This window comes from Brachionichthys hirsutus, unplaced genomic scaffold, assembly GCF_040956055.1.
Source record: "Brachionichthys hirsutus isolate HB-005 unplaced genomic scaffold, CSIRO-AGI_Bhir_v1 contig_469, whole genome shotgun sequence".
NCBI lineage: Eukaryota > Metazoa > Chordata > Actinopteri > Lophiiformes > Brachionichthyidae > Brachionichthys > Brachionichthys hirsutus.
In genome coordinates, this window is record NW_027180416.1 from 3,726 (window position 1) to 147,904 (window position 144,179).

General features: G+C 39.3%; 1 protein-coding gene across 1 annotated transcript; it reads left to right on the top strand.

The window, feature by feature from the left end:
- Positions 1-19,343: 19,343 nt before the first annotated feature.
- Positions 19,344-83,243, top strand: LOC137914783 (adhesion G protein-coupled receptor L2-like). The gene is made up of 26 exons (XM_068758278.1): positions 19,344-19,419; positions 35,409-35,622; positions 44,540-44,649; positions 46,414-46,473; positions 50,251-50,265; positions 51,366-52,166; positions 62,322-62,621; positions 63,398-63,501; positions 64,063-64,248; positions 64,717-64,755; positions 66,472-66,655; positions 67,331-67,453; positions 67,874-68,079; positions 68,739-68,912; positions 68,997-69,206; positions 69,856-70,076; positions 70,699-70,765; positions 74,701-74,792; positions 76,057-76,101; positions 76,364-76,390; positions 77,055-77,223; positions 77,423-77,578; positions 78,156-78,252; positions 79,760-79,888; positions 80,602-80,619; positions 82,390-83,243. The coding sequence occupies exons 1-26, from the start codon at positions 19,344-19,346 to the stop codon at positions 83,241-83,243; spliced, it is 4,677 nt and encodes a 1,558-aa protein (XP_068614379.1).
- Positions 83,244-144,179: the final 60,936 nt, after the last annotated feature.

Here is a 144,179-nt window from a genome sequence, read left to right on the forward strand (position 1 = left end):
CAGGAAAGAAGTGTTTGAAGAGGTTTTATTGCCCTTCCTAATACATAACAAAGTGAGACTCGTTCAAAAGTAGCCCAGTGCCAATATAAGTAGTTAATTTTCAGGAATGTGCAAAAAAGAAACAAATAAACTTTTATCATGCTCTAAGATGCAATTCTTACTCCAGCCTCTCTTATTTGGGGGACTCGATTTTCAAGTGTGTGTGTAAAATTTTGTTTTTTGAATTAATGCAGGTGCAAATTCCAGCTGTTTGGCAGGAATATATTAGCATATCAAAGCGGTCCGGGCCCGGCTTACACAATGGAAGGAGTTGAATATGTTTTCTTCCACTGGTTTTTGGCTGAGCCTCAAAGGCTTGAGAATGAGTGTGTGAGCAGGTTAACCTCAAGACTGGTGTATCGTCCTCCCTTTTTTCTTGTATCCCGGTCCATATGACATCTTGAGTGCAACGTAATCTGCCTTCAGACAATGGGGAAATTGTACAGCGACTCACAAGGTAGTAAAATTTTGGTGGGGGAAAAAACTAAATGTATTCCAAAGTGTTGCTTTTTTGTGATTTCTAATGGTCATAATCAAAATTTCTTTAAGTAATAAAGAACGAGGTGCGTCTGCTATTATTGGAAACAATACACACGTCTTGTGTGTGGATGAAAGAAAGAACCCGTTCTATTGGTTGTCTCGGTGCTTCATACCTTTAGCTTGGACGTGCTGTAATGAGCAGCATGAGAGAGCATCTTTTTTAGGTCTACCGCCTCATTTCATTGGCAGTGCATCTGGTTTCACAGAACTGCAGTTGCTCTAGATTCGCCAGCACACCAGATTGCCCCTCTTTACTCGTGCGTTCGTGTCTTCTCGCAGATCAATACCACCTTTGCACGCTTCTATCTGGGTTTGGGAGCAACAAAGTGCACTCAAATCACTCTTTCTATTGCACTCTCGCAGCACATGAGACCCTTACAAAGTGTGTGTGGCTTTGTGGGTGTGAACGTATCAGAATTTGTGACAGTACGGACTGATGCTTCATATTCTTCAGCTGGCTATATATGAAGAACATGAGGTTCAAACTGATATTTGACTGATGCATAAAACAGAATGTCACAGCCTCTCCAGATTTTCTAGCTACAGCAACAAACCATGCTCTTGCGCTCTGGATTTACCGAGGTATATTTTATTGATATATTTTATTATAAGCCTGCACGGAGTGATCAGTGGCAACCTTTTCTTGCTTTTTTTTCCATGCTCTTGTCTTTGAGAGGAGATCGGCAAGTCCATGTATGTGATTGATTTGAAGGTTGCACCGAATGGATTGTTTATGCAAGTGTCATGATTTAATTCACGGTAATCGCTATCAAATTCAGGCTTGAGCATCACAGTCTCTGCTGCCAGTACATGAACAAGCGCGTATGGAAACAGGGACCGATTTCATGATGCTCTTCTTAGAAATGGCATTGTAGCGGCTACATAGCAAAATCAAGCAAACAAAAAGTGCTGTGGATGCATCAAAAGTAGAAGGCAGGGCGTCGAGACTCTTAGATTTACCTCCCTCTGTTTGTTTGGCGTGTGCATTGTGGAGTTGTGTTGTCAGATGCAATCGTATCTGTTGCTAAACCACCTACAAGGAGCCATACTGTGTGAATAACTGCTCGTCATTAAAGGGAAGAAACAAGGCTGTAAAAGAAAGTTATGGCAAATTTGATGCAATGTGAGGGACTTCGGTGGGCCGAGAAACCTCCCTGTTCATGGCTGATTTTATTTTACGATTGGCAGTAAGCAAAATGTTTTGCAGCGTACTCCTCATCCCTGCCATTTTGTGCAAAAAAAAATAAATAATCCACTTCCCAACGGCCTGTAGTGCAGCGGGGGATTTGGTGCCCCTGAAATGGCAGGTGAAACTTTCTGCTTGCCCAAATAATTTCCAAGCAGAACATTACACAGCAAGGACATAGGGGGTGAACGTTGGGGTCAATTCAAACTCTGGTGACAAGAAGCAAAATGGATTTTAACCAGAGGCTCTCACATCGGGCTCTGCTCACAGGTTAAGTGGCAGCCGCTCTGAGCTTATCTGGCATCTCTTTTCATTGCGTCACTCATTTTATAATTCTCTATGGTACGTCGAAAAATATGAACCGCAAAGTGGCGGACTGGGGAGCAAAAATAGTCCTCATAAAATCACTGTGATCAAATGTTGAACTGGTCTACGCTCATAATGTGTGTGTTTTACATCATGAAAAAAAATACATTCCTCTGTTTAGGTAACATTGTATACAGCGTGCTGTTAGCAGTGTGTCAGCCAGCACACGAGAAGGGAAAGGCAGAACAGTAATGTGGGATTTTATTAACATAGCGATTTAAAAAAAATTGAGTTTAAAATTAGAGCTGTAATATGTGTGATATGGATGATTATTAAATTGTAAGAAAATTACAAACACATCTGAAATTATCTGAAAATGCCGTAATCATTTTCATAATTACATTTCAGATATTTTTCTTTTGAGAAGAATTCCAAGAAGTTTAAAATATGTTCATAGAGAACACACACACATACACACCTACACACACACACGCACACACACACACACACATACACACACACTGAACCTGTTTTATACTGTGTCATGTGAATAGGACCTGCCCTTATCTGGGTACAGCTGCATCACTATTTGGGAATATATTCTATTTCTGCGTAACAGAAGAAAACTTGGGAGGCAAGGCTCTGAGCAAACAGCAGTTATTGTGGCTCTGCCATAGCAGCCGAGAGCAAGGCCTGCGAGAGAGAGGGGGATCTGCGGACGTCTGCCAGGGGAAGAAGTAATGTCTCAGCTGGATTATAGGAGGGAGACGTACATCCACACTTAAAAGCCCCTTTTCCAACAAGACTGGGGTGATATTTAGGGATGGTGTAGGAAAACACAGCGCAGCAACATGCAATATATTTCCTCCATATAAACTGCTGATGTCCTTGACAATTGTGACTCATTGAAGGTGGGATATGTTTTACTCCCAGTGCCTTTGTTTCTTTTTATTCTTCTTCTTTTCCCACCAAAATAATTTTATGTTTGGCTGTGGCCGTTCTCCCGTTTTTCTGGATTTTTAGACCGACCTTGTGGTGGTAAGCAATGTTATCGTTAGACTTGCATTGTTGTTCAAATGTTTAAACAACATTTCTTATTGTTTATTTGTTTTTCTTTCACCTATTGCCATTCATTTCCCGTGTTTTTGAAAACTTTGCTTCGTAAATTTCAAAGAAACCACAGTAGACGCTCACCTACTTAAATTATCATCTTGTCGTATATGATGATACGTATAACTTACGATTGTGCGCCAGTCGCTCAAGCCTTTTTGTTCGACATGCTTATTTGGTCGTCTGGTTCACTGCAAAGTTTGAAGCGTGATAAATTATTGTACAGTATTTAATTGGGAAGTGTGGAAGCTTCGTTCTTCCAGTTTGCCAAGTCAGATGGAGTTGAGCGTCTGGTCTGGGAGTTGCTGAGAAATATCACAGGCATGCTAAAGATGAGCTAATCAACATAATAATTGTCTGTTCAATGGCTGCCATGCCAGAGACGTCAAACATAGGCGAGGTTGAAAAAGAAGCAATCAAATTATCTCTAAATGTCTGCTCATGCTGACAGAAGTGCACGCGTTTGTTAGCGTGGTTGTTTGCAGAAAAATAAGTTTGTGGCCGCTCTCACACCTTTACGCAATCTGCACAGATATCAATCATCAGCTGTAATGAAAACAGTTTTATCTTATTATGTGGCATTTGGCATTGAAACACAGATACGTCTATTCTGTTAATTTCCTGCAGTTAATCACAGATCCTGCTGCTTTTACACTCACACTGCCCTCCACAAAATTGTTTATGTTTTCTCTACAGGCTAAAGTTTGGCTTGTGTGCCTCTTTTCTTTCTCTATCTTACTCTATCGTTCTCTATCTCTCTCTGTCCCTCCCCCCCCCCCCCCGCCCCTCTCTTTCTGTCTTTCCCTGCGTAGATAATGTCTCTGCAAATGATTTAAGCGCACTCGTTGAGACTCCTTCCAGTAATTGAACAAGCAGAGACTGGGTGCCTTACAGGAAAACAATGGTCGTTTTATCTCGGATCTCCACTACTACTCTGAGATTCGGTTGGTTGGTTGGGTTGGTTTTGGCGGATCACTTTGAAGCGTCTGAATCGAAGAAAGGAATCAGGTTTGCTTTCTTTCCCAAAAAACAGTCATGGCAAAATGGATGCCATTAATTTTCTGTAGCCACTTTTTACAAAGAGTAATGCATGTCTTGCACGATCAACCTGCAAGTAAAGTACAGCCTTGGGTGGTAGTTGGTTGACGTAGGACCATGTGTGTTAGAGAGGCTTGTTAATAAAAGTAATATATATATATATATATATATATGATAAATGAGCTTGCAGTAATAGTTAGTGAATATGTGTGCAAATTATATACAATTACCAAATTAGAATGTTCTAATAATTATTTTAAATTCATGCAGAATTTTGTTATTGTGCTATAAGTTTAATTCATTGTTTTGTAGTATCTTTTTTGGTCTGGCGGAGCATGCAAGGGCTCTGTTGTGTAGCAGAAATTGACAGTGTCAGAATGTTTTTTTTATTTCCACAAATTGTTTCATATAGAGCACTTTTGTCCTGCAATGGCCTTAGGAGGAGTTGTTCTTGACAAAGATACATTGTTTCAAGCAGCCAATAAACCACCGTGCCGAGTGCCTACATCTGTGAACCTCATCTTGACTACAGTGTGAGGCTCGCTGCAACACGGCAACTGTCACAGCTGCACCTGCTGCTGTTTCAGTACGGAAGCTCCCTCTCTGCTGCCCATGGAGCTGCATCACTCTTCTTTCCATGACAAACCAGAAGCAATGGTCTTTGCTCGGGTCAACTGGAGAGATGGTGATTGAAAAAAAAGAATCATTTGAAAACACAGGACAAAATGTCAGGCTCCAAAAAAAAAAAAAGAAGTTGACTAAAATTTCCGCCAGAGGGCCGGTATTTGTTTCAGGTGGGGCTTGGGTATAAAATGTTCTGTTGCTAAAACATATTCAGTTTTAACAGCACTGGTTAGTAAAACTCAACTGCATTTTAAACGTTTATTTTTTCAGTGCATTAGTCTCATACTCTGAGAGACCTGTGACACAATATGGGACAGAAAGTGGTCTCTCCGTAATATTGTAAATGATGAAGACAGAAAACTAGAGTTTGCTCTTCTGTATACACAAAGATCCCTGCTCCTCTATTGAGGTCATGCAGAAGATGATGTGATCAGCTAAGAAGAGATTCAGAAGCATTAAAGGCTTTTAAATCTCACACGTGCTCCTATTTGCTGCATGTGCCTCTGTTAAGAGTCACAGGGATAGCATCTATTCTTGGAATAACATGAACATTTTTACACAGGCATTATCTTGTTCTGTGAATACCTGAAACAGTAAACAAGAAGAAAGAAATATACTGCAAAATATCACTGTTGGATCACCATGTTGTCTCAAAAAAGAATATCGGAGGAGAACAATGCCAAGAGTATTTTTCAGCCAGCAGAAGAAGTGATGCAACGAGTCCACTTTCCTGCCAAATTTAACGAAGAAGTGGGGAAAAAAATAATAAAAAAATTGCCAGGGCACAAGAAATGGGGCTGACGTGAATACAGATAGTGTGGGATTAACACAGGGAAAGATTGAGCGGCGGCGGTCGGCGGCGTCTCTTTACAGCTCTGCTTGTACAGCTGTGCCAGACCTGGCATCCACTGCTGCCTGTTGGATCCAACACCTCCTCCGCAGGGGGGGGAGGGGGGGTGGGGGGGGGGGTTAACATCTTAAACACCACAGATATGTTTCTAAATGCATGTTTGCATTGCATGATGGAGACATCAGATTATTAATGCATTTGAAATTAAAACTGGAATTCTCAGTATTGACACCTCCTTTTCTCTTGAATTGATCTTTTTGACATTGGCTTGGGAAAAGATATACAGGTTTCCATCATAATTCATCATGCACGTTTCTACGGGAGGTGTGAGGAGGCTCTGCAGGTGTGAATGCTGCCATAAATCACACATAGCCTTACTGCTTTATCTGTTGGATCGACACTTTTGTCTAATTCAGCTCCCGGTACTCAGTCCTGAATAGATTTTAGTAATTAAAGCTGAGCGTCTCCTTCACAGCCTAGTTTGATGTCTGTGGACATGAGGCACACATGCATGGACACGAAAAACTACAAGAACAATTGAAAAAAAATATAAACAATCCAGAGTACGTAGATTAATTATTTAGTTGACTCCGACATGTCAGGCCAAGGCGACTATGGATAGCATAATATTTTTGGATAGGTATAAAAATATTTGGTATTTTTGGGTTTGAATGAATCAACAAAATGAATGTCATCTAAAAACCATTTAATATCATTTATAATGTATTTATCAATTATTATTTGGTTGAATAAGTAAGAGCTTCTTCTTCATGTAAACTTCTTTATGTCTTCATTGTCCGCATATGTCCTAACATTCAAGCTCTTTTTTTTTTTTTACAATAATTTAAGATATATAATCAGCACCAGCTACGCTGTGACCCGTCTGTTGAGCAGTAAAAAAAAAAGAAACAAGTTCTTACCTGGGCTGTAAAAGTGAAGTCGTAATTTAATTTAAATAGTAAGGTTTTAGTTTCTGGTTTTACAGACTGTTTTACAAAGCTGCCCGCGACTACATAAACCCAGTCTATAAAACCTGACGTTGTGATTTAAGGAACTCTCCTCATGTGAACATAAATGACAATTATTAGTCAGCATAATTTACTTACTACAGGAAGGCCAAAACATAACAAGTGCATATTTTTTTTTCATGCTGTCATAAAACAGAAACAAAGAAACTAAATAACAACATGCACAAATTATCAAGTGTTGTTTCAGAGCCCGTCTTCCTTTTTTTGCCTCAGCAGCGGAACCTATAGTGTGTGCCTATTCTTTAGGCGTTGTTGGAAATAGTAAAGCACACTTTAAAGAGGACAGTCAAATGGGGACTAGCTTTTTTTTGTTGCTGCCAGTGGCATTTCCGTTATTCATCAGCCTGAGCTTATTACTAGTGAGTCCGGCAGACTTGGGCGTAGGCGAGGAGCTGCAGCTGGAAAAGTTTGCCATGTTTTGTCTGATAAAATCAATCTAGTTTTAGAGGTGATGCAGATATTTAACATGGCTTCAGTGTGTCTGCTGCTGATGAAGTTGAGGAAGTGTTACGGACAATGCAAAGCCTCCTTACCTCTCTGCGCTGTCCAAAAGCAGGATCTTTAATTCTCTCACCTGTGAAGGCTTATCGTGCTCCTGTGTGTAATGGGAGCAGCGTAGCAAGAAGGGGGATTGTGCAGACTTTATTCTGAGACTGTGAAAACATATTCTGCCACAAGACTCGGCTGCACACTCGGTATTTGAACTTTAACAGAAGTTAATCATTTTTGCACCAAAGCAGAAATGTGTAATGAGGCTTTCATAACACGATTCTTACAACTGGAGCATACAGTGATAGCCCCCAAACAAAAGTGCTAACCGACGCTGTGGATATTTTGGTGTAAAACAGAGGGATGGCAGCGACGGCAAACATTCAAAGGACAGGGCTGAATATTTATGTGCAACATAGAAATCCTCCTTTTCGCCGCTGTTTTTCAGACACCATTTTTTTTGTGAAGTCACAGTTTATTAATTCTTAATGAATTTCTTCTGAACCACATCTTTTTTTTTTATCTACAAATCATTCAAATGTGTGTTGATTAGGTTTTTATTTTATTATTATTGTAGTTCTCCTTTATTATCATTTGTTGACTGTTCGGTTATGCCTGGCCTGCTTGACAAGAAAGTATAAAAATGTGCTTATAATTAAACAGACCCACAATCGTGTCAAATTAAGCTAGGAGGTGCTTTACCATGTTTGGCAATGATTGCTTTCCGATAAAAATGTTCTGAATGCTGCAAAGGGCACAGATCGAGAAAAAAAACACACTCATTTAAGCACTGTTTTAATTGTATAAAATCTCCTTAAAAATGAACAACAGTTAGCGTATCTCGTGCTCAGAAGTCTCTTTCATACTCATCACCAGTGGTTATACACGAGCAGAATTACTGAGCTTTATGCCAAGAGGAAAAAAGAAAAGATAAAAATGATTGTATGATTCAATAAAATCACCATGCAGTTTATTCAGACAAATCATCCACTGTCATTTGCTGGCTCAGTGGCTCAGTGTGCTATGTCGTTTTGCAGGCTGCTGTGGGGCCACCTCACAGAGACGCTTGCTGTTCATGGAAGAATTTTCCTTCCAAGCGAGAGTGCTTTTCAAAGTATCACCCGACTCTATCACGCTCGCATCATACTCATAGTGTGTCTCTTTCTCCTGTCATTATTCTGTATAATTTAGAGCTCCAGCAATTACTCTTCAGTGGATTTTACCTATGTGGAGATACTGAGATTAAAATCTCTGCGTAATTCCACCTCCAGCGCGACGGTTCAAATGTACGGACGAGGCTGCACTTCGCTATCGTTTGGCAGAGCCTGAAATTGGTCAGTCTTTCACGGCTTGTTTGGGAATTTGAATTCCTTTGGTATTCAAAACAGGGGGGCCTCATGACAGGTAGATCATTTCCCAATAAATGTTTTATCGCAGTCCGCTTGACAGTCTCCTGCATCTGCTGCTGCTTTCTCTCCCCTTGTGTCTTTGGCTTCTCTGACTGTGGTCTAGTTATTCAGGGGGAAATAAAAATATATAATGAAGGAATGAAAGAAAGAAAACACTGTTGCCCACCCCACTCCTTTTTTCGTTATCACAAAAGAACAAACATGTATTAAGCATACACAAGGTGCAGAAGCGGCGATTGCAGGCGTCTTCATGCTGACCTACTGTGAGTGGCAGGGGATGATAACATAAACCACATATCCTAACTTCCAAATTACAGCGATCCATTTTTGAACATGAATTAAAAAATGGATCACAGTAATTTGGAAGTTAGGATATTCCTGAAAAAATACATATATATATATATTTGACAATAGCTGCTAAATATTTTAAAATCATTGCTGCTATTATGCTATGTGTTAAGGTTCTGTCTCGCAAAGACAAGGGATTGCTTGATCCCTTGTCTTTGATGACGCCTCTCACATCCAAATAGAAGAAAAACGTTATTTGTATTTTCTTATATTTTAATCAAAAATCTACGATGTCTTTCCCTGTCAGTCCCAGATGCTGAACCTCCGTCCAGTGAGAAGGCAGAATCGAGAACCCCTAGCACCTTAGTTATAGGACAGAGGGGACAGAATGAGGCAGTCTGGGCTTTTTTGCATCACAATCCCCCCACACAGTGTTGATGTTATGCTAATGAGCACTCTGGAGAAGGCTCAACCTCGAAACTGTCCTCTCACTTTCACTTTTTGCGGAAAGGGCAAGTAGAAGTGACACTGAAACTGCATGTGGAAATCTAATGATGCAGCCTGAAAATTCAGAGCACTTTAAATGACTATTTTGTCACATTGCTATGTATAAAGGTAATATTAGATACTTGCCCCTCTTGCTAATCCATTTTTTTAGGATGTTTCATGTAATTGTGCAGCCGAGCATGCAAAGTATTCATTTCTGAGCAGTGGCTAAATGCCTTTTAGACATTTTCTGACTGTGGGGGGGAAAAAAAGCCAATATACCTTCATCAGGTTTAACAAGCACCATTAACTGTCAGAGCCATACTGAGTGAAGATTTAGTGCTGACAAGTGATTGTTTTCAGGAAAGATTACACCCACTTCTTTTGTCTAAGCCTCCTGACAAGACAATGCTTTACCATGTTTCAGGTTGACGTATGCTGCTTCCCCTTGTATGAGAAAGGCATCCGTGTTCTTTTACTTTGAAAATGGCTGCAGCAGCAATGGGGTGAAATGTCCAAGGATAACGTTACGCTACAGTAGATCCACTCCATGAATGAATAGTTTGCTTGCAGCAAGGATATTGTTGTATAGCTGTCTGTTGGAGAATCACACAAAGATGACACAACGTTGGTGGGTGCATTGGATTTGATTTGCCCTTTCACTTCTACTGATTATATCTAAACTGCCTAACAGATTTTGACAACTGTCAGTAACAATATTTGACTTTTAGCATGGAAAGCCCATTAAATATGGTGGATTTGGATTAAAAGGGGTGAATTCAGGTATTGGTCTTCATTTTTGATGACCATTGCAAAATAGTTTATTGAGGACTTTTTTTGTCAAATAGACCTATCCTGTGGATCTATATATTTTATTAAATCCCTTGCTGATACACCGTATGTGCTCTATTAACCTTCTATTTTTGTTTTGACTGCAATTATGTTCCTTATTCTCTTATTTTGGTGAGTTCTTTTTTGTTCTGTTTTTCTTCAAGCCTCTGAAAGGTTAAAAGCCTCAATTAGACACTGAGCCAAGTTGGGTCAGATTATTCACAATGCCTCTAATATGACAGAATAAGGACCTTTTAAAAAAAATAATAATTATGATTTCACTCTGAAAGCATCATCAATACTTTCCAAGCCTGTGCATTTTTAAATTTGAGTAATATTGTAAGAGTAGTAATATATTTTTTTAACGACTGGGCATCTTACTTGATGCTTTCCTGAACAAATGTGTACTGAGATAAAATATGACATGTGCTTAATTATATTGATGGTGACCAGGCAAAACTAAAACATACATTTCTGATATATACCAGCCACAAAGGAGGATATGTAACTCAAAAGGCAAAGAAGAGCAGAAGAACGGGAGGATTCTGGAGCTTTTATACAATTGAGAGGTCTGCACATTCAGAAAAGCTTCACTTAATAACATATCTTAAATTCAAGTACAATTAAAATATTACAACCATTAATTTTTGTCCCAAAGATAATTGGTTGCTTACTTCCTTCTTTTTTTTTTGCTTAAGTAAATAGATGGATAAAATACTTATCTTCCCACATGCTCCTCTTCTCTGACAAGTCATCTTCTCCATTACCATCTTCATGTTTTGTGTTGCTGCCCACTACCTAAAAAATTAATCATCCTGTTTAATAACGCCTCACGATCACAGTGCATTATTGATGATGATGAGGTCCTTAATATAAAGAGGGAGCAGGATTTTAACCATTCATCTGCTCATTTATAAGGGGGGGGGGGGGGTGGAAGAGAGTCACAAAAGCTGCTTAGTCGTGCATATCCGCATAAATACAGCACATGAATATCATCGACACAAACAGGCCTCCTGGCCCAGAAGAGCTTTATGCATTTTAAACAAACAGAAACAATAAATAAATATAAAATATAATATGTTACGCAAGCTGTCAAACTCAATTCTAATTTTATTTTATTGATTGTGACCTTAATGAACAAATCACTGACCTCAAATGTCCACTTGTTCACCATTGTGCAGTTTTAAGCATGAAAACATTATAAATGACTCACAATGCATTTGTCTTGATGTGATGTGTGCAGTTGTTTTTGTTTTGTTTTTTCCTACATTGCTTGACCTTGCATGAATCCGCTCTGCAATTTCTCAGATGAGTATTGGAGAGAGTCTTGGCGAAATGCCGAACTCAATTTGTATAATACCTGATTTGTCTACTCTGGACTAATTCAGCCATGGCAAACTGGATCACACAACAAATGCGTATTTTGTGTTGTCCCAATGCTCTCGAATTTAAGGTATTCATGTTCACATGTTAATTGGATTGGTTTTCTGGACAGGTATTACATATATTTGCCGTGTGTATTCCAAGGTGGAACATGTGGAGGATTTAGTGGAGCTGGATTGGCAGGTACCATCACCACGAGATGCCCATATAATAACAGGGCTTCCATTCCTGACCTTCCTATTTATCTTGCTGTATTAATGCCAGCCTATTAATTCCTAAGCGAGGAACATTTGGTAAATACACTGCTTAACAGCTCTGGCTGAATTATTCTTATCTCAGCTGACCTGAAAGGAATAGTTTTCAGCTATCAGCAAGTGGAAATGACATTTTGAAATTCCATTTAAGATAATCCACTTCTATTCCCAGTAAAACATCAAAATTACAAGTAACACGCATGAAATCCGTGTTACAATCTTTATTACTATAGCAAAATAAATCTGTGTATATGTCAGAGTATTTTCTCTAACACCGTTATTCTAACAGTATACTGTAACCCATGTGGACAGACAGGTGGAGGTATCTTTCAGCACTAATAGAGGATTTTTGTTGCATTGCTTCAGTGATCATGAGTTTATTTTGCTATTAATATAGTATATTCAGGCAAAGGGCATTGCGGCACTCAACACGGATGGGCATAAAAATAAATGTAAGAAGAAAAGACTGCCATATAAAGTGACATTTTAGATTGGGGGATTTTTCTAAGAGACAAGAACTTGTTGCGTTTACCTAGGTTAGGGGCTTTCCATTTAACGTCTTATAAATTTGATACAAGGCTTCCAATTTTATTTGCATAACTGAGTTGGAGTGATCCAGGGTTTAGCTTCTAATCGATTAATTGAGTGCCTCATAAAAGTGATAAATGGTGCAAACACAAAGACCAGTAAGTGACAAGCCCCCATACTTGTGTCACACATTCTGGCTCCTTCTCTCATACAGCTGTTATTTTCTGTGCAAGTGCTGCCTGCTTAAGAGAGAATGACTAATTTAATCAAAATGCGCTGATCCCCAGATTCCATATATATTTTATGTCCTCTCATATGATGAAATAGGTTGGGTAATACCTGAATATGAGTTTTGGTATAACTGCAATAAAATAGCAATACATTTGAACTATCAGCGGTATTGTTTTGCCGCTAAAGTTCTGATAAAATATCTTACAACAGATATAATCTCATTGATTAGAAGGAGCCTCATGCTTTTCTTTTGTTTTTCTTTTACCTCGTGTGGCTTCTCTTCTCCCTCTTTCTTCTGATGCATCGGCTAACTCTCAACCCCCCCATACCCCCCCCCCCCCCCCAACACTCACACACACACTCCTTAAAGCAGCCAAGTCCTTTTATGCAGCATGTGTGTTTGACCTGGTATTTCACTGGCTGAGCCTCCTGTCAGGGTCAGGGTCTGCATTTGGGGCATGAGAATTCACATACAGTTTTGTTGGGTGACATTCAGCTCCTCTGGCCCTTTGCTGCTCTCAATCATTCTCTCTCTGGAGGGGTCAGCCTCTGATTTCTCCCTCCCCCTTACCTAACTCAGTGGGGCTCCAGACTCATCCCATCCCCAGCCCAATCTGTTCCCTATGGAGTTAAAATTTTCTGATTTATGCTTGCAAATTGTACATCTTCAGCAGTGTCAAAGCAGGAACACAATCTCTTTTGGGAATATATTTCCTCCACAGCTGATACTGAATGTTCTGCAAATGAGCCATCTGTCCCCTGGTATTTTAGTTTTCCCTCAAAGTGTGTAAGAGAGCTACGAGGCATACTATAGTATGTATAAATCCATGTATGAGGAGGCTGTTGGAAAAACCCAATTCTAACCAAATGTGTTCCCCTCATTCAACATGTGGTGGTTGGCTCCGATTTACATTTCAGTGAATCCCAGTATTTCTCTTTCTTTGCATCCCTCTGATGTTCCATGACAATTAACATCCCAACTCTTTCTTGAGGTCTGTTGAAAGCTCGGGGGCTAATTCAAGGGTCAAACAAGTCTTGCAAGCTGTCAATCTTTTATTGCAACCAGAGCCCCCCCCATTCGACCCAGCCTCATTTATAGAATGGCCCAAGTATTCTTCTATTCTCCTGTGGTGCTCTTAAAGCTCGAGAGGGACAACCATGACTTTTGTCTAAGGAGCCCTGCATTCTTTCACATCTGCCTCTTGTTTTCAAACCCCCACTGTGTTCAAATTTCAAACTGTCCTTTTCAATCAACCCTCCTCCCCGAACTTCTTATAGCACTCTTCCTCTCAGTAACTAAGCCTTTTATTTTGTAAGAAGGCCTACTGAGCTCCTGCATTCACAATTTTGTCACTCAGTTGTCATTTATAGAACATTCTGTTGTAATGCAACTACAGCAACTATACAAGTACACATATGCTGAAAGCTTCTGGGCCAGCGCCCCTGTGGCTTCTCCATTTCTTAGAGTACTTCAACATCTGTCTGCAATAACTTCAAATTTATCCAAACAGTGTGATGCCTGTTGACATTTTAGCAATCTGTGCTTAACAGTCACAGAAGATTGTCTCGATAATTTGTCGATGCATTGGAAGCATCCATGCCGGCAAGGATACTCTTCATCATCTGTCTACGCCATGTATAAACTAAAAAAAAACCCCAACACAACATAAATGTACAGACAATACAACCTGTTCAGGGATCACACTCAAGTCAAAGACTATTTAAAAGAATGAAACAGCCACGGTGTGATTGCTGTTTCTTTTTTAAGGAAGAGGAAGAAAAAGAAACCTCCAGCTGAGAGAGGAGACCTGAGCATGTTTAATGAGGACTGCAGTCAGTCCCTCCAGCCGACACCTTTGGTGTTTCTGCATGTTAAACACTCACAGCATGATACAAAATGTATTAAAGCGTTGGACTGTTAACATCACTTCATAGACCAGCCTGTGCTGGGGATAGGTGTATTTCTTTCATGGTGGGAGACCCCATAGCCTTGGAGGCAAAACAGCTTAAGATCATGTTGTCTTTGTCTTTGCGTTCTGATATCTGGGGCCTGTTGAGTATTCTGTCTGTTTTTTGTCTTTTTCACAGTTAATAAACGACAAACACACACACATTTTCATATTGCTTTAGCACCGTTGTCTCTGGATTTGATTAGTATAATCAGGGGTGCACATAACTTTTTCAGATAATTACTCAAGTGCATAACAGGAGACGGTGTGTGGTGCTCACCCCATATGCAGCAAGGTCTTAATAAGTACAGTCTTCTTCACTGTCCTCGGTGTCTCCCCCACTGTCCTTTGTTGCACCTTCCTCCATGGCAGATGATGATGATGATGCTGCAGATACACTTGTTTTGTCTGCTAGATGAGGGTGCGAGCGGCAAATCTTGGACCACATTTCAGGGCCCTGTTAGCTTCAAGCCATGGTACATCCTGTAGCCACTTCGGCTCCGGGCCAGACACTGGTTGCTCAATGTCTGTTGTTTGCTTGACATCTTGCACAACAGTAGGTTTGCAGGTGTAACTGTGGTGTTGCCAAGCAAACTGTCAGGTACGCAAATGCGCGTAGAGGTACAACCGGCATTGCGAGCTCCAAATTTCTGCTGCACACATGTACCTGCTTACCAGTTATGTGCACCCCTGAATATAATGGTTTTCATACATATGTAGAGACAGTAGTTAACAAGTCAAGTCAATTTAGCACCAAAACACAACAGACGTTATCTGATGACATCTTCAAAGATGAGCAGATCCAGACCATAATATTTTTTCTACACAGACCAAACACATGAGCAAGCACATGGTGAGAAAGAAAATTACCTCTTATCAGCAGAAATTCCAAGGTGTGTGTGTGAGAGAGAGAGAGTAATGAAAATGAATAGCGCAGGCAGAGCAGTCTAAGCTTATAGCAGCAGAGTTGAGGACTAGTACCGTCAAGAGATTAAAACATTTGAGTGATTAATTAATTATGCTCTGTAATTAATTCATCTAATTAATCTCTTTTTTAATCTCACTGAAAAATTGCTGAGAAAAGCCCTCAACTTGAGGTATTTTCATTTGAATTTAATTACATTATTGTGGCAGAGCGAAATATTGATTTAGAACATTCTGCTGTATTTGTGACAAGTCTTAAATGCTGCCCTCGACATTTAATTTTGACCACCAGGGGGAATATTGCTGTGTTCTCTTGTCAATCTCCAAATAAATATAAAATAAAATAAAACAAAACATCAGGTCCATATAAAGTGCTGTAAGTTATCACATCAAAAAACAGTAAGAACACTTTTCTGTATTGAGTATCAAGTATTGAACAACAAACTTGTTGCTTTTCCTCTGCTTCAGATAATAAAAATAATACAGACTCATTAGTCACAGTGTTCTAAGTTAGCGCATCAAAAATAACATTGTTCATCATCACAAAATAAAGTGCTGAAATGACATCAAGCAATCACTTCTAGTAGGTTAACTAGGACATAGCAGCTACTCTGACCATCAGTTATCCTCGAGTTTAGTTTGGTGAAGGGCTGACTATTCCACCCCCAACATCTCAAGCACAAAAAGCTCAATACTTAAACACAGATTTTTATAAAAAGGCAATACAGAAGCAATAAAGTTAGAGATACAATATTGTATTAACGCCGTTTAAAAAAACACAACATGCTAAATATGACTGTCAATTAATGCGGTAATTTGACACCCCTATTGAGGACTGGCCTAAAATAGAAGCTCTGTCACTTCAGTGTACGGGAGGTGTCTTCACAAATAATACTCAGTTGTTTTAAACGTTACAAGGGTAGAAGCAAATTGTCTGCACCTGTAAAATATTGAGTTAAATTAAAATATATATCTACATATTTAATGCATAATCCATAGCCCATAAAGCATGTCAAAAACATTTAAATAAATAATAACATAAAAATCAGTGTGTTTATGTGCATTCCATTAATTTCATTATGTCGAGAGGAAGGCAATTTACCAATTATTGCAACTATCATGTAAAGACTTTAACTGAGTTATCGTACTCGCATCAAGGTCATAAGCTGAGTGGGCCGAGTATATCAGTCTTTGAAATTGCACTTGACGTATCCCATTGTGACTGTGTTTTCATTCTCAGCACGCACTGCAGAGGTCACTGAGCGCACCAGATGCAAAGAGGGACTATATTTGATAAAATGGTGACAAGGCTAGGGATGGTGGGAAAATGAAATGAATTTTTTTTGAGTGACACTGAAACAAATTTCATGCTACAACCAATATCCCAAAGTGATAGCACTCCGGTAAATCTTCTCTGTAAAATGTTATGTTAAAAACAATCATTACCAAAAATATTTCTCCCCATTTTGTTGCATCTTATTGTTAGGCTGCATATACATTTTCATACCAAACAACACATACAGTATAAATATGATGGAAAATAAGCTGTTGTGAACCTGCTAAACATGGTCCAAACCTTTGTTGTTGTTTGAAATCTTTTTCTTGACAATTTAATGATTAAAGATGATTATAATCACTCAGATCTCAACATGTGGACAAGTGTGTGGGATCCAAGTATTGTCTGCCTAATTAAGTGGACAAAACAGCAAGACTTTGTGGGTATGGATGGAATCCTAAGCTTATATGCAGCTTTACTGTGGAGACAATCTGCTTAAGTCCTTGTTGTCCTGTATAGACCTTAAGTGCTGGCTGATTATTTGTAGCCACTTGCCTAATAAACTTAATTTGTGCCACATCTATTGAAGGACAAATGGTTAGTTTTCTTTGGGAGTTCAATATGTTTTTTCTCAGTGTCTAAGCCCACAAATGCACATTATCCCACTGAAACTGAATGCATTGTGGCTGCATGTTCTCTGCTCCTGTTAACCTCTTCTAAATGGCTCTTAAATTAGAGGTCTCAGGTGAGGCGTAATGTCATACTAGATGAGCTGATTATGCCAAGCTTAATTATAACTTAGTTGGCTAATGTGTGCACTCTGCATGTTTTCTCGCTGAAGAATTATTACTCTGTCTGCGATCTCAGACAAAATAGATCAAAGTATCTTCAGACTGTGGATATTCTCCAGTGTGCAGCCAGCTGAAGCTGATTTGTGCAGCTCTGACTGCAGATGATGAACAATATTCCTCACTGTATTTTCAATGTTAGGTGCTGGTGTGATGGATAAATATAATTCCTTGATTCTTAGTAAACAATTGCAGGCCGTAGGCACAGGGAAAAAAAATGGAATGTTGTTTTTGAATGTGTTAAAAATATGACCCCCACCCCCCGAAAAAAAAAAAAAAAAAAAGTTTCTAATGGTTTCCTATGTGCCTTGTTGCCAGAGCAATACCATATCCCATGATGAATGTGCTAATGGTTCATGGGATTGAGACTACGGAGCTTTGCCCAGCAGTGCAAACACAAAAGACAAAAGGGAGCCATTAGTTGTGTGAATTCATGCCTGGGCTTGCAGGTAGGGCACTAGGTTTAATCCTACATGGCTCCAGCCCTGTGTCTATGGTTTTGTAGTGAAACTGAGCAAAAACAAACAGTCAAACATACCAGTACTAGAGGGACAGGTATGGATGAGGTGGCAAGAGAGGAATTCTGGTGTGGAAAGATGTAAAGGAAAGGGACCAAGTGGGGGGAGGGAAGGGGCAGGAGAGATAAAGTGCTTTGTGGTCGGACTCAACAGAGAGAAGTGGCCATTTGCTTAGTATTTATTTGTTTGTTTGGTGAGGGCGCGGGGGTACAGAGTCACGAAATACCAGTCAAACAGAACTTTAGAAGTAGAACTAAAATGCAACACAATGTTGCAAATTTAGGTTCTCAAGGAAGATTTTCAAACATGGTTTTGAAGATCTTACAACACGATGCTGGATTTTCAGTTGGCCGTGAAGACCTGAACATCAATATAACAAGTATTTATCCATCATTAAGAAATGAGTTTTCCATTGCTTACTCAGACATCAACCAAGCTAATGCGAACCAGCATTACTGTAGCAGGATAAAAAGCTTTTTGGCTCATGCTCACCAAGCTATTAACATGGATAATTTTAGCATGTAATGTTACTGTCGATTAATTTACCATTTCCGGCATGTGGGTCAGGACTTTTGATGATGAGTCAATGTGCAGTTGGTCAGTTCTTCGTGCAACTTTTCTGAAAAGTCGAGTGGGTATTTATTCAACTATGTTATACTGTTTAAAATGCTGGTTTGAATTGTGTATTAGATACAGACGTGTTTTACTGCATACTAAATTAAATCCTTGCACCCATTAAAGATTTCAAAATGCTCTTCAATGTTTAAATATGTTCTTAGCATGCATATTGACAGTGTTTTGATAAATTTATATATAATTTATAGGTCTTGTGGAGATTGACAGGGTGGTTCTTATCTGTTTGTGAGTTCCACACCACTCCACCTTCCTGCCAGAGAAATGGTGAGCATTCAGCTACCATTAAGAGATTTACCTTCTGAGGATTATTGACCTTCTGGGTTTATTTCTGAGGCTTATATGGGGTTGTAGCATTTATTTTCATAGCTTAATATTTGTCATTTCATTTGCAGTGGAATATATATATATATTGGATGATGAAATTTCATCCCTGTACTGAAATCACTCTCTGTCTGCTCCACAGGTGAGAGGATCGATGATGAGCATCTCTGAGTCCAGTTGGCTTGGACTTTATTAATCAGCATCTTGCAGTCGCAACATACATCTGGCACAAACCATCAGCACCAGACGCCATGGCATGCTCTCTATGGAAACTACACACCCTCTGCTGGTTTCTCATCACACTAGCCCAAGTGCACTCCACAGAAGGTAAGTACAGCCAGTTCAGCTGTTTCTGCATCCTGTCGAAGCATTCTCATGTGTCTTTTATTTTTTTATTTTTACAGATTCTTAATTCAGCACTATGAATGAGTATAATCTCATACTTATTAACAGCCAGCAGTGGGTTTTTTTTCTTTTTTGCTATTGTTTTCTATTATAAATATAACGTGATCATTCAAATTGTGACTCGTGCCAATGCTGCTCCTCCGAGTGCAGGCAGTACTTCTGTAAGTAATGCAGCTCTGAGGACAGCGGGCACAGGCAGATGGGGGATAATCTTGAGTGGTGTTCATTAGTAAGTAAATTGTGATTTGTCTGAGATTTTCTGCTTGAAAGCATCAGTTGTTCCCAGTGGCATCAAAGCTGGATCCATTTGTAAATTCCTCGCTAAAATGTTCTGTCTTGTATGGCAGACACACACAGATTTTCACACCTCAAAAAAAAAAAAAAAGCCTGACTGTGTTTTAATTATAGCGATTTTAGCATTGATGAAATTGTTCTCTTCTGTAATGTAATGAGAAGATTCATGTCGGCATTCAAAACATATCTCATGAACGGTTTTCTTAAAATATTATCCCAAATATGGCACCTTTTTCTTCCAGCAGTGTATATCCAAAGACCCACTAAACATTCGGTGTGTCTGAGCCAACTGTTGAAGCTCCAGTCTGTTCGCTATACTCCCTTCATGGTTTTTAAAACTACTCAATAATATAGGATTATTGATTTAAGTTTGGAAGGTGGTTAATTTGCTCTGTAATAAGGCACACTGCCACGATATATGTTATTACATGTGTCTCGTGCATCGTATGGTTTAGATTTGATTTAAGAAGGGGGACATTTGAGGGGAGTGCAGTTCTACAGGCCTCAGTGGATTAAAGAAACCCAGAGGTTCATGGAAATTACTTACAAATGTCAGTACGAGATTATATGAATTCCATATGAGCCGGGTTTTAGTAGACACCTCATGCAAAGATAAGTCTGTGTGTGTATACACATGACCCCAATTAGAAGGAACTAAAGATAGTTAGTTCCAAGAGAATTCCTTTTCCTGGTTTTAGTGCTTCGGCTTTCTCAGGGTGCTCCATCAAACTCAGTTGTTAACGTTTGAAAGGTAAAAAAGCCAGTGAAGGGTCTTGACACAACACTGCTAACTCCTAATAGTTTGTCAGGGGATGTGATTGATTGAACCATTGCACATGCATTGAGACTCCTTGCAGACAGGATTGCATGTGGCTCAAAGGCGACACGAAACAGTCTAAACACTCCCCGGGCAAACACAGCAGCAGAGTAAAGAGTGGCTTTAGTATGCGAGGAAATGAGAACAAAACAAAGGAATAAAGCCATTTGTTAAGGACATTTGTCATTCACATTTTCCTCTTGTTGGTTCCCGTTCACTCTCACCTCCCCCATTTCCCACCTCAGCTGCAAAGATCAGAGCCGAAACAGTTCATTACAAACAATATCCCCAAGTAAACATGCTTCATTAAACTGCGTCTACTCCTAATATCTTTTTAATGCATTTTTATAATTGAATTAAATGGGTTAGTGGAATGTTGTAGATAGTTTAAAGTTTGTTTGCTCTTCTTTTTACCATTTGTAGGAAGAGACTGAAACTGTACCAGTGGGGAGGATGCTCCTCCCATGTCCTCGTATACGAATATGCCCATGTATCGTCTTTATCTGATGTGTTGGTTGCAGTCTTTACTTGCCTTATGGTGCAGGTTGTTTTATAATGGTGATTATTTAGAATCAGTCCCTAATCCTGTGAAAACCGAGGCGGTGGCATATTGAAACAAAGATACTCTCATTATTATCAGTATGGATGTGATACATGAAACTAAATGTCATCTGGGATTTTTGGTTATAATTGTCCCACTTTTTAATATTTATAGCATGTGATGTTTAATTAAGAGGTGCTAATTTTACTACGACGGTTGTTGCAGCATTTTTTTTTCTTACCAGAATAAGTAATCTTAGCGGTTGATTGCTCTTCCACCAGCACCAGCATAAAAATAAGAAACACACACACACACAATACAGTGATGACAGTAATGAGCTCAGCACTGCAGTATTACTCACATGACTGCCGTATTGCGGGGATGTAATCTAGAAAGAAAAATACATTTTCTTTTCAATAAAGTATAGAAATGATCAAATAAAGAAATGATCTGAATTATGCAGGATCTCTTGGCTGCTGTTGTATTCATTTGGATGTTATTTTTTTAATTTATGTTTTCCTCAATATATTAAAGTGAAATAGTAAATTGCTGCAATTTGTATTTTAATTAAGCAAAGCCTGTTGAAATACTTTACAGAAGCATCTGTCGTTAATTTCCAAAAGCAAAAATATTGATAGTGATTTTCTTCAACATAATTCTCCACGGAAACAGTACTTTTTTTTCCGACTGGTGCTCTCTAATATATGTCCTTTGCAACCCACTGGAAAGGAGGTATAAATTATAAAGTAATTGTTTTTTTGTTGAAATTTGTGATTTTCCCTTTCAACATATGATTCAACTCAAATGTTTTCCAAAATAATTCAGTTAACTCCAGCAGGGTTCGAAGCACTCTCTATCAGCAATAGAGTAAAATTTCACAAGTAGCTCAGCTGCACACAAAGCAAAGTGAGGATTATTTCTAAAAACATGGAGTGGTAACATTTGTAACAGAGGAACAAGAATATGTCAGTGGAAAATACATCTGTATGATTTTGCTTCTCCTTGTACTGAGATCAACTCTGTTTAGAACCGTATGATGTGGTTGTGGTGATTCCCCCCCTCCCCGTATTTCCAAAGTTGAGTTCAAGTAAGAGTACAATAAAAGAAAAGCAGTGTTAAGCAGGTCAGGAGTATTTTATGTTAGTGATTTAAATGCAGTTTATTTCTCTAGATTGCGTGTTACCATTCCATCACTGCAGGACCCGTTACGAATCGTAGGTTCAAGGACGTGGAAAGGGGCTTCCATCATATAAAAGCATGTCTGTGGCAAAACATGTGTGAACAAGTCTGACATAATGCATTTCTTTTCCCCACACTCACCCTGAAACCACGCTTTTGTTTCTCCTCAAAGGTCAAAATATTTGAAGTACTTTTGATTCCTCAAGGGCAACAGGAAAGGGCATCCTTAAGGTGTCCTCGCTTTGTGTCATGTAAAAAGAATTGAGAAGACTTAAAACCTTCGTCTCAAAGTGAAAAGAGCGAATTAGACAATTAAGGTGTTCTGAAATGCAATTACTAGAAGTAAAAGCATCAGGCTTTTTAAAGGCTTTTGTAAGCCTCATTGTGGGGGGGGGGGGGGGAGGCCCCAGTAGCTCCCAGTTGCTACCCACCACCAATTTGCCCTGGTTAGCCTTTTGGTGAAAGCCCATACTATGAGGCACCATTTATTTGTAACTTTCTACTGATGCAAAGGAAAATAGATCAGATACATTTACTGATTTATCATTGCCATTTAAGAGTGTGCGTGTGTGTGTGTGTGTGTGTGTGTTAAGTGATGGGAAAGGAAGAAGAGGGACATAAGAGCAGTAGAGGTAAATGTTATTGTTTAATGTGCATAAATGACAGTTGATAGAATAAATATATCCATCAGTACTGAAAAATAAGAAATTAAACACAATAATTTGAAGTGTCTTTATCTTAATGAAGTTATTTATTGTTTAATTTCCTCTGAGGCCTGCATTCTTGTTTCACCAGCCAACAGCTATACTCGGTAAAGCTGATATCATAGTAAGAAGCATATAATCTAACAGGTGAATCTGGTTAGGTAAAGTATACATCCAGATATCATAAGCCTATTTTAACAGGCAAACACATTTTACAAATAATCTACTTTTCCATTGTTTCAACACTTTTGCTTCTCTGGTTTTAGCATAAAAAAAGACAAACACCGTCTTTCAAGTAGGAATTCATGGAACCACGAGGCTGTTTCTTTTAAGATGCAAATTTGTGCCGGAGCTATTTTCATGGACGAGTGTCGTACCCTATGCTGTCTGTTCCCTGAACTGGTAATTTAGCATTCTGAGATACTTTTAAAAGGCTGATCCGTAGTTAATTGTTAAGAGAAACAAAACACTTATTAGGCAATTATTTCATGAAATGCTTGTTACATTTTCACGGCATTTAATGTAGCTCATAATAGAAACAGCAATAAAACAATTAGGACCAAAAGGGGTGCGTTTCCATTAATCTTGTGTTTCTTTCGTAAACAGCTTCTACTAGTTTTGTCTTTCCACCTCTTACTTGATGTTATCGTTGTTGTTTGCGGCAGACTGTGGAATCTGGCTTCCCACGGAGCCGGGCAGGCGTGGGGCCTGTGTACGAAGGCCCACCATGCTGTCACATCTCTTTCATCACCAGCCAGGCTTGGCCAATAAGGAGATAAGGAGACAATGAGTGGGAGAGCAAGCAGTGGCAAGGTGTAACCACAGCCCCTGGGTCTCCTCCCTGCCGAGCACTTCAAATCCTCATTAGGATTTTCAGCAAAGGAAGGAGGGATTTTCTGGATTAGGGCTTTGTCACTGCTGACTCCAGGTTGGTGTTTGTCATGCAAGAGCATGGCGGAGCTCTTGACAACTTGCCACCCTCCTCCCTTCCACCCAAACACTGACCCTCCCTTCATTTGCTGCTGAAGCTGTTTAAACATGTTTTGCCAACCCAAAATCTCAGGAAGTCACACTTGTTTCCTGACTGCCCTTGCAATGCATTTTAGCATTATTTAAGTGGCCTATGGTGTCTGTAGGTTTCGCCTGATGCATCAGCATTCCTCTTAATGGTTATGATTGCATGGATAACTTTGGGAAGCATCATTAGTTTATTGTGTGCTGTTGCTACCCATAACTCAACCATGACACCAAAACTGCAGATTAGAATGGAGACGCAATGCCTTTCAGGGGTCCCCCCCCCCCCCCCCCCCACACACACACAACTGCATAAAACTGCATAAAGAGCACTGCAGCCTCTCACTTTTGAGTGTTTGTCTTCTTACCAAAATGGCAATTTAGCCATAAATGCCACATATTATGCTGTTATGCAAAATGCAATTAAAATACAAAATTTCTTTGTAAATATAAAACACATTGCTAATCGACGATATGACTGTTCAAGAAAAAAATCTATCTTGATTTAAAAAGGGGAGGAAATCAGAGAATCCATAGACACTCCTTTTCTCAACAATATCAGCTGTAAATTATTTGACAGACTTGTTGACTTTTCACGGTTGCCGTCTCACCTTTCAGCAAGAAGAAACAGTTTTCTCACTCAAATCGCATTCGAATGCTTTATTTTTACCCGAAACATTCCGAAGTCCAAGGCAACGCCTCCCATTCATCCCACCATAGTTGCACCACTCCCTAGCCCTAGTATCGTCATGTTAATTTATCGACAGCCACATTTTTAAACTCCCATCAGTCTCCTCCCTCTGTTAGTCGTACCGGGGGCTCTTTATCTTGACTTTATATTGATTTATATTGACATAGCTCACAAAACAACAGGGCAGTGTTTCTTGATCTGGTACTCAACCTCTTAATCAGTTCATAATTGGGTTTCAGCTTGTCGGGTAGAGTGGTTCAGTGTGACAGAGCCTCAGACTGAGTGTGAAACCTACCTTCTCCTGTCATTCTCTGGGCTGATCTTTGTGGATAATGACCATTCACACGGGTGCTACAAGGCCCACGCTGGGTGGGATCTTAGGCACGCTAGATTAGTCATCCACCCACATGTTCCTATCTTGACTCGGATTTTACCGTCATGCTTTGTCTCACTTTGTGTTTGCCTAGGTAGAAACATGTGGGCCCAAACAAGTATATCCAAAAGAAATCCCAAAGCATGTGCTGATAAGTCTCCCCTCTGAATTCCTAAGACGGACCAAAAAATATGACTTATCAGACTCCTGTGCAGTGGTCTGTAACCAAAGACCTATTTTTCATGGAACATTTATTGTTTTGTGCCTTCGTTGGCCGTCTCTGATTTGTCCATGGCAGATGTGTCAAGCACTATGAGGGCATTTTTATTTAAGCAGATTGTTTTTTTTTTGCAATATGCTTCCATTTTTAGTTGTATTTTTGTGTTCCATATTTGTTGCTTTTTGTGGATGAATGGAAACATGGCTTGATCTTTGACTTGCTGCAGATGTTCTGGTACAGAGAGCACGAAACGTGTGTGTATTTACACAGATATACGTGCTGAATAACAGAAAAAGCATGGTAGTCTTTAGTGATGTATTCATTTTATTTGCTGTATATTGCACGGTGGACATGAAGAACTGCAGGCAGACCTCACACGAGTACAGCAACTGATGAAGGCTAGAGAATGGTTTTGATTATCCAGCATAGTTGGTTTTTCAAACAGGAACTGGCTTGAAAACTCTGCACCAGACAAATGAACCAGCTCGGCTGTTCAAAGGGAAAGTTTAGCTTGGTTTCCTGTTGCTACCATAATACTGTGGTATTTTAAGGTGATTAGACTGCAACATGCAGGTCACATGGAGTGCAGCATTGCAATATTCATTTGTTATCCATATAGACCTGAACTTTTTACTGCAAATAAGACACTATTGCTGACTGTAATTAATGGACTGTTCCTATGCATGCTGTGCAGGTTGAAATTGTATGTTTATGAATATGCACATTTAGTCCCACTGCACCTTCTGATTAGAGCAACTGATGAATGAATGCATTAAATTGGTCTTATGCGAACTGCTATTCATGCAACTATTGACTCACAGCTATGAGTTTCCCCATTCCATAAGATGTAACACCAAATGTACAGCAACAATCTGCAGGTGTTCAAGGGGTAGCTAATCATTTTCATTGTGTTGATGCTGTTGAAAGACACATTCACTGAAGCACAGCAGTGCGTGGTTATGCTTTGGATGTCATGCAATGCAAGATGATTGCCGAACATGTAATGACAGATTCTGTTACGAGTGCATAATCCAACAGCATATGAATTCAGAGTTTCTTCAGTTCACGCTCAAGAGTCAGATGTAAGATAGGCATGCTCTCACCACAAGTGGAATCCTCTTTGTCCTCTTGCTTTCAGTCCTGATTTAGCGCAGCTATAAATCCTGAAGAGGATCCTGTAAACGAGGGGCGGTGAATCTACGCCCATAAATAACGAGGATTTAGGACCAGGGCTTTTTGGAGGAACTCTGAGTGGCCATTTTTGAAGCTTGTTAAATTAAGTGTCACTTGTACATTCAGTAATTCTCCATTGTGTTTAAATAGCCTTTTCTTTATAGTAAAGCTGACTGACTAAAGAACATATATCAAGTTGTGCATGAAGCATTCTTGGTACTGACCACATCACTGACACATTACATCATCACAGCAACTTGACTCTGTTGGACTCATTTGTTGACCTAAGTGTGTCTGTATATCAGGGGGTTTAGCCTCTGTTCTTAAGCCCACCTCTCAAGTAATTGTGTGGAAGAAAATAGTCTTCAAATACATATTGTCCCATGATTAAATGTAACAAATCTGTAAACTAATGAGTCAATTTATAATTCCTGTCCACCTCAGCAAGACCATTGCTACTCTTGAACTCTAATGTTCATCACACACTGCACAATTCCCCAAATTATAGACAACAACTAACTATTATATGGCTGATAAGTTTTAGAGACACTGTACTCTGTAGGTGTGTAGGACATACACATGACCTTGAGTGACTATTGAGCAGTTGGAAGCCATGCATATATGCAGTACATTAGCATTGTGTCACTTAGGAATCAGCCTAACCTAGATGCTGGCAAGTCAACAGTCTAGTCTGAATAAGAGCTGCATAAAGAATTCAGCTACAGCAGCAATCGTGTCATCAGGGCACGACTACTCAGTTGGTCAGTGAATTTAAATGCCAGGTGGGGACAGTTGAAGCACTCGCTGAATAATGTGGCACAAATGCATACGCATGAGAGCTGAGTCTTGGGCAAAGGAACCATTGCTTTGGCCTGCTTGAGAAAGCGTGCATTGCGAATGCAAACCAAGCAGATGCACTCTTATTTGTGTGTACTGCCACTGGTGGCCCATTGGGAAGTGCATCCTTATTGAATTGAGGAGCATCAAATGCTTCAATGGAGCAGAGAAGCAATGCTGGTCTATTCAGTGTGTCTGAGTCCATTTTTTGTTCATCAGTCGTAATGGAAACTGCAAAAATGATACAGGCCAGAGAAAGTGTTGACAAACACTCTCAGCCCGAAAGGTCTTTTGCAAAAAAATAAAAAATTAGCTTGTCTTTATCACGTTTAAAATCTGTGCACTGTTTTATATTGTGGGGATTTACGTGTTGTCACTGATAAGGCTTAGCAATGGGGTTCAAAGGGATTGCTGCTGCTAAAAGGTACCATAACTCTCAGCAGGCACTGCCCTCACAAAAGAGGAGTAGTTCTCTTTGGAAATGACTCAGTGAATTGGTCCATTATTAATCAAACAATACATATATAAACACACTTAGCACTCTACATCACATAATACTTATGAATCTTAGGATGTCTTAATTTAGTGGTGGCTGGATGGATGTTCCCTTTTTTATTCAAGATAATTCACCTCATTGACATAATAATTAAATGGGTTTATTATCATTGATCATCTGAGACTGTAATTTAAGGATCAGATCTATAAGTGAGCATTTGGTAAGGACCATGGGACAAAATGTATTGTTTCATTGCCAATGCAGCCAATTCATTACCAGAAGGATGACCTTGCTCTTTTACTGACCTAAAAAGTACTCACTCTCAATCTCCCACACATACAGCCTGGCCCCAGGGCTATCCAATATTAGACAGTGAGATGACACTGTGTGCTTGTGCGAGTGCAGTCAGGCGACATGTGCAGATGATGTGAAGTCAATAATGCATTATGAAAACAGCGGATTCATGACCTTGATGAGCCCCATAGAGCTTAATTAGGCCTTAAAGTTGATTTACATACAAGTGAACATGGAATTTGATGAGGCTGCACTTTTCTGCTGTTTTGTGCATTTTCCTTTTGTCTGTCAGCAACACGATGCCATGTATCTGTTCAAATTCCCCTTGATTTAAAACAAAAACAAAAAAACTTTATTGGCTTTCATATGTTGCTAGTAACAATGTTTTGTAAAATACAGTAAAATCATCAACAGCCCAGCTAGAGGATCACATTTCTGTGAAAAATTGGCATTTAAGTGTCTGTAAGTGCCAGTTGGGGATGAAGAATTGTATAAAAAAAATAATGTTTCAGACAGGTTACATTTCTGCTTAAAGGAACCCACTTTAACACCAAAGAGAGTAGCAGAGTGGGGGTGGACAGGGGGTGTGTCGCAGTCAGAGAGTGTTTTTTTTTATTCAGAGAGAAATGGCAAGATATTTTTCAGAGTCACGTACCTATATCAAAGACTCTCCTGATACCCCCCCTGCTGTTGCTATGGAAGTAGCGGAGATGTAAATGAACTGAAGTGAATTGAAATGGTGGAGAATACAAATGAGGTCGAAATGTGACCACCCCTGCTGCTTTTTTTCCCTTCTCGTCTCCCAGTATCCCCCCGCAAATACAGCATTACATGATATAAGAGTTGATGTTTTTTTTTAAATAGCCCAAGATTTACTTTGGTTTTTCACTACAGCGTAGTGTAAAATCCCTTCATCTCAGTTTGATACTGAGTGTCATGCTGATGGATGGAGGGATGAAGTCAGAGCAGAAAAATCAATGTCTTTGCCCCTGCAGAACAGCATTGAAATGACACTGATCATCACAGATATAAATAAGAGCTAAGATGTCCTGTCAGTGTGTTCTGTGCCCTGTAATTCATAGTTTCAGTATGCATTGTCAGGCAGTCCAATAGGCGGCGTCTGTTAAAGAATTACAGAGGACACACAGGCAGTGTTTGGGTACAGACTAGTAATAGTAGTACAGTAATACCTTGACATACGAGTATAATTTGTTCCTAGACCGAGCTCGTAGCTCAAATAGCTCGTATGTCATTTCAATGTTTTCCATATAAAATAATGGAAAACAATTTAATTTGTTCCGTCTGTCTAAAAACAATCAAATCAACACTATTAACAATATTTGTTTTCAAAATAAAAGTAATTTGAAGTACTTTTCCTTAGAAGTTGCTCTGCTGAGGGTGGCTGAGCTGCAGCCTGACGTCTTTGCATGGAGACGTTAATAATCTGTAGTTTCACCGAATCTTTATAAAAGCAACATTTACTATAAGTCTTGCACAAAAAGTGACTTTACCTTTCAACACTCATATAAATAATAAAATAAAAAGAAACAAAAACACTACCTTGAATTAAATGTAACATTTAACAATCAAAATAAAATGTATATCTGTCAAGACAGTAGTGCAATTCTTTTGTAGAATGGCTACAAGAAGTCAGCAGTTTACCTCATATCCTGCTGTTTGCTGGACATATTTCTTCTCTCTGTAGGTACTTGACTTTTTAAGAATACATGCTGCTGTAAAGGATATCTCTGGATTAAAGAATCAGCACTGTGGGAAGAGCCTTGACTTTGCGGTTTCTTCACAGACTTCCTTTGCTTGTATCATAGTCGAGGAGGGGTAAGAGGTGGAATGGCGGAACCTGCAGGACTCAAGCTGAGTTTCCTGTGGCTCCACGCTAATGCTATGTGTGCTGATTTTCTTTCACCCAAAATCCCCCCCAGCAAGCGACCTTGTCAGCTCAGGAGAGCAGAATAATGGCCAGGCCAAGCTGAGATGCTAGCTCATTTACAAGCAGCTGTTAAGCTCTCATCAGAACGGTGTGGAAAATCAAAGGGCTGCGTTAACGGTAATCGACAAGCATCGGGAGCGTCCCCGTCACACTTCTCTTTGGCTCTCGACAGAAAAATTATCTGGTTTCACATCAAAAATAATCTGGAGACCTCTTTTTGTGTATTGACCACAATAATGGCAGCATGAGTGGCTGAATAGGCCTTTTGATCTGCTCTGCCCCGGGATTCGCACTGAAAGCATGTGTAACTCGAGTTACAAAGGGTCATTTTAATATGAAAACCATTTACTTGAAGCAAGACGGTGCTGATGAGAAGCAGAACAGTTATTCTGTCATTAATACCGCATAATGAGTACTGGGAGATAGTAGAACAATTCTATTTAATCGAGAGGTTCAACCTTATGGCCTTCATTAAATGTGCATATTTTCAGCAGATGCATTATATCTGTACGTATTTATCTGTTGGATTTATTCTATTCATGTTAGTTTGATGATGGCAGTGTGTACTTTCATGGTACTACATGATATAATGTCCCCAAATAGCTGATGAAGATCCTAATGGCTCCTCATTCCTGTGAAATAGGAAGGCATTTTGTTCATTACCTCTGCTTCAGTGACACGGGTATCCTACCAGATGGTCACTTTCCAATTGATTAGGCTCATCTGTGAATAAAAAAAATGAAAAAAAATATTACAGCACTGGCGAGATGGTGCATAATGGGTCCCCTTACATATGGGAGTTTCTCACAGTGCTTCAGTTCCAGATTTTACACAGGCCTAATTTTATCGCAAAGGTTACACTCAGTAGTAAACACCAGCCTGCAAAGCTCTAAGTAGGGGTTCCTCATTGGTGCAATAAAGAGCTATAACCCATGGAAATAGTGGCCCTGTCCACCAATAAAAATCAATTACTGCCATGTGATAACGGCGTGTGCAACAAGCACATGTCAAAAGGTTGGTTGATCATGGAATTTAAAAGAGAAATATTTTGTACATTTGTTGGGAATTTGTTGAGTGGAAAAATATACATTATTGAAAGCTCACAATATAATTAAAATCGGTGCTAAAATCCAAAAACATGAATCCATTTCACTGCTTTGCAGAGGATTATGCTGATAGGAATCTGACCGGCGATGTGCACCGTGTCGCCATGGCCACAGTATTTATCTGTCCATATTATGCTACCGTCCTTGAATTCTTTGCTTCCATGTGTTTAATTAGATGATGAAAGTTATTGAGCTGCTCCTCTTTTCAGCTCTTATATAGATTTCCGGGCATTATCACACATTGAAAGTAAATCAAACCTCATAAATTAACGTCTCTTGAGGAAGCGTCTGAAGTGTGTGGCACCTGTAAAAACGAAAGCCCTGTTTTTCCTTTTGTTAACAGTGTGTGTGTGTGTGATGATCAAAAATGAAAACAACTGGAAATTCCTCTCACTTGCAGTCGTGCTGCTGTGTTTTTGCACCAGGGCTCCAGTGGTGTGCGCTGTGTGTGGCTCCATTTTTTTTCTGTTTCTCAATCATACAGAGCTCAGAGTTAAAAAGGGCCCCTGAAACTCAATATAACCACAGGTGCTTTCAGCTGTGCCAATAAGCTGCTGAGATTGTTCTGGATGTGATTTTAGAAGATTTATCAGGGAAGAGTTTAACAGAAAAAGAATGAAGAACCACACATGGAAAATATTTAACATCCTATTCTCACCATATGAAGTGCATAATTTGCTATCCACCGTCATACGAATAATTATGAGCCCACATTCAAAATATAGACGACTTTGTGGCTCAGTAATAAAATTGTTTAGTTCAGAGAGACAGCGATCGTTACATATTGTTTATGGTATTCTTATACTATTTCATTGTAATTGCTATGCATTGCCGTACCAGAGTATGACTGATTCCATTTTGTTGAATTAATTTTATCTGTATGAAAACAGAGAAATTGGATTTATTTGAAGTACTCAAGCAAACCCTCTGTTATACAATATCAAAAAAGCTCAAATAAGTCATGCAAGGACTATGTTTGAAGAAATCACCACAGCAGTACAAATTACTTTTTCTTTAGCTTGTTATCACCACAGCGTTTTTCTGCATATCTTGCTTGTTTAGCTGCATTGCACCAGTATAACGTGAAATCTGTCATTCTAGAAGAGATACATCTTTAAACAAAATTCAAAAATACAGTAGTCTATATAAAAAAAATAAAACTAAGCATGACTAAAACATCAGAACATTGTTTAATTCATTGTGGTAATTACTCAACACCATTGTATTGAAAACTCTGCAGGAGTATTGGTTGTCTCTTTATTGATTATTATGTCACTCATCTGCCCATGTACCAAACATACCATGGACAACAGTGAGAAAGTAGTTCAGCTTCAGGCCTTATCAATGACTGGAGCTTTTTTTAGGTTGTTTACAGCCATGCTTTGTGGCTCATGGTGCATAAATCCAGCTGGTAATTTAGTAAACACTTAGAAATGGGCAATTTCTTTTTATTTGATATATATATATATTTGAACAGAACAGAGTTGAAAATGCATTTCGGTAGGAAACTTATTGTATCTATAAACACACCTCCAACATTTACCTCCTCGTTTTTCCAGTTTCTGCTTTCCTACTCAAGGAGGGTGACTGCATCAGTGCTCAGTCATAAAACCAGAGGCCAGGATTGTAAAGGCTCAGCACAGTAAACGTTATAACAGTGTTGCTGAGATGCAGAGCATCAGTGGGTTTAGGTCTGGATTTTGACATCACTCAAAGTGTTCTTGAATATGACCAACACTAGTCAAGCTCAGCCACAAAGTAGACCAGTGCAAGGTAATGTATCCCCCTCAGCCATACGCAACTGCTGGACAATCGATCTGTGTGACATCTGTGTGACCTCTAATGTAAGACAAGCTAGGATTTGGCCAATTTATATATATATAAAAAAATAAGCTGTTTGTGTCAGGTAGTTGGCATGAAGAAGTATTCTTATATTTGAGTATGAGATGCACAGACCTATTGATTGTATATGTAGTTTTCATCTGCTCATGTGGCAGTATAGATTACATACATCTCAATACCTCTACATTTCAGGCCTTTGAATATCGCACTTACACTATACAGACGTGTTTAAAGCTGTCCTTTGATAGGGCTAATTCTACATTATATATCTGCCATTTTTAAGTCATTGTTTGAGCACAAAAGCTGTAAAGTGTCACTGACTGATGTTTTACATTGGTTCTTAGAGTTACTACACGTTGCACTCCTGACTTGATGGAGCAGGATTGCATTGACATAAACTCAAGATTGGCTGTCAAATCATGTACTGAGCACACCAGATCTTCTTTTTTCTCACTATCTGTGTTAAATTGTTTATCACGTTAAGATTTATTTATGTTTTATACTGGAGAGAAAAGAGAGAAATGGTTTTCCAAAAAATAAGATCTAGCTGAAGTCCAGCATATGTGAATGCATTTTTTATGCCTTTTGGTCACACAAGAAAGTTTACTGTCAAACAGAGCAAGAAGAAGAAATCGATACTTCCCGTATAAAAAAAAAAAATGAGGTTATGGGCCAACTGCCCTCCTCCATGCAGACATATCCTTTGTTTACTCTCTGTTCTTCACTGGCCACCTAAGGTGTACAGATGGTCCTCACTTAACGACGTTCTCATGTAACGACAACTCGGCCTTACGGTCGGTTTTCATAAATGTAAAAGTGTATAGCGACAATAAATCGCTGCTATGACGAGTGGAATGGCAGTAGAGCTATGAATGAGTACGTACCTTTGCACAGTATAAATGGATTGGATGTACATTTTCATGTCCGGAAGCTTTCTTTTTTCTTTCTTTGCAAAATACTGTTTCCTGGACAGAGACACAATACCCAAATGCTAATGCCCTACCACTGTAACATAGCATTTTGATGAGACAAAGATAATTGTATTGGTAGCTAATTGGTGAAGCTTCTAATAGTGTACAATTAGATTCGCCTTCCTAGACCTATTTCACAGAGTGGAAGTGAGTTTCTTCAAATTAACTTCTTCCAAAACATGAATACCATTTAACAAGATGACTCATGAAAATCTCAAATCTCTGCAATTTGTGCTGGTATAAAATAAAAAAAATGAATGCACTTATTTATTTATTTTCGAGGCCATAAATCAAAATTCAAGGTAACTGATGATCTAGAAACAGTAGCAACAAATTCACCAGGTCACAGATTACAACACCATTATTCCAGGAAGTGACAAAGTCACCGCTGCATTCAATGGTTATTATTCATTGCTGCTTGTGGTAGCTACAAACCTCTGCATGCTCTATGCCACACATCTCTAATACGTGACATGTCACACATAAAAAGGTGTCATGCTTGGTTTGGTCTAAAGTATGTATGTGTGTGTGTACTGTATGTGACTCACTTTTAGCTAAAGTATTGTTGTAGGCATTGCTCACATTTGCAGAGGACAAAGCCACATTATTGATCTATTTTCTATTTTTCCTACATTCTCTCAGACACACCCACCCAGCGGATACACAAAGGTTTTTCTTTTTTCTTTCCTCGAGGCTTCCAATAGCTGCCCTTTGATTTTCTGTAAGTAGATTAAATTACACTCATGTTATACAGATGCGTGTTGCATTTCTTTTTCATTTTGAATAGAAAAATGAGCTTTGCAAGAAAACCGCAGGTCTCTCGTGACTGTGATGGCAGTTTTGTTTTTTCCATATTGAAATGAAACACAGGGCAGGAGCATGACAAATAAAAACACTACGTGGCAGGCGGCTCACACAACAAACACACATTACAAAGTGAATTGTGAATGGAATGATTATTTCCATCACATCAGCTGTTGGCTGTGCTCATTAGTGGTGTATTAGTGTGCTTACTGCACACATGGCCATGAAGGGTTACAGTGCTGCAGAGAGTTTAGCCGACAAACTACACTATAATGACAATTATTGATTTTTTTCCCCCAGCACCAGTCAGGCACTGGGATGACATACTAGCACCATTAGCTCACTGGTGCGGTTCAGACCTGATATGCTCACTCAATACACTGATTTATGTCATTCTAACCATCATATCACTATACGTGTATCAGCATGATTCATCTTGCTGAACATTTACCATATTTTGACTTCAATGTGCTAAAATGCTGTTTTCTTATGCTTCTAGCAGGTCCACCTCTGACATCATGTTACCTCAGCCTTATATTTGTTCTCTCTACACCACACATCACACTTGGTTCTGCCTTGATACAATGCTCTCTCTCTCCTCCTCCAGGGTTTAGTCGAGCTGCCCTGCCATTTGGTTTAGTACGGAGAGAGCTGTCTTGTGAGGGTTACCCCATTGATCTACGGTGTCCTGGAAGTGATGTCATAATGATCGAAAGTGCCAACTACGGCCGGACAGATGACAAGATCTGCGATGCCGACCCCTTCCAGATGGAGAATATCAACTGTTATCTTCCCGATGCGTACAAGATCATGTCACAAAGGTAAAAGTATATCTGAGCATTTCTCCCCAAAATATATATTTCAAATTAAAATGTAACACAGATGGTTGCCTCATCACCTTGAATATGCAGAGCTGTTTCATTTTGCCTGCCTTGCCACTTTGTCATATATTTTTTTGTTTTGAAAATGCTGTCTCCACTTTTTGTTGCATCTGTAAATAAACGCTAGAAATCTAAAATAGCAAAACAAATTCAATTGCTGTGTAAAAACATATATCAGTAACCTAGCTGAAGCTGACGGAAATTAGTAACTCCCAGTGGAATAGAAAAGGACACACATGAGCAAAATGTAAACTCAAGATTAAGATAGAAAAGGTCAAATATTCAGATTCCTGATGGAGTGTGATTATTTGCCAACTGTGCATTTAATAATTGAGTATAAAATGTGCTTCCGAATATTTTTCTGTGGTTCAAAATAACTTTCAATAAAATAAGTAACTTTCCATCACTTTATATTGCAGAGCAAACATGTGAAATATATCAACTGCAGTACTTAATAACTGTTTATTAATTGATGCATGAATTATAATCTAGTATGTGGCGACTGCAGACCTTTACTTCTAATGAAGTATTTTATATATATTATTGGTCTGCTATTTAAATAATTAGTGGTCTAAATACTTATTCCATTACTGCTGTTTGCTCAACATTTCACCATGGACCCTTTGGTAAATGCTGCCGTTTAAATTAAGCACTGGCTCTTTGTGGGACTGACTCACAGATTGATTACTGAACACGGGAGATGCGTCCTACAGTTCTAAAGCCAGGCTATCACTCATGTGCAAAGAATGATGATTTACAATGGAAAACGAACCCGCAGAGGTACACAGGAGTCTGTGTGCGCACACACACACACACACACACACACACTCACAGCTCAGTAGGATTCTTCTGGTAACATTGTTTGCATGAGACCTCATACATGAGACCAGTTCTCACACAGGGATGCCAACTGAGCCGAAATGCAAAGGATGGAATGGCATTTGAGAGAGATATTGGATGGTTATAAAACTGTCAGCAACTTTGGCAAGCTGTCTCGTGAAATAAATAAATAATAATAATAAAATAAAACAGTTGAGTCCTTGTATTCAGGGGTTTATTGTCAAGCCCTATTTGATGAAGTTAGATAGCTGACTCACATTGTCTGACTTGAAAGGCTGCAGCCTGCTAGCTCCTTGCTGGCGGTTCTGTGTATTATGCTGCCCTCAGCCGTGTTCATCTGATAACGGTGCATTGAAGCACAAACACTGAGCGACCAGGAGCCTCCTGACAACGAATCACGCACCATTGTCAAATGCCCTCTCCGCCACGTCTGTCGAGGACCAAGGCTTGTTCCCCATATGCATATCCTGCGAGCGCCAGAGGTCCTAGTGTAAGTGTTATATTGAATTTGTTTTTGGTATTTTAGTATCATTGCCAAGCTTCTGTTGCGAAGAGTGTAATATGTGCGAAAAATTCATTTGATGCAAGAAATGTCTTGTCAGGTGTGGCTTTTAAAAACAAAGAAGACTAGAAAAGCACTCAGAGCGCATAGCTCTGCCGAGCAGCTCATTCCCCTCATGATTAGATTTACACCGTCCGCATGGGGATCTGGATCATCACCAAAATGTTCTAAATTGTTCTTGGTATCTTTATACACCAACCGTGAAAAGTAAAAGTGAAGTTGATGTATATTTGTAACTGATTTTTGAATCAGTAAATGGGGTTTTCAATGTTAAAATTAAAAAAATAATTCCTGACTCCATTCTGGATCAGATCCAGATAAAATGGTGGTGAGACAGAGGTCTCCACCTACATGACAGTATCAAATTCTATGAACATTGGTGAATAATCAACCGAGATATTGAGGAACAAATTTTGACACTCCATTGACTGCAATGCTACCTAAGATTTCAAACTGATCCAGAATCCAGGATCTATTCCGGATCATCACCGACATTTAGTCATCCATTCCTGGTAGCATTCCCAACATTCCCTGGAAATGTCATCAAGATACGTCCAGAACCTTTTGAGTTATCTTGTTGACGTACAGACAAACACCTGCGATTACGTATCCTCCGTCTCGGCGGAGGAAACAAGAATGTTGACCGTCTTATATTTACATTTGCATTAAGTGCCATACGATTTGTTTGTTCTCATGAACTATATTCTCATGGACAAAGTCAGAGCAGAATTGTCTTATTTTTGTAAAAAACAGCAACAATGAGCCATACATTGTGAGAGGCACCATGAAACAATTATGTCTAGGATTACTGTATACCAAAAAAGCAAAGTTTATACATTTAAAGCAGAAACCTAAAGACAGTGTACAAAAATATCAAGTTTCACGGACTGGTTGACGAAGGACCAACATTGCATATTAGACTACTTAGATTGTATCTTGCGTTGTTACTCATTTACTGGCTGAAATAGGAACCACGTGTACTGAAACAATTATTTAGCCAAAGATATTTATCCTCAAACAAAGAATGTGGGGAATACTCTGCTTATTTTAAGTCGATGTTTGTTTGAGACGAACCCTTCAACTCTCCACATGCCAAAACTTTGGTCTGGCTCCTGCTGCGGCTAACTCAGCTGACATTTTCCATGTATGGGACAGCCCACTGAACACCACTGTGTATAAAAGGAAATATTATTTCTTACTCTACAGTGTCAGCAGCGAAAGACTGAACAACAAACATATATATATATATATTGTTTCCATAATTACCCTGGCCTTCTAATTTGACTGTGTGGGGTTAAAAATTGCATTAGCACTTTTAAACATCCTAAAGTGATGTGATCCTGAAGTGTGGAGAATTGGATTGAGGCATCGCTTAGTTTGACAGATCCTGTTGGCACTCCAAGTTGTTTTTTAAATCTGGCTAGCATATTATATTCATGAGCACAATGATTTTATGAAAATAGCCTTAGGACTGTTGTGGCTCAATTATAAAATTCAGCTGCAAGCAATTAAGAGACTCAAGTGGGTGATAATCTGTATAGGATTTTTTCATGTGGACACCTCCCCAGCAGATGTGAAACTGCAACGCAGTACAGTTTGAAATAATTAATGCATTGATAATAATATTCAGTGAGGTGGCGTTTCATGTGCTTCTTTTCAAGATTTTAGTTTCTAATTACTTTATTTCTTCATTTGCACTGATGATAATGATAATGATTGTAGCCATAACACATTTTTACCGCACAGAAACTGTAATAGAAATCTGGTAAATTAAAAGTGTTATCCAAACGTGCTTCAGTATGAATTGCTAATGCATGTGCATTAACCGTCTTGTGCTCAGCCAATATTGATTGAAATCTGGCCACCGGTCCGTTTGACAGCAGCTTGAGGAATAGTAAAGATGACAGTGACACAGTTTTACTAATCATCGTCACAAAAACAAAATATGACGATATGTAGTCCAAATAAGTTGCTTACATCCATTGATTTCTCTTTGATTAATGAGCCTCCCTGCAGGTATTCAATAACACAGACATTGATCGCTGTAACATAACATGGCTTGTGCATCTGGATCATGCATTTGCCCTATTACTGACAATAACTGTCCAAATAGAAAGTTTGAAAGTTACATGTTTAAAAAAATCAAATGATTAAGCTAATTGAGTTCATATCAACCGACCCTGTAATATTATTAACATGTAGTCAGTTCTATTTTTCAAGTTCTTATCAACAGAAATGAAATGGGTCTGGAGACTAAATGATGCCATTTACACTATTTATATCAGTAACAGGACTGCTTGCATGGCCCTCCGAGGAGCACAAGTGTTACCGCCAAACAGCACACTGCCTTTTTCCTTCTCTCTGCGCATGCAGTGTTAGTGTTTACTTAAAGCAGTGCAGATTAAGATTTCATAAAGATCCAGCGTGAGCTCAGGCGTTTCGGAAGGGTACACAAGTTCATGTGCCGTGAAGCTGTTTTGTACTGTAGTGGTTTGCCAAAAAGTGTAAACAGTCACTGGGGAATCTCATTACACAGACTGATCATGCCCCTACAAATAATATGAAAATATGAAAATAACAAAAGTTAAAAAAAAATTGGCCATTCAAATGCTGTCCTTTCGCCCTTCCAAAGGCGAGCTGTTTTGCTGTTCATTTACTTAGTGTTGTTTTTCACTGGTGAATGGTAGATTTTCGAGGTGCTCTGAATGGATGCATGGATATGAACCAGACGGTCTTCCTCTGGACTGTCTGTAAGAGCTCGGCATCCCCCCATTGGGCACCATTGGCAGCTCAAGTAAATGTAGCATAAACACAAGCATATGACAGTAATCACTAGTTTTTCCCGGATATTGGGTCAGACTTCAAGTTCAAAGCAGGATGTTAATGGTTAATTTGTAATGACCTATTTCCTGAAACATTACAGGGCCACCCGCTCCCAAACTGGTCTAACTATACTGATATGTGTGTGTGTGTGTCTTGTGTTTGCAACAGATTGTTTCTTTCACTACCATTTTGTGGCCCTGGAAATGATTTAATTTTTCAATGCCCTGTCTGCTATCAACGGGCTTGCCTCTTGAGAGAGATGTCTGCCTTGATAATTGTGCCATGAACCTCATCAGCATTTCAGATGAAATGGAGCTAGACGGGTCACTTTGAGTTTAAGAGATGCTAATTTGATTGAAATTCAAACTGGGAGTACCAGGAAGTAGATTGTGCCTTTTTTCTGTAATGTGCTCCCTTCACTCATGCCTTTTTTTTCCTTCTCCAGTTACACAGCAATTGTCTTTTGCTGCTGATACTATTTTTCATACTGAGAATTCCAAGAGGCTGCTTAGGCTTTTGGAACATTGTGGAGTGTTGAGGGATAGAGAATCGTGCAGTGGAGACCAAACAATCTAGGATGAAGCAATTAACTATCATTTTGTCCCTTCGCCACAGCTGGCGGTGTCACATGAGCAGCACACATTGTGGCGCTGCAGGTATGGCATCATTTAAATGATTAGGAGAGACCTCCATGTTTGTCCAGACTGGTTCAATTTAGAAGCAGTCAAAAGATGTGAAATAATGGTGATTAGTAAGTAGATAATTTTATCTGAATCATTTGCAACTTGTATTTTCTTATCTCTTTATTGGCTTGGTTAAGACATGCCAGTTGGATTGATATTATATTCTATATTAACATATAACCAGTCAAATTCTGGGTTTTATAGCCACGATCAATATTGATGGTTTACAACTATAAACTGAAATGTATATGCAATAGATATTTTATAAACTGAAAAAACCTTTTTTTGCAGATGGACAAATGAGTTTCATCTTACAAGCGTTTTCATCATAGCACCTAAAGTGCAAATCAGGACACAGTCAGACTTCCAGACTACATACAATGATTTGTGATTGAAGTCAGTTTCTTTCTCTAGATTTATTTACTTTATATTTACCTGAAATATACTTTAGGCATTTCTCTAACATTTTACTAGATGGCTAATGTATCTGTAGAATTCAATATATTTCATACGAACTAGCATCATCCAGAAATTGTCAGATTATGTTGCCCAACTGGACAGAGCCCGATTGATTAAAATGATATATTTTAAAGATAACATGGTAAAGAACAGATTTGAATTCTAGCCTGCAGTGATTTATGTCGGCTTTACCTGAAATCAAAGTAATGCCACAAAGAGTTTTTAATATTGAAAACAATGTATTATTCATCTAGCACATTATCTTCATATCCAATTATTCCCCTGGCATATTTTATGATGGCAGTGAAAAAAGGTTAAATTGCATGTGGATACATGGTATCAGGAGAGCTATCAGTTACTACCTTGTTGGCATCTTATCGCACCCCTTCCCCCTGTCGGCGGGGGTGCTCTTTTTTTTAAAGGGAATTTTCATCAATTTCAAGCATCATTTATGTGACACTCTAATTGTACTGATGTCTGCCTCTCCCAAAAGGTCAGAGATGTGATGGGATTACATTTGGTATACTGCAGAGTGATTAATGGGCTGGTGGGGGAAATGGAGGCAATCAAAGCACAAAGTAGCTCATCTTGCCTTATATTAATTTTATTTCAACAAAAAAAACAGAGATACATATTCGTACAACTCTTGACACTTTCAGAACATATATTAATGGATATATGGGATTTTGGCCAATAGAAGAGTTATAATCCGTTATATTCAGGTCTGTTTTTTTAAAGAAGATTTTAAGTTGTTTTAGACGCAGTGAAACTCTTTAGTTTATATAATAGGCCAATATAAAAAATGAAACAGAACAAAACAGCTTACATTTCACTCCAACATTGTAGTTAGAACATCTTGCATCAATACTTATTTACATAAAAAAAAATCCAGTTGGCTAATTTTCTCTCTCATCATTATAGAATGAAATAAACTTCAGTAAAATTGTGTTGAGCAGTCTATGTACACAGAGCAAGTCGAAAAACACTTCATTATAGACATGATTAATTATTGTATCGCCTCAGACTATCAAAGATAGTCAGAGAGATATCATATTGTACATGTATTTAATTTGTGTGCATATTGAGACCTGTGCCCTAGCAGGTGCAAAATGTTGAACATTTTACAGGAGGTATTTCAATTGTATGATCTCTCTCAAATTGAGGGCTAGGATTATGCATAGAAGAAGTCACTGGGGCCTTTTCACTCTGTCTCTGGATAAGCCCAATGTTTCAGTGATGAGACTGAATCACAGTCACACAATCCCATAGATCTGGACACCCCTGCTACAAAGATCTGAAATTAAGGCAATATATCATAGAGAGCTAACAGCACTTATGTCAACATAGTTATATGTTATATGTAACATGAGTTATATTTTTCCAGCCCTTATGTCATGTTGTTAAATGCATTTGCCCTAGAAACAATGGTGGAATTTTATTTTTATATCATTCTGTTACATGTACCTAATATAAACCAAGCGTTCATTATCTGGTCACATTGGATTTTTATTTTTTTACATAAAGCCCAGTGATTTAGATTGCGTCTGCATGATATGCTTATGCATGAGCAAAGGGGGCCCAATTGTCAAAGTGACCATATAATATATGGAAAGTGCTGCAGACTCATGAGATAGTACCGGAAAAAACAAGTAGCATATTATGAGCCCAGCATGAGGTACATGTTTTAATTCAAAAACAGTAATCAATTTGCATAAAAGCAAAATGCAATGCTGATATTCTCATCTGTTAGCACACGTGAATGCCATTAAAAGGAAATTCCCCTTGAGACTCTCACTAAATACAGATGCACAACACAGATGTAGACAGAAATATGTGTAATTTTGTATCTGTGATATATTTTTTTTCAAATTGAAAAAAGTAAAAACAATTTTTCTGTATTTTTATGAAACTTATTTTTCCATCAAAGATATTTGAAAAAAAAAAAATAGAATAAAAAATATCTCACTTGTATGCATGCAGATTGGGAGAAATAAAACAGAGACAGAGAGACAGAGACTGATTGCCACTGTGTTGGAAAGAAAGCGTTATGGTTCATTCAATTCTCAGCCTTTGTTGTGATTTAGTCATTCTTTTATTTGAAGACAGGATCCATTTATTTGATTTTGTAAACCATAATACCCTTCTAATCATCACATGAATCATGATTCGGAAATAAAATTTAGTTAATTTCAATCTGATAATTAGACAGCCCTGGTTACCATCAGATCTGCCTGTAAAATGATTTTCACCTTAACAGTAAGCAATACTCCCCTGTTCCAATGAGCTAATATTACGTTAATAACATTTGAACACAGAGCAGTGATTACTCCTGTATCCCAAGACAAAGGCAAAACCCCAAGCACAACACAGTGCAACCAGTAATATATTTTACAATGACCTGCTGTAAATAGACACACTCTGTGATAAGAAGAAACACATATTATCTTTGGTCTCTGCTAAATCAGCAGAAGAGAGATATTGATCAGTCTTCTCACATTGCCAATTCAATTTCATGTCCCCTTGGTAGCAAAGATGGCTTGCGCAGGGTATTGATGTCATTATCATGATTTCAGCAGAGCAAGAGGGTGGTCACTTGCAATTCCCTGGACCTCAGTACACACCACAGGCCCAATTTGAATGTCTGTCCTTCACATGTTAAAGGCAGTGACTGAAATTAACTTTTGACACTACAATAGGTACTGATTTAGCTTTCCCCCGCAAAGAGGTGGTATATGTCTTCCTCCAAATTGGATCCTCTACCAGAGGCCTTGGAGGTCACAGTTTTGCTGTATCTAAGCTGTTCCCAGAACTACAATCCTCTGGACAAAAGTTGTATTTCCACTCTGTTGCACCAGCTTTTCTCAACTCAACATGGCAGAGCTTTTTGCCAGTTGTTGTGGAACCACAGTGGAGTGCAAAATCAGATTTTGGATGCATCTAACACATACTGCAAATATTTTTCCAATATTCTATTCTTTCACATTATGTACCTCTTTACCATCCAATTTCTTTCACGGTAGCCATCACTTAATTTTATCTGAGTTTAGTTTGGCTTTACTCGTCTATATTGTATGTGGTAGCTGGCGTCAGCAAATACTTCTCCAAAGAGTCCACCAAGGCTATTGAATGGAAACGGGCACCTGAAACCAAATTACAGCTCCTACAATTGTAGTTTAGTGGGAAAAAAAGTATTTCACCACCTTGATTAGTATTATTCACAAATATTTAAGGTAAATTTGAGAGACATAGCAGAATGGACCTAATAGGCAACATTTTTGAGTGTTGCTTCGTGGTGACACAATGGGCTGGTCTTTTGTTGACTATTTGAAGTTGTTAAAGTTTTTATTTTTTATCATTATGTACCATTTTTTTAACATTGTTCTCACTTTACTTTTTTTATTGGAATGTTGGGCAGGGCTGCGTTTGCGAACATGGGTGATATTTGCTACGTTTTTTTATTTTTCTGTGTCTTTGTTCTTTCCATTTTCAGATGTAACAATCGTACGCAGTGCATTGTGATCACAGGATCAGATGTCTTCCCGGACCCTTGCCCGGGGACCTACAAGTACCTGGAGGTCCAGTATGAGTGTGTACCCTACAGTAAGTATGAATTGTAGGACACAAGTTGCAAACTCTTCAATGTCTGTCTCCCTACTGCGTTCCCATACACAGTCTCTGTTCTTCTCTGTCCTGCCTTTCTTTTCTATATCAAACTACATCTTATCATATCTCTTCCCCAATCTGTCCATATAGTCTGCTCTCTTTAATGAAATATGACCTGTAAAACCCTTCGGTCATTTTCTGTACTGCCTTCATTATTGATGTGATAGCCGTGTTTCCAGAAGATCAACAGTCCTGGTTATGAGGTATCAGAATAGTGGGAAGGTAGAGGAGGGAACTCACACTGACTCTCCACTATGGCAATCAAGTGTTTCTTGTTCAGTGAGTCAGGTGCAAAAACATAGCTCACCTTGATGGCTTAATATACATCCATACCGGTGTTGTGAATCTGTTAACAGATGTTTCATCATATAAAAGAAATGCAGCTCAAAAGTCAACACTGTAATACTTCATCTAAAGAGATAGTGTTAACATTTTGTCTGCCTCTTAGATGTTATATATTCATTGCCATTCAGCACCCAAACAATCTTTAGATTGCCCTTTGTCCTTTAAGCTGCCATGTTAATTTGCAATTTGTGAAGGAAATTCCCCTTGTAACCTTTACAAACTGATTAATGACAAAGATTTAGATGACTTGCCAGAATTACTAATCAGGTGGAACTGAAATCATTAGAGTCGGAGTAATGAGAAGATTAGAGTATTTGGCAGTTCTTTGAGTATTTTGCCCACCAATATCTTTAACAAATGTTGTTGTTGTTGTTTTTTATTTCATTCTGCCAAATTTAGCCAAAATATAAGTTAAATATTTTTGTTTTACAGTACACATAATTCTATAAATATGTTCTCGGTGGCGCAGTGGTAAGCACAGCGAGATGGTCGCAGGTTCGTCTCCGGCTTGTGGCTATTCTGTGAGGAGTTTGCATGTTCTCCCCGTGTCTGCGTGGGTTCTCTCCGGGTTCTCCGGCTTCCTCCCACCACCAAAAACATGCAGCTCAGGTGGATTGGTTACACTAAATTGTCCGTAGGTGTGAGTGTGTGTGTGGCTGGTTGTATGTCTCTGTGTTGCCCTGCGATGAACTGGCGGCTTGTCCAGGGTGTCCCCTGCCTCTCGCCCATAGACTGCTGGGATTGGCTCCAGCTTGGCCCGCGACCCGATAGCGGATTAAGCGGTTGGGACAATGAAGATGTTCTATATAGCTGCCCAATGTTTTCCACCTTGGTAATCAATAAGAGCACATTACGGGATGTTGTTTGTTAATGAAACTGATTACACATTTCCAAGACTTAAAGGGCCTGTGATTAGCAATGGAAATCCAATAATAACTATTTGAGTCAACTTTACTGAGCAAAACCAAATCCTTTCCTTTTCACATAAACAGCTAAAGGCTCTTTTAATTTTAAATTTGGTTGTTTATTTATTTTTATTTCTTTGCTTTTTTTTTCTACTAGCCTCATAGTGAAGTGAAATATTGATCGTATGCCTTGCTGTGTTACCTCAAACCTTAATAGCAGGATTAGCCAGAAGGTGCACACGCGTCCGCCCACTGGTATGACTGTCTATTTTGTTTCTTCTTGCACCGAGGAAACAGACCACTGTTGTGCGGTGGAAAAAAATACAGATCTGCCCAAGGAGCCTCAGTCTTGGCAAAGTCTGTTGAACATAAAAATCCAAACAGATCTCCCATTTACTCACAAGCAGTTTTGAATGTACATGTCTGTAGCCCCATCTTTTTGCTTCTCAAGGTCCATGCCCAACCAGAATAGGATCAAGAGCACAGAATGTATCCTATCACAACTGTCCTGGTAAGTGTTCAGTGTTCTCCCAGTCTGATCCAATCAACACAGAGCCCAGTTCAGCCTTTCCCACTCAACTCCTTTTGTAAACTCTAAGGGATTGTGATACGGAAGTTCTGTATTATTTTACTTTCCCTTAACCAGTCCTTTGCCTCCTGTTCCCAAAAATCAAATTCAGGTACCCTCATTTTGTAGAATCAGAGATGCAATAACAGGCCACAATTTAAAGTTATCACCGCAGTTTTCAGATAAGATATCAAATAATTTACTGTAGTTTTTTTTATGGAATAGATAATATGCCAAAAACCAGGATTTCAGATTAAAAGCAAAGTTCAGGAGATTACGATTCCCTGGATTTTCTGGGATACAAGACTTGACAAGTTATTTTACGAGAAAATGAAATCCCCATTAAGCTGATCAGCAGCAGGGCTGCAGACAGTGTCCTCGTTTTGACTTATAAATGTTGCCCCTTAAAGTCAGTATGTCCTATATATCCAGCATTTACAAACATTCCAGGTTCTAACTAACAAAATGCTGTCAATTTATTGTCAGTATTGTCTAAAATCTGATGCAAGTACCTTTTGGAACAAGTTGACGACATCTCCACCCCTCATGAACTGCCCTCATTAAAAACATTGTTTTCACCTGCTGGCAATAAATGTATATTTTGTCTTCACCTGGCCCTGAACTGCCCTCTGAATTGTTGTAATTGCTATAATCAGGGAATACTAAAGCCAGAATAAAACTGCTCTATGCAAGTTATTTTTAAATAGTGAAGGGAAAAAAAAGACAAAACATTAGCATTCCTGTTCAACTGCTGCAACGTTTTACCAGTGGGCATAAACCCGCATACTTACATTATTTATATTTGGGTACCCGTTGCTGTTTTTGTTTTTGCGACTGTTTAGTTTTACCACCTTCTTTATGTCATGCAGTGTAAATCAGCCTTTCATTGAGATAAAACACTCAGGCCACTTCCAGAGATTTTAGTTAACATCCTTCTGGTATAATTTAGACCAATTGATTACTAAGAGTGCTTGCAAAAAGTTACGTGAATTTGTTAAAATTGTCGGCAATAGGGCAGAACTTTAAGGAAGCAAAAAAAGTTGTTTTTTGTAGTATCAAAATATATGTTGGTATTGATGATTGCTCAAAAAGCCTATCACACTGCAGAACACACATTGACATCAGAGTGAGCCAGCCTGTTCTCAAGCGATTGGTTCCGAGACGGAGAACTAGTGACAGATTGGTTCCAATTCCAAAGTTACTTACTTACAAGAAATAATGCACATATGCTAAACATTCAATAAATAAATCCATAGTTATTATCTAAAATAACTTGGGTCACCGTGAACATCGATATTTGAGTCTTAAGTACAAAGATTTGGGTCAGCTATACGTCATGGGGGAAGCTTGATTTTTCTAATTACTGAATTACATTCTGCATACTTGCTTTGTGTATACCGCGTTTGCATTGTTAATGTAACAATATCTTTACATTATACTATTCTACATGTGATGTGAAACTGTATTAAAAATTTAGCGAACCATCTGGTTCTGTCGGGATCATTTATTATCAATCAATATGAAAAATATTATTCTATTTTTTTGTAAGATTGTCCAGCCCTTAACAAGAAATTCCTACTATGTCTGTCGAGGATATCGAGGATATTTGAGGGTCCTTCGGGTTAGCGTGGGTTGGAATGTGTCTCATGTTTGTTTGTTTTAATGTCTCTATCTTAACAATTACTGACCTTCTTCCCTTCCCTTGTGCAATCTGCAGGAAACCATTTCGGATATCTGAATCCGTGTCTTCATCCATTGACCGATCACACTGATTGTTCTTTTTTTACATTTCTACTAACATCAGGTTTGCCTTCACATGTTCTCCTTTTCTTTACAGGTGTTCTTTGCAGGATCTTTCTCTGTCCTGTTCTTGCCTCCTTTACTTCCTGCGGCTGAAGCAGAAGCTTAACTGTTGTTTATAATTTGATTGTTTCCAGTCCACATCTGTTCTCTTAGTTAGCTGCAACACATCTAAATTGAATCTCCAGACTGACATTAATTCATTTCCAGATTGTTCTGAATCTCTCATTCCTACTGCTGTTTTCTGCCACTGAGGCCGAGGTCAGACTCAATCGTCCATGTGAACCTTCATTAATTCAAGCTGGTGGTTACCAGGATTCAAGTGGAATCTAGTTTAGTTATTTTTTAGCATTTTATGTTGTAACTAAGTCATGGGAATAGAAAGTTGAAAGGAGTAGACACAATTTTGTACCACAGCTTTGTTCAGCAGACCTAATTTAAAAGTGCCAGTGTTTGCAAATGTATATTTGATTTATATTTGAAACAAAACATGTAATTCAGAAAATTATGTGCATTATCACTTTACTTCATGTACTGTAGATTTACTACACAGTATATTCATATGAGTAGTATTAATGACATTTTCTTCAGTGTTTCACACTGACTACTTGGTTATTTGATAAAGCGACAATGAAGCTGGGCTTTTTTTCCTGTCTGCATATGGACTCATATTTGTAATTTTTGTTAAACATTAAGGTGGGAGCTTTGTTGGTAATGTTTCAGACTAAGGGTGCTCCAACTCACACCTAACATTGCTGCTGAAATGCCAAGTCGTTCTGCATGACTCAAACAGATCAATTTGTCCTTCGCAAATGGCAAACTGAAACAGGCACTGAGCACAACACAGCATGTCTCCCCATGCTGTTACTATAGCGGCAAGAGAGCTGGAGGAGGTGACTGAAGAGATGGAGGTTTGAATGTTGATGAACGTGGTTGCACTGCCTGGCCACTGCTAAAACCTAATATTTGTATATTATTGTTTTACACTTCACTGGTTGAACCAAGAGGGCAGAGCAAATCATTAACGAGGCTGTACACATTTCACTGACGTCCAACTGTGTAAAAGGATTCAACTGCAGCTATTGTTCGCAGACTGCTAATAGTTTAAGAAAAATATGACGAATATTATAACTGCAATTCACAAAGCCATTCATTCATTTGACTGAAATCTCAGTGATCAGCAAATCCTGACTGACCTAATATAATTTAAAGGTCACAGAAACAAATTTTGATCATCTTGCTGCGTCAAGCAAAAAGGTGATCCTGGTTGGAGCACCCTTTGACAAGTGATGCATGGTCAAAAGTAATCAAATCATGTATTATGATTGTGTGCAACATATGTTTTGAGTATGGTAAAACAAATTCTGCAGCTTTGTGTTTCACAAAATCTTTTCAGAAAGGAGGTAACACTTTGGCACGGTTTCAGATGATGGGTGGATTAACACAGTTGGAAAACAGCTACATTTATCTTTTGTAAGTGAAATTGTAATGAATACGATTATTCATTAAATGTTGGACTTATTAACATAAAATAATTTCCTTATAACTAAAACTATAGCTATCATTCTGACTTAAATTAAAACTAAAAGATCTTTCACCATAGAATGTCAAAAGAATGTGATTAGTGACAGCAGTCATTCGATAGTCTGTCAAACATAAAATCCATCCACCACTTATACCAGGAGCTCCAATGTGACTATTTCAGTGTTCTAATGCAACTTTTTCTGAGACAGAGCATCGACATCTGTGTGTCCCCTCTCACTCAATCTCCCTGCTTTTTCTGAATAGGTCTACCGTCTATGTGTCTTACCGCTCATAACATGTTTCTGCATATGTAATCATAGTGATGCCAGTTAATTCATATTAATCTCTTTTTTTCCCTTGCACCCCTTTCATTCTCTCTTCCAACGCTTAAAATAGAAGTGGAGCAAAAAGGTAAATAACAGACACGATCTAAACCCTAGCTCCTTGTTTTGTGGCATCTGGCTGTAAACTACCTTTCCTGTGGTGGCCCCCGACAAACACCTCACAGAACGTTCAGAACGACCCATACTATAATGCTAACAGGGAGTGCAGTACGATAAGAGAAGTTAGGCTGGCCGTAGTAAAGCACACAAGCAGCCAAAATATGTAAATGGAGTGTATTGGCTGTTGTCCATAGGGGCTACCTCCCCTCATTCCTTCTGGGTGCTTTTGCTACTCAGCAAAATCTCATATTGCCTGGCTTCCAAATCCTTTTCCATAGCATGCCATGGTAAGTGTTTTTTGAGCTCTTGATTTTTACTCTCCCTTTTTACTTAGAGCCCTCCTCTCTCTCACCTGTGTCCCCACCATTCTCACCTGACCACGTTATTTCCTCTGTTGATTCTTATCTTTCCAATGCCTGAGGCATCAGCAATCAAACACCCCTCAAGAGACCCATTAATAAAAAATTATTATTATTGTTATTATTATTATTATATTGGTTTCGACATTTGCACAATTTCATAATAACCAGCCTCTCACGTACGTAGTATATAAACGGTGGCGTCACTGAGACACTCATAGTACACTACATTCTGCAGACTCCGCTGACTCCTGCTCTCTCACAACCTCTCTCGTCTGTTGCCAAATTACTTTCGTTAGCTGCTTTTTTATTTTTTTTATTCACAGGACAACTTGTTTTGTTTTGTTTCTGTTGTCTCTATTTTCCCCTCATTTGTGTTCTACTCCCAGCAGTAAATGTCTATGAGGCCAACCTTCTTTTTTGTTTCAGATGACTTTATATCATCAAACATTATGCTCAATAACTGTCCTATTCTTTTTTTCTGTCTATGCACAAAATCCAATTCCTTACACTCTTGTGAATTTTGGCTCTATGGACATGCTAGTTGTGTTTTGGCCACTCTTTAATGTGTGTCTATTCCCACTCCTCATGGACAACTGTAAAACAAATGGAAGACATTAGACATTCCATGGATGTTGTGTATTTTTCCAAGTCTTGTTTCATATATTTTAACCTGTGCCCTTTTATTCTACTCTTCTCCCATTACTAGTTTTTCTTTGTCCCGGGACTCTGAAAGCTGTCGGCGATCCCTCCTTTCTATTTGAAGCAGAGCAGCAAGCTGGTTCCTGGTGCAAAGACCCATTACAAGCCGGTGATAAAATCTACTTCATGCCTTGGACTCCTTATAGGACAGACACTCTCATTGAATATTCATCCCTTGATGACTTCCAAAATGCCCGGCAAACCGTCACCTACAAGCTACCCCACCGGGTGGATGGAACTGGATTTGTCGTCTATGATGGGGCCGTGTTTTTCAACAAAGAGCGCACACGCAACATTGTGAAGTTTGATCTGCGGACTCGAATAAAGAGTGGCGAGGCAATCATCAACAATGCCAACTACCACGACACGTCGCCCTACAAGTGGGGTGGTAAAACAGATATTGACTTAGCAGTAGATGAGAACGGGCTGTGGGTGATCTACGCCACAGAGCAAAACAATGGCATGATTGTAATCAGCCAGCTGAACCCCTACACACTACGTTTTGAGGCTACCTGGGACACGGCTTATGATAAGCGTTCAGCCTCCAATGCCTTCATGGTTTGCGGAGTACTCTATGTGGTGCGCTCCACCTATGAGGACAATGAAAGTGAGGTCAGCAAGAGTGTGATTGATTACATTTATAATACCAAACAGAACCGTGGGGAATATGTCGATATCCACTTTCCCAACCAGTACCAGTACATTGCAGCTGTGGATTATAATCCGCGAGACAACCAGCTCTATGTATGGAATAATGTTTACATCCTGAGATACAATCTGGACTTCGGACCTCCTGATCCAGACCATGGTAAGCATCTCTCATCGTTTCCTTTTGCAGACGTTAGTATTAATTTTCATTGCTGGAATTGTGATTTTAGTTGCTGTCATGCACATTTTGATATTCCTTTGGTATTTCCCTTTTCCTGTATTGAAGGTCACGGCTGAGTGATTTTTAATTTAAAATCGAATATGTGCTTGATATGTTATGGAAGCTTCAGAGTGTAGGAAAGTAACTTGGGTGGGGAGGTGAGTGCGGATCTATGGTAAACAACACCTCAAAGCCAGCTACCGTATCATAAGGGATCCGTATCCAAGGGATTTGTGGAGGTTTACCATCTGGGTGTTTCCTGAATCCCTGGTGCGAAGGCTCAAGGGACCCCTGCTAGCATATCTCCTTTTTTAAAGAAAGCAAAAAAGAGACAGTGTTATGTATTTTCACTTTTGAAAATGTCCATACCTGGAGGTAGGCTGCAAAGATTCAAGGTTCTATGTAAAAGAGAAAGAGATTAAAAGTACAAGGGAAAGAGTTCAGTCATCTACACATCAGGGCCATTTATTAGCTGTGAAGAGCTAAGGGAAGGCTAGTCCAGACCTCCAATAGCCCTCACAAAGCGAATATAATAACAGCAATTATCCTAATCCTCTCCATAGCCAGAGTCCTAAAGCGGCGTAATACTCAGCGCCGTCAGTGATGAGCCACAGAGGTCAAGCAACGTTTCCACGTATTATCCCACAGCTTAATATTTATTAATGTGGTTTTTTTTTTCATCCACTTTTGTATTGATAGAACGTGGGTTAAGGGTACTAAATTGTGTTCAGCCAGCAAAAACAGCATCAATTCAGCCAGGACAAGGCAAGCTTTATAACGACAAAGAATGTAGTGCAGGTCAAAAAGCAAGAATAATGTGCAATGGATGAGCCATCACTGCTGAAAGTCATCTTTGACATTTCTTCCCAGCCATTCAGGTTCACAGTGATGGATATTTTAAGACAATATTGGGCACTACAAGTAAATTTACAGCAACTGGAAATGTACGGGTTTTATTTTAGTCGTGTCCAAACATGAAATGACACGTGGATAATTCAAATGCTTTTAGACACTGATTTGCATTTCGAGACAGCTGCTGTACAAGCTGCCATAATGCTGCATTTTCCGGTTTTCTAGTAAGAACATATTGAAGCATGTCATTACGTGCCATTATATGTTCACGTGCAGTAAACTGATTACTAAGCAGTCAAGCGAGAGCTTCCACAACAGCCTTTATGTTCAGATTAGCCGTTATAGATTCCTGAAGTAAGCGGTGTATCAAAAGGCTGCATGCGCAATTGATTTATTCACTCTCTGAATGGACGCTGATTACTAATAGATATATCAGAGACTTTAAAAGGATCCCGAAATAAGACTACCTAATGGTTATTTGTATGAGTGGGACTCATACAAATGGAATGTGATGTTATGTGTGTATTTGAAATAAGGTACTATTCAGTCCTATCGAGTACCCAAAGTAACCCGCTTCCCTTCCCGTGCATCATGTTTAGAAACAAAAATTACCTGGCTAGCCGGATTTGCTCCTCGAGGCTTCTGTATTCTCATATCTTTTTTTTTTTTAATGTCAATGAGGCCTCAGTCCCCTCCTCATGACAAGTGAGACACGAGCCTGACCTCGCTGCTGATTAATGTATGTTGAGTGGCAATCAATGAGTGCATGGGAGAATGGTCCAGCATCATCATCAAGATGTCAATAAACTTGTCCTCCCACATGGCTGATGTTGACACATAAATGGCGGCAATTTTTTCCCGGCTGTCACAGGATACCCTCCCTGTGATATCTTCATGCTCGTTTTAGTTTCTGCTTCGCTTGGCGCTGAAACGAGCTATCAGGGTGCTTTTGTGGTGTTAAAAGTTGAAGGTGGGCATTTTGGAAAGCACTCGGCTTCAAAAAAAGGAAAACTAAAAATCAAAAAGAACTTTTCAGCTTTGCCTGGGTTTGAACGCTTGGCACAGAGACACACACAGACTGTATTATACAACAGATAGCAATTATTAATGTAGATTCTAATTCTTTTTAAGTCCGACTTCAGAGGAAAGGGAAGGATCTACAAGTCCTAATTTAACCACAGATTTTCCTTCAGGAGCATTTACATCAGCAATATGCCTTTGCAGCCTGAGATTGACTCCATGTCCCGTTCCCTGTTTCTTGAATCTGAAGTGCATAAACAGCTCAGTCATGTGACTTACTCCATCATTGAAATAGATTCAGAGTGATGCTGAAACCCTGTGGCAGACATGTGGGGCCTTGACAGGTCCAGTAGCATTTCTCGTGTTGAGAAAAGATCATCTCTTGTAAGGATTATGGTGGAGGGGGGGGGGGAGTGGATGGGGTCACATCCAGCAAGCAGCTCCACTGAAAGTGGGCATTAAATGGGTCAGTAAGTCCCTCTCTTGGCTTTGACCAACGGCACCATAATCCACTCATTTAACCATGGCGTCATGCCTGTTTTCCTTCTTACATGTCAGAGCTCATAAAAAAAAAACATATTCCTTTGTCACATCTTGTAAGTGAGATGATTAAATTGATTTAAATGAGGTATTCCCAGAGAAAGCTCATTATGCAACCATTTTTATGGACCTTTTTTTTAATGCCAAGCTCTGATATGTGGCCTCAAACCACTGAGTATGCATATCAAAAGCTATTTTTTACCACAAGTGTGTACAAACATGCTGCATTCACTGCCTCAATGAGACACAGGTGAGCCTTGGAAACCTTTTATTTATCCCTCGTCGCAAAATTAGATTCTGAATAACTTGCTTCTAAAACCCCCCGGCACTGCTGTTAACACCCACACAAATCAAGACCTCCTCTCTAATTGTTCAAATGTCAATACAGTTGCACGCAGCTTCAATCTTTGCTGTGTCCTCAAATTATATATTTGCGAATGGGGATCATTAGAAAGAGAATGGCCCAACTTTTATTCAAATGATAAGGTATTGCTCCCTGACACAACTTGCCAATTAGCTTACAAAGCTCTGCATGTGGTCAACACAGTGCCTTGAAGTTTGTGTCTTATGAAAATGCTCTACTTTGCAAAAATCCTCAGTTTCTGCAGATTGGTGTGAGTCTGACGCATTAGCCATAACTCCAGAGAGCATACCTTTTATAGTCTAATGAATATACAGCTCCTTAATAAGCACCGCTCTGATTCATTCCTGTCTTCTGCAGTGCTTGCGCAGAGGTCAACTTGTGCACCGCAACATTTAGAGAGACAGTAGGGAAAACAGAGAGAGAGGTATGGATACTTTAAATGTCAACGGCAGCCATCTGAGGTGTTCAGGTAAAATGGCAGAGACGGTCCAGGATCAGGGATCGGGATGTGATAAAAATGGCCAATTTGTTTGTTTGCTTTTTTTCACAATTCACCACCCAATCGCCTCCACCCCCTCCCCAACCTACTGTCAGCTGCCCAAGTGGACACAGCATTGTGATGGGAAAGGATATCGATGTGGAAAATTACCCTTTTTGGTTTTGTTTTTCTGTCCTGTCATATTGTCTTGGTTTCTGTCTGTCTGCTTCCATTTTAGTTTATCTTTCTTTTATTTAATCTTTTCCATCTCTCGACTGCTTTCAGCCCTGTTTTTGCCTGGCCTTCTCTTTTGCTCTTTTTTTTTATTAACCCTTCTTCTGCCTCTGGGCATTTGTTCTTTATCGTCCTCCATTCAACATCTGGATACTTGCATTTCTCTTCCTGCATGTCAACACAGCTATTCATCTGTTTGGCTTCTCTACAGAAGTCGACTAAAGCCTTGGTCAGACTGCTCAAATCATGCCCAATGAGTGCGAGCAGTGCCACCAAATGACAGGATTTAAGTAAATCCTTAGCTTTGCCTTCTGTTGTGTAACAACACGACAACGACTGACCTATACTACCCAGTTTTTGCTTTGTTTTTCATTCAGAAATATTCACCCACTGTGATTTTAAGTTATCTCATTGAAGGAGTTAATACAAAATGTATTTGAAGTCATATTTAGAATTAATACAAGTGGCCTTTTTAGGTGTACACTTTTGATACAAGCATCGTCTCTCTGGTTTGGTGTAATACCCTTTCCTGTTGACCTAAAAGCCTGTTGGTTGTTGTAAGGGTCACACTGATGTTGACTGAATACACATGTCCAGCGGGCTCAAATCAAGCTCCTTACTGTACACAACAACCCACAGCAAACCCCCAGACTATGCTAAAAATAATAAAGTGGCCATAAAATGAATAATATCAAACTAATACAATACACCTAAACCAATGTTAGAATCCTTTATTTTTTCAATCACTTGTAAAGATGCACCAGAAATTCACGCAAATAGTAATTAAGCTTTGATCTATTTGTAACAGAAGATAGAGCTTTAAAAATAAATCAGTAATTTAATTTTTGGGGCCTTACTTTTCTCTGTAGGCCCAGAGGATTTTCATATCATCCAGTCTTAATTCCACATAGCTTTTGTAACCACTGTTTTATGATATCCTGTCATGTTACTTGTCTCCAGCTTGACCAAGTGGTATCATTCTCGGTTACGATTTAGGTGTGAATTTAATCTGGGTGATAAAAGCGAGAAAATCCCACAAAAGGGATTTACAGTCTTGTTCACAGTGTCTCTGATATTACATTGTGGGTTAACATCTAACCACCCAGTGTCTGGTGGCAATATAGGCTACTTGCCATGTGAGGCTAAGCGGTCACCTGTTTCCTCTGACATCTGATCTCGATCTGTGCTGCTCTGATTGCTGAGCCCATGAGCGCCAGTTGTTTCCAAATGAGATAGGATAGTTCACCTCTCATCCCGAAAAGAAAAAAAAAACACTTCAAGATAATGTTTCCTCTTAATCCCAAGCTTCTACTCACTACTGCTGCTGTGCACAGTGTGACTGAATGATTTTAGCTGTCAGCGTACAAGTATTAGGGCGAACCTGGGGTTATGATTTAAAGTGTCACAAAGAGTTGTTTTACATAGAAGAAAGAGGGGGGTGATCGTGGTTACACTGAGCCCTATTGCCGAGGGGATCTGCAGTCTCTTGTTTGATTACAGCCTGACTGTGGAGCAAGACGTATTAAAAGAATTATTACTCAGACTTCACATTGGGCTCCCCCATCACTTCCCGATACACGCCTTTGAGGAGATTTATTTCACACAGGTCTGATTGCTGTTTCTATCTGCGTCTGTGTTTCTCTAATCATGTTTTTCGTGCTTACGTGCTCATGTGCTCATGTATGTGCATATCTGTCCGAAAGTGCGTCTCTGTCTGTGCCTCTGAAATAGACACTTTCCCATGCACACGGCGTTAAATATCAGTGTGCTTGGCACACTCTGAGTTAACGCTTGAAATTTGAGGCACGTACAGAACTGAGAAAGCTGCAAGGAGGAAAACATGCAGGTTGTAGTTAAGCAGCTGCTCTGTCTGTTCTCGAAACTTTGGTGTCGTTCTGTGTGTGGGGGTATATGCGCTCAGCCTGCCAGTATGAATCAATGTTTGTGCTGTCAGAAATAAAACTATTGGAAAAAGCAGTAAATAACATAATCCAGCTATTAGGTTTTGTTCTCTGGCATGGACACATACTGTACACACTCTCACAAGGACATGACTCATGGGAAATTATACAAATTTTCACATAGCACGGGCAATGATACACCGTGTTCCCCTTCACAGCCACAAATTCGGTGCGGATTGAAAGACGTGTAATCCAATTTCCTTTGTGTATTATTGTTGTTATTGGTAGATATCAAAATGCATCGCTGGCGTATTATAAATCATCACCCTCTTTCATACTCAAGAAAGGCTCCATTTCCATATGAACTTTCATGCGAGGATGCATCAAGAGAGATCTGAGTGAAATGCATGTCTGAGACGGATATTTCAGCGGCGACATTAGCAGAAACAAATAAAATCAAAATGTACACAGTGTTTTCCAACCTCTGCATTCTGTTGGTCCCTTCACAAAGACCGAGCGTGGGCCCCCTTCTGACGGCAGGAACAGACTGTGAGTTGTTTGAGGTTCCACTGACTTGTTACATTTTGCCGTTCCTCTCTTATTAGGAAGTCATTACCACCCAGGAGGCACATTCACAGTGCTTAAAAGACATGATTCCTTTACTTGAATAAGTCTCCCGTAAAACAAGAACAAAAAATGGAAATCCCCCTCAGCAGCCTTACTTTGCATGATTCCTCCACAATGGAGTGTGGAGGAAGGGATGATTGAGATCGAATAATTATTTTTAACCTTTTATGTTGCAAATTGAAGCAAAAGCTAAAAATGTGTTTACTTCCCATCTCCCTCACCAGATAAACAGCACCTGCTAATGTGTATGAAGCCTTACCCTGATGAACAACCATGCGGTGCCTACGCCATTAAGCATAATATAAAAGACACGCACTTTGTCAGTTTTCAGTCGTCACCATGCCGTGACTACCGAGTCCTGCCCAAAGGCTCGTCTTGTTTGTGTATTTGTATAGGTGTGTGTGTGTTTGTGTGTGGCAGAAGGTGGGTGTTGTGTGTGTTCCTCAGTGACTTATGTGACAAGCTTTACTCCTCTCCTGGATTCCTGTTCTATTGTCTGTCATCAATTTCAGACCTATAAACCCAGTGGTAATAACTGTGCCACTGAGATAGGTACTGTATGAGTATGACAATGTGTGGGTGTCTAATTACTCAGAGACTTTGTGGATACGTTCTTGATGGCTAATTGAAGCTTCCTCTTGGGTCGGGTCCACCTGAGACATTATAATCAGGGATTCCGTCCTGTTTCTTTTTTTCTTTCAATATAGCCCAAACATGGGATTTCTACTATTGTCATAATCAAAGTAATATCACTCAGTGAATGTATTTAATGGTGCCTGGCGTGTCGTCACAGCGGAACGCAGATGTTATGAATCACATAACATGCAGCACTACCAACAAATCAATACCCATCCCCAGCAATGACTGCACTTTGATTTCTCTGTGAAGAAGTGACTGCCTGTGAGGAGTGTCCATCTTCATACCTATGGGTTAATTCCTCTCAGCTTTCATTGAATCAAATTAAATCAAGCAACTGCAGAACAGTAATAAGATTAGTGTGCTGCTGGCGGGATTGAGGGCCGGCACGCTATGTACACGGCAACAGCAATGGTCAAAGAGGTACCATTATATATGCACAAATCTCTCTGGAAAGCTTACATTGATGTCAACATTATGTGTGTACTTTCCATTGTGCCTCATGTTAATGAAGTTGTTTGATGTACAGCTGTCTCCTACGATTGCGCACTCTTGTGCAACTCTTTCTCGAAATGGAAATGCACGGTGAGAACGACCCATTATTTGGCAATAACCAAGTCTAGTATTAATTAACTAACAATTAAAAACTTCAGAATTATTTGTCTGTACATGTTGGAGCCCCACGTTCCAGCGGGCTAACAACAAGGCATCTTGAGTGACGGGTGTAAACAGGATACAGTTGTTAGTTGAATGCAGATGCCTCTTTGATTTATTGGCAGAGGTTGCAAGGCCTTTATCTTAAATCATGTTGCTGAATAGTAATTCATTTTTATTTTATTTCGGTCTGGGATGTAAATACCCCACCCATGGAGACAGGATCTTATCATTGTGATCTTTAATCCCTTAGAAATGAGAAACCTCCGTAGGGCCCCAGTTTCCTGGGAATCTTCTGGACATTTGCCAAATTAAACTATGTCAATACATATTTGTCTGTAACATTGCACGAGGTTGCTATTCAATTTTACCAGACCCGTTCAAAGCATTTATTTCTGACCCTTGCTTTCACCTTGTTCTCATTGAGTCTTGAAACAGTGCTAGCAATAAAAGCATATTTGTGCAGAATAGAGACAGCATTTATCCATTGTCCTGTTAGCTACGCAGTGGCAGTTCACAGGAGTTCATGCATAACATGCAAAACCTTTGCTCTTTGTCATTCCTTCACAAGAAAATGACTTTGTAGTTGCCTGAAAATAGGTTGCATAGTGGGATCTGAAAAAGCCACCATTTCCATTACCGTATAATCTGGCACAATGTGGTTCCTCTGACACATGTAATAACACAAACACAGTTTGCCCATGTTGATTTCATTCACATCCTGAGACATTCTAGGACAGAACAGCGAAAACGATGGCAGACTCACCATCTTTATTTATGATGCAAAACCTGCTGAGGTTGTTCTTTATTAATTAAATAATTATTTATTAATGCACCACATCTCCGATCTTATTCTATGCTGATTTTAAAAATCTACACCACTAACCAACTTCGCTTTTTTATTTGTATTATTTTTTTCCCCACAACATTGCCATACAGTATGTAAGCTGACTTTTTTTTTATATAAAGGAAAATGAAAGATTTAGCATTTTTAGTAAATATGTCATTTAATTGATGCTTTAAGAGTGTCCAGGATGTGTCACAACTAGTGTGACAAACAATTTGAGTGTTGAGGTAAAAGGATACAGGTGGAGGGACAAGAGAAGGGGAGGCTGAGATGAATCCAGGCAATCAAATCTGCCTTCAGCCAGTCAGCTGTGTGCGCCTTCATGTCACCTGCCTGTTGGTGTCTTCGTGTGTAGTTTTATACTTCAATCACTAGAAGGGAGGGCAGAGAGCACACATCTCCTCTGGTCAATAAAGTCTAATTCGCCACAGGTAGCAACCAGCCACAAATGCGATTTCCCTTCGGCTCACCTGTGCTGAAGCCTCTAATCCACACTGTGGGGCCTGTGGTGATAGTCGAAATGTGGAAAGGGGGGGGGGGGGGGGCATTTGGGGTTGCTGCTATCAGCCAGACCCATTAGGAGGTGATAGATATGAAGGTGTTACTGTCTGGAGCCTGACTACCTCTCCTCTAACTGTCTTCTCATTGTCCAACTCAGCCCCGTTGTCTCTGAATGTTACCGTCTTCATCCTCTATTTGTGTCTCTATTTTCAACCCCTCCCAACCTCTTATCTTTCTCTTTTTTCCCTGTCTCCTGCCTCTGACTCCCTCCTCGCTTTGATTCTGTCTCATCAGTGTTTTCACCGGTTGTACGACCGAGAGCGACCGTGCTCAGCTCATGCAGCGTAACAGCACCTCTTCACATTTTCTGCATGCTCTACAGGCAGCCTAATGGACGAAATCAAAGTACTCAAATGTGCTTAGATTCAGTATGTGCATTGCATTCCAATCAGAGCGGCTTTCACTGATGTAGCTTGTTCTTTTAAATTTGCCAAACAAATACTATTTTCGATGGGGGGGGCTATGCTTTCTTTTTGTACTTGGTGATGTGGATCAGATTTATATGAAATCATGTTCATCAACATTTTATTCGTGAAACTCTCTGAATGTAATCATAGCACGACTCTATTATAGCAAAATGTCTTCATGTATTTTCCTTTGTGTCATGTTAAATGTAAAGAGTGCACTATTTTTTCCTTTCCCCAGTCTGAAATATATACAGTATATATATTTTTTTGCCTGGGGCATTGCATGAGTAACTGCACACCTGCTTCATCTGAGTATGACTTGGAGCAAGTAACAACTGTAAAACAAATGTTCAGGCGCCATGGCCACATGTACACATTCAGTGTTGTTCTTGTGAAACTTAATCAGCCATGCCACAAAATCTCCAAGGCAAGAATGATTGCCAGGCATGAGGATGTTGCTGTAATTATTGTCTTGTTCACTGCAGACTGAGTGCCGTGGATAAGCCATAGTCAACGGGAAGGCAAATACGCCTAGTGCACAAAGCACTTTGAAGCAATTTACACAACAGGATACTTGGATGTATAAGCAGTACAGTGTTGAACATATTGAAAAAAACATTTGAATATTGCTTACAGTTGAGCAGTCGTTAGTATTTATTGGTTCAGAGGGTCACCTGCCTATCAGAAGGTCAATGCTGGAATATATTGAGTGAAATACTTCATAAACATGTACCAGAGATTTCACACTGAGTTGACTTTTCACTGCAACTGCATTTAAAATAGTCAAGTTGCAATAAATTCACTTTATTTGCCCAATATCTCTAATCAAATCTTTATTACAGACACGATGGTCTAATGATTTCTGTTTTTGTTTTTTTATTAGCACTGAATCATGTTTTCATTGTACCTGATAAATTTATGTCCCATTATATAATACTGCTCCAGCTGAACAAAATACCTCTGTCTCTTTACAGCACCACCCCTGTTTGAAGTTACGGTGTCCCCTCAGTCTCAGAAAACTACAGCCACCACCACCACAACAACAACCAGCCGCAAGGGTGTGGCAAACACAACCACTACAATAGGACCCAAGGAGGGCAGTAGGGGCGCGCCCAAGCCGCCTCCTGTGGTTCCACAGACTACTTCCCCTCCGTCCCTTGAGTCCTTCCCATTACCTGAGCGCTTCTGCAAGGCCACAGAGGAAAGAGACATAACGTGGCCACAGACCCCCAGGGGCATGGTTGTTGAGCGGCCTTGTCCGAAGGGAACACGAGGTAAACAGGGCTTCTTCTCACCTCAGGGCCGTTTGCTCGCTGTGTTCAGTATGACCCGAGGCATCCCAAGATAGCATCCCTAAATTTGTTAAATTCACCTGACGCTTACAGATACCTTTTTTTTTAATCTGTTCTTTTTAACACAAAACTAAATTAATATGTTCAGGGAATCATCAAAAACAGACGGATTAGAATGCCGTTTAGCATTGTCATTCCAGGACTAAACGTAATTTAGCATGGCCGTCTTGCAGGAGTGGGCTCAGCTGTTTCTCCTGCAGCTTGCACAAAGACATGCGTCCCTCATTTGATTGTGTGAGATTATGTTAGCGCTTGGAGTTTGTCAGACACAGGGCTAATTGGGGGGGGGAGGGGATGTTGCCACTGTGTGGCAAAAACAGGAGCAAGCTATTAAAAATATTGACAGGATATTATTGCATAGAAAACAGAATTGAACCATTTTGGAAATTACTGGATTTAATTATAGCAGTGTAATTTCTCCATTGATATTTTTCTAAAGGACCTAACAAGACCAGCAGGGTCACACAAAAACACCAGGGATTGTATTTCTCTGCACGCACAACAAAGACTTCTCTGTATTTGTGTTTGTATCAAAGGCATAGATTTGCATGTTTGTAAATGTGTTGTTCCTCTTATCCCCTGTGTGTATCTTTTTATTTTTTATTTTTTTTTATTTACCTGTTAAAGGCCTTCAGGACAAACTGAATCTGATTTGAATTGTGTGAAACAGACTTCTCTGTTCTTGTTTTCCCTGCCAGGCACGGCTTCTTACCTATGTGTCCTTTCCAATGGGACCTGGCACCCAAAGGGCCCAGATCTCAGCAACTGTACCTCCCACTGGGTCAACCAAGTGGCCCAAAAGGTTTGTACAACCACTGCCTTACTAAACGGGATAGACAGAATGATGTTAACACATATTTTCGAAAGGATCTCTACACCTTTACTTACATTTGTTCACTACAATTTCATCATATTTATATAGATTGGAACAGAGCTGCCTGTGATTCATTTTAAATAAACATTTTTTAAATTTTATTATTACATATAAAAGAGTTTTGGGAATGAGATGTGTGTTTAATTAAAGTAAAAAGGTGGAAACTATAAAGGCATCTATGTAAAGAAAAATTAGGAATATTGATGATCACCAAATCCATAGAGGATAAATGTTGCATTTGGCTCCAATTTAAAGCACTTTAAATGAAATGGTATTATATATGCATCGACAGTTACTGCAAGCTCTTTGATTTTTACTTAATCAGTGAACAGAAACTGCCACTATGGTAACATTAAAAGTCATTTTCACAACTGGCATTTCAAAGACAGATTTTTAGATGTGATTTGATATTAGAAACATGGCCGTAAAGACACCTTCAAGTCTGTTTTTACGCATTTTAATGAACTTTATTCACACCTCCTCAAACAGATTCGCAGCGGTGAAAATGCAGCTAACTTGGCCAACGAGTTAGCCAAGCACACCAAAGGCCCCATCTTTGCAGGAGACGTCAGCTCCTCTGTGCGCCTAATGGAGCAGCTGGTGGACATTCTGGATGCTCAGCTGCAGGAGCTCAGACCCAGCGAGAAGGATTCTGCTGGAAGGAGCTTCAACAAGGTAAGCAGATCCGCCAGAAAACTGCCTACCTTTCATCTCTTGAAAACAGAGATAATTTCTCTCCAATTCTCTGTGCATCGCTCTCCTTGGAGAATTTGTGGCATGACAAATGCAGAGGAGTATACAGGGTTCCCAAAAATAACATTCAGGATTAACTACAGTTGTTTGACTGAAACAGACAAAACCAAAATTAAAAAAAAGCAGTTTGGATATTTTAGACTGACATAGATTAACGTAATACTGGCTATAATGTGACACTAATATAATGTGTCCGGAGGTTTTAGAGGACATTGCATGACCAAATGTTAAAGACCATTTACTCTCGATTGAGCAGTCTAGCTGCACTTGCGGTGCATCAGGTGAAGGAAATGGCTGTATAACATATAGAATTTGTCTATTGTCTCAACGTATGCAAATTATGTCTATTTTCTTGTCTGCTCTTTTTCTTTTTTAATAAAAAAAAAAAAGCTTCAAAAACGAGAAAGGACATGCAGAGCATACATGAAGGTACTGGGGTGATGCTTTTGCTCTCTCTGCTTGCTCTCATCCCCTCCTCTGTTCCCGTGTTACTGTATTTGCCCTGGCCCAAGTTCAGCAGCATGCACCCTATGTCCTGTTGTTTTCTCCCTCCTCCCTGTGATCCCTGCCTTCATGAGTAACTTCCTCACACACAGAGACCATCGGACCCATCGGAGACAAAAACTCATCTGCAGCCGCTGGGTTTGCTGGACTGCTTTATGTGGATGTGCCTGTGTTATTTTTCTCATCTGTGCATTAGCAACAATTTTCTATTTGGATTGTTACTGTTTTTTTTACATTTGTTTTTAAATGTGTTTTTTAATTGTCAGCTCAAGATTGCACGTCTCTAAACACCACGACTCAAACAAAAATCCAGCTCTTTACACTAATCTCATCTATTTGCTGAAGGATTTATGACTTTATTACAATTTCCACTTTACTGGTAATGTGAGAGACACTTATCACATGGATTGCTCCTGAATATTGTAAAGAACAATGTTCACTTATGATTGATTCAAATCCTTTTAGTTTCCAAGGATCAATCCCTGACCTTTCACCAAGATATGTAAAAAATTTGTTGCACAAGGACATAAAAGTAATTTCTTTCATAAATTAAAGGTGACTTAGCTGTATCTGGCAAATAGGGTTAGCCAGATCAAACCGGTTCTCTCCCCCTTCTCCTCAAATGTGATCAGGTTGGATTTGCACCGCAAAGTATTTTGGACATGTACTATATCCGTTGACCATTAGGGAGATCGGTGTCCTCCACTTGCCACCAAAGTCACCCCCTGTATTGCAGATAGCTCCCTTAGGAGGGTATTAAAATGGATCAAGCTTATTGGCTAGTCAATTGGCCATGATCTCATGAAAAAGAAAAGAGCAAAGGTAAAGAATACACATCATTTTATTTATATATTTTTGTAACGTTTTGATCTGAAGTCAGAAGAAGTGACAGGGTTAGACATTTGTCAACGTAAATGGGAGCATTTATTTCACTAATGACAGCATCAGAGGATCTTGGATAAAGATTGCAGTATTGGCAGTATCGGAGATCTGCCATACTTGATGCGGCGTCACCGTAGCCACGCCCTTACCTTTCCCGCCAGCCGTCACCAGCATTGATTACCCGATTAGACGCATTGATTCAATTGTTTGCTGAAGAAAACCCGCACCATCTGTACTGTCTGTAGCGACTTCTACAAGTGGCAGAAAGTTAACATAATTTGTCATGTTTTGCCTTGCACATGCACGGATTGTCCTTTTTAGCGCTTTTTGAAGGTGAAGGGTCAAAAGTGAAAGAAAAGCAACGATTCTACGTGCCAAACACTGACATTTGTGATTAGCCAATTCAAATTAAGGACACAGCTTGGTTCTTTGACTTTCATCAGGCCGTCTCTTAGCATCCTCCTACTGGACAGACCTGATAGACTCAATACACTGTGACCCTGTTGGAATGTCCTTGAAAAAGAAACTGAATCTGCTCCATCTTTACTCCCACTGCAGTTCCTCTGCAGAGATTAATGCAACTGAGGAAATCAAATTGTCATACATTCATTCTAATACCCACGGATGTGTTGCTCCAATTCATCCCTTACATTTCCATGTCTGCATGTCACGCCTATTTTCTTACTAGAAAAGCCATTTTGTTTTAACTTGCTCACGTGTTTTGTGTATATATTTGTTTGTTTGTCTGATTGAATGCAGGCTATTGTGGATACGGTAGATAACCTTCTGCGACCAGAGGCCTTGAAGTCCTGGCAGGACATGAACAGCACGGAACAGACACACGCAGCCACCATGTTACTAGATACCTTGGAGGAGGGGGCCTTTGTGCTCGCAGACAACCTCATGGAACCAGCCATTGTCAAAGTTCCTGCAGACAATATAAGTAAGCAAAACTAGATTTTGTGGTAAGGACATGACAAGTGCTCTGGATTGATGTGCGCTCAGTTAATTTGATTACTTCCAGCTCATTGAGAGAGTAACTCTAGTGACAGGAAAACAAAACCACCACATAAAAAAAAAAGACTCTGTTTTCATAATAAGCGTTTAAACCTCGAGGGAAGAGGAAAAAATAGTGCATATTAGGTTTAACGAGTCGCTTACTGACAAAATGATGAATATCAGACAATTAAGTAGACTGGATTCTTTGATTGCGTACACTTAGTTTATAAATGTACTTGTCTAGACCTTGTAACTCTATACATTAATGCGAACATTAGCCTGCTGTTGAGTCAGAACAAGCCCATTGTTTATCCACAGCCGCCTCCTCGCTTTCTTCGGCGTTTAGGCCTTATAAGGAAGGCTTCTCCTTTGTTTGCAGTGCTGGTTCATTGCTATTAGTGAGAACCTCACTCAGCTGTAATGATAATGTTGTCACCAACATTTTTATTCTGTAACAGAGAATTTGTGTTTCAGTTGCTGTGTCTGTGCCAACATTTCAGTTTTTGTAGTAATATCAGGAACAAAGCATGAGTGTTTGCCACTGACCTGACAAATAGTCTTCCCTGCTCCTTTAATCTTTCTCTTCTAACCTGTCCCCTGCTTCCCCTGTTCCCGGCAGTCCTGGATGTGTATGTGCTCAGCACGGATGGCCAGGTCCAGGATTTTAAATTTCCACAATCCAGCGAGGGTGGCATCTCAATCCAGCTGTCAGCCAACACCGTCAAGCTCAACAGCAGAAATGGTGAGCTTGTTTTAAACACACTCAGAGCAAAGGCAGAAACTAGGTCAAGACGGTTCTTCTTGCTCTAGCAGCAAAGGGATGCTGATTCTGATGTGTGAAGCTGGGGATTGTGAGTATGTGTTTGACATTTGCTCCCAGTCTTGTTTCTGTGAAAAGGTCTGCATTCGTGTCAGAGCTCGACAAAAGCGTTTGTCTCAGAAACCCCAAACTTGTGATTTTGGTTGAAGAATCACAAGTTGAACATTGAACTCATTATTGCAGTTCCTTTTAATTCTATATTAAAATAATTACATTATACCGGTAATATCGGTCTTATGTAATTGTTTTAGTCCTCGTTTGCTTTTCACACATTGTCCGAATTCATCTAGAGGCTTAATTCTTCACATTTCCTGATGCCTGTTCATACCTTTTGCTCTGCAGGAGTCGCCAAGCTGGTTTTTGTTCTCTACAAAAACCTGAGCCAGTTCCTCAGCGCAGAAAATGCCACCATCAAGATGGCCAACGAGGCTTACGGCCGCAACTCGTCTGTGGCTGTCAACTCCGACATCATTGCCGCCTCAATCAACAAGGAGTCCAGCCGTGTATTCATTAATGACCCAGTGATTTTCACCCTGAAGCACATTAATGTGAGTCTCCCTGCTGGAGTGAGTTGAGAAGTCATATTAAAAACACCAGGAGGGAACATCCAGAGTAGACGGAGATCTGCAATTTGAATTGTAAATGTCTAGCTAGGTCAGTCTGCAGTTTATTTAAGTCATTGAACATCAAATTAAAGGAGTCTTTAGAACCTAAGTGAATTCTTAATGAAAACTAATTCTTTAATCAACATCGGGATATAAATGATACCCATTTTCTTTTATAGTGGGGGAAATTAACTTCTAGATTAGGCATACAATCTAGGATGAAATTACTGGAGCACCAATTATCTTTAGTCTTTTAAAGTTGTCACTAGAGTTCCCAGAGGGCCGCGGTGACTCCATTCTTTATCGGAGAAAATTGTGCAGTTCCAAAGACATGCCGTCAAACAATTATGCCTCTTTGTTATTAATGCCTCGTATACCCAACTATGCTTCAGTTGATTTGGCGAGCATGTGCCAAATGAGATACAACATATGAATTGCTTCATAAGTGCTGTAAAGTGAAAAATCCTCATCCACGTCAGTGTGGAAAAATACTTTGTATGAGTGTGGGGGGACTGGGGTAAATGCCCTCTGTGTTCTACATGTGCTTCAATTTCAGGCAGTCAATTATTTTGACACTTAACCATATCTCTTGTTATCTGTAGATGGAGCACTACTTCAACTCCAATTGCTCCTTCTGGAATTACTCGGAGAGGAGCATGATGGGCTACTGGTCCACGCAAGGCTGCAAACTACTGGAATCCAATAAAACACACACAACTTGCTCGTGCAACCATCTCACCAACTTTGCCATCCTCATGGCGCACCGTGAAATCTCAGTATGTCAATTTTATATGAAAAGGCAGAACATGTCATCTTCTGCCTTTTCAAAGACACATTTCTCTCGTCTCACTCCCCCCCAGGGTAATGACATAGGGCACGAGCTGCTTCTGACCGTCATTACTCGAGTTGGGATCGTGGTGTCCCTTGTCTGCCTCGCCATCAGCATCTTCACATTCTGCTTCTTCCGGGGCCTGCAGAGCGATCGCAATACCATCCACAAGAATTTGTGCATCAACCTCTTCATTGCCGAGTTAATATTCCTAATTGGAATCGATATGACGGAACCCTCTGTAAGTTGGAGCGATTGTAAGCTATTGATTTTGGTTTTGATTCGTTCCAGTCCACTTTATTGCTCCTCGATCCCAGAACAAAACGACCCTTTCAGAGTGAAACAGACGAGACTTTAAGCATTTTTTCTTTCTAACCTTCTCTCTTTCACTGACATGACACGAGTTGGACAGCACCATTAATATAGATCACTAAGGGGCCATGCCTTCCTCTTGACAGGTATTTTTTTCCCCCTCCATCTCTTAAGGTGGTTGTCATGGGATACCCATACATTTTTTCATCGACATTTTCCTTCAAATCTCCTGAAGCACAAAACTATTTTATCCACACACAATTGTGAAGCAAACCAGCAGAGCCCTATAAATCTTAAATCTCTAGTCTTAAAAACTATGATCACTATTTGTGTATTTCATATTTAACCAAAATGCAAACCAGTTCAGAGTTTGATCCTTATTAGTGAATATTAATTTAAGTGTGATTAAGTGAGCAACAGCAGTAAATGGTATACCTTTTCACAGCACTGGCACCACTTGCCATTTTAAAATAATGTTGTACCTCTAGTTAACCTCAAAGCTCCCTAATTTAAGGACGAATGATTGCATTGTTTATTCTTGTTTTTAATTCAACAATCTTTATTCATCCATTTCATAGATCGGATGTGCCATCATCGCTGGGATCCTCCACTTCTTTTTCCTGGCTTCCTTCTCCTGGATGTGTCTCGAAGGGGTCCAGCTGTACCTTATGCTCGTGGAAGTGTTTGAGAGCGAATACTCACGGAAGAAGTATTATTACGTGTCTGGTTACCTTTTCCCAGCCATCGTTGTCGGCGTCTCTGCAGCAATCGACTGTAAGAGCTACGGGACTGAGAAGGCGTAAGTGCAGCTTTTTCAATGTTGTTCGAAATGCTGAGCAGGCGCACTGGATTCTATACTGTGTGGGATTACCTACCATCTCTGAACGCGTCATCTTTTGAATACCAATTAGCGTGTCTGTTATCACCTTATATGTTTATTTTGAGATTCAACTACACTTGAGATTCCACTGAAAACACTGAACTACCTTTGCCAGCGATGGTCAGCCGTTCAATTGTTTATGTCATTTGAAATTGGCTGACGGGCTCTGTGTTTTCTGGGGGCTGCAGCTGCATTAAAACCTTTCTGCTTAAAGACCCTCCTGTGACCTCTTGTTTGTAAATGCTCTCTTAAAGAGGATAGCACTGTGCACAAAAAGCCTTTCACATAGATTAATTGCCATATCTCAACTTAGTCTCAGCTATCAAGATGGGCTTCTCAGGGTCGTCGCTCAGTTTTTCTCAAGTATGATAATGTTCAACCTGTGAATAAAGCATAAAGCTAACATCTTTCAATGTAATTACTAATTGCAAATTTCACCAAGCAACAAAAATCTAGCTGCAGGAGCATTAAAAAAAGCTTTGGTAAAATAATCTGTAACGTGTTCTCCCCCAGAGCTGAAAGCAGTGTTTCTTCTCCCTAGGTGCTGGCTAAGTGTGGACAATCATTTCATATGGAGTTTTATAGGACCTGTCACCTTTATCATTATGGTAAGCGGTCTTATTTTTCTTCGAATACTCAGAATGAGAGATTAAGGATTGGACCGAGGGGTTGAGATGAAGGACAGAGATAGAGGAAATCAGATGGTTCAGCTGAAGAATAAATCAGACAGAGTTTTGCTCCTCAGTTTCCCCGGTGGTGACGGGTACATTTTTTGCCAAAGACAGATTTTCCAGGCATCAAATCTCCCCGCCTCTCACCACCTGACAGAGATTAGGATTTGATGGTTTACTGTAACCTCTCATTTACACAACGAACATGAAATCTCATGGATTAATAAATGGCCTTGAGGTGTCCTGCTTTTTTGCTTCTCCTGCATCAGCATCATTTTGCTTGTTTGTGTGTGTGTGAGTGCGTGCCTTAAGTAAATACCATATGTAGGCGAGAAGTAGAAAAGCAAAGGCACCTCTCTGTTTAGTCAGGGTGAAGGACATATAGCATATGATGATGGCATATGTCCCATTGAGACATGCAATTATTTACTGGTCATGACATTATTATCTCCCGCTCCATCAGAGAGGCTCAGACGAATGAGACATCCGGGAGTCTTGCCCCTTCCCCCACGCACGCACACACGCACACACACACACACACACACACACAGAATAGCAGGTGGTATTCTTCAGATATTTCCTGTCGGATCACCACACCATATATTGCTTTGCCCTACTGCACACCAAGGGATAGGGAAGCTATGCAAACTTCTCTTACTGCCGCACAGGGAGGACGAGTGGTATTTGTTCAGCGATAGATTCATTATCCAGCGCTTTATATCTGTAAATGCAGCGACCTCTGTTGAACATCAACCGACACAAACAACATATCGGAGAGAAGGGGCACTCGTGTCAAATACCAGTGAGTCTCTGCGCACCATGGGCGGCCGGCGAGGAGCTTCTCAAAGTGAAGATGTTGTACAGCTTTGTCTGCGTAATGGAATAAACTAGACAATGCTTGGCGAGGGCCCCACACACGCACACACACACACACACACACACACACACACACACACGCACACCAGTGTCACTAATCAGTTGTTGAATAATTGTGCAACACACGCACGTTGATGTTGCTGGACTCAGATCAGGTCATGCAAAAATTAAGAAATGCCTGCTATTTCCCTCAACGTGACAAGCATCTGGTGTCTCTTTTACCAAGAGATATTTATGGCAAGAATTTCCACACTTATGGATTCAGATATTTTTAAATCATTAAAAGTCATCCTGAATGGAAAACAAATGTTAGCAAAACTTCCAAGATCCATACTTACATAAAATGTCATCAAAATATGTTAAACATTTCAGACTATTTTGCCAACAAACAAGCAAATGACCTAAAGACAAATGGGCAGTGCAGCTTTTAAAAAATGGAAGCAGAAGTGTGTGGGAGGCCTGATGAGCATCTGTGTTGGATGTAATCGTCTTTCTTATGCAAAACAACGGAAGTAGGTGAAATCTGTTTCTTTTGTTTTTAGGATGAGTGAGCTTATAGTTGAGTTAAAGTTTACATTATATTCAAATAAACAAAGGGATGTCTGTATCTCAGGCTCTGATGATGGTTTCCTTTCCCTAAACTGAGTCCTCATTGTTTCCGATTGTACGTAGCTTCTTCTATGATTTGCATAAGGAAAATGTTCTGTGGTGAAAATGAAGATCATCATCCCCTATGGGTGATGACCGGAGAGGAAGAATCATGACCCTGTGAGGAGCTAGTGTATTGTAGCACAGCTTATATGTGGCAGGAATGAAGTTTCTCAACGCTGTGTTCAGGCACCGCAAAACTGCTCCTCTGATTCTGTGCAACAATTGACTCAGAAAGACAGGGTACTGTGGAAAGGGGCATCTCAGGGGAGCATGCTGGAGCAAGGTTTGTATACACCATCCGTGACCCTGGTTTCTCTACAAATTGGCTTTGTCCTTGTCAATGAATGAGAGAGAAAAGAGAAGAAAAGGCTCACGAGCAAGACAAAACGAGAGAAAACAGTGCTCCTTTGGCTCATGTATCTCCGCTCGCAGTGCAAGCAATGCTTGTGCCAAGTAACATTGGTTTTGACCCAGGGTGATACTTTTTTTTTCTCTCTCTCAGTTGTTTGCTTTACCTCCTCTCGCATTAGTTTTTTAAGGCCCTAAATTGTCACTGGAAACAAAGCTAGTGGCATTTGCATCCTTGTTCTTAGGCAGAGGCTGCCATGTCTCTGGGCACAGGGGGGCATTAGCTCAATGAAAAGGGAACATGGAAGTAATGAGTGGTGGTGGGGAAACATTAGTATGCTTGAGATAGCTTCAACATGAGGCCTCTTGGATCATGACACATTGCAAGCAGTTTTTATCATCTGGACAGCTCCATCTGCACCTTTAATATTTTATTCCCGGCAGTTCATGTAGAGTTCAGTGTGTACACACACACCCCACTTCAGAAAAAAAAAGCTTTCTCCTCGGTCCCAGTGCGGCAAGGTGCTTCTGCTTGGCTTGCTGTGATGATTCAGAGACGGAGAGACAGAATGAAGTATAGAGACGTGGCAGCTCAGCTCGGGAAAGGATGGGGGGGTGGGGTGGGGGGGAATCCCCCCAGGACGCACTGCAAAAGCATGTTGCAGGGGCGACCGTCTCCCTCTGTGTCTCATTGGATCCATGTCCGCACTGAAAGCTGTCTGAAAGGGGTTTTCAAGAATAATAAATAAATAAAAAACCTCCTGCACCGCCACCCACCACCCCCAACTCCTACATCTGACTCATGCAGGCAGCTAATAGAAATAATGGCTTGTAGCTGTGAAACAAAATATAGTTTCGGTGCCATCACTGACATAAAAGAATGTTCACGATCCAGTTGTTATTTTTTTTCCCCTCCAGTCACCCTTCTCTTTTATTGTGTGGGTTATTGTGAGCGGCACCGTGGGTTGATTGCATGTGGAGGAGTGATTTATTGATCAGACGCAATCTTTTGACAGAGGCGTACAATAGAACACACAGATTTTCTATTCAAGAGTTGAATGGCCACAGTCCAGCTCGAAAAGGTCATTCATCCGCTTCGTACTGGAAATCACTTTATTTGTCCTTTGCTGTGGCATTCTAAAGGCAACCTGCAAATACTGAAACACTTTGTTTTAATGTTTGTTGTAGATGCATATTTAGGTATTTTTGTTATTCATATGCCGGTAACACATCCTATGCATCCACTTTTCAGTTTGTTTTTCATTGATGTTTCTTGACTCGCAGTACACGCACACAGTTATGTGAGTCCATGCTCATGCTGTGTCAAAGACTGCTTTAGCCCCAGAATAAATGTATTTGAAGCAAGATGATTTGGGGCATCGCCTCACTGCCCCATCCAGCCTTTGTGTTTCTAAATCAATGTATTGATTTTTAAGGTACCTTGGAAACATGACACATAGCAGTTTTGTCTCAATGTGATATACGCCACTGGCTCCCATTCAATGTAATACAAGTAAACACCATCTCCCTCTCAATCCCTCCCTTCATCTGTCTGCACAGAAAAATCAAACAAAATACACTGCGTTCCTTCAAGCATTTGAGGCTGGTTGTACCTTATAATATTTCAACAACTGCATAAAATGCTATGCAGTTGTTTTGTCAAGAAGGTCTCTTATTTCTCTTTCTACCTTTTATTCCCTTCTGACTTTGTCAGACTGCTGCTGTGTGGATGTTTTTTTTCCACAGTAATGGATATTAATGTATTTCCATCCTCTTATTGATATAGAATGACACTAAATTTGGCGCCAGTCGGCCCCGCCTGAGCCTGTGGAACGATAGATGTTTATTGGATTAGTCTTTGGACATGTAGGGAACTGAAGGCTCTCCTCTTTTAATACTAGACAAATTAACAGTTTTTGTTTTCTTTTTTTTCTGTCTGCTGTATCTTGAGTCATTCATTTTCATGTATTAACACTCCCATTACTCTGTTTTGACAGCTCAATCTCATCTTCCTGGTCATCACAATGTACAAAATGGTGAAGCACTCCACCACCCTGAAACCAGACTCTAGCCGACTGGAGAATATTAAGTAAGTAAAGGGGCATGTGCTGAAGCTGCATTCTCCTGCTTATCAGCAATATAACACTGATGCGGTTCTCCCACTACCCCAGGAAAAATAAATGTCTGTTTTATCTTGAGGTCATGTTTTTATTTTTAACTTAATCTTTCATGGGAAATGTTAAACTCCTGCACCTCCATGCCTGATTTCAGTGCTGGACAAGAAACTGAAATTCTAACATGAGGATTTATTTTCTTTTTCCTGCCAGTTTTTGAAATTATTCAGATCACAGAGGACGTCTTCATTATGGTGACTCAGTTAGACATTTTTTTTCAATGAAACTCTTGGCACGACTTTCCTGTCATGATGATGAGACAGACTTTATCATCTTTTCATCCACGGTTGTTTCATTCCAAGCCACTGGCCGCAGAGTTACTCTGGCATGAGTCAGATCACTCTAAGGCCGCGACTTTACTGCGTACCGTTGGCTCGGCTAAGGTGGGGCGTGCCGTAACAGCTACCATGTGTGTTTGCCGCTGGAATAAGTTAAACCATTTTTATAGATCCCAGAAAAGAAGGAATTTTTTTCTTCTCGACACGACCGCCACCACTCGACCACCACCCCACCCCGCCATCTTCATTCGTTTCAGGCTTTTCGAGTTGCCTCGGAATTTATGACGTGTTCGTCATGGCAAACGAGAGCAATGTTTTCTGAGGCACTAATTGTTTTGTTTTTTTGCCCCCCTGCAAAAACAATATTGATGTCTGTTTTCTGCAGTCTGGATTTCTCGACCGCTGCTATTCGCGGTTATTTGGTTTTGTCGCTTACGTAGCCCCGTGTCAGTTTGCTCCATTGCATAACAACGTCTGCAGAGGAGAGGCAGTGCTGCAATTTTCATTCAGAGTTTGTTATTTTTAATTTATTCTTAATGAATGTTTGAAACATGGGAATACTGTGGTAAAACTGTAATCAGGAACGGGAAGGAGTGGCTAATTTAGACTTCTTCTGCGTGTCATCCACAACCGAATGCATGTATGGTGGCATATTAGGAGAGTGTTGTGCATATGTACCGGTACTTGGAAATTGATTCTCTTAACATTTATTTCATTACAGCAATACATTGTATGTCAGTAACTCATTCCTTGAAGTCCTTTTACGTGTTTGTTGTGCCAAAGTTTGTTCTGTAATTAAGTTTAGCTCCTGTGTCATTGCATGTAAAAGCAAAGTTAACACACACCCTCTCCTTTCTCTCCTATAATTCTTCTTCTCTCACTGTTCTGTGATCCACACCAGTAATTATCACGTTTGCGATGGATACTATAATACAGATTTGCCTGGGTAAGCTTTCACCATACACCGGACAATTTTTACCCACACATTGCAATGGCAGATATGTTTTTTTTTTTTTAAATTATGCAGAATTATTTAATGGAAACATTTACAGCAAAATAACTCCCAGTTTTGATGCTTCATTTCATTGCTGCTTGTGATTTCCCTCTGATCAAAGATGAAGATTTCCAGCACAAATGCCAACTAACTCCTCCTCTCATGCGCACTGATCTAATTGTGTTTCTCTTTTCCTGCTTGTCATGCTCACTAGCTATGAAGATAATAAACGGTTTATCAAGTAAGGACATGTTGCGCAGAAGCCCATTCTTCAGCCTGTAGTTTATTTTATCTCCTCCTTTCTTTGTTTTGTTCTTTTTCTGTCTTACTTTCTTGGTTGTTTGTCTCATTTGACTCTCCTCGTCCCACCATATTTGTGATTGTTCACTTCTACCATGTCGACCCTCCTGAAATCCAGCATTGTTGTGTGTTTGAGTGGTGAACTATTACCAGTGCTGGTGTCTGAAGGCTCCACAGGACCTTCACACACGAGGCAGGGGAGTCTCTTTTTTCCCTTGAACTCTTTCCACATGTAGCAGTCCTGATAACACACTCAATAGATACATATAAAGTACATGATATCGTTGGGATTAACTTATTATTGGATATCCTGCGGTCTGTGAATGTGGTTTTCTGTATTTCGTAATATTAAAAGTTATTTAATATTAAATCAAGGATTTTCTTCCCTCTTCATTGTTTGATGCCAGGAACGGCATTCATGTTTGGGTTTCGTGTATACGCGTGGATAGGAGCTTTGTTAGGATGACATGGTTTACAGGTTTTTGTTTGCTATTCTTTGTTTTTTATGGTGATTGTAGATCGCGTTTGTTATCCTCTCAGATCACTGAATGCCTCTCATGCTGCATTTGTCTTTTTCTTCTGTTTTTATTTTTGCTGTCACTCAGATCCTGGGTCATGGGCGCTTTCGCTTTGCTCTGTCTGCTGGGTCTCACCTGGTCCTTCGGTCTCTTCTTCATCAATGAGGCCTCAATCGTCATGGCGTACCTCTTCACCATATTTAACACCTTTCAAGGGATGTTTATCTTCATCTTTCACTGCCTGCTCCAGAAAAAAGTAAGTTTGTTGGCAACCACAGAGCTCAAAGACAGCAATTTTTCATTCAAGGTGAAATGCTCCTGAATATAAATGGACCTCTGTAGCAGCATGAACAATTCACAGCACACCATGCACTGATATGAAGAGCAAACACTGCTTGCATCTAGATCCTGGCCATTCAACAAATATGCAAACGCTGGGTTGTTTACTTATTCAGGTACGCAAAGAATACAGCAAGTGTTTCCGGCACACGTACTGCTGTGGCGGGCTGCCGACAGAGAACTCGCATGGTTCTGCAAAGACTTCCACCACACGGACCAGCGCTCGTTACTCCTCTGGTACACAGGTAGACCAGCAGCGCCGTACAATACCTGTAAAATACGGAGCGACACATTGCTTCCTACACAGGGGCTCATCTACAGCTCATTTACATTAATTTACACCACAGTGTAAGCAATTGCTCATGAGAATCCACTTTCATCATGAGCCTATTGGCATGGCAACAGAAAACATCATTTTAGTTTCAGAGGCAGATGAAGCGACACAAACATTTTGCCACATTTTACCAGCATCTTCTGCTGTACTGCATGAATACCTTTCTTTTGTTTTGCTCCCGCCAGAACTCGCTTTTATCTTTTTTCTCACTAACATCACATGCACAAGAAATAGGAAGACGCTGTTCAAAGAGCATTGCAAGCGTGATTTACTATGTGCAAACTGGAATATGCACCAAAATAACTAAAAACATTAGCTTGATCCCTTTCTTATTAAAGGATAGTATGCCTTATTAAACAATACCTTAGATGTACTGGGCTTACAGAGAAACAGCCCCATGCAATATTGGTTGGGGTGGCAGGAGTGATATAGCCGGTAGTGAAATGTGCATAAAATGAATGAAAGTGAAAGGTGAGCGAGTTCGTTTCAATGATTGTCCCTTGTTCACGTGACAGAGTCGTATCAGGAGAATGTGGAATGACACCGTAAGAAAGCAATCTGAGTCCTCCTTTATCTCAGGTGACATCAACAGCACCTCCACCCTTAACCAAGGTCAGTTCGCACCTCATTTCTCTCTAATGCACACCTATGCACACATTTCATCATCCAGCTAAAAATAACTACTTCAGGTTCAAATAATTCCACTGCCACAGACAATCCTACTCCAGTAATCGTAATGAAAGACAAAGCAGTCCAGTATGAAATGGGAGAGAAAAAAGATCTAGGTCTCTATAGTCTCGTCACTCTATTCTGCTAGCGAAGGATTACAACAATCCGTCCTCAAATACTGTGCGCTGCTGTTCTGGCCAGTAACGTCACTCTCAAATTGGGTCAAAGCTTGGGGAACGTTTTTATTTAAGAGCTGGCTGTCTAAAGTTCACACTCGGGCTTGAAGGAATCATGGACAAAACTTAAATAGGAGTTTAGGGTTGCAACACAGGGACACCATTTGTTCCCTGGCCCTGACCTCTGTTACTTTACAGGGGCATTTATGAGGAAGAGAGGGGGAAGAGCTCATTTATTATTTAACTTGTGCACACATATGATAAGGAGATGATGTTCAACTTTAGTTGACCTGGAGTGAAATGGCTTTACAAGAAAGGAAGAGAAAAGTGAGTTTACAAGATAGTTTCACTGCCTCTGATTCCTCCTCCTCTGTCTCCTGCCACTGCCGCTCTTTGCCCTCACATTCTCTTTTGCTGTCAATACCAACATTGCACCTACGGCTTTGAAGCACGTTTTGACCTGCTAATAAATCAGTTCCAACATAGAACAGGACTTTTTTCCTGCAGTGCTATTTCCTGAGATGTTAATGTAAAGGTTGAATATTGATCACTCTGGGGTGTCGTAGCCAAGTTACCCTGTAGGGCCGGTGCACTAAAGCAGGGCTGTTTCTCCTGGAAGCACTTCCCTGTCATTAAAAACATCCCTGGAGAGTTCCCAACATGACAGATGGCATTTAACACAGCTAATAAATGGCAGTGGAAGTACCTCAGTTCTTTAAACCACATTGCAAGAAAAAAAGAATTTGGAAGGCAATGGCCAAATTTAAGTGTATACAAAGAGTTTAATTTCCAAAATGAAGGATTTTGGTATTTTTCTCAGGGAGATATTATGTATGCACTTGATTCTTGCAATTAAACATTTCCCAATCAGGGAAAGGCAGGGTGCTGTTTGGTTGTAAAAAAAAAAAAAAAAAGAATTGGCTGTAATTAATAAACAAATTGGCAATGACTTATGATAAACACTGATGACCGTATGAAATAATGAGCTCAGTTCGTTGAAAATTGGTTCATAAACTAACAGGTTATTAATGATCTAAAAAATGTGAGGAAGGCCTTCTTATGCTGCATATTTTCAACACATCCAGACGTAGCTGATTGATTGTGTCGTTCTGTGAGCCTTTCAAATTTTCTTCTGCATCCTCAACATCAAAATGACAGAGACACATTTAAAAATATGTATACTTTGAATATAAATACTTTTTTTTTCTTTGAAACTTTGAATCACTGTCGGCTGTGCCAAGCTCATCTGATCCTCTTCTGTGTTGCGGCTCCAGGAATGTCCGGGAATTATCTACTAACAAATCCTCTTCTTCGACCACAAGGCACTAACAACCCTTATAACACCTTACTGGCTGAGACAGTCGTGTGTAACAACCCCGCAGCTCCAGTGTTTAACTCGCCAGGTGTGCTTGCTTAATACTTTCAAACTACATTCAAGCTTTTCTTCTTTTCTCCTGTCTTTGTGCCCCTCTTTGTCTCTCCAGTTCAGTATACAGCAGGCCAAGTGAAAAGCACGATGTTCTGCAGTATCGCCTTTCCATCTGAATCATTGTCTCCCAAATACTTCATACAGTACATACATTAACTGTGTGTGTGTGTCTGGGTGTGTATCGCAAACACACAGCATATATTACTTGGGTGCCTGTGTGTGGAATGTGGACATGCTTTCATGCAGTACACGCGTGTTTTGTAGCCCTTTTCATTCCACCCTCCTCCGCGTCGTCATGTTTCATGTGGTCTGAACGTGACATAATGATTAAGGCGAAGAGAGCGCACAAGAGCCGCCTTGAGAAAATGCAAACAGTGGTGCGGACCTGAAAACGAGACAGTGTGATTAAGAATTTTCTTTTTCCTCCTGAATATGATTTGGTATTTTTGTGTATTCAGTTAGAAGCCCTCTCTTTCAAATACATAATAAAATTACCTCAGGTCTATTCAATGCAACATTTGCATGACATTTCCTTTGAGCTGATGTATTTGTTTTGAATAATAATACACCACATTACATTAAAGTCACCCTGTTAAGACTGTGCTGCAATACGTGTGCTGTCCTGTTTTGAAACTGAAATGGCACCTTTTGTCATGTTTTGTGCTTCTCCCTTGTGCTTCCCTCTAGTGACCTACAGAGAGACAAGTATGGGAGTAAAACTTAACTTTGCCTATCAAATGTAAATGTTTTTCAGCATGCTTATTTAAACCGACCCAAACCTTGGCACAATCACTGATTTACTTTAGGCCATTAACACGCCCAGTGAGCAAGTGGTTCACAAAACTGTCCACTCAAATTTTACTCAAGTAATTTGAAGTAAACATCAGGATCTGACAGCTTTAAAATGTAAATGCCCGTTACTCTGCTTCTCTCTCTTGCTTAAATTGTGGTTACACCCACTAACTGGCAGAATTTATTCAGTAGGTTACTTTTATTGCTGCTTTATTTATATTATATGTGGCAGTCGGCAGTCTTGTTGACCTGCAGTATTCCCCTCATTCTTTTCCCAACATCACCTGTTTGGACACTTAATTGTTTCCATGCCAGCATAAATACATGGATGTCATGGCAGTAGCTGTTTTAATTTTCTATTTCACCTCTTTCATGACTTTCATCATTGATCTAATTTCTAATGTACTTTAAAAAAAAAAGAAAAACGGTACTTTCAACATGCCTCCAACAATCACAACTCCCCTTTTTGGACAAACCTTGCTGTGAAATTTCCCATTTGTCTTCATCACATTTTTTTTTTTACATCTGTTAGTCACAGCAGAGCACATTTTCTTTTCTTTATCTCCTGGCTAAATCAAGACACAAATTAATATGAATCCATTTTGCTGCTCTTTTCCATGACCTCCATGCTTTGAGAAATTCCTAACATGACTCCATCTGACCTCTGCAATGGCTGTGTTTTCTTGAGCTGTCCTGCTAGTGGCCAGAGTCTCACTGGGAACTGTCATTGATGACGGATGCCAAGCGATAGGCCGTGGGCAAGCTCTGACCTTTGCCAGAGTTGGGTACACAAGCTACCCACGACTAGGCAGAGAGTGTACCAACAAAAAAACTAATTATTTAAATGAAAGTAGCTGTTGGCATTTTAATTCTTAAAAGCTATTTATTGCTTGTTTATTGCATTTGTTGAACCCTTGCTCTTGCTAATTTGCAGTGATGACTTTTCCTTTGCGTTTTGTTGCCCTGTTGAGTGATTCTTCTTCATGTTACAATAAATCATTTTACTTTCTTTTGTACATCAGCTGCTCTTAGACCAGATAGCCTGAGCAGACAGACATGATGTGAGTTGTCTAAAGTGAGTCTTTTCACCTGCTATGTGTGGTGACGGTGGAGTGCTGCTTGTGGGCTCCCCTTGTAGTGAGAACAAAGATGGCTGTCCCATATTAATACATGACTACTTCCCCTTTCTGTCTCTGTCATCTTGTCCCATCTCTGTCCGTATACTCCCCCCTGGCACATTCAAACTATTAGTTGCTAGAAAACCTGTTAAGTGTCGTAGCTTGCCAGTTTGTGGCTTCATATTTGTGGACATCCACTCTTGCCCGGTGTGTTGTGATGGTGATTACTGTTGGAATTAAACTTTTAATGTTGTTTGGGATCGCTTCCATTGCTTTGTCACTTCTGTGGCAGACTAAATTACACGGTGCTCTGCTTATTGCAAGGCAACTTTCAAATGGGAAGGTCAACATGTATACGTGAGAAAGTAAAATGATTTCTCATTGCAAGTAGTGCATGCTCACATAACGTATGTCAAGGATTGTGCATTACAAACCGATTTAGCATGGCTTAATTTGACTCGTCTTTTATGTGAAACTGCATCCTAAACAGCATTAAACTTTCATTATCTATAGTTCGTACGTGTTGACTAATGTAAATTCCCCTCACGTGTTTCTCTCTTTCCAGGGCATTCACTGAGCAATGCGATGAGGGATACAAGTGCAATGGATACTCTACCGCTAAATGGTAACTTTAACAATAGCTATTCACTTCGCAATGGGGACTTTGGCGACAGTGTGCAGGCAATAGACTGCGGCCTCAGTATGGATGATGCTGCCTTTGAGAAAATGATAATCTCCGAGCTAGTACACAACAACCTGCGTGCCTGTAACAAAAGCCACCAACAGCAACAGCAGCAGCAGCAGCACCCGAGTTTACACCATCCACCCCACCACCAGCAGCCCCCACAGTACCACCATCACCACCATGCGGAGCGGGCTCCGCCTACGGTGACGGTGGTAGGCGGCAGCAGCAGTGAAGACGACGCTATTGTCGCTGACGCATCGTCTTTAGTGCACGTGGGTGGCACAGTGGGGCTTCAGCTGCACCATCAGCAGGAGCTGGAGGCGCCGCTCATCCCCCAGCGGACTCACTCGCTTCTGTATGCACCCCAGAAGAAGGTGAAGACCGATGGGGGAGTTGAGACCTTTGTCAGTGAGCTGACGCCCACCAACGCTGACGATAGTCCGCAGTCCCCAAACAGAGACTCTTTGTACACTAGTATGCCTAATCTGAGAGACTCGCCATTCCCTGAAAGCAGCCCTGAAGTGGCGGAAGATTTGTCCCCCTCGAAGAGGAGCGAGAATGAGGATGTTTACTACAAAAGCATGCCCAATCTAGGGTCTGGGCATCAGCTCCAAGCCTATTACCAGATAGGCCGAGGGAGCAGTGATGGTTACATTATTCCTATCGCCACAGAGGGCTGCATCCCCGAAGGAGATGTACGAGAAGGACAGATGCAGTTAGTGACAAGTCTTTAAATGTATTTAAGTCATCTCCAATCGTCTCTGTGCCCTTTTACAGCCCTGACTTTTTGGAGGACACACTAGTGAGGGGAAGTGTTTGTTTTATTTTTTAATTGAGACGAGAACCCCGGTCATTCACGCTATAGCCATTTACAAACCCTTCTCTCGATGCACCTCCACCTCCCTAAACATGCCTCTCTTTTCCCCTTCCCCTTCGACCAACGGACTCGGTGCACAGCGATGGCAGTGCAAAGTTTCAGTGAAACTGTACATAAAATACAGAGTTGAATTTCAAATTTAAAAGACAAGCCAACTATGTATTTAAATGTGCTGCTGCTGTTGAATTATTGAGAAAAATTTAAGATATCAAAATGTAAAAAAAACAAAAAAAGACCAAAAAAATGGATTGGTTCCTTGAAATCAGACGTTTCCCACTTTAAAGGTTGTACATACACTCCCCAACCTCCTTGTTGAAGCCTGTTTTTTATTGTAAACAAAACACAATCCCTGGACCAGGACTTGGACTCCGTTTGTAAAATGTTCCTGATCAGACTAGTAGAAAAGGACTATGATGTCGTAATGTTGTGGTTTCCAAGAGTCTCCGTCACCATGAAGTTTGGATTGTATAACCACTAGCAATCAAGCCCCTGGCCTTATATTTTCTCAACTGTACATTGAACTGTTGTCAAGAAAAATGGCTTAAATATATATTTTGTTGTATTGCTAGTGTAAAATTAAAAAAACATGGAAAATCGTAAATAAGAAGAAAGATTTTACTTGCAAAATTCAAGATTTGAGAGACTATTGTGTATAAGTTGCACATATGTTATACAGTGTGTTTATGGTTCCGACACTTAATTCAAGGTAGTTTGTTCGAATGTAACGACTTGTGAAAAAAAGAAAAATTCAATGCATTATCACTTTTTCCAACAGTGTTTTTTTTGCTTATTGAGTTCCATTGATATTTCCCACTGAAATATGTCCTTTTTATTTTGCCAAAGTATCATTACTTTAGTAGGAAGGGATTGCATATACCCAGTGTAAACAATTTATTTAACAGTCATGCCAGAGTGATGCAGAAGTGCAAATAAAAGCAACATTTGACAATAAAGTTTTATCATAAATGTAGTTTCTCTGCCTGGGTTTGGACATTTTATTTATTGAAATCTTTCCAAAACATGAATGGGAAATGGGTGAATAGTTTCCAGCTCCGGTATACATGCTGCACTGTAGCTCGTGTTTTCTATGTGAACATGTTACCAAGGGGCTAATCACTTAAGACTGATGTAAAGTTCAACACTTGTACAAATAAAATAAATGTAATATTTTCTTTTCTTTTTTTTTTGGTTAAATGACAGTTGTTTTCTTAATGGTCTGTATTTTTGGTATTTGAGAAAATAGGTTTGATTATTTTGTTATGAACAAAATACGCTTTTGACTCAGGTTTTAAGATAGACCAGAGTATCATGAAAGGTAAATTGGTGATTTTATTTACGGTACTTTTTATTCTGCTTTAGCTTCCTCGCTGCAAAGTGGAGAGAATTTATTTCACCCTATGTGTTAGAGAAGCCAAATTGTTCCATGTGATTCAAAGATGAGAAACTCAGGTAGGAAAATTGCATTGTAACTGTTCTATGTGGTTGTAACTCGAATAAAGGTTCAAAATGACACTGGTTCACAGCATTGGCCACTTAGTATATTATTGAGTAGGAACTAGTTTTGACACATAAAAATAAATGCTTGATAGTCCAGGAATATTGTAAGACTGTAATGCTGTGTGGGAGTTGAAGCATGTGCATGGACCAAACAAGAGGTCAATGTTATACTTGGTTGCAGTTGTAGAAATACACTACAAATACTATGTCTGAGTATGGCACATATTTGCTCTAATTAATGTCTGATGCTGCAGGAGCCTGTGGTTATTTCTTCTACAATCATGCCTCAGGTAATGCTGATTTAAGAGAGCATTTTAATACAACATCAGTTGAGGCAAAGTGACAGCTCTTGCGGGACAGTGGAAATTGCACTGTTTACCATTTGACATTGAAGGAAATGATTCAGCAAGAATCCACTTCATGTCAGAGCTGGTAAAAATAATGACGTATGGGATGTGTGTTGTTTTGACTTTTTCCACAATTACGTAACATTTTGTGCAATCATCTGAGGCTACAAATTGTCATGCAAGAATTATTTTCTTTTTTTGTGATCTCTGGCTCAGACCCCTTAAATGTTACGGAGGAATCAGTTGTTGAGGGGATTTTTGACGTGGACATTATGTGCATAAAAACTGCATAGAGATTTTATTGATTTCCATCCTGCGATGTAAACCTTGCAGCACAAACTTATCTGTTCATTAAAGACGAGGTTTGAATGTGCATGTAGTTTTAATTCCTTCTCGATAATTATAACTACAATAGGTTAGAAATATTATCTTTGACAGTGAGAAATTGCACTAGAAGTAACAGTAAAAAACAAATTCATATCATGAATCCTGAAAAGACTCACCCTACAGTTACATAGGTAACAACAGATTTTGACATTTCTATATGTTAAACGTCAACATTTCCGTATGACAGGAAGACCTTTTCTGGTAAGAGAGTTTGAGAGCAAAAGTCTTACTTCACCAGCAATTTGTTTACCTGAAATAGAAATACATCTTTTAAGTGCAATACTTTTTTCTCTCTGAACTGTGAACCAATCCAGCTCACATTAATATTAATCAGGAACGTTATCATTCTTTTCAAATACTGACAGAAAATAATTGCTCTCCGTTTCCGTCTTACTAACCGCATGCATGTTTGTCCATACATAGTGACCCACGACTTTGATCAACTCTGCCGGTAAGTCTATTTTCATTATAGGGGCAAAGAAACATGATCTAGTGTTGGCTAGTTGTAAGAAGAATAAGAAAAAGTAGACTGGGAACCCTCTGGCTGTGCGTGTGGCCTTCTCAACATGCAGGAGCCTCTCTAATTCATCGTCTAAACTCAGGGAGAGCTTTGGCCTTTGTCAAACATTGATTCAGAAGTAGGCCAGGAGCTGAGGGGCTGAGAGCTCAATTGCGCCCACAGAGGAGCGAGTCAGCCCCTGGACACCAAGGTAGAAAATACTGTCAGCAAAGTCCGGCTGAAACTCCTAAAGATGGATGTGTTATTGACTAAACTGAGGCATGAGAATAATGTGTGACCGAAAATGGATATTTATGATTGTCAAGTCAAGAGGTATTTTTCAGGATCCAAGCATTTCCGGAGGATATGATGCAACTTCATGAAAGAGAATTGTCCTGTTGGTTGGTGTGTGTGTGTGTGAGAGAGAGAGAGAATTTTCCAAATCCCAGAGTCGACTGCATGTCTTCCACGTGTATCACCGTCCTCACAGGGAAAACAACAAGACCTTTCTTGAAAGCATTTTGTATTTGATTTAATTAACATTTAATGAACAAGCCATCAGTACAAGATCAACCGTGTCATGCATCATCTTAAATTGGAGATGATTATCTGAATGGCAACCAAACAATGGATTAGTATTGTGTATTTATATCCCTTAAACATAATGCTCAATACGTCATTCACAAATATAAACGATTAAGCATCAGTAATTTGTTGCTGAAAGTTTAGTTGATGAAGTTCCATTTCAAAACCTTGGGGATTTTAGTGTTATCAATAATGGCTGGAATAGCAACGGCTGCAGTAACCACTGTAAGCGGAACACAGTGCCAATTATAGATGCCATCAATGTGATGAAAGCAATAGTGTACAAGCAAAGGAAAACCTCTCAAGCAACAAACAGTATCTGGCAGCAGAAAAGTACCTTCCCAAACTCTTGAAGTCAAAGGGGACCCTTTAACCGCTCACTCTTTTCTTTCCCTTGCCTCTTTTGTCCTGTCCCCAACTTCAAATGTGCAGATTTGCAGCCCATGGGCGACTTAGATCCGGTCCCGTCGAGGTGAAAAATCCAATTAACCTGCAGCTCCAGCTGCCTCCGTTATAATTCCCTCCCATAATTATAAAATTTTGAGATGCAGGATTTCAAATGAAAAAAAGGAGTATGAGAGGACTTGGCTCAGAAAAAAATGAAATAAACCATTCTCTGACAGTATACAGTGTTCAAATTTACCTCACAGAGGAGCTGCTTATTCTGATATCTGGGATTGAAGGTGAGACCTGCAAACGATATTTTAATCAGAATTAAAAAATATCCTAATATCCTACAGACAGGCAAGAATGGCTGCCTCTCATAGTAGGAATTAATGGTTCGTATCATGCCTGTTATAAAGAAGATTGATGCAATACTTGCTTTGTCTGATTAAGCATCATTTGGAATGTTTCACCAGCCTTTTTGCACATTGTTACAGGCTGGGCCTTATACCATTTAAAAAATGAGATGCGAGTAAACTAAATAATAAATAGAAGTAAATAACACAAATATGTCAAAGCAAATATGCAAATGAATAGGAGCAGTCTGAGAAGTTGTTAGCATCGGGAGTGGATGAGTAAAGATGTGCTGTAAAAACAAAGTAAAGTGTTCTCTCTCTCCGACTGGCTCCCTTTCTGTCTTACCAACATGGACACAGTGATGCAAGCAGCGGGGTCTTCACAACAACCAAGACCAGCCATTCCTCCTCACATTTTAATATTCCTCAAAGAGCTGTTTTGCCTTGCCATTTGTGTAGGAACTCTAATTTAATTGTTCAGTGAGTTTTGAGGCATAGGCTCCCTGAAAAGTTATAGATCCATAATCATTTATTACTCTATTAATACAAGTTCTACTTACCTAAAAAACAGTAAGAATTTACATCTTTCATTTACATCTTTCTGAAAGGTAATATTTAGGAGATATTTGGTGATGCATCTATCTATATAAGATATATGCATTTTTAGAATATCCTCCTGAGATCCAGGCCGCAGTCATGCGTCCTCTGTAATGAACAAATGTCCACTACAGAGGACATGCTAGCAGGCTGGGTCTCAGGAGGATATATTCTAATTATATATAAACACATACTAAATATTTATAGACTTGTATGAGTCATTCTTTTTAATCATTTAATTCTCATCTTCGGCCTAACGTTATTCATATATCAGATTAATGTTTGGAAGGAATTAACAATCGTTAAAAAGGCCCAGAAGGGTTGAAAAAAATAGTTGTGCAATCCAGTTACGTCACAGAGTTCTCACCTTGTTTCTCTGTCAACAAGGATAATGCATTCCTTATTTCTCAAGTTCAGTTCCTTTACAGCATAATAGGCTCTCACATCAATACAGTTAGCATTTGTCCGATAAACCTATTGGCATTTGCTAGAGGCATGCCTCAAGCAATGACTGCATGATCTCTTCCTGCACAAGTTTATGAAGGCCAAAATAGATAACTACCACTTGCACGACATATTTTATGCTGAGACCCATGCATTACACCATTATGCTGCTGTATCATGCCGAATCAACAACTATATTCCTCATTCAGCATGTTACAATTTAATGGCCATTCACCTCGGCTATTTGCTTCTTAAGGGTAACTACTTCTACTTGTAATATGCAGTTTAAGAGACATCAGGAAGCACATTAACTCTGAAATTGGAACAGCAGTCTCTATTATATGCAGTGTGAATATATATATCAGATCGTATGTGTAGAGAATGCCGATATTATATTTTTAATATAATGTTAACTGCTGCCAATCAATAGAATTTTATGTGAACAAAGCAGCCAGATTATAAATGTCTGTTCCAACCATTGCCTCACAATGGGGTCCATCCTCAGAGATGGAAGAAAAAGATGAGGAAATACAAGTGTCCCTTCACGCTACAGGGCAAAAATAAAAAAAAATAACACGTAAATCATCATGCTCTAGAACAGACAAAATACATTCAAAACACAAATTATTTTTTTTATTCCCATCAAGAGCTTTGTAACTACATTCCAGTGTAACTATCCATTGCATCTGTATTTAGAAATCTGCATTGTAGCTTCTACTTAAGATGTTTAAGGCCTGCAAACCTCTTGATGTGCCTTCAGTCATGTGTCATAAAAACACCTCATCTGAGAAGTACAATCATTCGCAGTAGGATCCATAGATGAGCCGCTGGGACCAGTGTCACATTTATAATTGGTATGTAAAGGGTCATTGCTTTAATCTTGAGTATGTGTACATTGCCAGTGAATATTGATTGTTGGTTTCCTTGCAGGTGTTCAAGGTCCCATTAGGCCATGAAGATAAGATATATAAAATATAATAAATATCTATATTGCATTGTAGTGTCTCATTAGGAGTCATCAGAGTCTCATGCTAATTCTGGCCAAGTGGTCCCACAGGGTCCAAGCAACCGTCACATCAGATATCTCAAGGATTTTTTTTTATCTGTGATCTTTGTTGTATTACTTTCATTGCTTTGAACTGCCACATATTGAAAGTAGCTATCTTAGTCATATAATTGATGAAGACACCAGAATACACTTTGCTCCATTTCTCTCACCAGTCAACAGAACACAGAAGCAGAGAGAGTTAGCATGTAAGTATACAGTATATGTGTGTTTATTTTTTTTATACAGCCTTCCACAGGTTAATCAACTCAAACTAGAAATCATTCATCTTATTTATGAAATCAAATTGATATGGAATCATGTTCATTGCTTTAAGTAATGAAACAGGAGTAGATGAATCCTTCTGGGAAAACAAAGCCAAGTAAACACAGTGGGCATGATTTAATGTCGACTGAACTGCAGGTCAGTTGCAATATAGAATGACTGAAGTGTTGTGAGATCTAAATTGATTTTATTTTATTACAATGTGAAGGCATTCAAAGCAATCAATTGCATTTCTTTTTTTATTTGTAAGAGTTTATTTCATCCAGCAGTGCAGTACGCAGCAATATGGGCTTCCATACAGCAAAGCTTTGATTAGTTTATATACATTTGACTGGAGATCTGCAAATTTCATTTTAATAACAATTCTGAATAAATTAAAAAGAACCTCAGGTAAAGTTACAAACTGATTGTGGATTATCCATCAAGGAATGTCTCTTCATTGTGAGGCTGACCTCAGACACATTCAGGGGACTTTGGTCAGTTGTTTCTGTTTATTATTATTTCCCGTGGGTGGGGAAAAAGCTGTCATTTTCACACCCGACACCCTCATTATGTAAGGAGTAAATAAATTAGAACTCAAATCATTATGGAGATGTTGGTGTTAGGTTAAGGTGTGGTCTGGTTAATTGTTGGTACATTGCTTTTTAAAGGCAGCAGATCGATCTGTGATAGGTCTGTTACAAAAAGGAATGTGCAGCAGCTTCTCCAGCTCAGTTACATCTTACTGCTTCTGCTCATATGAAGGTAAATGTAGTAGTTGATGGGATAGAGGGTTGGCAGAGGGCACAGAGCCATACGTGTCCACCAGCATGAGAAGCCCGACTGTTTAAACGTCAATGACCTGGCATTTAAAGGGAATGGATAAGACCATCTGATTGGTCTATTTCATGTTAAAACGTGTGTATGTGTAAAGGTCTAAACACAAATAGATTTGCATCCAGATTTTGAATCGTAAAATGGAGTTGGAGACTCTTTAAGTGATCATTTAATTGCTATAAATATCCTCTAATCTAATTTACAGATATATTTAAAAAAAATATTATTTTCTAAACAATATGACTGCAAAGAAGTGGTTTGACAGTATGCCAGTGCAGTGCCATTGTTTCATTCCAGAGGGAAGTCCTGAAATCATTCTACATCAAATTTCTTAGCTGATGAAATTACTGGCATGACCTTTATAGCTTCCTCTTTAAACCTTTTACATCTGATGTCTTACAAATGACAATAACTTGTCTGGCCGATCATGTAAATTACCTCTCGGATTCAATGGATCGCATTGCAGAGACTGAAAGGGAAGCATTATGTTGACTGGAAAAGGGAGGATAGGCAATTAATGATATCGGAGCTGGGGTTTCATATCTCAGGCAATCAAAAATAGATTTAAATGATCAGATGGACTAATGTCTGCCATGCGCTGCCTTCCATGCCATTTCTCTGTTAACTCAGAGGGGTAAATTGCTTTCAGGTTATTTGTGATAATTACAATATTGACAGTGCTATGAATGGTTCCTATTACATGTTCTAGCAGACGACCTGCAAATAGACTTTTAATTTGAGCGTATTTCAATAACGTTGAGTGTAATGGATTACGGTGGCATTGCCACCTGATTGATTAGTTTCGCCCTTTATGTTCAACACCAGTCAGCCCACCACTGTGGATGCCCTTCCCAGGATAGCAATTTCATGACGGGCTATTGGCCTGCTATGCAATTCAGTGTGGAAATCTACAGTGCAGTGCAGCATTTAAGGTAAAGTGTCTTTGTGCTGTCTGTTTTGTGGCGACCTAACAATGTTTCCATCCTGCAGAAACCTTTCAACATTAAATCAGATGTCGAATGTTTTATTATTTTTTCCAGAGCACATCTGTTTGTGAGCTTGAAGGTGTAGGAGACGCATTACGATTACTGATAGTCCAATGGGAAGCGCTAAGTGTGAAATCAAGCATCCATATCAACAGTCATTTTATGGTGGCAAATCAATCATAAAGCAAAGACTAACAGTCAGCTTTTCAGCTCAGCAGGCATGTAGGGTTAGACAAATGAATCCCTGGGGCCACCAAGGCCAAAAAACAGATGTCACTGCCCACACTGAAAGATGATGTCGTGTAAATGTAAAGACTGATGGGTGGAGACTTCACTGGCTGACTGCAAACTATGATTCATAAAAGGCTAATTTCATAGTAAGATTGTTGACACCATGTTAAGATTTGTTCAGGTCTGGAAAAGCCAAACCTTTTTACATTATCAGGGCATCTGCAGGACTTGTCTTAATGTGGCCAGCAGTATTGGAGGACAACCAAATGCAGAAAATCCCAATTTGAACTTTGACCAGATCCAAATGATCAACATGTGTTGTCTGGACAGAAGTGGCAATTTAATCACATTGTCTGAAATGTCCTGTGCCCAAGGCTGCAGTCCTTGCATTAACTTCCTGTTGTCTGTTCAAAGTATTTATTACCCAATGTCAGTCACGTCAGGTTTCTTTCTTGCTGCATAGGGACTGTTGCATGTCTCTTGGCCGATAGCGGCTGAGGTCCAGGGGGATCAGGGCAGCTGACAGTGGTGCCCACTGTTAACACCGCTTGATAAAACTCTCTGCAAGACAACGCTTTAAGGCCGGACTGATGTTGTAACAGCTGAGGGAGGGAGGAGGAAGAAAGCCCCAAATTTTCATTGCAAGATATTTCACTGTGTTGTTATGAATAGATACGGACCATGTGAAAGTGCAAGGCTGGTGGACAAACTGGGTAGCCATTAAAAACAAAGGTCCACTTGATTAAAGCACCACTGCAGTTTAACTAGACCCTCTGCATGTATTTGCTCAGATGCATTCGTCAGTAGTGGATAGACAGCTCTGAATATTAAGCAAGGTGATTGTAAGGCTTTGAAACGCTGCTCTTATTCATGATTCTTGGCATGAGCTGGTTTACAAGCCACTTGTCGATTGAAAATGATATAACACCATTCACCATAATTGTGAAACACAATAGTAAATCAGTGAGCAATCAGTGTGTTGTATTTACTTTACATTTTGCACCATCCACCAAAACATGATTTGATTAGTGGCTCACTTGGCATTTTGGAGGAACCAGAGATTGCTCAAAGATAGCACAGAAAGGACCTTAATGTTAGTATCTGATTCCAAGTGTGCTGAATTTTAACTTCATTGAAAAATTGCCCGTAACGTCTTAAATTGCCGCTGTTGTTTTTTTAACAAAAAATATTTTTTTTCAAGTGATGCTAAATTTGATATAACGATAAATCAAACATAAAAATTTGACAGAATGTGTATCGGCTTCAGTGTGGCCTGCAATCAATCTATGGTTACTGTGGCAGGACATGCACAACACTGTTAAGTTGTAATTTAGTGAGGAGAGGGTCCAAAAGTCAGAATGGGCCCTACCTGTTTACAACCTGTCTTATTATAAGAGTCAAATAATTTCCCATTGCCTGTAAATCAATGGGTAAAATACTGTAAATAGAGAGAGAGAGAGAGTAAAGATTTAGACAGAGAACTTTGTTAAACTTTGTGTATTCTTTGGGTTAAAAATAATAAACCAGTAGACAGACAGTCGATACATCTCCTTAAATGATCTTCTTTCAACGTGTAATTTAATAGGGTTCACACACACACACAAACACAATTGAGATTATATGTGTAATTGATTTTATCTCACGAAAAGAAAATCATTCCTGTGCAGGTGCAGCTTCACCCTTTCACAACTCCAAACATGCCTGGAGATGAAATAATATCACACATAAAGTAAATATTTATTGAGAGCATTGCTTACTAGTAAGTCTGCACTCAGAGGCGCGAGTCAGAAAAATGACCTCAGGGCCTACAAGAAACGTGCGTTCTCACACCAAGGACATAACCTCGGCATTCAACCTGTTCATCACACCTGCCATAAAAAAAAGGTATGGGAATTGGAAAAGGATGTATAGGACTGACCTGTGTGCTGCATAGAGCTGCTGTGTAAGGCTGATTGCAGGTGCCACAATGCCACTAAAGGTTTTTCACACTTTATCAAGAATGCAACAATTTGATAACCTTGAGTGAAGACCTGCAAGAAACATGGCACACTGGTGGCTATAAGAGAGGTCTTGAATCAGTGATCAAAGTGTATACCATAAATCTAAAACATGGCCCTGAAGTAAAAGTGGAAAAAAAATAGAACAAGGTTCACAGGCAAAAAGAACAATAAACTGATGGTTATGGGGTATGTCTTAAATAAAATGCATTCAAAACAACTCATTCCACAATTCCTTCTTAGCCTATAAAACATAATATCTTACTAAAATTATAATATTTACACCTATCTTTGCAGTACCTTAAGAAATGAAGGTACTAAGGAAAACATGACAGATGTGTTGTAGTTGAAATTAGCGGTATCCACTGAATATAATTAGTACATCTGCAATTTAAAGAGTAAAATCCTGGACAGAAAGTTTGACAGGCTGTTTCTCATACAAATCAGATTTAGGGTTAAAAACTCAATTAAGCTGATTTCTTTTCATTTGAACCAATTTTCAAATAAAGAAATACATAAAGTCCTGTAATGAACTGGTGGCTTGTCCAGGGTGTACCCTGCCTCTTGCCTGTAGACTGCTGAGATAGGCTCCAGCACGACCCGCGACCCAGTTGCGGATAAAAGCGATTGATAGAATAGAATAGAATAGCATAGCACTTTATTGTCATTACACACGGTGATGCAACAAAATTAAACAGAATGGATGGATGGATAAATAAATAAAATGTTGCTCTAAATTCACAGTGACTTGAAATCTTGCTGTGACAATGTGTAATGAGGACAAGACAAATACATATTGAGCAATATCTGCAATTACAGCATGATCAGCAATCATGACATGTAGTTTGTTACGTTAAAATAACACACATTTTTAAGTACATTCTTTTAATTGCCTATCATAGGAGTAGTCATTGTAAAAATTATTTTATTCCTGACAATACTGATTAAATAGGAGGCTCCTCCCACTGTCATTATCAAACTGAGTAAAAACATATTTTTGTCCTGTCGGGCACTGAAAGAATGCTCTACATGTGACTGTCAGGAAGATAAATTATTCCCCTTTACCTGACCGCTGCCCCCACACCTCTTTTTTTTAATCTTTTAACACCCAGTGCAAGCTTTGCAGTGGCGATAACAGGTAATAATTAGAAACACCCTCTGACAGCAGGTTGCCAACAGTTTAGTACGTTTTTGTGTGCTGCACAACAGCACATTCCTGTAAACCGAAGAAGAAGCATTCATTTGAAATTAAATTATTGATGCTGATTTGTAATCTGACACCTTTCGGTGCAAGTTGCTATTTGACAATTGGCATGATAATGAAAAAGTATTATTTTATCACATCCTGTAATTAACCTCATGAATATATATTGGTTTGTTAGTTTTTAAGCATCTTAGATTTTCACCTTTGCATCTAATTAACACCCTCCATGACAACCCCATGTTATTAAAAGACAGTAAGGTAAAAGAAAATGCTGACTTATCACCCTTTCATACTGAGACCTCATATCTGCATGCATAAATGGCATATTGCATTGAGTAAGCCAAATCTCCAAAGATAAAGTTGACGAACTGAGACAGTGTCATTCTCAAAGTTCTTTGACGTCTCCTACTGACTCACAATGATCGTTTGAAATCCATCTCACAGGATTGAAGCGCTCTATGTAATGGAGTCAAATGCTAATTGGGGTCATATGCTTCATGATTAATTCCCCACCATTTACAATATCATGTACATGGTATCATGACTCTGCGCCAAGTCGATTTAGACAATCCATTACATCGCTTCAAAAAAGCTGACAGCAGTCAATTAATATTCCTGCAGCGACGCAGTGTGCTCTTAAATACACTTGCATGCGAACGTATTAGCAGGAATTAGGAGATTAATCTTGTCACAGCTTATTCCTAAAATTTAAAAGGGTCATAGTGGATTAAAAGAAAAGTTAGGCTACATGTTCTTAATACATTAGTCTGAGCATGACCTTGTCTTCTTGTCTTTCCTATCCCCTTTTCTGTGGCTAACAAAATGTAATTTTATGTAGACAAAGGGGACAAGAGCAGCAAAATAAAATGTATTTTATTCCTGACAATACTGATTAAATTGGAGGCTCCTCCCACTGTCATTATCAAACTGAGTGAAAACATATTTCTGTCCTGTCGGGCACTGAAAAAATGCTCTACATGTGACCGTCAGAAATAGGAACATGCTTTTAATGTTTAATTTTAGATTTTTATATTTTATCTAATTTGTTTTCATGTTCCTATTTTTTTGTCAGTATTGATTTTCTGTTTTTATCTAATGTACACATGCAAAGCGACTTTGAGTTTCTAGAAAAGTGCTATACAAATAAAATGTATTATTATTATTATTATTAAAGCTTCTAAGAGAATGGAGCAATGTTTTGGCCCTGGCACTCAAATTTTTGGAAACTCAGTTTTCTGGTACTGGAGAATGGTCAATACCTGGCACTGTGGAAAATTTTATGAACAAATATATGCAGCATGTTCAGTGTAAAAAAATATATTTTGAGGCTGTGTCCAACAGGAAGAAATTGATTTTACAAACTTCTTCAAAATTGGAAAGTGGGGACCAACCAGAATGTTCTTTTTCACTTTGCACTTCTCAAATCCGTCCAAATCAGAGTCTTAAACCAGCAACAGGAATAAGAGTTGAAGGGATGTTACCGGTTTTGTTTGTTTGGACTAAACATCTAATAAAAACATCCAGATGTTTACATTTTCCCCTTTCATAATTTGCTTTTCTGTTTTGGTTCCATTCATGTGGAGCTCTGACTCATTATTTTGAATCACCTGCCCCACAGCATGCAAGTCATTCATTGGTTAGCAGCTTTGAGTGCACTGAACCCTTGAATACATAATTAAAACTAAAAAGAAATCTTCAGATTAATGAACAGGCGGTTAAAGCGGCAATTTGCAAGCCTGTTTTGAACCGAGAGCCACTGGCTCGCTCAGAAATGAATGAAAGATGTACAAACACATTGTTGTTTGGGTGATGTGTCACACAAATAAAGGTTGTGCTGTTTATAAAAGTCAAGACAATTAAGGTACAAGACTTGTCAGAAGTATTTTCATCTAAAAAAGGTCTGAACATTGGTGGATATAGAACATTTTTGAGTGTGTATGTGTGTGAGTGTGTGCGTGTGGCAGCTGTAACAGGACACAGATGAGCAAGGAGGTCAAAGTGAACTCACACAGGGAAGGGGGAGGCTAATGTTGAAATGAAGTGCCTTTGTGTTTCACCTTCATTAGCCATGAGCAGCGCTTTCACTTGGACTCAGTGTCACCATTTCAACGGCAACAAAGCATAATGACCATAAAATGGAGAAATAGGGTGACGTCTATCGGGAAGCGGGTATTTAAGAGTATCATCCTTCATTAGGAATTTATTGTCTATTTCAATTTCAAATCTGCACTAACGTTGGTTCTTTGTGTTATTGTGTTCCGATTGAGGTCCCAGGATTAAGGACAGAGTTCTCGCTGCAGTTACAAAATAAAAAATAATTCTAAATCCGAAGGTGTTGCTTGAAAAACATCAGGGTTTGATTATTTCCATGCCTGACGGTGAGCTTCCTGCATACGCCAGACATTAAGCGGCTAACGAAATTAATTAACAGCAGGTATGACTTTGAATATATTTGCGTTTAGGTGCTGGCCCTTGTCCAACATCAAGATGAATGGAAATTTAATAAACCCTGAAAAGACACAAGCAGGAAAACAATTTTCTCTTCCTTTTTATTCAATAGGCGCAGGGGCCTGATGGTTACGCTGCATTTAATGACCAAATATACTGAAGTTTTTTTGTTTCTTTCACCACAGCTGCGTCGCTGTTCCTGTGGAATGTACACCGCTGTCTTTGAAAGGTCCTTTTCATGAAGGCAGTGTCACAAACCAGACCACATGGTCACGAAAAAAAAGGGAGATGCACACAACAAAGTCGACTAAATGATTTATTTATTAATTGATACACATTAAAAAAAATACTTTACTGATTCCATGTGCCATTATTAGTTAATCAGTCTTGCAAGTGAGTGCATGATATCATTTTGCTGCATTTGTGTAATGTTCTATGGTGCAGCAACACAAAGCAGAGCAAGCAAATCCAACCTAACCTAATCTAATCTAATCTAGTCTAGTAAAAATTACTTCAATCACAAACACCAAACTGACAGGTGTCCCAGGATGGAGACTCAAACTGAGTTGAAGTGGGTTTTTTTTTAAAGGAGCAGTGGAACACAAGGCTCAGGTGATACCAGTCCTGCTGATGAACCCAGGTGTGGCTAATTCACCGACGTCCCTCTGCCACGCCAAAAGTACTGAATTTGTGGTACAGCTGGTCCTCACTTGACAGTGTACTCATTTAACGATGACTCAAAGTTGCGACGGGCTTTGGGAAATGTAACGCTTGAGATTAAGTGTGGGCGAGCGGAATTCACTGGCTGTGGAGTTGTGAGTGAGTATGCATCTATGTACAATATAAATGGCCTATGCGTACGCAAATATAAAGATGTATTCATTCAATCAATCGATTTCATGTCCGCTGTATCCGCCTCGTGGGTCACATTTGTTGCTGGACCTATTTCAACCTTATACCATCTATTTCTTTCCTTTCTCCTTTCTGAAAATGGTCTTTCTTCTGGCAGCAGCTCATGGTAAATTACCAAACCACCATCTTACCTGACTCGGGGGGGGGGGGGGGGGAATATACTGTTTCTGAAAATACCATCAATATTAAAATGTGTCACTTCATGACAGCTGGATTATGGAGAAATATGAAGCTGTCACTGAATGCGATGCACTTATTGACTGACCAATATTAAGATGAAATCTTTTCAGTCAGTTTTGGTTGTAGATCACCACAAGGGAAGGTAAAATGGCCTCTTGAGTATTTGGGGAAGAGTATCGCAGACAGGAAGAATAATTAAAATCCAATATGAAGAGCATAGAGACAAATTGAATGAGATCAATGCATCAGATAATTGACTACACAAGAACAAAACAAGAAAATCCAACAATGAAACTGGCATCAAGTCATTGAGGTGACATTGAGATGCACACCAGCATGTTTAATGATGAGCTCTGGGTTTTCCTGGCTTTTTCCATTTATTTATCCTTTATTTTATGGCTTGGTGTTTTATTGCTGCAGCTGTTGTTTTTCATGTCATTTGAATTAAGGAATGAGGAAGCATTCGCTCCCATTATTGGAAACGGTGGCACCGCTGTGATTTATAATCCCTGTGAATAATTTGCAAAACAGTCAATCTCTTGCAAGCTCTCTCTCTCTCGCTCTCTCTCTGTACGAGGGACTGATATAAACCTCCTCATTTATGACGTCCCGTGGGATGTTTAGGACGAAGTCTCTTTCAGCATGGTCGCTGTAGGCTAAAGGCGCGGTTGACTGCACTTGTTATTATTATTATTATTATCATTATTTATAAGAAATAAACCTTGCTGGTGGTAACGTTATGCCACATTTCACAAGTAAGATTTTATTCGTATTTTTTTTTTAGCTTGCTTCAGATGCTATGCATCATGAAACTGTAGTAGGTAGCGTAATTCAACATGACATAGAAATGTTTGTGCGGACAGATATGCAGACGTCATCCTCAAGCTCTTGCGTGCTTTTCTTTATTTGCATTGCTGCATAGACTTGACAATCACTTGACACTTTTATAGTTTGTGCTATGGACTACAGATAATTGCTTTTCTGGAGGAATGCCGTACCTTTTTGTGTAAATAATTGTGCTAGTTGATTCGTCATTGGACAATAATTTAAGTAATTGGGGCAATGATAAATCTAAACTTGGAAAACGGTTCAGACGCACTTGTGCAATTGAATAGCAGTTCAACTGCAATTTTACACAAGAACAGCAAATGCACAGGGCTCAAGGTTTGGCTTCCATCTGTAGTTGATGTCATATTTGTGTGTCTTTCTGTTCCAGAAAATGAGTTGATAGTTTCTTTTTTCATTCTGAAGAATCAGCTTAAGTTGTATCAAACATGCCATTTTTCTTACCCTATATTTTGGAGGCATTTCCTAGATACAACACTTCTGATGTCCTTTGAGGCGTGCCCCAGATGAAACAAAGCATTTACCTCAGCGGAAGATTGACAAGTGAGCATTATTTTCCACTGGAAAGTGGCAGGCCGTCCCTTATGTGATACAGAGGCATGTGGAGGGCTGTTCTTCTATGCGTCTTTCTTTTCAGGGGGCTGAAGCATTTAAATGATCAGAATTCAGAAACATGGCTGTCTGCCCCCGCGCTGTCAAATTTGGACGGATATGTTTCAGCAAGTGAGAGAAGTAGACACGGACGATAGCCATACGACTACACAGACGCATGTGTGCAGACGCACGCATTTGCCCACAGGTCCAGCGTTGTTTCTCCAGACAGGCAAATGCCCCTCAGTATAACCGGCAGTTGGGCCGGGCAGAAAAGTGGAAAAATGTGCTCCTCAGTGGAGATGCAGTCAGGCAACTGTCCAAAAGCAGCAGCTATCTGTTCAGTCAGAGAATCGAGGGCAAAAGGCCGGGCTTCTTATTCAACTCTGTCAATCGTCAACCGTAAAATCTGAAGTGAACAACCTTTCATCCTTCAGTGTTTGCAGGAAATAACTGTACTTGAATAGGCCGACGGTTTTTGTATCATGTGACTGATTGAAAATTGCGACCAAAGCATAAAAGATAAAAGAGGTTAGAAACCAAATGGCTCTGACAGACAAACTCAGACTTCCAAATCTTCCAAAATATATATATATATTTTTTGACTCATTCATATGACTCAAGACAACACAAATATGTACATGGATCTTAACTCGTAGCATTTGGATATTGCTGAGCACAGATGTCACTGTCAACACACTGATTAAAGCTGATAAGAAAATAAATAAGCCACAGGCAGATGCTATTATTGACAACATAATAGTGTGCCTCTAGTAAACCATGGGTTGCCAATATTCAGGAAAAGAGACACATTTATCTGACAATTGCAGATAGTCTTTGTTTCTGCCTTCTGGCCTTCCAGGGCTACTTGCTCTAATCCCTGGTCATTTAAATGAGACATGTTTCTGCTACAGTGCCAAGTAGTGACGTGGTCATGAACTAATTTTGAATGATGTTTCAAACAGCCTCAGCATAGATGATGTCACAGCTGTATGCAACCTTTCAGCATTTAACAGATTTAAGTAACGTTGTATCCTACAGGGAATTCAGTGTAATTTGGCACTGTAAACAGATTCTGGTAAATGCATTAGGCTCTAGCGCAAATGACTTAATTTACAAAACCAATAACTGTTTTTTCTCGAGTCAGGTTGAAGAATAGAAAATGGCACAGAGGAGTCAAGAATGGCTGCACCTGGAGACCTGCCGTCTCCTATATATCAATCTGGGCAGGCAGGCCTTATGAAAAGATGTGCTCAATGAATGGTGAGCTTCTGACGGCACTGATCGGTCTGGAAATGTTATCGTGTGGGTCATTTATCTGGAGGGTGGCTATTTTTGTCCATTATTTAAAATCATTCTAATACCTTAATGAAATCAGGAATATCTTTAATATCTTGCCTTACGGAATATAATTTTAGTAAAGTGACCAGAGATAGTGGAGTGCATTTGAGTTCATTAGCAAGTCTTTTTAAATTGTGCGTCATGCATATGGATAACAATTGGCAATTGTGGATCTAATGGCAAAATTCGCTTCAAATGTGAAGCTCATCCCTAGCCAGACCTATCACCTGTGGGGGATGAGAGTGCATGAGTTTATGTATGTGCTTCTAGAGACACAAAAGTCTGACTGGTCAGCAGAGCATTTGGACATTCTTCTTTGTACAATGCACATTTGTACTTTTTTCTTTTTTTGCTGAGGCTGAGAAACCCACCGTTGCATACAACTTGGAATAAGATCAACTTATATGTCACAAATACTTGCATTGCCAGGGAAATACAATATCCCCAGGATATACCGAGGAATCATCTGTTTCACCATGTTCACTAGATTCTGAAGAGCCCTTAGAGTCCTGAAGCAGGATATATAAGCATTATGATGACTTTGAAAACGGCAAGTTCTTTGGATTATCAATGGGGTGAAATTGAACAAATCAAATGTGCTATATTAAGACGGCAATCTAAATCCTCTGAGCCCTTTTTAAAACTACTTGGATATGAGATGCATCACTAACTTTGTGCAGAAGTTCCTCCACATGTCATGCTGTTGACTTTGACCCTGTCAAAAGTATCTTCAGGGACAGATTTCATTTTCTGGAAAAGTTCAATTCTGCAGGTGAATTGTATCTTCTTCTGAAGTTTGAAAGTTAACATCACAGCATGCTAACGGTTCGATATTAGACTTAAATAAATATGAAGCCTATTTTCTTGCCTATGGCTAGTGCAACCAAGTGTTTGGTTTCAGATCCATTGTAATGAAATTTGGCAGGGTTGAACGTAGGGAACAGCTCTAGTCTCCCCATGTGTGTCCAACTAGCAAGAGAAGTGTATGTGTGAGAAATATAAGCAAACACAAAGGATCCTCTCACTGATGGCTGGCAGATAATGTCCTTCACAGAGACTTACTCACAGATAGCCCACAAAAGAAGTAAGGTCTGACATGACTAATCTCCTAATTCTCTGGCAAATAACATTTGCACATAGAGGAAGGAGGACAACACAAAGACACTCCACATGCTTTAGTGCTGCGTATAAAAAACCTGTAATTGTCTTTTTTTCGGTAATACATTACTAAATTCTATCCAAGGCCACACTGATGTATTCAGAATGCAGTAAAATTCTATTTGGACCAGCTTACCAACCATAGCGTGTCCAGACATAACGAGAAACGCTGAGGAAAACAGCAGCTTCAGTGAGATTGTTATACTTGAGAAAAATAGCAAAGACCTCGATCCATAAAAAGTGGTGTTTTTAACACTTTTTTTAGGACTCATTGTAGACTTCTTTGTTTGAAGAAGATCAAAGGCTTACTGCTAATTAATATTGTGTTCAGGGGTGTACTTTACCTGGATGAAAGGCTTGATGAGTTATCATTATTATCATGCCTTGGTAGTGTAGAATATACAGAGGTGTCAAACTCGATCACACAATGGCCAAAATTCAAGACACAGGCTGTTCTGAGCTAAACAAATTTACTGAACTTACTGAATTTACTGATAAAGATTACAACTACTTTTTCCTCAATAAATTAAACTGGCAATTCAGCGGGGTCAAGATTTTGTGGGAGTTACAAGGGAGTCTCTCGAACCATCTGTCCACACTGATATACATACACTTTATGGACATTCTCACGCAGCACACACACCGAGAGGAAAAACACAAAATATCATACAGGCTGTGCAGCAGGTGACTTTTCTACATGTCCATTAGCCCTTGAGGAAAATGTCTTTATACTAAAATATGCTGTGGGTGACACACATTCATCGCGCTGACAGTGTTATCTTCTAAGCCCGTGCACTCATGCTGTAAGACTCTACCACACAGAAGCAGAAGGCAGGAAAAAAATATCCACAGTTTACAGCTGCCAGTGTCCCCTGCTGGGGCTGCATGCACAGCATCAATGCATTCACAGTAGGACAAATAGTACATAGTCAACACACATGGAAACAGAAGAACAGGCATGTTCAATAAACATATTAGACATTTCAAGCAGGCACTAATAATGCCGTGACTCCTCAGATCTTCCCCTTCTAAGTTTCTTTTTGTCTTTTGCTTCTTTCTCACTCTCCGTATGTGATATGTCAAAGACTTATTTCCAAGTCCTGGCGCCATTGCACTCAAGGCAAACACAAAGCGGTATGTGTTGATGATTGTCAGCAGTGGCCATTTATCATCTGTCAGGCTTCTGTCCTCTCAGGAGGTAAATACACCCAGTGAATTATAGTTGTTTTAGTCTGCAGGCGGTATCCCGCATGACAGCCAGCAGACGGCTGTGACAAAAACGTTTATGAGGAAATAGTTTATCATAGCCATTGTAAACATTGTCCATCACACAGGAGAAGAGCAATGGATCTAAGACTTTGGCAAGGAGGAACTTGAATGAGAGAGTCTTTGAGAGCTGAAGTGGAGGCATGAAAGATGTAATTCCATGTCATGGGGAAAAACATAATCATCAGTTCTTTGTTGTCTCATTTGTTCAATGTAGGATCCATCAGTGTGTGAATATTGGTGTATCTGCCTCGAAATAAGGACGGAGTGTGGTTGGGATTATAATTCATATCAAACTCGAGCTGTGATTTGCTCGTCAAATGGAGGACTGCTCGTGCAGCTTCAGAATTCCTCAAATTTTGACTTCACTCAGGCTTGAATTGTCTTGAATTTCTTGTGATTTATTAGGCGTACAAATGGTGAGCTTCATTTGTCACTGTACGTGAGAAAAATCACTAAAATAATATAAACCCACAATTGTTGATATTTATATGTTCAAATATTCAAAAATGAATATCTGTATATTGGCGTATCTTTAGCGGCCTTCATTTTCTCCAGGGAGGAAATTATTTCCATGGACCTGAGACAAAGCAGAGACCAGAACAATGATTACCTCTTTCTCACATGCTTATAAGACACATTACTGGTGAAAGGTTGCCGAGCCAGACGGACTGCATATTGAAAAACAGGAGAGTGTGGGGGCAATGGGGCCAGTTCCACACCTCATCCAGCAAAGTGGGACAATGATTAACATATTTGACCCCTCTTTTCCTGACTGAAAGGGAACGTTCTGGCCATAATTATGCAAGAACCCTTAGGCAGTCCCACTAAACGGCCCCAAACAGATGGAGAAATGAGTGTACTTGAAAGTGATACATTTTTAAAATTGCAACACTTGTGGAAAAATACAAAATTTTATGGGATTCAAATAACGATGGCACATCACACTTATTGGAATTCACAGTTGTCAGATTTGGTAATCCGCTAAATCCCAGTAAAAGGTGACACTGAAACCCAAAACTGCTGCCAGAAACGTCTGTATGTCAGCAGGTGTAAGATATAATAGACCAACAGTCTAACATCCAGTTGCAGTGAAAATTGGGCAATGCTCAACGTATAGTGTGGCCTCTTAAAAAGCTCTTATGTCAAGGCCTTGATAATTTATTTCATAATCTCCCTTGAGAAATTAATTCAAAATACTTGGGCTCATATCCAGTGGCATTAAAATAATCACTCTGTTCTGCCGTCAATTGACCCGTGATTTGGGTCTTGCATATCTAACAGGAATTAAAATGCCTTTTGGTTCAAAAAAGCATGAAAGGTGCACATTTTCTTTTCAAAAGTTACCCAAAAGACATTTTGAAAAGTGGTACACGTACTGTCAAAGTCTTGACTGACCACAAAGCTCCTCCCTGCAGATTGGTCCACCGGGCTTTACAGTATACTGTAAATCAATTATTGTGGCGTTATATGGAACACATTTGTTAATGTATAGACTGTATGTTGTGTTTATTTTTATTTAATATATAAAAATTAACTGACAGTTTTTGTTCATCATGATAACCAATCTCGATATATAATATCGCTAGAGTTTTGCATTAATTCTTCTCTTCTCAGATCATTAAATTAGATATTTTATTTGTGCCTTATCTGGCCCTTGACAACAAAATTTCAAGTTTCCCTGTCTGCTGAAAACCACTCGCTTCTTCATTTACCGAACAAAACATCTCAGTGACACGATGAGAATAATAAATAAAAGCAAACTGGGAAATAAAAGCAAACTGCATCTGCGTGGTTGCTCGTATGTAGTCAAGCAAAACAGTTTTAACAACATTACATCTAATTACACTAGCTGAAATAATTATCTATATTGACTAATTTCAATTGTGTTGTGTAATGTAAACTAATGACTCCAAATTGCTCATAAGCATATTGACTGACTGTTTGTCTTTAATGTGGCCTTGCATGGAACTGCTAATAAACAGTACAGGAATCAGTATCTTGGTTGTAGATGCAGTGTGTGACTGCACTCTTCTGCACTGAGGCTTCACATGAGAGCTGGTCTGTTTTGACTTTACACATCTGTTCCAGGTATTCTTTAAACCAATACTACTTCTCGATGTTTTTGTGTTCCTTCTTCCTGCCGTTGCTGTCAGGTGTTATCCATCTATCACCATTGCCCCCTTTATCCACCACCCCTATCAGTCTGGAAGCTGAGATCCCACAGCAGCTTGGTCCTGCTGTTCTTGACCACCTTCGGTGGTATATCCCACTGGGACTTGTGTTCTTCTAGTCCACACTGGGTACAGATGTTCCTGTACACTATTCCAGCCACTAGTTTGTGCCTCTCAACAAACACCCTGCTAATGTAAGTTCAGGACAGTCTCAGGGACATCTTCAGTCTGCACCTTGGTTCTGATGTAGTCTGGTTGACCCTAGTCTCTGTAGCCCTTGTGCTCAGGACCTGTTCCTGTGCTGCATTGATTAGTGCATCTGTGCTGTCTGTCAGTCAGGGTTTTTCCAGCCATCGGTATGTCTTCTTCATTTCAGCCACTTCCTCTATCTGACTTTTGTACATGCCGTGTAGGGGCTTGTCCTCCCATGCAGTTGGCTCCTCTTCCTCGTTTTCTTCTCTTCCCCCTCACTTTAACCAACCCATGAGGTTGACACAGACATCTATTCTCTTTTTTTTGTGTCATGGTGCAACAGGAAATGCATGATAAACCAGTTGCCAACTCAGTTCAGCTTTATTTTTCTATCACAGAAGATGCTGTTTGGTTTAAACTCTTGGGTTTGTCAACCGCTAATCACAGTTGGGACCGAATCCCTCATGATGTGGGCTTTATTTTTGGACCATCATTCTGATGATATGGAGTTAGTGTATGAAGCATCAAAACATCAACAGAGTATGTGAATGTTCATTCTGCAATCAAAGGTTTTTCATCAGACTCCTCTCTGTAAACACTGGCATCCCAAAGCAAACCACACGGTGATTAAGCAGAGCCCGCAGTTTTTACTCAGACTTTCAACTCCTGCCAAAAGTTTCATAGTGATGAAGGGTCGTGTTTTCTTTTCTCTATCTTTATAGATATCCATCAGTGAGTGCCTGAAATTAGATCATCACCTCTGATTATCAACTGTTAACTTGCTTTAAAATCCTTGGTAAATGACATTCTAGTCCTGGAACGACGGCTAATTGCTAATTGTGCAGCTTCGCTGTTTCCTATAAGATTTCATGGTATGAGATTGGGAAGCTTTTGGGTTTTTTATTTTAATTCCAATTTGTGTGCAGATCAGATGATTAAAGTCATGACTGAAAAAGATCACAACTTACATTGTGAAACACCTTATACTCCCTCGCAGAACAAATCTAATATTTCTCCCTGACTTCGGCCTCGGTCCTCCTGCCTACATTTAGTCAGATAAATGTTTGACTGACTTCAATTTACTTTTTCTTCTTAAGACACTATGGCAAGAACCAATCGACTGCGTAAAGAGAAACAACCGTCCAAATATTGTATGTACACTCAACCAGCATGGCCACTACAGCATCTAGTAGCAACATGCCATCACATCCGGTTTACATATAATTGGATTATCATTTATTTTAACAGGACGTTGACTCCAAACACACTCCCAGGCTGTGTAAGGGCTGTTTGACCAAGAAGGAGAGTGATGGAGTGCTGTGTCACATGACTTGGTCTCCAGCCACCTGACCTAAATCCAATAGACATGGTTTGGGATGAGCTGGAACACAGAGTGAAGGTAAAAAGGGACGAAGTCTCATAATCTCTGGTAATCCTTGAAGACTGATCGGAAACCATTTCAGGTGACAAATTTATAAAGCTCATCGAGAATATGGCAAGAGTGTGTAAAGCAGCAACCAAAGCAAAGGGTGGCTGTTTTGAAGAATCTAAGATATAAAACACATTTTGAGTTATTGCACTTTTCTTTTTATTACTACATAATTCCATATGTGTTCACTTGTAGTTTTGATGCCTTCAGTAGGAATCTACAGTGTAAATAGTAATGAAAGTAAAGAAAACCATTAAATGAGAAGGTGTCTAAACTTTTGGTTGGTTGTGTATACTTAAGGTCTAACATTTATGGCATGGTCTTATCTGGATTGATGTCTTCATCATTTACCTTCTTGAACTTCAGCATGACTGTGCAGCTCCATCTGGTGAACAAGCACCTGATGCTGTGCCCCTGCTTTCGCTGCTACGGGTTGGCCTCTGAATAAATACATGCAGAAAACCTGGTTAACAAAAAAAAAAGACACATTTAAATCAATTTATAAAGAGGTGGTGACGCTGAAGTTGTTTTGTCAGCAGGAAAAGGTGAAATGCTGGCAGATTGCCATTCATGGCTGAAAAATGCTTACACAAAATGATCAACAGATCTTTGATAAAGCCAATGCCTGTGCATGGGGCAGTTTTTCAATTTGTGCAGTAGACATGTGCTCGTGCTATCAAGGGCACTCATCAGTGAGCTGATGAGCTGCTTCCCCTTTAAGATGTTCTAATCCCCGAATAGTTAAAAGCTCTATAAAAGTTTTTTCTTTTTAATCAGCTTCTTACTGTGACCTACATGTGTTGGAATAAATACTTTATTGTGAATTGATACGCTGCTCCATCTTGTTATTTAGAACAGCAAGTAAATGTAGAATAAAATTCAGAAGTCGTGCATGTGTTTTGTTCAGATACAAAATGAAACACTACATTTATCACATCATAGATGTGCAAGGGCGTGTTGGGGTAGATTGCATGACTCCAGAAGACAGGCTTCGAGTCCAGACTCAGACTTTTTACACACATACAAGCCTGGAGCACACGCACACACCCACACAACAAAGGACCTGGAAACATGCAATCACAAGAGAGAAACATGGTGGAGTCAAGGGCAAGCCACGTAGCAGCCCCCCAGGGAGGAACTTGTTGGATTTGTTGCCTTGCTCAAGGGCAACTATGCAGTGCTCAGGAAGCAAACCGGCACCTCTCCAACCACCAACCCACACTTTTTGGACCACGCTGGTATTGATCTGGTCTTGAGCCGGCCACAACCCTCTGCGCTTTTGGATGGAGCCACTGCCGCCCTCAACTTATAACATATTTCCTGCTGCAAATGACATGGAAAATGATTAATTGACTTTATTAAAAAAATAATAATAATAATTGAGGAAATTGTACTAGATCACATGATACTATGATTACCACTGCAAGTAAGAGTTGGAGAAAGTTATGTGATGTGTGCTCTTTGTTTAGCTTGTCTGTGTGTGATTTCATGTATGGTGATTCAGAACGTTGGGCGGTGAGCAGGGGAAGGATTTATTCGATTTTGAGGATTATCCTGAGAATGGTATGGATCCAAGACTTTCTTTCTTTTTAACAAATCCTTCCATGGCAACATCATGACCTGCCATCCTATGCCCGTGATGTGATGATGACATTTCTCACATAATCAAGTTCTTTTACTGAGGAGCTGCATGAGTAATGTCATCATTGCTCAAGGCCAATCAGACAGGTCATGGCCTCGCCATAGTAAAATCAGTGAATTTGCTTGGCAGACGTCTGAGAGCCCTCTAGGTTTCTCCAGGCGTCTCACTTCATTAAAATGGGAGGTGCTCGGTTGTAAAAAAGGAGACATCATATACTGTGCATCAATCTGCCATATCAAACACATTCAGGCATCCCTCGAACAACAGCTTATCTGCATGTCAAAAACAATTATTGATGATCATTTCAAATTTGCACTTGTTCAGTCGCACACATTTAAGAAAACTGAGATCAGTTTAAGAGCATGCCTTTGAAGGATGCAGCATGTAATCTCAAAAATGAAATAAGAATTTGATTGAACTTGAGTTTTCACTTTAAATAGAGGCAGGGGAGCTTTGGATGTCTCTTCAGTATTTGAGTCTGTCTCATTCATCATAAATCAATATTAAGAGAACCTGCATCTGTCACCTATTTGTGTCATCTAGATTTATTTCTAACCTGCCAACACCTGTTCCAGTGCATATTTTTGAATTATTTTAAGGAGTGAGTACATTTAATCACCAGCTCTATTTTAGGACAAAGTAAAGGAGTGCCCAAAGACCAGTAGGATATTGAAACAAAACTTTTCATAGTGACCGAATCTGTGGTGCTGCCGTTTTGGGACATCAGTCTTATATGCCGTCATGACAGGCTTCGTAAAAAGAAAATTTTGGTCATGAAGCACAGAAAAGGGTGTCAAGAGTCAACCACATCGCTTCATCGCTTCAGACACTGAGTTATTTAATTATTGATCTGTTCTGAGCAGCTACTGTGCAATATGAAAAAAATAAATGATCTGTCAAGAGCCATTAATGGGGAAATCTCAGAGTAGGATTTACACAGAGATCTTATGTCTCACCTAAGAACACTGAGAAATCCTATGTACACTCAAAAAGCTGATTTTAATTGCAGTGATAGCATTTTTAACAACTCTTCCATGCAGACAGAAACAAAAATAAACACATCCCCCGAACATTTGGCCTCAACTGAATCCTCCTACTAACTAATTTCCAGTTTGTGGCATTTGAATTGACACGTTCCCCAAAAAGCCTCTCGGTATTGTGTCTGTTATCCATGAGACAGCTCTTCAAATGTATTCAGTTTCATTCAGTTAAGTCTCTGATTAACAGCGACTAGATGGCACCGTGTGTTGCATCCACAAGATTTGGGAAAGGCAAATTTATTGCGCTATATCTGAGATTTAGTTGGTTCTCAAAATCCAATATGACCCGCCCATTGCCAGGCAATCAATTTGTTCCAGAGATGCCAGTGGCTAGTTTTGGTGTGTTAGTTTGCAACACTATAAGTTAAACAAGATACAAGTCAAGTTTTAATAGATTCTCAACATGGTGACCAATCAGCTTGTGACTCTGCTCTATGGGACGTGGTCGCAGTGAGGTTTGGTCCGCTTGGCCTTAAAGAGAGAGTTCAGGAAATGGGACCAGTAAAAGAGAGCTAATTATTCCAGGTGTTTTGTGTTGAACTGATTGCTCTGTCCATCATATTGCATGGACATATCTGGCTGTTTTTCTGACACTGTTGAAGTCACCTCTTTGTTTGACTATTGCTGCTGGATGCCAGTTTTGGATGAAATCCAAATCAGGGGACTGCTGTATTGGATTCTGTTTGAGTCTCCAGTAATGTCACCTGACATAATATTTAATGACTAAGTTGCCCACAAATCTTAATTGTCCTCCCCTTGTGGCATCACCTCTGTCATCAGATAAATATATATATATATAGATAATGCACAATTGTTATCAACTGTTTAATCTACCCTAAACAAAGATAACTCTACTTTCCATGTTTCCTCATTCATTCATTCAATTTCTTGGCCGTTTTATTTGCCTTGTGGGTCATGGGTGTTGATGAAAGGCTGGCTTTGCTTCAAACGTTTCTCCCTGTAGTTCAAGCAAATACTTGTCACTGTTTCATCTCCTTCTTTATTTTTGGTGTTGTCTGTTGTGTGTGCATCACAGTCTCAAACAAACACTTTGTCTACATTTAGCTTGTATAAGAGTTGTAAGCAACCTTGGTGGGCCACGAGACACCAACAACAAAGGAATACTCCGACTGCGGTTTCCAACATCAGTCACTGAATATCAGCAGAATCAGTTTAGCAGCTTGAAGGCTCAATTGTTATTGAATTCATAAAGGTTAGTTGTTAAAAGGGCAGGAAGTTCTTTAGGATGTGTTTGACAAACAAACCTTTGTCTATTTGCAGCCGGGAAATGTCTCACAGATGTTTGCTTTTATTGTTCACATCTGTATGATTTAATGCAGGCATCTTGTGTCGTGAGGATGAGAGATGTTTTAGTCCACCACGTATAAACAACATGTGTTCCTTAATAAGAACGGGATAGGATTCTAGCAGTCTTACCATGTGCCTCACCTGCTTTTAAAAGTACTGGAATGGATTAAATTAAAAATGGAAAAATACCCCAGCTAAGATGTTCCACTGAGTGGATTAAAAAACTGTAATAAATGTAAACCTATCCTCATACCAGAAATATATATATATATATATATATATATTTTATCTGACCCACCATTCTTGTTCTTGGTTAGCGCACAGTTCCTGTGTTAAACACTTGTGTACCTGGCTGCGACTGTGACACCATCAGAGTCCAGCGCTCTGCATCAGGTATGCTTGATAAAAAATTCAAACACTTTCCCAGGCGGTTGTGGCCTGAGGCTCTCAAGGTTTGTATTTCTAACAATTTGGTAATACTCGTCATACCGCATCGTGTGTCCTTGAGCTGCAACAAGGGCAGCAAGATATTTGTTTCCTAAGTCCTTACAGACTCAAAGCAGGAAAAAAAAATAACAACCTGCAAGCAGAAAGTCACTGCAATTGTTTTGAATGACAAGGTTGACAATTCTCAGAGCACTGTTGAAACCTGAGCATGAAAGAAGTGAGAGAGCAATGAAGCAAAGCATTTGTAGAGGCGGGGGATAGAAAGTGTGTGAATAACGTGCATCTTTAACACAATAATCTACCATCCAGAATGCAGGAAAGATTTTCTATATTTGCACTATTTCTACTCTATTTAAAACTCACCTTTTCTTTATAATAACATTTTAAGATGCTCTTTCCTTCCTACTTATCGGATATTGGATTTTTGCATTAAATATCAAGTATTTTCTGTATATGGAATCGGCTAAACCTCCATGTGTAACAGTAGATAGTCAATCAATACAATATCCGATAAGTATGCAACGTATGGCAGAAGTAAAAGCATGTTGAATTTCATCTTTCACATGGTCTCCTCAGAGCTTCATCTGTGTCGCCCAACTATATTTGTCTTCATAGAAATCTTCTAGAAACTGCCTAGAGTTACATTTAACAGGTGTTATGCACTGTACTTTACCAAAATCTATTTATCTGCTGTGGAAAAAAAAAATCAATGTGGCAGAGAGAAGTTGTGAGGAGTTGATAACCTTACGTCAACCAGAGCCTTGTTCTCAATCAATGAGTTTGATGTTGATTCAGTTGCTGGCAGAGATTGATTGGTGGAAGAAGTAATTGGTCTCAGTTGACACTGGAGCAGGTTAGACTCAGAGAGCTGAACCAAGCAGCTGAAATGCAAGATGAGGGGTGGACAATGTTTGCACTTGGGTCCTGGAGAAAAGTGTATAAAGTGAAGGACTTACTGGAGGCACTTGGCCAGAATGATTAATTGATTGATATTTTTGTGTTTTCTGTTTTAAATCCAGTCACATTAACGCTGAAAGTGTCTGAATATGATTTTAATATATAATAGCTATGAAGAATGTTGTTTTCTTTGATTTGAATTGTTATATATCTACGTTACTGGCATTAACAAAGACATTAAAGTTAGGCAAATAAGGAAAAGCATGCTTTATCTAATAAAGTGAAAGTTGCAACATATAAAATAATATATATCATAACATTAGATATAAGTCACTCCTGTTAACATTCTAGTTTTTGTTAAAATAACAGGTACAGCATTATTAGAATTTGCTCCATCTCATTGGTTTACATTGAGAACAAAACAACATCTTTATTTTGTCCTTTGTTTGAATCAGTTTTAATCAGGATTCTAGTGTTATTTACAAAGGTCAGCGAGTTAAATATTGGTTTCCGGAAGGACAGAGTAATTATGATAAGAAGTTATGGTGGACTCATGTGAACATGAACCTTTTTGACATCAAAAGAGGTCAGATTTTCTCTTTTTCCCAAGCTTAATTTGTCAAGGTCGGTGTCAAGGTGGATTATATTTGAAATGTAATTAACCTCTGATAATGACATTAGCATGACTTTCTCAATATTATAAACATAGCTTTGTTAAAAAGTGGGGCTTTTATCCAGAAAACCAGCATCTACAGATGCAGGAAAAAATATGTGGTGGTGAAAGCAGTTTTATAATAAATTGTTAAATTATTTAGGTGTGTTAAACAAAGAAATAAGTGTGCTGTTCAGTAACTGCTCTGGTGTCAACCATATTAGTGCTGGAGTGCACTTTCCTGGTTGTTGAGCAGATTTAGTTGCACCTTAAATTGGTCTTTGCAGGAGTTTTCACATAATGTCTCTATTTTTTGTGCTTTGAGTGCAAATTCTACAATGGTTTTGCTAATTTTCTTTCTAATTCCCTTTGTCCTCAGGCAAAGAATGTTTGTACATGCATAACCTTCTCTCTTACTCATCCTCACTGCAGATATCCAGCTAATTAAACAAAGCACACGATTTGATTAAACAAGTAAATTGTGCTAGTCTGTTTGTGCGATAATTAGGATAACCAAGAGTTTCGTTAAGAACATTAACTGTGATGGATGTTTCATCCTCAACTTAGATGAGTGCACAGCACTAAAGGATAATAACTCCTGTTGTTACAAAGGAAAAGAAAGAGAATCGCAACAGAGTCTGTTTAATAATGTCAGACACGTTTCACATACTGACGTGATCAGGCGGAGATGTATATGTTCCCAATGTGCCTGTACTTGTGAGTTGGGATGGATTTTTCAGGATTTAACATTTGGATTCTGGCATAGTTTTACCCTAATTTACAATTTTTAGATCTTAAACTTGGTAAAAACCGTAGTTAGAAAATTAGAAAAAGCACTTGCATGAACGAAAAGGAAAAACATTCCCAGAAACTACATAAGGTCATATATAATATCACATTATAAATATCAACAAGTATGAAGTATTCTAATTATGTACTTGACCAGGATTCCTCTAGTAAAGTCATAAATAGAAAAAGTAATTAGTACTTTTACGTGTTCTACAGCTATACTAAAATACTGTATTTCCTGTGAACTGTACTTACCCAAAGGCTAAAGCATAAAGTCACTGCAATTGTTCAAACCTTCAAACCAAAGCCTTTTCTGTTCCAATATTTTATCACATTTCACTGAAAGGCATGGCTGCTTGGCAAAGGGAAAGGGTTTACATGGCTCACAGGTCAGGTCGGTGGGCCCTTGTCAGAACTTTGCTTTAGGTGTCATGAGGTCAGGACCGTCTCTTGTATTGCATTGGCCTTACAACAGACTAATGAGTGTCTGGTTCTTAAAGAGCACATAGGCAACATGAACAGTCAAACAGTGATTCAGAGAGCAGATGTTTCTATTGAAAGCATCAATAAATAAATAGAAGTGATATTTAAATGTCCCATTTGGATTCTTGGATTTTTGTGGTGAAAATCTGCGAGAATTGGGAGAGATTAAGACAGAAACAGGAGTAGACAACTCATTCATATTACATAAGAACAGTGTAAACATCTTTAATCCTTGTGTTTTGGTGCCACAGGATTTAATATCTCATAATATGGTGTCTCATAAAACTCAGAACTCCAGTATTATTATTATTCAAACAATCATAATTGTATTCTTATTTTATCACCATCACAATTATGATTAACGTTTAAAATATATCATCTATCATTATATTTTTAGCATTATTATTATGTTCCTATTGTAATTGTATTATAATTGCAGACGTTGTTTTTGTTGTTGTGGTGTATGTTGTTGCTACTTCTGCAAATTTGAGATGTAAATATGAAATCAACAGAACTGCGATTTTCTCCTCACCAACAAAGACATGTCAGCAGCAGCAACCTGAACATGAGCAAGAGAAACAGCTGGTCTTTTTCTTTCCCTTATTTTCTTTGTGCTCTTTTCAAAGATTGCATGAAACTGCAATCTGTGAACTAGAGCAGAGAAGGGGAAAGTGTGAGGGAGGGGACAGGCAAGACCCGATAGATTAAAACATAAAAATAAAAAAACTGTCTTTGTTATGTAATTACCTCCGAGAGAAGAAGGCCGCGGCTGCAGGGATGGAGAGCAGCTGGCCTGAGGTTTTCTAATTGCCTGTTTGGATTCTTTCCAGGCCTTATCCTTTGGAGCTTGCACTCGTAATGGCACAGATGTTTACCGCTTGGTACCACGGTGAAAGCTAGTGAGCAACCACCATGTCCTCACTGTGATCCAGTGACACCTTTCTCTCTTGCTCTCTCTCTCTCTCTGCACTCCCACTGCGTATCCATATTGTAAATTGTTTGAATTGGCTCAGCTGCTACAGCAAGGAAAAGTACCTATTTATATGGTGGAACATTTACAGGACTGCATGTTCATCCATGAGTTGATGTGTTCTCATTTGAAATTGCTAAATTATTCATCCAGTATAATTCCCCTATTTTGAAATATCTTAGCTTGTGACTTAGTTTCTGATTTTAATGTTGACCTCAAGTGTTATTGACTCTTGATCCTGTTTGAAGTCGTACCGCAGACTGCGGGCTGTTATTAAAATTCTCAGCAGCTTTCTGCAGTCGGGGAAAGGTGTTCAGTGTTTTCCTTGGCAGGGGACAAACCTGGGTAACTTCCAACTTTTTTGAGTGATATTGAACTATATTACCTCAGGGCATCAAACTATATTATAACATCACATTTGCAGTTATTTTCCTTTGTCAGTGAGCGATAACGTCGGCGTGCATTTTCCACCTATGCTCGACTGAGGATAAATTTCTATCTCCATTTGCACATTATATGTGTTGCATATTTCTAACTCCAAATTATAATTTTAAACTGCAATATAAACAAGGATTCTTCTAAAATAAAAACAACAATAATAATACAGCAAGTAGTTCAGAATGAAGACAATAAATTATGAACATGCAGTGAAAGTCAAACTGTCAAAGAAGACTCTGTTCCATTTAATTTGCATTACATCATTTTCCCATTTAAGTATAGATGTGCATCTTCATTCTGCTTTCGTAGATACTTAACGGCTTTGTTCGTTTTCATTCAAGACACATTTTTTACTTCCATTATGGCACAAATGAGCTCTGATTTATATGTTCTAAACAGGCAAACAAACAAGCAAAACATAATGACCAAACATTGTCTCCTATTTAAATCTTCTTGTTTGTTCTTCTGCGTCCTCCGGACCACCTGCAGATGTGTATGATGTTGTTTCTCTGTACATTTGTATGTGTCTGTGTGTGATATGGGAAAGCATGCACGGAAGAGGGGGAGCGGGGGCATCGCCATCTATCTCCTCTGCGTGAGATTCAGCTCGCAAAGCCGGAGGTGTGCAGGTGTTGTTTTTAGATGGAAGGACTCTAATGCAGTAATCATTTGCAGTCCCTCGTCAGAATAATTCTTCTCAATCTGAGTGGTGTCAGTGTTTATTTTGCTGGCAAGCGATATACTTCTACCAGAGCGAGGGTGCACACACACACACACACACACCTGCGCTGCGGAAACCAGCCAAACACCTGCATCTTCTTGTCTCCCCAGGTCGGCCCACACTTCCCTGATGGCCGGGGCACCTCCTCTTCCTCCCTCTTTTCTCATTTCTATCTGACTCACAGCTAGTGGGACTCAGACACATTTTGATGACCAATACCAACCTCTTACACATGCGCGCGCGCACACACACACACAAACCCACACACCCACCATTCTTTGTAGCTTTTGCTGATATTAAAAAGGAGAAAGCAGCTGGGTCTATGCAGAATAATGAGGTCAAAACAATTCTAATACGTCTGGGGGATGAGACCATTGCGAATAGGGCAAGAGGAATAAGAAATGAGGAAAGAAAGAATAAAAGGAAAGCGGTATTCCAGGACCAATAAAGCCATGGCTGAGAGGACTAGTATCTAGTATTGGTCATGTCTTTGAATGTTTAGCCACAGCTCTGACTGTATTCAAGGCATTGTTTTACAAGACAAGCTGACTGATTTGATAAGATAAGATACAATCACAATATATACTTATTCCCGGAGTAACCATTAATATTACTTTTAGATAGATGTACTTTCGAGACTTGCACTCATTAAGAGATGTCTTGTATTGCTCCGACGCTAATGGCATTGTTGATTTTTTTTTTCTGTAAAAGTAATTTGTTTTACTTTACTTATTTACAGTAAAAAAAAAAATACAGAATGTCTTCGTTGTCACAGCTGATCAACACGACATGTCGAAAATGAACAAAAACCATTAGAGCCACTGTGATATAGAATTGCGGAAGTGGATCTTCAGAGAATCCAGGGCTCAGGGTCAGCTGTCTCTCAGTGGCTTAAAAGCATTTCAGCCATCTGAGAGCCTCCATAGATGTATAGTACAATGACATCCACCCACCAGTTGTCGTCAGAATAAAGCCCCCTGTCAGTGCCTGAGATTGAGCTCACAGCTCTGTATTTGTTAGGCAGCTGACCTACCTGTAGGCTGATCTGCCACCCAAAAGTTGTACCCACCTAAGGTTTATTCCCTATGAATTGAGGGCATAATTTACCATGTGCAGTTCCTGTGAATATTGTTGATTTGAAGAGGAAGGTTGAGGCTGTCACATATACTCTGCTATGATAAATAGCCATTTGCTGTGCAATGGCAGCAAGATAAGACGGGTATGCATGCTGAGACATTCAGTGGTTTTCTGGAAGTGTTTCCTCAGACAGTCGGCATGGTGAAACCCAGGCCACAGCCAAACATCTTTGCCACACATTTGGCAATTGCCATGGAGCTTGACAGACGATCCTGGTCTTGGCAGACCTTGTCTGTTAATCACAATGTCATGGTCATGCCTGCAGAACTTTGCACTGTGGACAGTTTCAATTACATACTGCATCCAAATATTGTTACTCTTTAATTGCAAATGTTTATGAATTAGCTTTGGCTAAATATATTCAAAATGTATTTCCTCATTCTAAGGGACAGAGAGAAAGGGTGGCACTTTTTCATATGTAACAGTCTTTGGTGACTTTGCTTCTTTATATAGACAGACAGTATACACATTGAAATGGACATGCTAATACTCATTGCAGAAACATCTTGTTCTTGTACTTATGATGAAGCATTTTGATATTGGACGGAATAAATGGAAGGAAGACGCGCCGACCTGAATTAAAAGACTAGAAACACACAAAGAAAAAAATCAAACACAATGCATTTCATTTGAATCATATTGGTTGTGAAGACCTGGCAGTTTAATGATAGACATGATTCATCAAAATGAGAAGAAGCATTACATTTATATGCAGCCATAAACCACTACTGTCCTCTACGTAAAATGAATTTTAAAATCCAACCTAACTTTTAAATCCGATTGCATCACGACTCGGATGAGAAACTTCACAGATGTCCTTCCTTCGAGTTTCGATCATGCAGCACTACAACATTTAATGGCGCGCCACTCAGAATACTTTCATGTCAGAGGGAGTGATACGCCACCTTGTACAATCGCTCTCATGTTGGTGTCTGGAAATATTCCGTTAGCGAAGCTGTTCAAGTTCTTCCACTGTGAATTAATTAGTAACAGAAGCTTTCAGAAGCTTCTTTCACATAGCCTGTAAATGACAATGCTCTAAATGGATTGAGTATATAAATTATTAATTATTCAGCCCATTTTGCATGGCCTGCATAATGTGGGACTGTTGCTTCTCACAATTTCTTGTCTCATCCCTTTTCTGGTCCTATCCCTGAGCCAGCAGCACTGAGACAGTAGGTCGGAATGGGGGATGTGATTTCGGCAATGAATTATATGCACAAATAGAAGATGCAAGTTAGCAATTTGCTCGGAGAAGAAAACAATCAACCCAAAATCTCCAAATTGGAAACATTTGTAAGTTCTACAAAGTATTCTGCTGCCTGGGAGCAGAGGATGGAATCATCAACTGTTTACAAAAAACCTGCCAGGCACATGTGTAAAGCATCACCCTCGATGCAGCTATGTTATACGTCACCCTTTTTTGCCTGTGGAACACAAGCACGCTATCTGGCCAATCTTTTTTCTCCATCAAAGTCGTGGAGATGCATTCAATGTGATTGTGGTTGGTTGTTGTTTCTATCAAGCTCAGCATGATGTATGGACTTTAATGAATTATGCTGCATATTGGTTATCTCCTTTAATAAAATCTTCTGCTGCTCAAACACCCTCATGAAGATATATTTAATGCTTTTTCTGTGTGAAGGTGCATCAGTATGCAGTAATATCGCTAAACAGAAATATTTACTTGCCAATTGTACCTGATTCTAATCAGATTGTTCTCTGTCCTTTGTGTATTAGGATTTATTTTATTGCCTAAAGCAAGAATAAAAAAAAGAAACATTCATAATGTCAACGAATATTACACTTCTACATTAACTTGATGTGAATGTTAAATCTGGTCCACAGTGTACTTGATGAGGCCATGTGTTGCTACTTATGACCAGTATACACAGCAGCCTTGTGGTGCCATGGACATGAAATTTCCATTGTTCCTTAAGCATATGAAATAATTTAACTCGGGATGTAGAAACTTATCCAATGGAATATCAAACCGCATATGCTTTGGATTGCTCAGGCTTTTTCCTGGTAGCTATCCTTAGCTAGTGTTCCCAGAGGTCCTGTTTTTTAATAGTGAATATGTCTACCAAATGTCTGCTGAGTCTCCTGAGAGGACAGAACAACATTCACTCGACAAAGACAGTGCAAGATGCACATCGCCAGAACACACAATGCTGCACAGTAGAGCATACAGTTTTATGTTGGACACCTTTTTAACAGCTTTATGCACCGTTGGAGCATGTCAGGGCATTTTTTTTTTTTTTGTGGAAAAAATAGGGTGAGAAATATTTGCTGAAAACAACCAAAATTACCTGCCATTGATTTCCTTTTTTTTTTTTTTTAAAGATAATGTATGTTCAATCCACAAGTCTGCTGATTTTCTGCATAACATAACCACCTGTTTAATTTAACTTCCAACCACTCTGCTTCTTTGTTTGGCCAGGTTATTTCATTGTACATAATATATGTGATGATATATATAGTATTGAATAACAATCATAATAAAATACATCCATCCATCCATTTTCTTGCTGCTTTTCCACTTTGCGGGAGTTGCTGGAGCCTATCCCAGCTTGCAATGGGCGAGAGGCGGGATACACCTCGGGGCCACGCAACCATTCATGCACATGGACAATCTGGAGTAATCAATTGACATAAATTGCATGTTGTTGAACCTAGAGATTCCGCACAGATAGGATTCAAACTCGATACCGTCTTGCTGTGAGTCAAAAGCACAACCCACTACGCCACCCATGATATTAAGCGACAAGATTAATTTATTCTGTTTAACAAAAATGTGAAGAATTTTCTTGACCCAAATTAACAACATTGATTGACACTGTAGTTAAAATTAATCAGCAGATCCTTTGTTTGAATGAAATATTGATTAAATGTTAAAGTAGCTACATACAAACAAACAAATTAATGCCTCTTTCTACAAAAATGTGAGTAATAATATGAATAAGAATACATTCTACAAGTACTCCACATACAAAACACTATTAACATGGACTCTGCATTACGTGTGCTCATGACAATTGCCTTTCTTGGATGTAGGTTAAACGTACATCACATCATGGAATGCGAGGCTAAAAGCAGCACAATACATACAGGAAAATGTAATGTCATATGGCAGCTCTGTATGTGCAGCAACTTGATGACTGCAGTACTCTGCGTAAAGTTTACTCTGAATTTGCCTCCCCTCTCCATCCACCAGGACAATGAGGAGATTCATGTACACATCACTGGGTTGTTAGTCTGTCTTGCTAACTGCCCTTTAGAATGCCACAAGTGTACATCTGGGTGTAAATCAAGATGATATTTATGGGACCTATTTTAGCAGAGGGGGGCACCAGTTATCTCCCAGCCCTGTGTTGCCAGAGAGCCTGGCCATAATATATCCAACCGCTACACGATGGAGGAGGTGGAACAGATATTTTCCACAGCTGCACGCATATATTTTATTACATCCCAGAATTGCAAAATAGTCTTCCTCGGAGCCTTGCACATTGCAATCAATTTGAATTGTAGTTTCAGGCTCACTGCAAAAACATGCTGCAGTCCAATGGCGAGTTTGGACAGAGGGAAGTGTAAGATTCAATGCTTATTTGTGACACATTGGAGCTTGATATTCACAACTCTCCTGGTCAGCTCCAGGCCACCTGTTATGTCAATGGATGCCAAAGTAAGCATCCAACTAGTAGCTGAACTGTACAGTTATTCAGATTGTAAATGGTTATGAGTGTGTGTTTTGTCATAGTTCCTTATCACCTGCTGTGTGCCCTAGAGACAGACAGCAATTGTTTCCCTTACACTCTCGTTAATTGCACAAAAACACACTCACACGTCTATGGAATATCCCCCCCCCCCACCTCCCAAAAAAAGCTTACAATTGTTTTACTAAATCATTTGTGACTCTTTATTTCTCTGAAATGAACAGATTTTGAAATGCAAACTGGATGCATCTTGCATACAATCTAGATTAAAAAAATGCTGCAAATGTCCATACACGCATTTTATTATTAATTATAGATGGGCAGAATTACCACCATTTCACCATCTGACAGATTAAACAATCACCTGCCATCCCAGCAACAATTATCTAGTAATTAGCACACCTTTCGTTTTTCATGTGCCCACCTTGCTTTAGGTGTTTCTGTAAGGAAACAGACACTGAAACTGGGAAATTAGACAATATTTAATCAAGAACATCTAATCAAGATTTTAATTGTGTGAGTTAGAGCCACCATAAATGTAATTAAATTGCCACTGATACTGAAGCTGCTATAGACATTGACAAACAGGATACGATTTGTGTAGAAGCTCCTCCAGCATAACGATTTCCTTACTGGATGATTAATTCACACATTGACAAACACAGGTGAGTGTTGTTGCTCAAAAGTATGTTGAATGGAAAACACACACTCTCTCTCTCTCACACACACAGGTTCTCATTTGTTGAGAAACCTTCTTGTTAGCAGTGTTAGCTTTTGCTTATCCAACATTCTGTCAGAACAGACAAAGAGATTCACACCAGACATGGCGTGTCCTTGGAAGAAAAAGTGTTTGATAGTATTATCCCGGCAGCTGAGCAGGGCTTGCAATGAAAAAAACTCACATAGTACAACTTCACCACAGTAAAAATTTAACTCTAAATAACTCTTTGAATACAGCAATGCCAAATTGATCATCTTCATTGCTATGAAGGCACCCTTGATTGCAAAATAGTTATCCTCTAGTAGGTTCCTTTCTATACAGCATTAATGCAAGCTCAAATCTGGACAAAATAAAAACTACATTGTCAAAATCACCAAAGCAATATAAAAGCTCAAGCGTCATTGGCCACGGGAATGATGGCCTTTATTTCAGCTTTACTGAGAAGAGGTGTATGTGGTATATTGCAGACATTGTTTAATCTTCATACCACTTGATCCCTTCAGGATGTATCTGCATACATCCTGCATCTGCTTCGGTGCTGCAATGTCATTTACTCCCGTGACCTCGTAGTACCTCTGAGATGTGTCAAGGTTCAGCAGCACAGAGATGGACTGAGCTGTTAATCTCCCTCACCGATCCCCTCAGATACATTCACTCTGTCACTGATACCCTAAAGCGGCAGTCACCTTTCTTCCCCCATTCCCTCGTGAACACTGACGGGTAAAAGGACTGGATAAGTCTTATATCTCACTATCGTTTTATATCAGTCACCATGAGTACTACTGTGTCTGAGTCTGTCAAGGTCACCTTAAGCATTGATCAAGATGAACACCTCCATGATGTTCCCTTAACAAAAGGTCCTGTGTTCAGACTACACATTTAGAGCTGTGAATAGTGCACAGATACATATTTATATATATATATATATATATATATATATAGTCTGTCACATCAATATCAGAGCATCATCATAGATATCAAATGTCTTTACTACTTGTGTGTATATATATATATATATAATACATAAGGCATGAGACAAAATCCATTTTGTGATTAAAAAATAACCTGTTGTAAATAATTTCAAGCGTAAAATAAGGATGTGAATATATGTCAGAATAAAAGATTATAACAAATGTGTCATTTTGTTTCCAAAGTTGGATCATTTTCAAGATGATGGCACCCATTAGGACACAGAGATGGATGATGGAGGAAAAGGAATAACAGGTAAACAATGTTTGGATTCACTAACATTTTTAGTTTATAATTATGAATGAATCACCCTAATTTACCTGTCTGAAAAACTTGTCTGCGGCCTTTTTCGGTGACCTCTTCCAACAGATTAAGCAGCATTTGAGGAGAGAGGGCAAGAACTCCTCTTCAAGGGAAATTAATATTCACAGAGGATGCTGTCCAGGATGGCACTAATCTGCATGAGATCTAACTTCCTTTCATTAATCAAGATGAATATGCCCCGGTGCCTCAAATTGTTTACCCTTGCAGTTTGTTGTTTATCCAGCCTGTTTACTTGAGGCAAACAGCATAAATCACAGGGCAATATGTGATTTAACTTAACTACCCACACCGGCTGCTGTGTTGACATCTATTTTGAAATATTCCTCGGGATTAAAGGAAGGAATTGGGAGGCTTGAAGTTCTAACAAATATAAGTTTGTTGAAATGTATTTATTAATATATACACTAATTTGCTGTCACTAAACTACCTGTAATTCCATAATTATTACAAATCCATATATGCTCATAGATGCATGAAACAATGGATTTATTACTGGTCAACATGTTTATTTATATTTAGTTCAGCTGTGTGTGCCTTTGTGACTTATCAAGTGTTTTGTGAATCTAAATCTCTTTGCATTGTGTTCATTTCATAATAATAAAGTTATAATTGTGAAATAAAAGAACACATTTTCTGTGATTGCAAAAACGAATTATTTTGGGCAGAATTGTTTCGATTTTTTTAAAGAAAATATGATATTTCATTGAAATGGATTTAAAACATGTTACAACTCAGAGGTACCTTGTTCTGTCAATGTCTTAATGTAACAGTATCATTTGTCATTTAACCCTGTACACTATCTCTTTTTATAATAAGCATAGTTGCCAAAATAAGAAGGCAAAGCAAATAATGTAAGAAACTGTCAGCCCTTATCTATGCCCTCCCACGCAGGGTTATTCACATTTATAAGAACAGAGTAAGAATGTTTCCAGTCAGAGCTGTACTTTCTGATGTTTGACATCACTGGATTGTATAGGACACTTTGAAATTCATGTTATCTGTTTAACGTTTCCATTTACAGTATGTCATCGATGAAAGTCTATAATCAAACATTATTTCCATATATAATTAGTGATTTTTGTCCTCCATTTTAACAGTTTTGTTTGCGGATGCCTTTGAAGATGGCACGTCAGACTGGAGGTATCATCATCAGTCTGCTGTTCGAAAAACTGTAAGTCTGAAATTAACAACGCTTTTAGTTGGCTATGGGCTCATCACTGACCGCGAACTTCAAGTGTGATGGCCAATACGTAGAAGCAAGGCAAAAGACAATGAATACAAATAAATACATAAATTAAATTAAAGGATTATTGTCAATTAAATCAACATTAAAATTAATTGAACCACCCTAGGCAATGGCATTCCAAGTGTGCAAAGGAAATTTATTCAGGAGATTTTGACCCAGGCCTGGCAGCAACAGAGGATGCCCCACTGTAAGTCCAAAAGCCCCAAAAAATGACTCGGACAACAATGCTCCCAGTGTATTGGTGCCAAAGACCTTCAGTAATGAAATGGCTCATCTCCCAAACTCAGGCCACCCAAAGAGGAAGTGTTATATGACGAGCTGTCCTGGCCTCGCCAGCTCGCATGCCTCATCTTTTGTACCTCTGCATTAATGTGCTGTCAGAGAAGGCATTAGAAGCAGGAAGACAGATGCACAAGACTGGGTTCATAGATAGTCAGCATCCTTCTGTCTCCATAGCAGTAGTGCAGATTGCACCCAGAGGAATGGTGACGTTGGTGTCTTGCACATACGGGCTGTGTTTAAATTGGTATTTTAGGCCATATGTGATTTTGAATGCCTTAAGGATTTTAGGCATGTGCATTTTATTGTTGTATATATATTTGCAAACTAAGTGTTAGTGTTTTCCAGCCTATTCAATGGTAAGACATTTTGTTTCACACTAATAAAATGACGAATTTTATTAAATTATAATTAGTAATTCATGCGTATTGTAGTGCCTTTTTAAAGGTTTCCTTGTATATCGAGGTAACCACTAACAAAATATCGATATTTGAAGACCTGGGATGAGAACGTGTTCCTTGTATCCCAATTTAGTGATGCATAATTTGAGATTGTGTGCAACAAGGCCATAGGCAATGCAAAGATTATTTTAACCCAGAATATAATATTGAATGATACCAAACCAAAAATAGATATCACTCTACCTGCCAGAATGTTTTTGGTGTCGAGAGAGAAGGAGCAAATTTTGAATACTGAATTTAATTAAAATCTATTTATGCACAATTAACATCAAAACATGGAGCTACATTTATTATTTGACAACAAGGTAACCTGCCAATAACAAATGGCAAAGGTTGATGTATTCTGTGGCGGCTTTGTTAACTTATCTATACCCAGAACTGGTTTGTTTTATGCGAGCAGTGTGTCCCACAGACTGAGACGCTTCTGCACATTATAGTTGTTTTATTAATGCTTTGCATCACTCAATCCCTGCGGGACGTCTGCTTTGGGGTTAATATTTTCAGAAATATGGACAGAGCAGATGCCGAGAAAAGAGTCCCAGAAACGCAGCACAAAAAAGAGAGAAATAGTCCTCGGTCGGGTTTCACCTTTAATAAACCGATAAATTAAATTTTATTACTTCAGAAATGGAATTAAAGTATAAATTCCTCCCTTTTACCATTTGATATGTTCTCTCATTAAGAAGGGGCTGAAATTGCACCTCCCGCTGCTTGGTGCTCTCTGAGCAATTGTTCTTTTACAGTGTTGTGCTTTCAAGGCAAGAGTGTAATCAAAATCGTGAGGATTGCAATTAGATACAATGGCTTTCCCTATCCCTGTGTGGGCATCTGCCGAAGAGAGCACAGAGGGAAAAGGAGGAATGAATATATTGTGTCTACGTTGATGGAGAGCGAGTAATCTGGTATGCATTGTTGGGACAAACGCAACACGCCCCTGGCTGTTAACCGCCTTTGTTCAGTAAACTGGCTTTAAAGTTGTCCACATAGTTTAAAAAGTGCTTGGACATAATTGTTTTGATTGATTATTTTTTTTACAGTGTGTTACACAATAATGTACAGTATATTAAGCCAACTTTTTCTACTATGTGTATCCACGGAATTTACATTCCGCTCTGAACTGCAGAATATTGCAGTATTCTGGTAAATACAACAGCAGCGGTACTGCCGTAAGAAAATACCTGTTTCTATTTTTTTTCTGCTCTTTCCCTTTCCCTTTTTTTTTCTTGCACTGCAGGTTTAAATATTTTTCAGAATGACTGCACCTTTCTCTCTCCACTCCTCTCACCAACCGGAAGGGATATTCAAATACGCATGCACATCGGGGAGAGAAAAAGAGGACTGGGGTCAGTGTTAGATTTCAACACATTAGATTCTCCTTAATGGACAGTATTCAGCTGACACAAAATCATTTTAAGTGACGTAATTACCCAGGGAGGAGGCGGGAAATGAAAGCAGATTGTGAGCAAAGCACCTGGGATTTTGACATCCATTGTTGGAGCATAAAGGAATTTGAAGTTTCAGATCAAAATAAGCCATTGCACACTGAACCTATTTAACTGTCTACTATTCAGAGATATTTTCAGCCGTAGCTTCATAATATTTTTCTCTGATGATGAATGCAAGTTTATCAAAGCCTTTTTTTTCCAAAGCTTTTAAATGTGTAACATAATTTAATGTTTTATTAAATTATTTAGTATAAATAATAAAAGGCATCAACACGAAAAAATACAGCAACAAAATGAACAGTTATAACAAGGAATTTTTTTATTTCCATTATTATATTTTCATAAATCAATGTAATATTTTATTGAACTAACTGGAATATTGTTTGCAATCATTAATATGCAGGTTAATGTGGCAAAGTGTTCAAATGTGAAATCAAAGTGTGTGTTTTAATGGGAAGCCCACCGATGAATGGTGCACGCAGTGCCAGGCTGACTGAGTTTATGTTCCCAGTTATTGTCAGCAGTGGACTGATGTAGTAAGGAATTTGGCGCTAAATAGTCAGGAAGTCACTAATGAACATTCAAATGAACAGAACTATTTCACACAATGGCCTGGCCTCACACTGATTCAGATCAAAATTCTCTGCAAGCATGGGATATATCCTAGAAATATTCTGAAATCACTTCAGCAGTATTTATGTTAATACCTCAACTTTCCAGGCATTCTACCTTCCTCTCTCAATTCCTACTTTTTTTGCAGTTTGCTTTTCCTTTCATGTGCTAAAAAATTGAAAAATAAGGAGGGAGGTATTTTTGCAGTGCTAAGAATTTGTTGTGTTGAGGCGCCGTGCCTCAGTAAATTTGTTTCAACAAAATGAGGAGGTGAACACAAATGTATTTGATCGAATGCTAGAAAGGGAGCACAGCAGTGAATAAATCTGGCGCAGGTTCTTGCCATTTCTCACATTCTCACTGGGATTTCAGCATCTGGAATTGGTGGGAGGGTGGAGGGGGCAGCTAACGGTACGTTGACAGGGCTCTCTTTTCTTATTAAAGAGAGAACCAACGTGTTTCTCCTCCCCTCATAGTACACCAGCGTATCCTGGGTTCTCAGTGAGACGCACCATGGTAACAGACACAGAGCATTGCATTTTGTTTTCAATTTCTAGTCTTTTTTGCATGAAGCATGCTTTCAGCCCATTTTCCTCCAATATTCAAAGCCCCATTATTTTATGTGCCAGACCCTAGGAGTGTGTCTCATTTCACTTTCAACACATTTCTTGCCAAATGTGAAATGCAGAAATAAAGCATTTTGGTCATCCCCAAAGGTGCAATCTGGATTGCACCCGTACAGCGAGAGGCTCCTCTTGAGGACAATTCAATGGAGGGAAGCATCATACATTTAACACAAAAAAAGGTTTAGCAAATCATGTTTAATAGAGCAACAAAGAAATGAACAATCACACATTATAAGATTCATCCTTTTGTGCATGAATGGATTCATTATTATCGGGTGAAATATGGCCAGCTGTCTGTGTAGAGCGGTTTTGGATTGATTTGCGTTATCAGAGGACATTTGGTTTCCACATTTCACAACGAGTCCTGATTTGCCATCTGCATCACTCCGCAAACACTAAATACAGGATTTCAAAGGTCTGTAATAAAGCAGGGCTGTGGAACCTATTCCACCAGGCAGTGCCAGTTATTGTGAGCGGGGACATACTGAGTTGGTCAGATCAGGCTGATGTGAATCAGAAAGAATTAAACAACGATGAGGTGAGCTGTGATTGAGTCTGATCTAAAGCAGCTGGGCACCTTGGACCGCATCCACTCTAAACCATGGAAGGCAGATTGTAGTCCCGCACACACAATGCAACCCAGCCACACAAACTGGACCACTCGGATGTTCATTTCACAGAAGCAATGAAGATATAAACACGATTGCACATAAACACTTATTGAATTAAATGCATACAGACATACTCGGCATGCCTAACAACACACTTCTAATCACATTCTGAAACGGACAATCGCTGATCTGCTGCAGATTGACTGTCCGCTCTGAAGCTTCAGACAGAATTGGTTACAGATGCCATCTCTCTTGCACGAACGCTGTACACTACATTCCTCTGGCCTCCCACAGAAACCTATTTTTCCATTCATGCTCACAGTAGCATGGCTTTTCCTTGACTTAATAGGACGACGTCATGATCTAAAATATTTTCCACATGCCTGTCGCATCTTCATTCAGATGTGTGATCAGGGTCAAAGGTGGGACCACGCAAGCAGGCCTTCTGTGCATCTCATCAGCTCGCAGAATCCGAAAGGCATCTTGCCTCCTCGAAAGCTAGCGCATGGAGACGGCCTTTCAACTGACGAGGAAAATGTAAACCGACAAGGCAAACAAATGACAATTACATTAATTAAACATGTTGTTCACGACCACTGCAATGCCATGGCTTTCGTTTAATGAATACAACATGATTATGGACAGAGACAAGACGCAGTCTGATCGTTTGTCACTGACAGTGGTGTTCGCACGGCAGCTCCAGCATCATCAGCAGCGTTTTACATCCCCTTGGTGGTTGTTAACACTGATGGCAGTATTGAATTTTATGGTAGCTGAGAGTGTCTACTGTTTCCCCTTTAGCTTATCGACATGATCGGATTATCATTAGGCCAATTATGCAGCTGTGCATCTGATGCAGTTGTTCTTGATGCCCCCCCCTCCAGACACACACCCAGTGCAGAAACCTAATTATCTGGCTTTTATAGTGATTACAAACACACATGTTATAGTTTATCCATCCTATGATACAAAGTCATAATGGCTATCAATAGAAAAAAAACATATTTATACTGTTTTAAGTCAGATAATATCAAGAGTTGGTGAGACAATCTTAAAATAATGGAGTCTCATTGTTTTTCAATGTAACGAATGGTAAACAGGGTGGCGCAGAGTGTAGCGCTGTTGCCTCACAGCAAGAAGGACCCAGCTGGGGTAGGCTCCAGCAACACCCGTGACCTGCAAGGTGGTTAAAGCGGCTGTAGACAAAACGATCAAGCTCGTCTTGTCTACAAGAAAATTGATGGATCGAATAATGGTAAACAAACAACAACAAAAAGGGGACTAAATCATTGTTTATTTGCATATCTCACAGGGCTATATTATTTTGTAACCAGACAATGTCCTGAGCCGATCGGTGGATCCTCACAATGTTATATTACAAATGAGAGCAATTTTGTATGGTTCCATAATGAGCGTATATTTCAGCACAGTACTTCAAGCTGAGGAGGGGAAGTCAGCTGTCATCCTTTGTGGACTCTAACTATGGTTGGTAAGCAATACAAATGGGCTCTCTCTTATAATGAGATGTTAGCCCAAGTATCACATAGAGCTTTTAATCGTCCGTAACATGCTCTGTGGGAAGATAAAGTGAGATAACAAGCTAAGTGTTGGAGTTCAAAGGAAGTCTCGCAGAGAAAATCACACTACGATGTCGGGTGTATATGCGCTGGAAAAAACCTGCAATATTTATGATGCAAACAGGCAATGACTAAGCTCTTTAAAATATCAACATAACATATGAGATCCATCTTCTCTGACATGTCTTAACTTATATATTGAGCCTTTACTTAAGAAATAGATTTAGAAAAAATAAATTTTAAGCCACAATTGTTGCTATTAATTCTAACAATGTTTCATAATCCATTCCAAATAATTTGTCACACCATTAGCACAAGCAATATTTTTTTTTCTGTAACATATAGTAACCTAATTGTGTCTCTTGTGTGCAAGGGGGTGTCTTGGGGGTATTGCATCAAAGTTAGATATGCTAGTATTGTGATACATGCTATTTCAAGTTCATCATAAGGGGAGTTCTACTTCCAACACTGCTTCCGCCCCATGTATCGACAATAAATTAATGGACTCCTGTAGCACTCAGCACTCAGCCAGTGAGTGGCACCCCATTGATTTCAAGGTGTACTCTTGCCCATATATGGTTTTCTGAATAACCCTTTAAGGTGCAGGAAGAGTGCTCCGACAGTCCACCGCAAGAATGAAGCCCTGTCTGGATAAATATTTCAACACTTGGACTTTGTTTATTGATTGGTCCAGTAATTTCCACACATGCCGCCCCGGGGGAAACAGGCACTAATGATGCTGGTTCCACCATGTCCAGCCAATGCTTTCCCACAAAGACACTCCCAAGTCCCGGGCCTGTGAATTATGGGATAAAACATTAACAGCTTTGGAAAGTGTTGCAAGTTTCTTTTTTCTGTGCCACGAACAAAGTCTGGTGTCTCTCTTTAGCGGGCCCCAAAGAGGGTAATGGAATCCTTGGTTTTAGGCCAAAGTGTGTGGTGAAAGACGATGTATAAGAAAAAGGGGGAAAAAATGTTTTCGACACTTTTATAACTCTTAATTTTCTCTTGAAATACATTGTGGTGAAAAATATTCCTTACTGAGTTTGGTGCGGTCACCTTGATAATGCACCAGGACCAAAACCCTGCACCAGCTCATATTAGGTAAATGCCATCTTATCCTGTTGTCTAAGAGCCTGTGGCATTACCTGTGCCGATGTATTTGCCCAAAGCACTCAAATGGCTTGTCACTTTTCTTGCCTCAGGCAGAGGAACCACTCTGAATCCCAGTTGTTTGTATGCATGTCTTTGTCTGTACCTCCCTAAAAGGGAGCTGTATTGGATTTGTGTGTCCCTCACGGGCTCCATAAAGAGTAATATATTTCATGAAGACACTAGCCACATGCTGCGAGGATAGTGGTTTAATATATGTTGCTGTGTCTTACATCCTCTAGGGTTATGAGGTGATGAGAGCTAGTTTCCCACCTGTGGGGCGAGAGTAACAATTTGTGCTAACGCTATGGCAAGTCAGCCCGGCCTCAGCGGCCGGAAAACAGAGAGAGGGGGGGGGGGGGGGGGTGCTGATGTTACTCAGACGTGCTAATTACCTCTCCGGTAAAGTGTACAGTGACTTCCCCGCTCTCCCCTTGGCCTGGCGCCTCATTCCATCAACATAATGAGAGCATAACTTTTTATTCTGAATACCTAAATATCTTCTTAAGTGATCGATAATGTGCATCATCATAAATCACCTTCTGGGATTGCCTGAAATTATTCCAGAAGTCAATACTTTGCGCCGCAGAAGACTTTTGAGAGCGGCTAATGGTGTGATATAGCTGCCTTTGGGGAGATATAAGGGATATTCATGCATATGTATAGCGCAAGGTTTCTCACCCTCGAGCAGGAGTGAGACCAGGGCTGGCACTCGACTAGCACTTCTGGGCCCGCTGTGTGGCATTGGGCCCAGCAGGAAGAGCAGAGTAACCGGTGTCTGGTGGTGAGCTTGGCTGTGAAAATGCACCATTAATTCTTAAAGCAATTAAGCCGGTGTCAGGAAGAGAAATTAAGAGAGCGCTTTATTTAGCGGACAGAGAAGTATTTTAAAAAAGGGCACCAATACTGTGATTACTCAGATTTGAGGGATATTATTCACAATGAAGCCACATGGGAAGAAAGTGAACTATGTGCATGCTAAGCTGGCATTTTGGAAAAGTTTGTTCTCCCTTGTTTTGTTTTTTAATCACCTTGGTAATTTTCAGAGACTGAATGGTGAATACACACGGCATTTTTCTTGTTGCTATTATTTCCAACATTGATTGAACTGGGAGGGAGTTTAGTCCAGTTAAAATAATGAACAGTCCTGCCCATCGGCACCACATGTGATTAGTGACAATCGTTACTTGTACCTTGGAGGTAATTACTACACAAAACCTCTTGGGTTGTGGATTTGATTTATTTATACAAAAGTTTCAACTCAACCATCATTGTCATTTTAACAATTTACGGATTAAGTTTTTTGCAGTTTTTATCTTCAAACATTTTAAATGTATATTATCAGTAAGATTTTAATTCTGACAGATTAAATCCAGTAGTAATATTCAATGTATTTTTTTTTTTACTTAATATTTAATTAAGATCAAAATATATACTCCATAATCACACTGTAAATAGAGGTTTTCCAAGACAGAACACATTGCATCGGTTCCAGCTAGAATGATCTTAGCTTTATTTGGCATGTAAATGTCATTTAATATATATATTGGTTTATTTATTCTTTAAATAATTTACAGCATGGTAAAAAAAAACTTTTGAAATAGAACTGGTTGAAAAACAATTACAATAAATTGTGAAGTCTTAAATATTTTATCTATGATGCTTTTTTTAAAAAAGAAAATGCGTTCTGTTTTAAACACACATTTTAAATACTTCACATTAATATCACAGATTCCTCCACAAAACAAAATCATATGAGCTTCTAACAACACTCTTCTTCTTTCCTAAAGCTTAAATCTGCTTTAAAATGTCAAACCTTTACTTCATTTAAACTTATGTCTTGTTTTTTTAATGTTTTCTGTTCTGTATTTTCATGACTATATTCATTAATTTAAAATATCTGCTGTTCAAATCTGGAAAAAAACCCATGAAATGTCAGGAAAAGACAGCAGGCTGAGCAATGAGAGATTTCTGCTCCTTAGTATGCACATACATGGATTTGGGAATACAGCTGTGGAGGCACCTGCAAGTTCTTTTGCAAGCTCGCATTCAAAATCTCTAAGGAATCATTTCAAACTCCTGATTGGACACCTGTCAACTCTTCCGATTCACCACACATTATTAAATTGTAGCTAATGATTGGTAAATTTCAGCCAATCACATGGATTGACAAGAGGACTCCATAAAGAGGAAATTGTGTCAGCGCTGCTGTAGAGAAGGCGGTAGCTCAGTAAATTAGTGTCTGCATGGATAATACATTTGATCCTGATTAGTGCTTCCGAAATGTCAGCATATTTTGAGAAATGCTGACAACAAGCAGAACATCCTCTAAGAGCAGTCAAAAGTTTTTGTATCTGCATGTATTTGATGGGCATTGGAAAATATTTGCGTGTGAGAGCGAAACATCGTGTGTGAGTGTATGCTGTGTACCAGACGTTTGTGGAGTATGTTCTGTAAATGTGCATGGGTCATGCAAACGTAGGTGTGTGTGTGTGTGATTTTTCTCATGTCCCAGGAGGAGGGTGCTGAATAACAGGCCCTTTTTGACAGGCTGGGACGCTGTGAGCTGTCAGTCGGCTCGCCAGGACTGATGTGAGTAGCAAGAGGAGAGAGAGAGAGAGAGAGAGAGATGGAGTGATAGAGAGAGAAACGGGGGCTTGTGGAGGGTGGGGGCTTATGTGTTTAGACTAATATGAGGCCAGCATTCAGCTTCTCCTCCAGCAAGAACAGACAGTTGAAATCTCTGGGCAGTTAGCACAACGCTGCATCTCAAAGATTTCCTGTCAGATCATGTCAATAAGAGAGGAAGAAGTTCTCAGTAGTGAGAGGGACGAAAGAGGGATGGAGGAGCAAAAAAACAGCACCTGGAAAAATTGTCTGTCTTCATGAGAATTGAGCAGCCAGAATGGAGAACTAAAGTTCATCTTCACAAGGCCCACGTGTAACGTTTGAGTATTTGATGATTTAAAAAAAATAAAACTAAGGCAAATAGGATCCAAAGAAAATAGAGCAATGTAATATTTGAGATTAGCAAAATAAGATGCAACTGTCAGTGTGATTAACCCTCTGGCCATTAGGAGAATTTGATTAAATAAAATCTGAAGGAAATAATTTCACCTTGCATCTCTACTAAGTAAAGGATCTTAGAATGCCTAGTCAGTGCCTTAAAAAAAATGATTGCAACCAACTCTACAAGTTAAAGCAAAATACACTGTCATGTAAAGCTTCTAATGCTTTAGATAGTCATCATTATCATTTTGTTGGCTGCATTTTGTTTATGTTTTGTTCAATAAAATGATGCATGAAATATCACATTTATTTCAAGGTACGGAAGTGAGAATTGGTGTTGCTGAATATTGATCATTGCTAGCAGAATTAGATATTTATTATAGAAAATTAAAAACCATAAGAAAATATACAAGAATTAAGAACAAGATGCTGTTTCACTGTTACTAAAAATATCATCATCATAGTCAGAATGTGCTTTGAACCGATACACACACAAGGATTAGAGACCAATTGTTTTGTGGAGCAATAAATCACCTGCCCCCTCCGTATAACCAAACCTTAAATAAAAAATAAAATAGCAAATGGTTTGATTTGCTTCTTTTTTCAGTTACACTTGTTCCTGATGTAAAGCATGTAAAATGTTCATTCCTGCTTCCAAGAGGTCCTCACAATTTTGACCTTAGGAGGGTATTTTCTGAATCCTAAATATTTAACTGTGCGGCATTATGTAAATGATACAAGGCCATACATTCTAACATATATTAAGCGTACATTCGTTGACACTCTGGGTAAGTGTCAGATTTTATCCATGGATAATTGAGGTATTATGTAAACCTTGTGCCATGAAAGAGTTTCAAGACCTTCCATGCTCAAAAACTGCAGCACATTATTTAATGCAGAGTGAAATGTCAACATTACCATACACTGCTAATTGGAAGCTTCATCTCCAGTTTGAAAGTGTGGATTTTCGCATAATGACCGGTTTGGCGGAAACTGTCCTCCCAAGGCATGAAACTGAATGCAAATGTCCTTTATGGCAGAATAAGGACTGTGGCAATGAGATCAGGTGGAATTCAGTTTGAATGGATATAGTCGGCTTCATTTGTAGTCAACTCTCCACCAAGACGACACAGACAAATGCATGCCATCTGATTAGCGATGCCTTCTGCAGAGCATGTGTCGCCAGCTCTGTGAATAGTCAGCAAGACGGTGCGTGCATCACATGGTTTGAAAATCATATAATACTTCAGATTAATTTCAAATGAATTTAATCTGCTGTGAAGATTACTATAACACTGTAATAATAATGGCATCTTGCAATTTCTAGTTAACAGCTCAAACAGAGTTTTAGTAGAATTACAATCAGTAAAGCACGGTCTTATAAAATAAAGAAGATTTAAATTAGGCTGGACAAATAAATGGTGGAAACTGTGTGACTAATTATCCAAAAATCCCTCTTCATGCATAATGAAATCTATAGATCTTGTTCATCCTTTCTAGAGATTGAAAATTACCAAATCTATGCAAAATTTGATGTCTATTGACAATAATTTGGTTTACTTCTTCCGTCTTTACTGAATCATGATGACTTTAGTAGAAGAAATCATTAAAGATAAGCATCCTGAAACAGAAAACGATTAACACACTGACCCATAACACTGACAGCCCTCCTAACCTGGCAGCGTCATGCTTTGTCGGATGTGAAATACGAGGCTGTCTCTTGTTCGGATGTGTAGGAATGCGTCTCCGTTTATTGAATTGTTGAGGGGGGACCCTATCCAAGGGGTTAATACAACAATTTACTCCGGACTGCCTGTGGATATGTTGTCATGATTTGTTTGGTGAGTGTTGTCAGCCTTCAGGGTTTGGTGTGTTCTTGCTTGCCTGTTAAGTGGAAAGATGTAGTGAGTTCCAGGGGAGCTCCATCATTTGCCTCCCATAGCAACTCTACTTAATAAGTCAATGGAAATGAAAGATGGCTCAATGCATCAATAATTTGTCTCTGCACATCACTAACTCATTTTTCATTTCATTTTCTTCTCACTTCATGGCCAAATTTTTGCTTTCTAAATATCCAGTGTCGGTAGACTTAGCCCTTAATAAGTCCACTGAGGCGCTGCATCCGATGACTCTGTTCTTGCTTACTTACTTACATAAATAAAATCTGTATTATTATTATTATTATGAAAATCCATATTTTTACATTTTATTGTCTCTAAAATTAAACTCTCACAATTAAATTTCCCACAAAAAATATAACAGAGCCACTTAATAACAATAAATGGACATAATAAAATGTCGGAAGAAAACAAAAACACCTGCCAGATGCAGACTGTCATCTTGTGGGGATACAGTATGTGGTTTGATCAATGGCAGGCTGTTGCTACCACCAGATTCATTCATGACACATTTTTGTTTCATTGCAACCTCCGTCTCTGCACCTCTGCCTTTCTTTATGCCTCAAATGTCAATGAAAGTTCGATGGCATGGAATATAATGAGGTATATATTTAGCGGTTTCTGTGTACTGCTTTTCCTAAAGTTTGAGTGCAAGTCACAGTCTGTCAAAACAAAGAATATCCTATTTCTCAAACGCTCCTGTTGAATGCAAATAATAGTCTCCCGCAGGATTGTTGGGTTTGGTCGTGTCAGGAAAATCCACAGCGTCGCCCTGTCCCGATTCGATACGAAAAAGGACCAATCCAACAGCCAGACTTCTACCATGGATTGTGTATTATAGATACATTTCCTGGTAGCTTACATTTCAAACAGTCCACATCAATACACCATTCTATTATTTTGCATTCCAAAATAATGTCTGGATGAATATTGTAATGTTTTCGCCACATTCCTTTATCCTCAGTAAAAATAAAAATAAAATGATTCTGTTGAAGTAAAGAAATTTGAAGACATGGCTCAAATTTTGGACAAATAGAGATGACATAATTTTTCAGATGAGAGCTTCCTCTTCAGTTTGAGTGTTCCCGAACCATTGTTCCACAGTTTGAGTTGAGGAGAAGACGAAAAACAATGGGCAAAGGAATGTCTCTTTGCAGGTATACTTGTACTCCAACACAATGCTATCATGCGGACACAGTTTTTTTTCCCGCTCAAGACTCGGAAAAATCATTTTGCTCAATCTCAGGCTGTCTGTTGGGCTGTGAGGCAGCTGTTGGGAGACTTGCCACATGGTGAGCAGCTTTGAAGTACACTTTGAGGATTAAATTATTCATTCAGGATGGCGACATGCATTCAGCTTGCCTGAAACTGTGGAGACGATTTTGCCTCCTGCAGCCTTACTGTACCGGCCAGTCTTTCAGCACATCCAGCTTCATTCCACTTCAAGAAGAAACACACTTCACAAAATGTCTGAGTTCTTTTGAAATGAGCCTTTAAGTAATTAAAATGGAACACAGTATCCCAAAGTCAAAACAGAGAATATGATTAATTCTGATGTGATAACAGTATTATTGGACATGTTTTAGTGACTTTCTGTTTTCAGGATGTCTGCAGGACGGTGTCCAACCGGATGCTTTGACTTATAATGAAAATAAGCAGCTCATAAAAACCTTTCAACTATTGGACTTTTCATGCAGCTACGATACTTTGAAAATAAATCTGTATGTGCTCACAAAGGTTTGAGATGACAAATAGGAAAACCAATTTAGATTTTATTAAAGTTGCGGGTGATTGACAGGAAATTAAAATGGACCTAAATGAGATGCAAACCTTGCAATACATCTGTCATTGCTAAATTTGTTTACATGTTTGCTGGCCTGCCTTTCAATGAGTTTCCATTTCTTTGTCATGTCTTTTTTTTGGGGGGGGGGGGGGGGGAGAGGACGGTTACTTCACAGCAGAAAGCTTCCAGGTTTGATTCCTTTCTGTGTGGAGTTTGTATGCTCTCCCTGTGTCAGCCTTGTTTTTCTCCAGCTTCCTCTCACCGCCAACAACATGCAATATAGGTGAACTGATCACTGCAAATTGTCTGTAGGTGTGAGTGTGTGCTTGAGTGGTCATTTGTAGATTAGATGATTGAGATCGTCCCGTCTATGAGAAAATGGACAGATGGTAGTGAGTTTTCTACCCCGAGAGTTAATATTCAATCCACCGTTTAAAAATAATTATTAATGAATGGTGCAGGGACCTTATTAACTAATTGTAACAGCTTACTGTGTGTTTCTTTGCTGAAGTAATTAAGGAAAAGATAAACAGAAGGCAACATGTCATGGAAGCACCTCTCCAATGTAACCAGGCAGAAACGAGCCTTGTTTCAAGAGGTTATAATTCTGTTTTACATGATTTGATGAGGACAAACATGAGATGCCTTTGACCATTCTGTGAAGATACACTGTAACCTGGCAGCTAATTTGCAGCAGTACATACATTGTAAGTTTTCAACAGAAATGCCTGTGTTGGAGAGCAGCTTTTCCTCTGTGATATTAACTAGCAAGAATGTAATCAGCATGTAGTGAGATTCTGTACGATTTTATCTTTACTGACATAGGGGAGCAAATTATGAGAAGGCCCTCAAGGCTAGGCGCATGCTACAGAAAGGTGTGAGCCCACTGGTTATGTAATAATTGTCTTGCCTGACTCAGTACGGTACCAAATGTTGCAGGTCTGAGATCAAGCTGTAGCAGGAAAATTGCCACAATTTGACAAGCAGAACAAAGCATCTCCTCCTTGTGTGCCTTGGTCATTTCCAAAACGGGGTTTAGTGCCTTCTGACTGGTTTCCTCACTGAATATGTTCAGCTGTACTTTATACACCAATGACTTTCATGACATTTAACATGTCCCTATTTCAAAATTTTGAAACAGCTTCCTGAAACACACCACCTCTTTCTTTTATGGCTTGAGGTATTTCCATGTGAGACGGATTCATTAATGTAACATATACAAGCAACTTGATTTTAGTGAAAAAAGAAATAAGAGGACTTTTAATATTGAAATATGAAACACATATTCATTCACAAAAGTAAATAAACTGCAGCGATATGCGCACTAAAAAATCACTGGCTGAAAAGTAAGCCCTGAAACCTAAAGCCAATAATAAAAATGGCCAATAAAACAGGCAAAGAAGATGCATTTTGTATGCAGAAGCACAAACTATATGTCATATATTTATAAAAATATTTAACCAATTCCAACTTCATAATTATGAGCATGGTATCATAATTCTGAGATTAAAGCCCAAATTCGATTTTTTTTAATTCTAACATTAAAATCATAATCATGATTTTTAAATAAATAATAATTGTAATGAATTGCTTTCACATAGCGCTTTTCTCGACACTCAAAGGCACTTTACATTGCATTATTCATTCAGTTCAATTCATACTATCATAGCCACAGCTGCCCATGTTTGAACATATGTTTGATGCAACTGTTCTGCAAAAGATTAATTCATACATCGAAAAATGCTGTACTCTGTACTCTGCACTCTCACTTCGCATATTTTGTTATGCTTGTCTTTGGCAGTGCTGTTGGATATGATATTTAGTCAGCTACATGTTGGACATTTTAGGGACTTGTCCTTTGCTTGCTATGGTGTGTGCTTGACTTCGTAGCTCGTCGATCCCTTTGGTTGCGGTTTGTTCTCAGTACCCTCCCTGACACAGCGATCCGCTGGCACCTTTTTCATCAGCCTTGAATCCCATCTAGAAACCATGCTGCTTGTGTGGTTAGTCGTTGCCATATCTAGAATCTCTAACTGGCATTTTTATGTTTTGAAGTTATATCTACAGCAAACTCAAAAAGGGCTAATGATTGCATCGCTGTTTGGGTCTGTGCACCAAGCAGCACAATGTAGAGAAACCTTTGTTTGTATTTTGGTCTTTTGTGATTACACTTTTGATGTTTTTAGCAAGGCACTGTCACCACACTTCATCAGGACATGGCTTTGTTGTTGTACAATTTCTATTTCTATTATTATTTTATTTTTACCCAAAAGAGTAAAATAATTCTGAGTAAAACGGCACAGAATCTGGCCACACTTGCAATACTCCAGACATACAGTAGTTGGAATGCTTATTTACTACATTTCCCATGCAGCTATCCCTAGGCTGCCCTTATTCTGGTGTGCATTTTGCAAACTGGCATAGATAAGTTGACTTATTCATTACGGAGGGTGCCTGTTGTCGATTTGCAGAGCATGATTAATGTTACTTTGTGTAAGAAAGAAAGAAAACAGACTGGTCTCCGAAAGGGTCTCTTCCACCAAGGGATACATTGGAGAAATATACTGAGAATATGTTACACGGCATGTGTTGTTTTTCTGTTAATGTTTAGTCCATGAATAAATGGAGCCACTGAGCTCCCACTTTCTATTACATGCTTATGTTGCTGCAGCTGCACTATCCAAAGTGTTGCTGAATAATTCAAGTTTCTTTTAAGCTATTAGGCATCACACAAAAATGGTCGCAATACGTAGTATTGTTAAAAACTCTGAATTTGGTAGACCTGAGAAACATCATTGTTCAGTCACCTGCAGTGGCCTGCACATGAGATGCAGCAATATTGTGTCATGGATAAAATGTTACACTTTCTGTCACTCCTTATATGTAGGCTATATATAAACAATGCAAAATGTTTTCGCATTTATAAAGAGATTTATTTTGCCTGGGGTTGCTTCCTTTCTGCCAGCACTTGTTGGATTTATTCAGTGTTGCTAGAAAATAGTTTGTTTGCTGGTTTGTTCACATTCATGAATATGTGCATATGCATGCACATGAAGCCCCTGCTCTGTTTTACCTCAGTTTTAGTATTGGACATGAGCGATTCCCTGAGGCAAGGATGTGCTCTCCACCCAAACAATGAGGCGCAGCTTTTGCGCTCGGTGAACGAGGAGAAGCAAGTCCGTTCAGGAGGTCAGCTCTGAGCTGTTGACACTGCTCCCTAGTTGCCTGTAGTTCTGGGCAGAGCCTCATTATCACAGGGTCCGCTTGAAAAAGAGTGGGCTTCGTTAGGAAGCAGCTGTCAGTGCTGAGGGGGTGAAGGCAGAGAGAGTACTCTATGGTCCATTCGCAATGGCGCTTAAGGGGCAGTTGGCTGCAGTATTATAGTCTGCTTTTGTGTGTGAGCATGGGAGCATGTTTTATTCTGGCTAGTGTGTGTGTATTCTGGCATGTATGCGAGTGTCAGGTTAATCCTGCAACAAGTACTGGAGTAGTTTGACTTGTTATAAGTACTTATTCTGTTGCAGTACCTCTGTACTTCCTTTTGCACATACCAGAGTATGAGCTTAATAGAAGTTTGATGTTAAATTGCAATAATTGAAGCATTTATAGAAAGATGTATAGGCATACAAGGGAGAAAAAATAATTATACATGCAGAAAACTATTTTTTCAATAATTATGGGGGGGGGGGGGGGATGTAAAGTAGAGTTCTGCAGCATGTGTCAGGTTTCATGTCTGTCACACTCGATCAGTGACCAGAGCTAATGAGATGGTACATGCTGCCTGAGACTTGAGCTGGAAAACTACTGCTCTGTTGCGCATTAGAATCTGGGGAATTCCAAAAATCTAGCATCTGGTGAAAAACAGAGCAGCCCTCTGTGGCACAGTGGTCATTAACTTCTGGGATTTACTGAAACACGATATCTTGTTGAGGAAAAGTTTCCACACTGATGAGAGCAGTTCTTCAAACTTTACCAATATTCTGCTCGGTGGAAGCAACATGAGTCAGGAAAGGAACTGCAAATGCCTTTCTATTAGGAAATGTAATGGCTATAAAATGATGACATAACGATGGAGTCAAAGATGTGTGTGTACCGCAGTGGAGCGGACTTGAGCGCAAATCAGGGTGTTGCTGAAATACGACAAGGATTGATTGGGTAGCTGGAGGAAAGCTGAGACATAACTACGGCTTTCCAATTAACAAAAAAGTATTGGAACTGACATTCAGAACCGCAAATAAATCTTATTCATGTCATATTTATTTTTTATTCTTACGATCTCCAATGCATGTTGGGTAAACATAATGTTGAATTACATGCTTTCACCCAGTCCAGTTCATGGAGAGCAGATCTAACACAAAGTATTATATGCCAATAAATCATTGTGAGATCAAAACTAGGAAGTCAAAACTTTAAATATTGATAGTCCAATAACAGCAGCCTCCATAGCACAGTACCCTTCATTGTTATTGTGTTATTTAATGATGACATCAGGCAGATTAGAGCCAAAGTGGCACATTTTTAGAACAAATTGGCTCGATCCCTTGGCATTAGCTACGTGTTAACATTAATCATTTGCTATTATTCTGATATAAGAAATAATAAATATGTCCAATAGGGAGGTTGGGGTGTATAAAATACATCATCTGCAGTATACTAAATGTTTAATCGGGTCCACATATTGATTCTGCCTGCAGTATGAGCTGACGTGTTCTCAAGAAGATGATAAACTTGGCAATCACATTTTTGGAATGTAAGTGCGTCCAGTGATTGGCCATCAACAGCCAATCTGGTTTGTATCAATAAAACCTGAATTAAGTGCTTGTATCAATTATTACAGAAGCATTCAGGTGACAGCTTCACTGATATGAATATAAATGTCCACAACCAGTAGCTTCTTCATTCATATCATTAAATTTACCTGAAAGATGGTTTGGTTTTGTGAAAATGTTTTTGATGTTTCTCAAGAAAATCCCTTGTCGCTATCAACAGCTGTATGAACAACTTGATTCACCATGTTTGAAAAACCCACCACTCTGAAATGAAGAATGTGGAAATCTTAGTCAGCTGTTATTGTCCTAAACCAGCTAACATACAAGCATACAAAAATAAAGTACCTCAAGAACAACTGCTGTTACAGAGTCCATCACATAAGACTTGCTCTTATTTGAATGTAAATTTAATATATTTGAAAACCTCAGTAGGAAACCATTATCTATACAATTATTATCCTATTAAGAGTGACATAGTGCAATATAAGAATGAATAAAAACAACTTTTATCAATATTGCACACCTTTAAGTGTCATGTATTTATTTGTTTCTTAAGGGAAATATGAATGAAGAAAAGATTAAAATATTCACAAGATAAATTGTTTATTATGGTATTTTGCTAAATTAGCTTATTTAATAATAAACATGACACTGAATGATAAATTATAATAAAATATTAGATGGTTAAAAATATGATGAAAGATTTGCGGCACTAAGCATTGTAATTGATAGTAAGATATTTCTTTAAAAGAGTGATTCTAGAATGTATCATGTTGTGGAGATTTTGAGATGCATTGCTTGTATTTTGTTCACTTGTCTCTTCCAGTTTTGTATTTGTACAAAGCTTTCAAAAAAAAAAAACATTGCGCCTTTA

What these genes read in the sequence shown, in the direction of transcription:
- LOC137914783 (XM_068758278.1), top strand. Translation starts at nt 19,344, where the DNA reads ATGGCATGCTCTCTATGGAAACTACACACCCTCTGCTGGTTTCTCATC. An exon ending in CCAAGTGCACTCCACAGAAG is followed by an intron (nt 19,420 to 35,408) that starts GTAAGTACAGCC and finishes CTCCTCCTCCAG; the next exon opens with GGTTTAGTCGAGCTGCCCTG. An exon ending in AGTTCCTGCAGACAATATAA is followed by an intron (nt 66,656 to 67,330) that starts GTAAGCAAAACT and finishes TGTTCCCGGCAG; the next exon opens with TCCTGGATGTGTATGTGCTC.